This window comes from Hyperoodon ampullatus, assembly GCF_949752795.1.
Source record: "Hyperoodon ampullatus genome assembly, chromosome: 15".
Taxonomy (NCBI): domain Eukaryota; kingdom Metazoa; phylum Chordata; class Mammalia; order Artiodactyla; family Ziphiidae; genus Hyperoodon; species Hyperoodon ampullatus.
Genome location: NC_136928.1, coordinates 83,611,951 through 83,756,129, shown reverse-complemented (window position 1 = coordinate 83,756,129; position 144,179 = coordinate 83,611,951).

The following is a 144,179-nucleotide window of genomic DNA, read 5'->3' as shown; positions in this document are numbered from 1 at the left end:
TCTTTATATTTCTCATGCTGTATAGTAATTGTTTTCATCAATTTTTCTTCCTCAGAGTAGACAGTGTGCTGCTTGAGAAGATTTATCTTATTTACCTCCTTATCCCTGTGTTAACAGGAGGCCTGAAACAGTGAAATCTTAGGAAATGTTGGTTGACTCAATGTAGGTTCCGAATTCCTTGGGCAAATTGCATGATTTCCTCTTATGATAACCAGAAAGCATTTAAGGCATGGATTGTTATTTAAGAGACAGTAGAGTGTCCCAAAGAGAAGCCAAGACATGACTTCAAATGTTCGAGTTTGTGAACAGCAAAGAAGAGCAGTATGTATTGTCAAGAGTACTGAGAGCTGTTTTTAAAGTTATTTGTGAACACCATTTCATCTAAATGGTCTCTGCTTGACCCATCGTAGGTATCAGAAGTGGTTAATCTGGCAGGAAGCAGGTGATAGATCTCTTGGGTCCCTATGGAATCAAACACATTTGGTGGAAGCCAGAGGAAATTCCATCAGCATTATACATTTCAGACAGAAATTCTTATTAAAAATAACTGTAGAATGCCCTGATATTAGAGGTTGAACAGTCCCTAGAGTATGCAATATAAATACCTTATTTTACAGATGTTGAGGTGAAGACCAAGTCAGAAAAGGGGGTCAGACTTATCAGGCGGCTAGGGTCACTATGCGGTTAATGGCATGCTTTCCAACCCAGACTCCCTGAAAACCTTGGAATTCCAAAAATTAGTAAAGGAGGTATGAGGGCTATTTTCATGTTTTCAGGAGGATTAATGGAAATCAGATTTTTGGTATCCATTGAACAGCCAAAGTAGCTAAAAATTGAGTCGTATTGTAGGTGAGGAAGGAGCTGATATTTCTTTACTTTTGACTGAAATTATGGTGACGCAGTTTAGTCAGATTCTTTATTTGATGATAAACTGGTAGGTGGTGATGTGCTGACAATACGTATATTATGAAAAATGTCATATATTATGAACTAAATGTACTCTTTTTGCTTTTAAGGCAACCTTAAAAATTTTTTTACAAATAGTATGGGAAGGAGTTCTTCATGAGAGAAAGTCATCCATGGCTGAGAGAATGACCATCAAATATTCTGTCTTCCCTCAACATGTCCTGACCTCCTGGCTGATAGGCAGGGTCAAAGGATTATATCTCACCCATAAAATGTGAGCAAAAATGGTTGATGTGTGACATTTCTTGCCTGAGATAGTAAGTTTTTTTGTGCAGTCTTCTCATGTTTCTTTACTCTGCTGCAATGACTAAAGAGTGCTCTGAAAGGGGAATCTCATCTTCACCTCCTTAAACCCTGCCAACCCTCTTAGCACGTGTAGCAGAAGAAAGAGACAAATTCCTGTTGTTCTGAAGCAGAGAATCAGAATGGTTTGCTGCTTCAGCATACTCTAGGACATCCCAAATCAGGAGCTAACTTTTGTCAAATACCAAATACAAAACTGCCCTGTCGAATGTTTTTAAATCACTACTTCATTTAATTTTTACAGAGCCTATGAAGGAGATGTGGTCTCCACTCCTGTATAGAATTTAGTGATGAGGGAACTGAGGATCAGTGAGTGTCCATTCATTTCCAGTGTCCCACAGTTAACAAGTAGCTGCATCAGGAATGGAACCCAGTCCTGCCAGACCCCACTGTCCATGTAATTCGCACTATCCATGCCTGAGGAGGAACAATTAACATCTACTGAGATAGCAGTAGAGTCCTCCTGAGTTCAAATCCACTACCCTGTGATGGCTTTGCCTCCCAAAGCTCTGCATTTCTGCCCTTTGGGAGATTCCAATCTCTTCCTGGTTGTCCAATTTGTCTTCCATCTACGCACCAAAGCCAAGACCCAAACCAACTATTAAAAAAAAAAAGTTCAAAAGGAACGTCCGCCGTCATTGCTGCTATTGCCATTAGAGCACATATAATACCTTTCCCTTTGTAAAAGTAACAAATAATAGATTGCTTTTCTTACCCTCGACCTTCAATTTTGTGTCAAACCTATCAATCACTGTGTTGACCTTTACAAAGGAAGGTTAAGGGAGTTTACTGTGGCAATTTCTATGATGTGCATCACATCAGATACAGAGAGTCAGATTTGCATACGTTCCGCCGATTATCGAAAGGGTTTTTTTCTTCCCCTCACTCATCTTTTGTTCAGTTATGTCTCTGTGTTCTTTTCCTTCAAGGAGGTCATGTATTGCCAGGGAGGTGACATGTGAAAGTCAGCAGTGTCTGGCAGAGACTCACGTGGAGATGGAGATGGTCTGTACTGCTCTCAGACTGATTAAATAAAGGATGCTGTGGGAGCAGAATGAGACTGTATGCATGCTTTAGTAAATGAAAGTAATGCATTAGAACACAGCTTTAGGGTCTAATTTAAAAATATAATTCAGGCACCAGCAGAAGCCTTTAAAATATTGCCAGATGTCTGTATGCTACATTTCATGTAGAGGACAAAATGGATTAAAAGACAAATGTAATCCACAGAATAGTTCAGCTTCTCTTATATTCAATAGTGCTTTAATTTCTTTCAAATGCATTTTGTTTAAAGAGGATTTTACGTCTATATTTTTCCTATGCTACTGTAAAATTATTATACATCAACCTCAGAGATAGTCTCAAATTATTAACTCATGTATAAATTGTCCATTCCTCCATCCCTTCATGTAATGTTTATTTAGAACCTGTTATTTGTAGACTGTAAAATGAGGAATGTTACCTTCAGGGGAAAAGTGGAACTGGTTCAGGAAACTGACTGGAACTTACTATCCCTTTGGAATCTCATGGCTTTGTCCAGGGGGTTTGCTCCAGGAGATGGATTCTCATAAACACACTTCCATTTCCCTTTGGAGGTGATGATGAGGTGACCAGAGCAAAACAGCTATTGTTCTCTCCTTCAGGCTTTAATTTCCCCCAGTGGTGTTTATCAGGTTCTGCATTTTTGAATCTGCTTCCCCTTTCCTTGATCCTCCTATTTTTAAGTCCATTCAAATGCCAACCAAAGTGCTGATTCAAGCATCTCCGCGCTATCTGCTTGGAGATGAACTTGGAAGATTTGTCAGTTGGGGAGGTTTTTGTGATACTCAAGTGAGGAAACTGTTTCCAAAGCTACCGATTTTGTAACACTGAGATCGAAGGATTGCCAGCCTTTTCCCGTAGACTGTAATTCCCGCTGACGGAAGGGAAAGAGTCGGAGAGGAGAACATTGCTGACATGAGAATCTAGGGGAATCACGGCACCCCTTGGACCCATGACTTTGACTTGTGATCGGATTTTTCTTTCTGAAGCGTTTACAGGATGAGGCATCTTAAGGGATTTTGCCCCTAGATAAATCTGTCTAGGCATGGTGTTCATTAGCAATTTAACGCTGCCACTCACATATTTAAGAGAAAAATAAAACAGAAAAGTCACTTTGAAAGTCTATTTCCTCCTAAGCTATGATGTCTTAAGTGTAAGAAATATCCTTAGTCTCTTTCCCTTAAAAATGAATCAGCAAACAGAAAACTGTTGAATCTAATTCTTAACAGTATTGTGGTTCAATCCATGGAAAATATAAGGAAGTGGTTTGCTAAAAACAAGTTAAAAATTAGAGCCAGCCTCACCATGCAGACAACTGTAAACATGGAATGGCCTTAAACATGATGGGTGTTGCTGTTTCTCTTTTGGAAGAGTCAGCTCAGAGAAGAGAAGTGGGTGTATCAGAGATGGAAGCCGCAGAGGTGGGATCATCACATTGTCTCCTGGTCCCCTGAGCCCCTTCCTCTTCTTTCTTCAGACCCAATAATTGCTTGAGATCCAGATTCCCTGGAGCATGACCTTGGTCACAATAAGAGCGACTGTTTAGTTCTATCAAGCACATGTCGGTGTCTAAGGCCTGGCTTGGAGGTTATCTATCAAAGTTTGAACACACAGAAAATGTACACTTGTACAGGGCAGGGAATATTTATCTCTTCTGTTTAGAACCTCGCCTTCTGCAGAGGACCATGTAGTAAATATTACTTGCATCTCCTCAGATGGATACATAAGAAATGCTTTGGTAATAAAATAGAATTGCCTTCTGAGATTTATTTTTTAAAACATATATTTGGCAATATAGCTACCGTGGAAAAGAACAGACTTTTAATATTTTTCCTGGAAGGCTTTGTTTAGCGGCTACAGTGTTTCATAAATTGAAAATGTTCTTGAATTTTTGGTGCTGGCTGTTTCTACTCTAACTTTTGTGAAATATCAAGAAAGACAATAAAATTATCTGTGCCACAAATAAAGTTTATTATTTTTATGTAAATAAAGGTTCCCCTGCTTTCTTTATTGGTCCTGAGTACAGAAAAAAGAGAATATCCCTTTAATTTTTTGAGAGATATATTTCACTGTATCTGTCTGTCAAAGATGCAAAGTAAATCTCCCTTTTGAAACTTCTGCTACTGAGAAGGGGGAAATACCTGTTCTTTCACATGTTCTCATAGTTCAATGTGGAAAATGGAGCTCCAAGAATAAAAGCAATAAGAACAAGGTTATTATAAAATACAGAAAAGAGTGACCTATCACTGGACCTCATTTGGGGTGACTGGGGATCTGCTACTTCAACGTCCTGATTTTAGTGAGCCATGGAAGGTCAGGAGAGGGATGAATTCATCTTCTGTTCCTTACAGGCAGGCTGTAAGCTAAATTTTCTTTTAATTGTGCAGATTTCCTAATGTTTCTTTAATATCAGGACCAAAAATTTCTTTTACTTGTATTTTCTTGTAATCTACATTAAAGTTAAAAATAAGCCAAAACAACTGTTATGAGCTGAATTGTGTTCCTCCAAAATTCATCTGTTAAAGTACTAATCTCCATGATCTCTGATTGTGACCTTATTAAGAAATAAGGTTACTGTAGATGTAATTAGTTAAGATGAGGTCATACCGGACCCCTAATCCAATATAACTGATGTCCTTAGAAAAAGAACATTTTGGACACAGATACACACATAGGAAAAACATCACGTGAACATTAGGCAGAGATCAGGGTGATGCTCTACAAGCCAAGAAACACCAAGGATTGTCAGCAAACCTCTGGATGCTGGGAGGAGGTATGGTCCAGATTCTCCCTCATGGTCCTCAGAAGGAACAAGCCCTGCCTGGACTTCTGGACTCCAGAGCTGTGAGGTAATAAGTTTCTGTTAGTTAAGCCAGTTTGTGTACTTTGTTATACTTTGTTACAGCAGCATTAGCAAACTAGTAAAACTCTTAAATGTTTTTCACTCTTTTGGATTATTTTTAGTTCTGTGGCTTAATGACAAGAACAAAAGAAACTAACAAAAACAAGACAAAAAAAGTCATGAGAAGATAGGATTGTAGAGGTGTCCTATGAAACACATCCTGGTCCCGTCTCACAGGACAGGGAAAAGCAGAATGGAAAGCTCAAGGTATATGAGGACAGTCTGCATTCCAAAGTGTTGTACAGACAAGGTAAGCACCACAGAGTTTCAGGAGCACTCCTCTCCTCCAGCTTCAGGGCAAGGTAGGGTAAGTGCTCAAGAGAAAAATGACAGCCAATCGTGGAAGAGAAACATCCTTAAGGAGATAGAGCACATTCTTCTTTGTTATGTTTTCATTTTTTCTTCTTCCATTTGTGCCTCAGAGATCCAGGCCTCCTTCCCCCACAAAATGAGGTTGTTTCTAGTGGTCTGTACGTTTCAGCCCCCGAGCAAATGCACTGTCGCATCACAAACCTTCTTCCCTGGAGTGAGGAATCTTCCCTCCTCTTACCAAGTCTTACATATGGCAAATCTTATCATTCTTACCGATGGCCTATACTTTTAATATTTCCCCCTTTGATGGAAAAGCTTTTCTCTGATCATACCTCATAGCTCTGCCCTTGACATATTAAAAACAGTTTTTGTAATTTAGAACAACTCCCATCCCCCTTTTTGGGGAACAAAGCCTGTCTTCCAATGAACCTTTGTTCTAGGCTGTCTCCTTCACTCCCGTAAATTAGTGAGAGCCACTCATTCCATGAGTTGTGAATCTCAGAGAAAGAAATATACTTGGAATAAAAAGCACCTCAGAAGAGAGAAAAGAGTTCACAAATCTTACCCCCATTTCATCTTGTTCTGGTTTTGCAGAGGAAGGTTGAAGCCGGTGGGCACAGGATTCTCCTAGCAAGCCTGACCCTGGAAATGCTGCCAAACTCAGAGCAATTGTGGACATTATGAATAGTCATCCCTGGGGGTTATTTGTTTGACTTAGGCTCTCTTGTTTCAAAGTGATGAGCCCAAGATAAGGTGCTCTCTCCTCAGTGCCTGGGCCTCCCTGGAGAGGGGCACAAAGTTGGATGATTGGTGAGAGGCTCTTTAAGGCATTATGGAGCTCCACCTGAGCACAGGTGTGACAGGTCAACCTGTGATTCCCCCAGGGCCCAGAATGAGGGAGCTGAGAGGCTGGAACCGACACTGTGACATGGCAAGGCTCTCAGGTCACACAGCTACTTCCTGCTTCCATCTTTCCTGAGTGAACCCAGACAGAGGAGAGCTCAGGTGAGGAATCGCTCAGCCCTGATGGTGAGCATTTTAGATCTCTGGGCAAATGGGACTCCTGTGCTTAAAAAATACCCAAGAAACAATAACATGGGGTCTCAGGACTTACCACAAGAGAATATGGTAGCAAGTATTTGAAAGGAAATTTTGATGGTTTTTGTTTATTTATTTTATTTTTTTTTTTTTACCCCATAGAATAAACTTGTAAAACTGTGTAGAGCGACGTGGAAGTTCCTTGGAAATAGGTTTCAATAAAATAAAATAACATTTATTTTTGGGTTTTGAGTCTCTCCACATCATAGTAACAAAATATGTAAATAAAAAGCCCTTCCTCTAATCCACTTTCTGGTATATCAGTCCTGGATTAAAGAGTCATATCAACCCCTGACCCTCCCACACATAGGCAGAGATGGAGTGCAGTTTCAAAAAATATTTTTTTTTAATAGGAAGACTTGGTAATTTTTTTCAGATTTATGCCAAGCTTTGGAACCCCACACAATTACTATAGGTGAAAAAAAGCCAATACACCAGTTTCCTTTCTTTAGTTTTATAAATCTTGAAGTTACTTTCACTTATTTTTATTCCTTATTTATACATGACCTGACTTGATTATACCTGATTTTCACAAAGGCAACTTATAATAAAAGAACAGGTATGATTAAAACTCCTAAAGGCAACAACACTACGTGAGAAGGAGAAAGAGAATGAAAACAAAAAAATAAGGGATGAAGAAAAGATGATAAAGACAGAAAAGGAGTATTGAGCTTCCTATCAACCATGGCAAATAATCAAATCTCATGAATTATGTAGCACTCATTATTTAATAAAAAATGCATTATATTTCACAGGAGAGAGAAATCATGTCCAGTCCTAAAGTCCTGGGATAAATATGTCATGCAAAATCTTTATGTATATGACATTTAGAATATGATAGAACCAATTTTCACTAATCATTCTTCAACAGTGCAGACAAACTCCATGGGTCTGTTTCTTTTTTATTTTTTTGAATTTTATTTTATTTATTTTTTATACAACAGGTTCTTATTAATTATCCATTTTATACATATTAGTGTATATATGTCAATTCCAATCTCCCAGTTCATCCCACCACCACCACACGCCCCCCCACCACTGCTGCTTTTCCCCCTTGGTGTCCATACGTTTGTTCTCTACATCTGTGTCTCAATTTCTGCCCTGCAAACCCATTCATATGCACCATTTTTCTAGAGTCCATATATATGTGTTAATATACGATATTTGTTTTTCTCTTTCTGACTTACTTCACTCTGTATGACAGTCACTAGATCCATCCACATCTCTACAAATGACCCAATTTTGTTCCTTTTTATCATGGGTCTGTTTCTTAATGGCCTCCAGTGAGAGACAGTGGAGAGTAGGCAGGACATAATAACTCTGTAAAGAAACTTCTGGTGCTGTTGCTGGAGGTGCTACATGTTGGGATGAAGGTGTAGAGATAGCTAAAGATGTCTGCCTCTGGAGAGTAGCTGCTTTTCTCATCTGACAAGTTACGGAAAAAGCCTAGAGAATCTTGAAAAGTGAAGAGTCAACATGATTCTTAGATTATGCCTTTGGGACACCAGTTGCCTCAGATGGGCTTATGACAAGAATAGCATGCCAGACTCCTCAAATGGTTGTCACTTGGGAGAACCAGAAGGGCAGGCATTTTGTGTTATTGACTGAAAGAATATCAATATGCTCTACCAAGCTGAGAGAAAACAACTCGTTCTTTTTGTGGAAAATGGAAGATTCCAACAAAGGGTCTTGCTTGATGGAAGGTTCTCCAGGTCTGTGGGAAGGGATTAGTGTGTTGGCAGCAGAGCCAGATGGTCTCAAGGAGCAGCTCTCAGGACAGTTCACACCATGGCCAAGTACCTGCATTAAAGGAGGTGTAGATGAAGACACTATCAACCTATGATGCTCAAAAAGGGGAAAATAAACCAAAAGGCCAGGGCAATAAAAGTAATAGCAGACACTATTTTTCTTTGTTTTTGATTTTTTTAATGAAACGTCTAATTTAAAAAGAGGGGAAAAAAGCCTGTAGCAAGAGTATTTATTAAAAACTAACAACAAATATGATATTAAATGGAGAGTTGTTCAAAGAAGCCCCACTAAAATCAAGAAAAATACAAGAACACTAGTTATTCAAGATTATGTACTACAAAGTACATAATATTAAATGCAATGATAAATATGTATGTCCCATTTGAAATAAACTATATTTTATTGAGAAATATAAAGAAGACTTAAGAATGACAGGCCTTACTTCTGATTAAAATGTCAATTCTCCAAAACAAATAATTTAATCTAATAAAATTTCAATCATAGTCTTAACAAGGGTATATTTGGGAACTGGAAAAATTGAATATAAAATTTAGATGGAGGAATAAATGTGTGAGGGTTGTCAAGAACAATGTGAAATATATACATAATTGAGATCGACTTGTCCTATCAGATATTAACATATTCTAAGAAGCTACTATCATAACAAAATATGGCTATTCTAGAAGAACCGAAGATTGATGAAGATATCTAAGAATGCATTGAGTTTAATCTAGAGTACTTAGGTATTGCAAATAAATGAGGAAAAAACAAGGCTCTTCTATAAATGTTGTTGAGAAAATAGGTTAAATGCTAAATAAAATAGGAAAAATAAGTTTTATCCCTATTTTATGCCATATATAAATAAACTACAAAATTAAAAATTAAAATATTAAAAAATGCAAGTATTAAAAGTAATATATGTGATTATTTTAAAGCATTTATGGGAGAAGTCTTTCTAAACACAATAGGAAAAACAAAAGTCATTGAACAAATAAAGGCAATTTAATATTTAAACATAAAACTTCTATAAATTGAAGCATAACCAAAACATAGTCAAAGGATACTCTGTAGAGAAAACATTTGTAACATAGGTGACAAAGAATTAATGTCCCTAATGTATGTAAACTCCTAAAATTAATTCTAAAAGACACAAGTATCATTGGGAAAATGTTGAGACAGTATGAAAGGCATTTGATAGGACAAGGAATCAAAGTTAATAAATAAACAAGGAGGCTCAGCATCATGAGGAGACAGGGAAACACAAATGAAACCATAGATTTAGTGCCCTTGTCTGCCTCCCAGGGTGATGTTCAAATGATTGGTACCATCTAATGAGTGTACAAGGAATCAGCATTTTCATACACTGTGGAGGGGAGTGTAAATATCCTCATATCCTCACCTCCCTCCTAACCCAGCTTAGAGTAGTCATAGTAGTGACTCCTCTGATACACCTTCAACTGCCCTAAGCTTTCTACTTTCATTGTATTTCCCTGCTGAACACTTAACCCGAACATCATTAAGTCCAAATCTCTGCCTTCTCCGTGGCTGCACCCTGAGCAGCTGGATTTTACTGGATGAAACATGCACACATAGACACTCAGAAACACAGGCATATACAGACACACATACACAGACACATACCACACAGAAATACAGAGACATACACAAACACACATACACAGAGACATACACATACATTTTGATGAATTCTGTTCTCATTCTCTGCTCCCTTGTCTTTTCATTCTGGCGTACTGCCCCCTCCAATAAATGACCTCATCAACTTTTTACCATTTGTCCCACCCCTTATAGCCTCAGTTCCTTAGAGTCTCATGTCTATCATTATAATTACTCCATTGACATACTTTCAAAGGTTTCAAGAGGGTCCCTGTCATGCTCATGGTTTAGCAGTCAGATTTACATTACATTTTCCTAGGTAATTTGTTCAAGTGTTCTCCAAAAAGAGTGTTAATTCTTAACACTCAGTGTTCCCAACACACACACACATGCACACAGACACAAACACACACACACACACTCAGAGTGGTATGGCTCTACCTAGAGAAAATAAAGACAGACACAAACACACACACACACACTCAGAGTGGTATGGCTCTACCTAGAGAAAATAAAGACAATCAAGCAAGAATCATCTTATTCCACACACCATGTCTGAAATATATCTATACTTAACTCTATTTTAGTCAGGGTTTTCCAGAAAAAAGAACTATCATAGGGAGAGAGAGATTGTTTATATATTATATGTATTATATGTTGCATATATTACATATAGCATATATGAGAGAGAGAGAGAGATTCATTATGATGAATTGGCTCACACAATTGTGGAGTCTGAGAAATCACATGACCTACCATCTGTAGGCTGGAGACCTAAGAGAGCTGGTGGTATAATCCAGTCTGAGTCCAACTATGAGGAAATACAGGAACATTTATGAAATCCACTCATCTTATTTCTATAACATCCATACTTACTTTAGTTTATTCACTGTGACTTTCAATTTCATTCAGACTAAAAGCCTACAAAATCCTACATGATCTTCTCAACCCATTGCCTCTGGTTTAATTTGTGCCTACATTCTCCCTTCCTCTTCTTCCAGATACCTGTATGATTTCTTCCTTATCTCCTTCAGCTCTTTCTCAAAATGCCATCTTATCCATGACCTTTCTACGACCACATTCAAAATTGCAATTCCATGCAGAATTGTTATTATGTATCTCTACAGCACTTACCACTTATGTATCTTACAGCTAACATACATTATAGTTTCCTTTTTTATTTTGTCTATTTTATGCCTTCTGCAGCTAGAATATAAGTTCCATGAAGATAAAAATATGCATTTGTTTAGTTGAATGTTATATCCTCAGTGCCTGGAAAAGAGCCTTACGTAAGGAAACAGTTTAGTAAATATATCTGAATCAATGTTGTATAGAAGAATGATTGAATTAAAATGCTTTTATCTATATGTTCAGAGTTACCCAAGGCTAACTGGTATGCGTATCAACACTAGTTACTCAGCTCAGTACAACTAAATGGCATTTCCAGTTTACTTTACAAGAGTCCATAAATTTAGAGTCCTTAGGAAAATATTATCTTGACTGTGTATTGGTAAATTATTTTCACAAATTGACTTTGACACAAAATAGATTATAGACTGAATGTGAAACAAAACCATAAAACTCCTAGAAAATAACATAAGAGAGAATCTAGATGACCTTGGGTGTAACAATAATGCCAAAGACATGATCCATGAAAGAAAAATTAATAAGGGGGACTTTTTTAAAAATAAAAATTTCTGCTCTGTGAAAGACATTGTTGAGAGAATGAAAATACAAGCCACAGACAGGGAGAACGTATTGGCAAAGACAAATCTGATAAAGGACTCTTATGTAAAACATACAAAGAACTCTTAAAATTTAACAATAAGAAAACAAGGAACCCAATTAAAAAATGGGCAAAAGACCTTAACAGACACCTCACCAAAGAAGATATACAGGTGGCAAATAGGCATATGAAAAAATGTTCCACATCTTATGTCATCAGGAAAATGTAAATTAAAGCAACAATGAGATATCTCTACACACCTATTAAAATGGCCAAAACTTAGAATACTGACAATATTAGGCAAGAGGAGTTCTCATTCATTGCTGGAGGGAATACAAAATGGTACAGCCTCTTTGAAGACTGCTTGGCAGTTTCTTACAAAGCTACACATACTCTTACCATGTGATACAGCAATTTGGTTCCTTGGTATATATCCAACTGAGTTGAAAACTTATATCCACATAAAAATCTGCAGTGAATATTTATAGCAGCTCTATTCATAATTGCCAAAACTTGGTAGCAACCATTATGTCCTTCAGTAGGTGAATGGATTAATAAACTGTGGTATATTCAGACAATAGAATATTATTTAGCATTAAAAAATGATCTATCAAGCCATAAAAAGACATGGAGGAATCTTAAATGCATATTATTAAGTGAAATAAGTCGATCTGAAGAGATCAAATACCGTATGATTCCAACTATATGACATTCTGGAAAAGGCAAAACTATAGAGACAATAAAAAGATCAGTGGTTGCCAAGGCTGGGGACAAGAGAGGGACGGATGAATGAGTAGAGTGCAAAAGATTTTTAAGGTAGTGAAAATTCTCTATATACTATATATATACTATAATGGTGGATATATGTTGTTATACATTTGTCTAAAGCCATAGAACATACAACACAAAGAGTGAACCCTGATGTAAACTATGGACTTTGGGTGATTAGGTCAATGTAGTTTCATTGATTGTAACTGACTGTAGCAAATGTACCATTCTGGTTCAAATGTTGATAGTGTGTGAAGCTGTGTATGTGTGGTGGAAGAGACTATGGAAATTCTCTACTGGTCAATTTTGCTGTTAACCTAAAACTGCTCTAAAAAGTAGTCTATTTTACTTGACTTTGAAATATAAAATCAAGCATACAATTGTTCTGTCCACTAATGATGCATAAAAATTATGCCCCACCAATTTAGAAGCTTCAAATAACTTTACCATGTTCCCAGATTCTGTGTTTCAGGGTCAAACACAGGAGTAACGATTTCACAATGAAGACCACAATGTCTGGTCTTTACTTGGAAAAAATTCAAATTCCAGTGATGACTTGGAGGGTGGAATCATCTGAAGGCTTATTCAGCCATATGAATGTCTCCTGAACTAGAAAGATCCAAAGATTGAATGCCTACATGTGACCTCACCATGATTTTTTAATTCTCACAGCATGGCAGATTCAAGGTTGTTGGACTTTGTACATAGTATCACAGGGCTTCAAATACAAGTGTTTAGGTAAATAAGACAGAAGTTACATCTCATTTTATAACTCATCTAAGAGTCATGAGAAGTAATTTCTATAGTATTTTGTTGGTCAAACAATTACTCATCATCCATATTCTTGAGGAGGGGAATTTGAATCCATCTGTTAATGGGTGAAGTCAATGTCACATTGTAGAAGAGCAAATGGGAAAGGGATAATAGTTGCAAATATCTTTGGAGAATGAAATTTGCCAAAACAATTATGTAAACATACATCTAGCTCCTTTGAAATCTCAAATTGAAATAAACATGAAGTTATAAAAGCCAGAATCATATAGCATATCAAGTTTTGATATTTTTACTAAAAATTATATGCTTAAGATGCAGCTAATGCAGCACTTTGAGGAAAAAATATAGCATTAAAATGCTCACATAATACAGAAGAAAGGTTTCAAATATGTTATCTATCTTCCACATTAAAACTAGAAAAACAGGGCTTCCCTGGTGGCACAGTGGTTGAGAGTCCGCCTGCCGATGCAGGGGACACGGGTTCATGCCCTGGTCCGGGAAGATCCCACATGCCGCGGAGCAGCTGGGCCCGTGAGCCATGGCCGCTGAGCCTGTGCGTTCAGAGCCTGTGCTCTGCAACGGGAGAGGCCACAGCGGTGAGAGGCCCGCGTATCGCAAAAAAAAAAAAAACAAAACAAAACTAGAAAAACAGGAAAAAATTAAACCCAAATCACATTAAAGAAAGAATATAATAAAGGTAAAAGCAGAAATCAATGAGATGGAAAAGAGCAAGGACAACAGAAAAATCAATAATGCCAAAAGCTGCTTATTTTAAAATATTAATCAAATTGTGAACCACTCATCAACTGATAAAGAAAAATGAAAGAGAAGGCACAATCTAGTAGTATCAGGAATGAAAGAATGAACAGAACTACAGATCCTACAGATGTTAAAGGATAAAGGAAAAACTTTAAGAACTTAGATTTAACAGAAAAATTCCTTGAAAGACACAAACTATCAAAGCTCACTCCCAAATAATTAGGAAACCTAAGGAATCTTACATCTAATAAGAATTTGAACTAATATTATTACAAAACTTTCCTACAAAGAAATCTCCAGAACTGAATGGCTTCACTGGAAAATCCTACCTACTATATAAGGAAGTAATAATATCAGTTCTACACAAAGTCTTCCAGAATCTCTAAGAGAAGGGAATAGATTCTAAAAAAAACATTATGTGGATATGATTACTCTGATACTAAAACCAGAAAAAGACTAAATTGCTCAGGATTTGCCTTTGACAGGAAGTCATATGAATGGAATCATATAATATATAGCTTTAAGCTTCTGGTACCTTTCTCTCAGCATTTATTTTTGCGACTCATACATGTGGTTTTGTTCCAGTTTATTGTTAAATAGTATTCCATTTTACAGACAATGCACAATTTGTTTATCCATTCATCAGTTGATGGATTTTAAGTTCCAGAATTGACAGGTTACCATTCTAAATATATTTATGTCTTCATCGAGATACAGAACTAATATAAAAGAAATACTGATATACAGTGCAGCCTGCCTGTAATCTATAATCTGTATCACATAGCCAAAAAGAGATAAAATCACAATAAAGATATTCTGATAGTTTTTGGGGTGAAAAGCAGAAACCAACTACAGAAAACTTTCAAATACTTTCAGTCAGATTGACACCCTTAAGTAACAAATTGCTTTTGACCTTGAATCTTTTGGGTCTTGCTATAAAGTTATTTTCAAAGCTCAGTTGTTTAAATGTCTCCCCTGCTATCCCTTTTCCTCAAATCACACGTAAGTCATTAAAGAGTCTACTGATCTTTCTCAGGATGTGCTCTATATTTTTTAAATAAATGCTCTTACCATTCCATCTCCAAATTAAAATCCTTGAAAATTCCCTTAGTCCTTAATGTAAAATTAAAGATATCCTACAACTAGGCTACAAATTATCTTTCCAGACTCAATTTTCATTTTTTTCAGTTACCTCCTGAGTAGCCTGTTTCAGAGAAATGATTTTGCTCCTTTTCAGTATATACATTGATATTTTTAAAAGTCAGACCATTTTCCATACAGTTTGTCTTCATCTTCAATGACACAGACTCCTCCCATTCTGCATGGGCAAATGTTACCTACTCTCAATTTCAACACAAACCCAAATTTCCAAATAAACTGTACCTGATTTTTCCCATCTGGGAATTATTTCTATTCCCTTCTTGTATTCTTTATAATCACATATTTAACTAATATATCTACACCTTATATGACAGAAAGTGATAGACGCTTGTGAACATAGTCAAGTTCTTTTGTTTGTTGATTTGTTTCTTAATTACTTTCTAAGTTACAAAATTCTCTACCACATCAAACTTTTTGGGAGGTGGAGTTTGCCTCTTTCTATAGTAAATCAGAATGTCAGATACTCAATTTCTCAGACTTCCTTGTTGCAAAGGTAGGAGCATGTGATCAGACTTAGCCAATCAGACATAGCCAACCAGGAATTTGAATCAAGACATAGCAATACAGAGAAGCAAACAGAGGGAAGGTTTCAATCTGGCAGCAATGGCATCAGCAGTGGCAACAGCAACATTAGGTTCATAAGTGGATGGAAGCAATAACTTCAGCAATAGCAGTCATTGTCCACCAACAGCAGCTCTGCCCAGGAAGGCCTCATCTATCTCATTTTGAAGAGTGATTTTTACTATGATTCTGACTGCCTGGCCTCCCTCAATACCACCTTTTTTCTCATTATGTTTCTTTAGCCTGCTAGTAATTTTGTTAAGAACTCATCCATTGTCTTGTTTAAATAAATCCCTTTTTCTGTTTAAATCAGGCTGCTCACAATGGAGAATCCCTATGAGAGCTGCACATCACTAAGTCATTGCAGAAATGACATAAGGTGGGTATTAATATTCTCACCGGCATATGAAGAAAATGGAACTCAGAGAGGACGTATAATTTGTCTAAAATTAATTCATTTGGCATGTATTATTTATTAACTTTCTTATTAAGCATCATGTTTATTCTGCAGTGGGAAGATAATATTTAGAGGAAGTCATGAAATAGCAAGTTGCCTGGGATTTGAAAAATATGGAAAATAATTAAATAACAGTTAAAAAAACAGAAATGACCTTTAAAATTAAGTTTAAGGTCAATATTTTTGATGACATATCTGACTTCGTTCATGTTTCCTAATACAGATTTTGTTTCAATTGACAAACTTTCTAGTTTCCCTCCTGCAGAGGGTAACAAGGAAGGAACGTGGATGAGAGGGGAAATGAGCAGTAACTGCACTGAAATTGTGGTTATTAAAGGGAGTGGGCACAAAATATTGCCTTGGTAGCTAGTAAACACTGGCTATAGAGCCACAAGATTTCTTGAGGCCCTACTTCTTTTAAACCTTGTAGCCTACTAGGACCACAAAATTTCTGTATCACCTCTTAAACAAAATCTCACAAATTTTATGAACCAAAATTTAGAAAACACTTTTTTTAATTAACAATTTTGAAAAGTAGTGTCCCTTCCTTCTCAAACAGTAGGAGGTGGCAGGATCTGATAGATATGTGGGACCCATGTGCTTCTTGTATTTTATTAAAACTCTCATGCCCATGTCCAGTTTGGTATGTATGCCAGAATGTGAATGTTTTCTTGGTACTTTCTAAGAAATCAGGAAAGATCCAAATGAACATAAGAACTGGTGGGTGATAAGTGTGTCACAACCAGAATTATAGATTTTAGAGCTGGGAGGAAACAGAGTTGCCTATTTTTAAAATATAAATTCCAACTGTTCAAAACCCTGTAGTTTCCAGGATTTAATTAATGCTCTCTTTGAGGGCCCGTTAATGAGGTGTAGAGACTTCTGGGTTAGACTTTATTGGCACTCTAATAACATATATTACATATTTAAAGACTATTTTGGAATGTGTCATTCCTCCCAACTTCTGCAAAAGTGTGACTTCAAGCAAAGGAAATTGTCATCCAGCATAGATGATTCTAGGGAGGGCTCTTTCTAACAGTCCCCAAACAGAAACTATGTATTATAGGTGAGGCTGTGCCCCTACATCCCTGTACAAATTTGCTAGGCTGCTGTAACAAAGTACCATAAACTGGTTGGCTTCAAAAATGGAAATTTACCTTCTCACAGCTCTGGAGACTAGAGATGGGGGGGGCGCCTTATGAGGCTGTGAGGGAGAGTCTGTTCCATTCTTCTGTCCTAGCTTTGATAGTTTGTTGACAATCTCTGGTTTCCTTGGCTTGTAGAAGCATCACCAAATCTCTGCCTTCATCTTTACATGGCCTTCTCCTTGTGTGCTTGTCCATGTCCAAATTTCCCCTTTTTATAAGGACACCAGTCACATTGGATTATAGGTCCACCCTAGTCCAGTATGACCTCATTTTAACTAATTACATCTGCAACAACCCTGTTCCTAAATAAGGTCAAATTCTGAGGTACAGGAAATAGGATGTAAACATATGAATTTTTAAGGAACATAATTCAACCTAAAACAATTCCAATATGGATGAGCCAGTGTTCTCTGGTCCCTGGCCCTTTGCCAGCTCAGTCTCTCTAACCAGACTGACTTTCTAGTCTTTCCTCCCCATTTTGTCCCTCCTTGCTCTCATACAGTAAATCCACAACTCTCCTTAAGTAGATTTCCTTATAATTTTCTGAAGGCTTTCTAGAAAGCTACAGATGAATATTAATCTCTCCTTTTTCAGTCCATTCATCTCATTTACAAATTTAACAGCTTTTTATCATTAGTCATCTTTACTTCTTTATCTCAAAAAGTTGCTTATCTCTTAAAGAGTGGTGATCATTATGTCCTTAATTTGGTGTGTCCTGTACTGTGTTCCATAGGTGGATTTGTGGCTCTGGAGCTCAAGAAAACATGGCTGTTCTACAGCAGAGAGTAGACATTTGCTGTCTTGATTAAAGAGAAAAGACAAGAGAAATGAAAAGAGGGAAAAAGAAAAGAATAGAAAAAGGAAAACACAAACTATTTCTTAAGCGAAAGCTAAAGAAGGTGCTGGACATATGTTCTTTTGGAACATTTTGCATTTCAATTGAGAAGGTGGCTGCATTGCAAATTAACATAGATATATTTAGCACAAAGAATATACTCTGATACAAGAAGCCTTTCGTGATAAATGCAGCTCTTAGACATTGAGCCAGTTTAGAGGGCAGAGGTGTTGTTCATTCAGCTTTGCTAAAGGCATTTGGTTGCTAACTGACTTTCTGTTTCTCATTATATTTGCAGCCCTAGATTGTCCAAAAGAATCTCTGCATAACAACTAAGGCATCTTGAGTGATGAAGTTCTAGGTAGCATTGCTGTAGAATGCTTTGCTCTGAGGAACAAAGCCAACACTCTGTAAACTGGAGGAACAGTGAGTGGCCACAGTGTTAACTGGATTCTCCAGGGTGCAGAGAAGGACACTTTACTATTTCCTGTCCTTCCCTTTATAAACTCACTGTCATTTTTTCCCCCCAGTTCTTAAGTGCAGTCTCTGGCAGATATCATGGATTTTCTTCTGACCCTTTTTGTCAATTAGCAGTCACTTTCAGATTTAAGAAAAAATACACTTTTAGGTAAAAATTAGTTCTTTTTAATATTATTCCTATCAGAGCTAATGTAATAGTTAATGAAAAAAAAAACAATTTTTAATAACCACCTTTAAAATCCTTCATCAGTGATTTCTAGCTTCAGATACTGAGAAGTCTTGATTCCTTTTATTCTCAGTCTCAAGGGCTCTCAATCTGAGTCTTATTTTAACATCCTTGTTACACTATACTTATTGTACATGTCTTCCCTCCAGACTGCAGGTTCTTTGAACACAGAGATAGACTTTTTTTTTTCCTTTTTATCCTCATAAGTCAGCATATCCTTGCCATCCATAAATGCTCAAAAAATGTTTGTGAATGAGTGAATGAATAAAAGTGTTTAAAAAGAGTTAGGTAGTATTTTTAAATTCAGTGCCCATGTACACTTAGCAATGTCGCAGAGGATAGCAGCTTGCTAGGAAAAGTAATTTGAGAATGTCTGTGTTCAAAGACTAAGAGCAAAATGATATTAAATAGTTTTTCCCTGGTGAGTCTCTGGAGACAGTAGGTGAGCTGTTGCTAGTTAAACTGTACTACCACAAAACATTACGGTATTAGACTGTAGCCTGTAATCAACCCCAGCTGGAAGCCCCTCTCAACATTTCTGTGTTTCTTGCCAGTTCCTTGTTAATCCTTTAAAAGGGTAGGTAAAAAGAAGGCCAATTAGTTGTATTACAAGGGATGATTTATGGATCCCGGTTATTCAAAGATTCACTCCACATACGGCACATGCCAAAAAAATTCATTTCAGAAATGTTTAATTGACTGATTACGCTGTGCAGCATAATTGGCTGAAGAGTATGAAGGACATCTTGTTATAGACTTTATGTGTCGTCTTTCATTTAAAAAAAATTATGTTTCTCATTCATTGATCATAGTGACAAAGGCCTTCAGAGGTAGAAGAGTAGACCCTGTAAGCCCATGGCCTCCCCCATATCTTCCAGTCATGACCCTCAAATAAATATGAGCTTTTAGAAAGAACTTGATGCATTCACTGCTAAGCATAGATTTTGAGATGAGCTTTGAACTCTTCTTCGAAGGTCACCTGGTAGCATTAATTTCGAAATTGACATACGGCAAAGGCAACTTCATATCAACTAAAACTATAATGGAACGTTTTTGAAACTCTTAGAACAATAATAGATATCTGAAAAATTTCTAGCACCAAATAAAACAATGTATTGTCTCTTTATCATTGAAAATAAAGCTCTAGACCTTTGAAGTGGAATTTCTAAAGGGATATGCATGAGCTAATGAGGGGATTGCAACACTGAAAGAATGATTTTTGTTTTCATAATTGATAAAAATAATAATGGTACATTATTATACTCATTCTTAGTTGGTAAAATAATTTCAATGCAATGAGAATTCACTGAGTGACTCTCATGTACCAAAATCCTAGGGAATGCTTTCTTCACAGAGCTACAATCTTTTAGGGAAGGAAGGAAAAAACAAAGAGAAAAGATGCCAAATGTTGTTTTAATATTTTTTTCTTTCAAAACATAATGTTCATTAAATAAAATTTGTAACAATACATATAAATATGAAGAAGGAAATTAAACTATTTCTATGAGAAATAGTTTTTATTAATATGTTCATATTTTGGTTATATATATGTGTGTGTGTGTGTGCATACGTGTATGTGTTTATGCAGAATAAAATACATTCTTACTTTTTAACTTAAACTCATTTTGTGGGTATATCACGGTATTAGATTTTCATAAATATTTATTCATGGTTGCTTAATAGTCTACTTTGCAGATATATCAGAGGTTATTTAACTGTAACTGGGGTCTTAAGTTTGTACATAAGTTAGAATTCAGATATGTTTTTTCAGTGTTGCACTCTGGTGGACTAGGTCCATCAGGAGTTAGTTGGTTACATGAATTACATTTTTAGTAGAGAGAAATACATTCTCCCTCATTGTGCAGTTGCATCTGCCTGTGAGTTTTCATAGAGATTGTTGTCAATTCCTGGCATAGGACATAGGGACATGAATGTTCCTTGGGATACACAAGGCCTGGTGCAACAATGGCAGTGCTTGATGGAAGTCTGCCCATCTCATAGATGTAGGCTGAGCAGTATCAGCTCCTGTCAAGAAACTGCACTATCATTAGCCGCAGAATTTCCCAGGGGTTTGGCAGTGTTACGCAGTGGAATACTGTTTGAAAAACCAATGGTATAAAGACACCAAGAAAATGTAAAAACTCATTTACTTTAAGTTGACAAAATATATAAGCATTAATGTATAAGAGACAAAAGATGAGCTAGAAAGTGTGTTGCTTATCGATGTATTGCTCAGTTCCAAATCCAAACTTTTTTTCCGCTTTGTAAAAATGAATCTGGGCCCTTTAATTTTTTTTCCTTTGCTGGCTGGCATGGTGTTAAGCTTTGTCAGTAGAGGGTACTGAGGAGACATTGCAGGAGGAATGGATTTTGCTTTCTGGTTCTGGTGTTTGCTTGGCAGGCTCCTACAGGGTGCCCAGCTCTCCCATCACCAGGTTCCTGCGGTGCACAGTGGCTCCCAGCTTCCCCTGGTGTGCCCCCAGCCCTGGGCATATTTTAGCAGTGTGCCTCTGTTGAGCAGCTTAACACAAACAGCTTTCTCCTGTAACCCAATGGGTGCATATACTGCAAGTCCCCAAGGGCAGATGTCCAGTAAGTTCTGCCAGCACAGTACCACAGTGACTTCTCTGTCATCCAGGGAACCACAGCTGTGTCTTCTACAACAAAGTCTGGAACTCAGCCTGGGGAAAGGAGGCACACTTCTCCCTGTACACTCTCTCTCAGCCCTAGGGCTACAGGTGGTTCCCTATATCTTCTATTTCTTAGTTCTTTTGAGTTTTCTTTACTCTTGATTAATTATTCCATCATTATTCCAATCCCTTCTTATATTTAATAATTCTTTACATTAAACTTTTTCTGTTCAAATTACCATGTGGCTTTTCTTTTCTTATTGGATATTTACTAATATAATGAGTTACCAGGGATTCAGGGAAAGATGTAACAAGAGTGAGCAAAAAATAAGAAAACAATGTCTGTAAATGGAAATTGAAATGGAAAGTTTAAATCTTCTTATGAGACAGTAAAGAACATAAAAGCACAACATAAAATCACATCAGTAAGATGGACCACATACAAGGGAACCAACAGTCCCATGGCCTACAGAAAGCCAAGGTGAGTAAGATCTGCCTTGTGGTTGAACAAAACAGTAAAAACCTTTAATGAGTAAATTATTTATTTTTTAGAAAAAATTTAGTATTTTACTTTTCATTTTTTATATTTGTATTCATTTATTTTTTATTGAAGGGTAGTTGCTGTACAATATTATGTAAGTTATAGGTGTACCATATAGTGATTCAAAAATTTTAAAAGTTACACTCCCGTTATAGTTACGATAAAATATTGGTTATACATCCTTGTGTTGTACAATATATCCTTGTATCTTATTTTATACCTATTTTTTTGTGCCTCTTACTACCCTACCCATATATTGCCCCTCCCTCATTCCCTCTTCCCACTGGTAATCAATAGTTTGTTCTCTATACCTGTGAATCTGCTTCTTTTTCTGTTATCATCACTGGCTTGTTGTATTTTTTAGATTTCACATATACGTGATATCATACAATATTTGTCTTTCTCTTTTGACATATTTCACTTAGCATAATGAATAAATTATTTTTATATCAATGTGTCAGAAATTATCTTATGCATAGTAAAAATAAAACTATAGTATTTATTTAATAAAATTCATATTAAGAGGCATATTTAAGGAATTATTACAGCCTGATTTTGAAAAGTATATTTTTCCAGCAAAAACAGATGATAGTGAGTCGAGACATTTGAATTTTTATTTGTTGTCCTAGAGCAGGGGTTGGTGAACTATGGGCTAAGGGCCAAATCTGACTTCTGTCTGCTGTGTAAATAAAGTTTTGTTGGAGCACAATCTCACCCGTTTGCTTACTTACTGTCTATGGGGGCTTTCACACTACGACAGCAGAGCTGTGTACTTGCAATATAAATTGTATGAGCTGCAAAGCTAAAATGTTTACTCTCTGACTCTTTACAGAAAAGTCTGCCAACTCCTGACCTGGAAGCAAACGTGTGGCACTGTGTCGAGTGCTTGCCATGTTTTACCTCAATCAGTCTAGACTATGACCCTCGGAGGTGGGCACTTTCACTACACCAGGTTTGCAAAGGCGGCTGAAGGTTAGAGACTACTAGAGCTGTTGGGAAAGTTAGAAGGCTTGGGAGTCACACCCACAAGATTCAAGTTCTGCCTCTATTGTTTAATTTGTTCTGTCAAATATCTGCTCTCTCCAAGCCTCTCTGCCTACAAGGATGATATGGAGGAAAAACAACTGCCACATAGAGCTGCTATAACTAATAATTTAGCTATTTTAAATGAAGAGTTTAGCATAGTACCTGTGACCTGGAAAATGCTCAGTTTGTATTATTAGAGAAGTGAAAACACTTGGCCAAGACATCATGGTCAGTAGCAGAGCTGGCATTTAAATACAACATGTCTGAGTCTGGAGTCCAAATTCAAAACCAATATGGGAAATTACTAAGTGCTTAAGAACATCTGAGATACACTCTTTTCTCCCCTTTGAGCTCTCTTATTTTCCCTTCTTTAGGAACAAGAAGTCTGGGAGTAGTTACACTATTGATCTATAGCCAGTAAACCTACTGATACCAGAATTTCTTAGTTCTAACTTTGTCAGGCATACCTTGGAGACATTGTGGGTTCAGTTCCAACCACTGCAATAAAGTGAGTCACATGATTTTTTTTTGTCTCCCAGTGCATATTAAAGTTAGGTTTACACTACACTGTAGTCTATTAAGTGTGCAATAGCATTATGTTTCAAAAACAATGTGTATACCTTAATTTTAAAAAATGCTTTATTGCTAAAAAATGCTAACTCTCATCTGAGCCTTCAGCAAGATGTAGCAGTAACATCAAAGATCACTGATCACAAATCAACATAATAAATATAATGATAATGAAAGTGTTTGGCATATTGTAAGAATTAACAAAATGTGACACAGAAACAAGATATGGGCAAATGCTGTTGGAAAAATGATGCCCATGACTTGTTTGACACAGGGTTGCCACAAACTTTCAATTTGTAAAAAACACAATTTCTGTGAAGCCCAATAAAATGAAGTGCAATGAAATGAGGTATGTGGGTATTCTATACGGGCTGTTATCACTCAGTAAACATTGTTTCTTTCTAGAAGTTCTCCCCAGTTATGGGTTAAGGAAGGTGTGGTAGGCAAATTCTCAGATGGCCCCCAGACTCTGTCCCCTAGTGTACTTACCTGTTTAATCACCTCTCTTTGAATGTTGCCGGGGCTTGTGAATATGGTGGGATTTCACTCTCATGCTTATGTGAAGAGATTTTGCAGAAGTAATTAAGGTTTCTATCAGGTGACTTTGAGTTAATCACAGGAGATTATCCTGAGTGGGCCTGACTCAAGCAAACAAGGCCTTTATAAGACAGATTTAAAGCAAGAGAGATTTTGCTCCTGGCCTTGGAGAAATGAGCTTCTATGTTGTGATAGAATCTTTGTGAAGGTTGTGAGGAGGTCACATGACTGGAAACTACTAGCAGTTCCTAGTAGTTGAGTATGGTCACCTGTTGAAAGTCAGCAAGAGAAAGGGACCTCAGTCCCAAAGCTGCATGAAAATTAATTGGATCTTTCCCCAGTCAAGCCTCTGATGAGAACTCAACCCCAGTCAACCCCCAAATTGCACCCTGGTAAATCTTGAAAAAGAGAATCTTACCAGTCTGTGCCCAGACTCATAACCCAGAGGAACTATGAAAGAATAAACATGTGTTGTCTTAAGCTTCTAAGTTTGTAGTAATTTGCTCTATAGCAATATAAAACTATAGAAAGCTGTAGTAAAGTCTTGGAAAATATTTTTTCAACATCTGGCTGGAGGGAAGGAAAATATTTGCTGAAATCAGACTTTCTGTTCTTTTCAGAGTGAGGCTTTTGGTCCATTGCTACTGTGTGCTTGTCTAGGAAGTGGCAGAGTCCTACAGAGTAGGACCTTAATGATCCAATCACACTATTGTTATAACCCCTATTACTATTGCTGCTTATTAACTTCCATTGGGCGCTTATCATACATACACCAGCCCCATTTTATTTTATTTTTTTTAAGAAGATGTTGGGCGTAGGAGTTTATTAATTAATTAATTTATTTTTGCTATGTTGGGTCTTCGTTTCTGTGTGAGGGCTTCCTCTTGTTGTGGCAAGCAGGGGCCACTCTTCATTGTGGTGCATGGGTCTCTCACTATCGCAGCCTCTCTTGTTGTGGAGCACAGGCTCCAGACTCGCAGGCTCAGTAGTTGTGGCTCATGGGCCTAGTTGCTCTGCAGCATGTGGGATCCTCCCAGACCAGGGCTCAAACCCGTGTCACCTGCATTAGCAGGCAGATTCTCAACCACTGCACCACCAGGGAAGCCCCACTAGCCCCATTTTAAATGAGAATGTATTGATATTATTTTTATAGTAAGAAATAAATTATTGAAAAAGTAATGACTAGATTTGGTTTATTTTTATTGATTATAACTGAGTATAGGAGAAATGCCAGTTCTTGGATTAATTTCATAGTCTTTCAAAGCAGGAGTGTTGAGTTTGGTTCAAGAGTGGTATTTTGTGATAAAATAATTCGTTAAAGGCAGGGAAGGAAGAACAGTGGCCTTGTGAGTTGAGCATTTGTGAGTTGAATTTTGTGTTTAAAATATATAATGGCCTAACAGTGGCAGATGCAGCTCTGTGGTAATGAAATGGATAAATACTGGGAAAGGAAGAAGGAAGAAATTATCCAGCAGGCTGACCAAGGTTGAGCTACTACCTGGGTGGTAGGGTGCTGTATAGTCTCCTTTGATGCTGTAACAATTTTCCACAAACATAGTGGCTTAAAAATGTAAATTTATTACTTCACAGTCTGGACTGGCCCTTCACATTGCTCTGTTCCTTGTTTCTTTAGGTTGGATGGGGATGTCAGCTGGCTGGGCTGTTATCAAGAGTATCTCAGAAGAATCTACTCCAAAGCTCATTCACATAGTTGGCAGAATCCATTTTCTTTTGCTTTTAGGACTCAGGTCCCTGTTTCCTGGCTGGCTGTCACCTGGAGGACATCTTTAACTCCTGGGAAGCCTCTTTCTGGTCCTTGTACATGGGCCTCTTTATCTCAGAGCCAGCAATACTGCATCAAAACCTTGTCAGACTTGGAATCTCTGTGACTTCTCCTTCTGCCGTATCTTTCTGACCTCAGCCAGAGAAACCTCTTCACTTCGAAGGGTGGATGTGATTAGAGTGGGCCCACCTAGGTAACCTAGGATAGTCTTCCAGTTCTAAAGTAGATAACCTAATTACACCTGCGAAGTCTTTTTTTTTTCCCCCATGCAATGTCGCATATTCTTACATTGGGACACAGGCATCTGTGGGGCCATTATTCTGCTCACCATGGATGCACTCTTGGGAAGCAGTGGTCAAGTCTAGCACAGGGTTCCCAAATATGTTCAGCAAGAGTTAGAACCAGAGGCAGGGGTTGTAGCACACACCCTCTCACGTGGGAAACAAAGGCCTAGCACAAGCCATGTAGTTTTCTGTGTCCTTAAAACCCAGGTTAAGTTCAGCTTCTGCTATGGCTACATACTGGCCATGCGTGGATGTGGATGTGGACCTAACCTTGCATGTGTGGATCTCGGGAAAATGAATCCCATATCCTTTTTGACAACATGGGGGTAAGAAAATTCAATGAGTGATAATCTAAGGAGTAATGATTACTTTACAGTGATTGTCTTACAGTGATTAAATATGATAATCCATGTAAAGAGCCTTGCCCATAGTGGATGCTAAATAACTCTTAGCTCCTTCTCATCCTCTCCTACTCTATTCTCACAAGAATCTAATAGTTATCTTCTTCCATGAAATAAAATATTTTAAAAATACAGGAAAAATAGGGCTTCCCTGGTGGCGCAGTGGTTGAGAGTCCACCTGCCGATGCAGGGGACACGGGTTCGTGCCCCAGTCCGGGAAGATCCCACATGCCACGGAGCAGCTGGGCCTGTGAGCCATGGCCGCTGAGCCTGCCTGTCCAGAGCCTGTGCTCCGCAACGGGAGAGGCCACAATGGTGAGATGCCCGCATACCGAAAAAAAAAAAAATACAGAAAAAATAATATAGATGCCTACTATATAGGGAGATGTATACTACCCAGTTTCTACCTGGTGGTTCTCAAGGTTTTGAACGTACCTATGGACACTAATAAGTATGCACAATTGAAATATTGACTAGTTAAGCATATGACAAATAAAATGTTATAATTTGTACATGTGAAAGGCTATGTTGAAATAAATCTAAGAAGTGTAAGTAAATCATATGGAAAGATCTTTGATCATTTTTTTTCTGTCCGTATATGGAATGTTTAATAGTGGTTTATTCTGAATTTACAGATGTGTAAAAGTTCATAAATAATTCACACAATAGGACAATTGAGAATAATTTGAACTCTATTACATCAAGCACTATTGTTTGTTATAAATATCTACATGACATTGAAACTCCAATTGCTTCTGCGACCAAGCATTAGAATTATTACTTGGCAATTAAACCAGTATCTCAATAATGTTTGCTCAGACAATACATAAAGAAGGATTTCATGAAAACAGATATTCTCAATGGCAGCTGGAGAGTTCTTGCTTCATAAAATGTTGTGCTTTTGGGAAGATCAGGAGAAGTCAAACTTTTAGTCCTGCTCTGATATCTGTTCTTCCCTATGAAGCTGGTTCTTGTTCCTCTCTTCCCAAAGGCCCAGGCTTACCCCTTTCCTTGGTATTTTCATTATACATTGAATATTTCTGTTGGAACTTTCCTCTCTATATTTGTGGCGTTTTTGGTTTGTTTGTTTCTGTTTCCCCCATTGGACTGTGAGCTCCTCAAGTTTAAAAACCACATATGTCACTTCTATTTGCAGGTCTTGTTTGGTTTTCTGGGTTAGACATGGCCCCCAGTAAAACACTGCAGTTAAAGGCACTGAAGAACTTCAGTTGCAAGTGGTGGAAGGCCTAAGAAAAGAATTTAAAACAATGAAGGTAGATCTGGGCTAACATACAGTATAAGAGGGAAAGGGAGTTTCAAGACAGAATCAGAGAAATGTATACTTAATTTCAAGTATCTTACCTTGGCCTCAAGGTGTGTTCAAATTTATTTAGTCTATTAAATCTGGAATACATACCATCATATTTTTTCAGAGATATTTTCAGTTGTTTAACAATTCAAAATCAGCAATAATCTTAATAATTAAAAAAATAATAAGGAAAGAAAGAATAAAATATAAAAAAGAAGGAAGAAAAGACATTTGTGCTAATGATCTACTGATCTGAGGTTGTGATCAGAATATTGAAATTAAGAGCTAGATTCCAATAGGGCATATACTTGCCTTGTACATCATTTTTGAAAGGAAATCCAGCCTGTTTTCCCCAGAGTAATTAGTTAATGAGGCTGAGGACACACACTACATGCTGGCCCCTGGCTCTGAAAGTATGAAAGCCTAAATCTTAGAATTAAAAGCATTTCAAGTTCACCATCACATTCAGATGGGCTATGTGGCTGAACCAGTGATCTGGGCCATATTAACAGTTGGTTCCACCTCAGTGAGCTAATTATACATAGAGAATGAGGAAGACACAAAATTAAAGTTATTCAGAAGAAGTGCTGTGATAATCACCCTTAATAAAAACCTATGAGACTATTCCTACTTCCTGAGGCTTTTATAAATAACCAACAGATGATGCCTGATAATAATCAGAAACTACCATTTCAAACTGTTATGACATATTCTATATTATGCTTAATCCAACGAACTAGAGCAACAAATGCCTAACCATATTATATATATATATATATTTTTTTTTCTCCCTAATTTATCATCTTGCCACTGGTACTGGTTCTGGACTCCTTCACTACATATAGTTTATAACATAATCGTTTACTTCACACTTGTTCATCATCTCAAAATTTAGACTGAACATATTAAATCTTAGTAAAAATAAAAGTGTCCGATTCCTCATTATAATTCCCAGTTAAAAATATCTTCCACCAGTAAACATATTCAAGATGTTATTTAGCACTCATAAAATATTAATATGTTCAAGATTAGTAATTTTATGGGTCTGTCCAGAGGTTGGATAAACTTATTTGTTCAATTTCTATTAAATACTTGAAGAGCTCGTGCTCTGTAATAGCTAAATTCTTAATAAAGGCATTTGCATAAGAGTGCAGTGTTCTTTCAAAGCCAGACATGACTTTAGGCCTTATGCCCTGTGACTCAGGGCAAGAGTTCGGATTAGTCATACAAAATTTACTTTTTATTGTACAATTAGAATGGCCAGTTGATTTTCCAAAGTAAATTCTGGCTTCAAGTTCAGCAAGACTCACATTTAGAGATGCTATAGAACAAATAGTCTTCTCTACAACAATCAAGATATGATTGTGATTTCTTTAAGTGCACAGGAATGCAGTACTTCACTGGAGCCAGTATACCACCATGTTCCCGAACGACCTAATAATAAGAGGGAATTATTGTTTATATGGCACTTCCTGCACTATGTGCCAGATACTGCTAAATGACAAAAAACTATGCAAAAAAAAAAAAAAAAAAAAAAAAAAGCATGGCTCCTGCCTGCAAGCATCTCACTGTTGACTAAGATGAAAAAAAAAATCACTTTGCATGTGATACATATACTAGTAGGTGTTTGTAGAAAGTCCTTCGGGAACCTGGGGCAGGGAGGGACTAGTTCTGCCTAGACAGAGGGCAAGACAGTTTCAGAATTGACGTTTCTTGGAAAGTTTACAAAGGGATGGAACAATTAGGGTGTGAGTTATAGATTGCTTCTGCCTCTGATGCTCATTGTGACGGGTAAATAATGCAGACCCATGGATTGTCATACAATTTTGTATACATTTGCTTCCTCATTTGTAAAATGGAATAATAAAACCAAGTTAACAGATGTCAGCTCAACTCACAAGGATGATGCAATTATCAAAGAAAATAATGTTTGAGAAAACATTATATAAATCTTATTACAGTATACTTGCAGCAGATTATATTAGAGAGATAAGTTGAGGACGGATCTGGGGAACCCTTAATACCACCTAAGAAGTATGTATTTTGTGTTGTAAATGGTCCTTATTTTGTAGGTCATTTTTTGTTTTGTTGTTTTGTTGTTGTTTTTTTGTGGTACGCGGGCCTCTCACTGTTGTGGCCTCTCCCGTTGCGGAGCACAGGCTCCGGACATGCAGGCTCAGCGGCCATGGCTCATGGGCCCAGCCACTCCGCGGCATGTGGGATCTTCCTGGACCGGGGCACGAACCCACATCCCCTGCATCGGCAGGTGGACTCTCAACCACTGCGCCACCAGGGAAGCCCAGTAGGTCATTTTTGAGACTGACAATGAATATGGAATTAATATGTAAAAGAAAGTATACATGGTGAGAATAAAAGTCTAGGAACCAATTGCGGATTACTGTAAAACTATAGATTAGAGATAATAATTGCCTAAGCTTAAGTAATAACAAAAGAACTGGAAAGAGAAGGTGAATCAGAGCTAAACTGAGGAAAGAGAAGCAATAAGACTTGGTAACTGATTTAACGTGGGTGACAAATATGAGAGAGGAATCAAAGATGATCATATTTTTAGAAGGATGCTATGGCCATTAACCAGAGGAAGGCACCCAAGATGTGTGGGGAAGGTGAGTAACATGCCTGGATATAGCTGGACTTCTATGTGAAGGACACAGGGACAGGGCTTGAGAGGTAGATGAGAGATGGAGAGACAGTTTGGAGATTCACCAATATAGATACTAACATTTTTTAATTGAATCAAATAAAAAAGTTGGACTCAAATCCGAGTCTTCTGGTCGTAATCAGGGAGCTCCACTACAGATTATAGAAACTTTCTGAATTGTGTCTCTTTTGGGGAAGTGGTTTCTATTTACTTAGTAAAATGATACTTCTTTGAGAAGGTGAATTTCACAATTCCAGAAGGTGACTGAGGGATTTTCTCTTTTCAAAGTCTGTGTGAGCAGGAAGACTCTGGAAGAAATTGCAATGAGCAACACTTGAGGAGTAGAAAAGCATTCAGGGTCAGGAGCATCATGGCAGGTGGACAACTGGAAGATGATAAGTCCAGGAGCAAGTGTGGTTGGGAGATGAAGCAACAAGCAGTCATCCAGCCTCAGAGCAGATGTTGCCAGATGGCATCAAAGCCCCTGGCGCTGAATATTGGATTTGAGGGCATTTGTCTTGATTTTGAGAAAACTTTTGCACAAAGGAAGCAGGATATCAGCCCTAGAAAAGGACTGGACACTATTAATGAACAACATTCAATCTTCAGATATACGGAGCCAAACCTGGGCATGCAGAGCAGCCCGGATTTCAGGATCAAGCAGAAAAAGATCCATTTATCACATGGAGAAGCCAGGACAGCTGGTGCTGAGTCACAGAGTGTTCAGTCTTACGACCTTGCTTGATGCTCAGAGTGTAGTTCATGGTTAGGCACGCTTGACATCCCTGAGGGCTTGTTAGCAATGGAGAAGGAATGAAGACCAGGTGCTCTGGTGGTTCCTTCCAGCTTCAATCTTGCTATATAGGAACTGGGTTGGAGTTTGTGCTGGAGCATAATGGAAAATAAGCATAGGTAGGTAAGTTGGTTCCACCTTTTTTAAACAAGGCAAATAAAGAATGAAGACTGGAGCTGTTAAAAGCTATGAAAGGAGGCAGAGAGCACCCAATAAAGCATGAGAAACATAAGAGGGGAGGGAGAAGCAAGGGCACAGGGTCCTAAGCTAAGGTCACTGGGAAACAGTTATATCATCAACATAAGGATGCATGTTTAGAAGGGGAAATTTGTTTAGGGCAGGACTATAAACTTTATAAACCATTATTTTAAAAATGTCCCAAAAGAATTTGAAATCAGTACTCTGCTGCAATTTATAGTGACACATTATAATATAGCAACGCAAACGTTTGAGGTAATTTTTTTTTTCATAAAATGCTGACTTTTTTCAAATTCTTCTCCCGAGGCCCAAAAGGAAATATTACACATTATAATATTTATACCTATATATATTTGACATTCATATCATGTAGTACTTAAAATTTTGGTCCCTTATAAATAGTAAAGTAGAACATTGAAAATGTTTATTTATTTATTTATTATTTATTTATTTATTTTTTTTGCTTAAAATGAATGGGGATTAAATATTATTCCTGGGAGACAGAGAATTTCTATTTTTTTCTTTCTTATTTTTCTCTGCTATTTCATTGTAGCAGAGAACAGACTTCAAATATAAGTGGCATTGCACTAAATATGGCAGGGCCAGAGGGAAGGCATTAAAACAATATTATTCTGTGGAAAACAGTTTGGATGAATCAGCCCTCTCCCTCCGTTTCCAAGTCTGGATGCCATACCACATCTCGACACTTTTCAGCAACCCCCTTATAAGATTTCAAATCAGATTTCCTAGGTGCTTGTAAAATCTCCTCTTCCATTCTCCAGATTCTTTTAACACAGACACATATTTCCCTTTGTATGATGGAGAGCCTGGGTCTTAGTTCTGAGCTAACTGGAGAGCTTCACATAACTTAATTTTGTAGCAAAATGCATTAAAGTAGAAATGTCAGTGCAAAAGGCAGCCTGAACTTTTCAAGTCCAGCACTGGGCTCTGCAAGGCTCCCACTGTGTCAGACTCTAAAGAAAAATTCGCTTTGTGAAAGTGTAAAGGCAGCAAGAAGACAACTGCGGCTGCCACTTACAAGGGACGCTGGCTTGTCATTTACTGTAGAAAACTAGTGATTAGGCCACAATAGCAGCTGTAGCTTAGTGATTTGCCTTTAAAAAAATTTTTTTTTTAAGCAGCGCACATAAACCAGCACCTGGACAACCTATTTTCCACCTAATCATCATCAGAGAAAGGATGTTCTGTCTGACAGGTCAAGGATACCTCTACAGAATTATGTTTTTTATCTTAAGGGTGCATAATGGTTGCTAATTTGCTGGAGAGGGGATTTATTTCTGAGTTTCAAGTCACAAAACTAGGTCTGGAGCACTAATCGTTTCCTTCATCCACCCATCCTAGCACTGTTTGTCAGCAAAGACAGATCTTAAGAGTGGGACGAGTATGGCACACCGGTTCTTGTAGGGATGTCTGATCCATGTTCCTCTGCCTTTTGATTTCTTCTATGTCCTCTGAAACTTTAATAATGCAATACTGCTTGGACATGCTTATACCGGAGGGTTTAATTAAACCAACAACACAAAAACAACAAATGCAACCCACCTAACAGTAAAAGTTAATTAAATTATTACTGAAGAAAGACCTAATAGTTACGTGCATCGGGGAAAAAAATTTTCTACGAAACAAATATTTGAAAACTATTTGAAAAGAAGTCCCTCGTTTTACCAGAAAGAAATCTGAGGCTTAGATAATTGGAAGGATTTTCCCAGATAAAAATACCAGTAAGGGACAATTTGGAGCTGCAAATATTTGAATACTTTCCACGTAGTATGTCCTGGATTGAGCTCTGGGGTGTCAAGAAGAAAAGTCCCCCTGCCGTTCATCACAGAGGTCGCAGTCCAGGCGAGCAAACAGAATCATGCACAGTGTCCTCATCCCCTAGAAATGGAGAGATGGGAGCTGGGGCTCTTCCCACTGCACCATGTGGGCTCCACATCCACTGCTCTGCTCACAGAATCTCATCAAATCTGTTACCACATATTTATTTTCATTAATAAATATGCATTAACAGCTACTAAGAACAAGACGCTGAGTTACAGAATATAGAGCAAACCCAAATCAGGAATCCATAGGGAGGGAAAGACACTAGTGAAGGACAGATACAATGCAGAAGAGAGGCAGCAGAAGGTTCCAGAAGGCACATGCTAAACTCTCTGGGGCTTTATTTAATTATTATTTTTATTTATTTATGTATTTTTATTGAAGTATAGTTGATTTACCATGTTCCAAGTATATAGCAAAGTGATTCAGTTATGCATATGTATATTCCTTTTCAGATTCTTTTCCATTATAGGTTATCACAAGATATTGAATAGAGTTCCCTGTGCTATACAGTAGGTCCTTGTTGATTATCTATTTTCTATGTAGCAGGGTGTATCTGTTAACCCCAAATTTCCAATGTATCCTTCCCCCCTGCCTTTCCCCTTTGGTAACCATACATTTGTTTTCTGTGTCTGTAAGTCTGTTTGTGTACTGTAAATACGTTCATTTGTATCTTTTTTTAGATTCCACATATAAGTGATATCATATGATAGTTATCTTTCTCTGTCTGGCTTTCAAAGAAGAGAAAAATGTTTTTGGTTGGAGAATTAGGAATTTCTTCCGGGATGAATGGTATTTGAAACGGATCTCGTAGGATGGGTAAAATAGCAAAGATGGGACAGCCGACATATCAGGGCAGAAGGAAGGTGGTGTCTTGGGGGGGAAGGTTATAACTAGAGCATCTGCAAAGTCCCAGCAGCAGGAGAGCTCAAGGATGTCCAAGAGACACAGTGTTGCTTTGTTTGGCTGGAGGACATGGAAAACATGAAGTGGAAAATAGAAGCTGAAAGCTGGATTTATGCTCCGCTGTGGTAAGAGGTGAAGGCAGACCGTGAGCTCATTTTTGGAGATTCGGATGATTTTTTTTTTTTTTTTTTGATGTTTGTAAGCAGGAAAACTGATATTCTTAGGTTTCAGATATAGGAAATTTGAATGGTCCCTAGTAGGAAGGCCGAACTGGACTGGGTTAAATATATAAATCTTCATTATAGCCTTTTAGCCAAGGGGCCTGAACGTCTCACTGCGTAAATAATGCGATTCTACTCTCATCGTTCCTCAGATGATCAGTTCCATATACTCCAAGGATTATAGTCTTACAGTTGTTAATGCACGGGTACTTCAGATATAGTTTACGCCAAACCACTCATATCAACAGCAACAAACGGGGGCTTAGAAAGAGCGGGAGTCAGGGTTCCCTGGGGAAACTGAGTCAACACTAAGTAGGGTGGCTTTAAATGGGATTCCCTTTTATGCCTGCAAAGTAAACGTTTCTACGATACACAGCACATGCCGCCTAGAGAATGTTGTCTGTGTTCTCAGGCCAACAGCTTTTCAGCTCTGTCCACAGTGTGACCATAAGAAGGATGCTACCCCGTTCCTTTTCTTGGGAAAATTAATTTACTGATGCCACTTTGGCAGAAACATGAATCTATTGCCCATCTTGTGTAAGTTTTAAAAATACACTTAATTGCTAATTGTTATTCATCCTTTGGGATTCTCTGACATATGCAACATTTCATAGTTTACCTAAACTCGTAGAAGATCAAATATGTAAGCTAAATGCACATGGTCAATAGGCTGACTTCAAACTTTACTTTATCCTTTGTTTTAGTGTATTGCCAATAGTGTAAGTGCCACTTCTTCCTTACATTATGACACTCTGAGGAAAAGTGGTGCTGTTATGTGTCTTTGACTAAAGAAGCATCCTCTAAAAGCCAAGGAATGCATGGTGCAGACATGAGTATAAGTCATGTATTTCTCTATTAAAAAAATATATATGGTTGCCATCTACCTGCCTGCACCTCTTCCCTCTTACATAAAAACAATCTACATAAACGTCCTGGTGCTGAAGGGAGGAATCTACGTTTGGGCCAGAAACAAACACTATAGGACACCAAATGAGATGGAACTCAAAATTAATGTGGCAAATGTGAAATGTGAATCAGGTCTCAGCTGCAAATTTAACCAGATAGATGTGAGAAACAAAGAAAAAGAAGGAATTGCTTCTTGTAAAGAGACCTACCACTACCATTTCAGACCATGTTCTTGAACCCTGACTCCCGCTCTTTCTAAGCCTCTTTTGTTATTTTTACATATCTTCTTCCTAAGTCTCTGCTCCAGGGGGTCAGTGAGAGGTGAGGCCAGCTCTCATCAACAGAAGGGATTCCATTTACTTGGAAGATCATTAGAGTCAGAACACAAGATGCTTCGATCTCTGAGTCTGTGCCAAAAGCCGGCTTACCTGGACCTCGGACCGATGTGTTTGGTGTTGAGAAACGTAAACCTTGCATACTTGAGACAGTGAAGTATGTCACTATTGCTGTCATCCTTTCAACAATTCATCTACTATTAAAATTTAAAGGCCATGCTGTCCCTGTAGTGAACATAGTAATTCAACCTCATTCACGGTTGGAAACATAAAGTGAAATATACAGGAGACAATGTAATCCCAAATACCCACCAGCCAACTTCCTACTGCTTAAGCAATTTATTTGGAGTCCTGCAGTCAACCTTATCTTCACTCTTAGATACTAGGCAGGAATAATATTAAGAACAAATTATTTTGAATCCCTTCACTGGAGGAAAAAAAAGGAAAGAAAAGAAGAACATTGTGCAAAAGCAACATCTTGTTGCCAGGACTGTTCTGAGAAATGACGAATGGGCACCGGCTGTAGATTTTTAACTCTGTATAGTAGTTATTAAAAAGCACTCAGCTGCTTTGCAGCCTGAATTTCTCTCCAGAGTTTGGGGAAGGTGTAACAGCAAATGTCAAGAAAAGACTTCAGTTCAGTTCGGTTCTTTGTACTTTCCTGGGACACTTCGTGTCCTTGATGGGATGGGACTGGGTAGAGGGGCCTAGACTTGGGCCCCCTGGGTTTGGTTGACCCATGGCCAAAATGAATGACACATGGGGCACACAGGGGATGCTTGGCTGATATTTTAATTGGAGCCACATATCCCTTTGGATTCTGTCCATAGTGTTTTATTTTATTTCACCAATTTGTAATGTACTATAGTGACAATATGAGTTGTCATATTTTGGCTTTTAGTTATTGCAAACAAAAAGGCTTACATAGAGTCAGCTTTCTCCAGAATTAGGATTCAGTCATTTGTGTCCTCACTTTAATCAGCTTCCTTTTTCCTTAGATTTCCTTAACAATAAAAAAGGTCAATGATGATTTTTCATGAAGTTGCAAAAAAGTGTCAAAATTGCCTTCTCAAAACCTGCAGTGCATTAAGGAACATACGTACTGTATTTGGGGGAAATGGGAGCAGACTGGGTGTGTTTAAGCTGGGTTGAGTCTACAGCCATCCACCCCTCTGAGCCAGCAAGAATCTGCAGAGTCATCTTCAGCTCCTCTTGGCAGGGTCTTGAGAAACTGCGCCCTGGTGACGCTCCGTCCTAAATAAGCTTCCATCCCTTCCCTCCATTCCTTCCTCTCTGCGTTCACTCTCATTGGCTGGGCATCTTCCCTTACTTAGCTCACTCTCACCAAGTCTTCTCCCTAGAATTCCTTTCCCCACCCTATCCTCCTCTCTGACAGCCAGAGTAATTTTATAAAATGAAGATTCAATTATTTCTACCCCCTTACCCTCTCTCAGTAGCCATAGGATTAAGTTCTACTTCTTTGGCATGGCTCATAAGCCTCTTCTAAACTGACTTGGAGCTTTACCTCACTAGCTTTTCTCTGTAGACATTCTCCTCTAAATACCTCTTCACTGTTTCCCAAACCCATCACATATTTCACAACTTTATGCCTCTGTTTTTACTGTTTTTTGCCTGATGTTTTCTCTTCCTAAATTCAGGTACCCTTATCCATGTGGTGAATAGTTATTTATCTTTCAGAACCCGGTGGTCAAGATATACAGCTGTGCTTTCTATCTTTCTATGACAGCTGTGCCTTCTATCTTTCTGTGACAGCTTATGTCCACTTAGCTCTATTAACTGTCTTTCTGCAGGGTTTTGGGAGCAGCAGTGTGTGCTGCACCCAGTCTAACAGACTTGGGGTCTTGTCCCAACTTGGCCACTGTATTAGTCAGATAATCTTATCAATTTGTTTATGCTTTATTGGTCTCAGTTTCCTCACCTACAAAGTAGAGATAATAATAATGTTTTTTTCTAGGATGCAATGAGAATTAAACTCAGATAAACAAAACACTTGTCTCAGTGCCTAGAACAAGGTAAGTTCTTAATAAACAAAACTCATTACTATTATACATTTCTATCACTGTAATTTTATGCCATATTATGTCTGTTTAACCTGTCTCTGTCCCTGCTGGATTGTATATTTTCTAAAGGAGGAAATGTACCTTCATTATCTTTCCATTTCTAGCACATAACATGGGGCTACTTGTAAAGTTGGTGTTAAGTTCACCAGATAAGGTGCAAATGCTTGGTTCAATTTGAATTTCAGATAAAGAATATATTTTAGGATAAATATGTCCAAAATATTACATGAGATGTACTTTTAATTAAAAAAATAGTTTTAAATATCTGAAATTCAAATTAAATCAGGTGTCCTGTGTTTACATTTGCTAAATCTAGCAACCCTAAAAGATGTTCTTCATCTAAATTGTCAGGTTTGGAGATGAGGAGTCATAAAAGACTCTTATGATGGTGTAAAGTGTTTACTTATGACAATAATGTGAGACTTCACTCTTATTTCCTGTGCAACTCTCCTAGGATTACCAACCCTTCACTGGAGAGCTCACCATTGTGAAACTAACACAAAGAAGCCGACTGGAAAAAAAATATCTGTCACTGATACACATCCCCATTCACTGGAATAAGGAAACTAATGAAGTAAGATAAAAAGAACAAGGTATCGTTTTCTTGAACCTCTGTTTCCTCATCTGTGAAATGGTCTAATTGTAACACCTGCTTCGTATTTTAACATTGGTGAAGAAGTCAATTAAATATAAAGAATAATGAAAAGAGAGAAAAGAAGAAGTATATGCAGAATGTATTCTTATTTTTAAACCTAACACTTATTTTAGCCAAATCTTTCTTGCAGATATGTCTGGGTTTTCATACGTATATTTTCCTTACACATAAGAATTTATTGTCACAGAGCAAATATTCATCATGGTGCGGTGGAGATAAATAACACTGATCATGGCATTTGAGAAGACAAAGTGGAATATGAAGAGACAGGGATGAAGATCAGGGTAGACTGGAGTAAACTCCAACTCATCCCTTATTGTAAGTGAGATGTTGAGAAAGTCTCTTAAAATCTGAGTCTCAGTTCCCTCATTGGTAAGACGGAGGCAGTAATACTGACCTCACAGCATAGCTCGGAATTCAATGTAAAAAATGAGATAATATGGAAAAATGTCTAGAATGATGTCCAGCCCTATACAAACACTCAGCAAAGGCTAATCTAGTACTCTTCAAAGATGAAAAACATAGGTCGATTGTATTAGTTTTCTATTCCTGCATAACAAATTGCCACAAAATTGGGGGCTTAAAATCAAACCCACTTATTAGCTCACAGTTCTGTAGACCAGAAATTCAGCATGCTGTAGCCACGTGTTCTGCTCAGGTTATTATGAGACTGAAATCAAGGTGTCAGCCAGGCAGAGTTCTTGTCTGCAGACTCTGGGGGAAAATCTACTTACAAGTCCATTTTTGTTGGAAAACTTCAGTTTCTTAGAGGTGTAGGATTGAGGCTCCTGCTTTACTTTTTAAATTTATTTATTTATTGTATTTATTTATTTTTGGCTGTGTTGGGTCTCTGTTGCTGCGTGTGGGCTTTCTCTACTTGTGGCGAGTGAGGGCTACTCTTCCTTGTGGTGCACAGGCTTCTCATTGCGGTGGCTTCTCTTGTTGCGGAGCACGGGCTCTAGGCACACAGGCTTCAGCAGTTGTGGCTCGTGGGCTCTAGAGCGTAGGCTCAGTAGTTGTCGCACACAGGCTTAGTTGTTCCGCGGCATGTAGGAACTTCCCGGACCAGGGCTTGAACCTGTGTCCCCTGCATTGGCAGGTAGATTCTTAACCACTGCACCACCAGGGAAGCCCAGAGGCTCCTGCATTTCACGTTGCCTGTCTACTATCTTATTTCTTAGAGGTTACCTGAATCCCTTGCTATTTATCCCCTTCCATCCTCAATCCAGCAAGGGGACATCAGAACTTTATTGTGCTTTGAATCTTTGACTTCCTTTTCTATGAGTAGCCAGAGAAAACTCCCTGCTTTTAAAAGGCTTGTGTGATTATGTCAGGCTCACCCAGGTAATCTTTCTGTCTTATGGTAAACTGTGCCAAATAACATCACCTGATCATAAAAGTGATGAGCCAGCACATTCACAGGAGTGGAGAATATGCAGGGTTTGTGCACCAGGGAGGTGGGAAAATGAGGCAGTCCTTAGAATTCTGCCAATCTTGCTACTTTCTAGCTTCGTGAATTTGGCCAAAAGGACTCTTCAGCTTTCAATGGCTCTGCCCTCTGCCACGCCTTTACAAATGGGATGGGGTGGGGTCGGGAGATCGGCCACCTCAAAAGATTATTGTGAGTTCCAAACAAGAGAGAGGCTGAGCACTTTTTAGGCTGCAAAGTACCTTCTCTGAGTCATACATTTGTCTTTGTAAAGCATTTTAAAATTCTTACATCACATTGCAAACATTTGTTTACGTATCTGTCATTTTCTCCTGAATTCTGAAATGGTTGGAAGATAGGTTGTTGATTTTTACTTCAGTATTTCCATTTTTTTTAATCACTGCTCATGTTACAGCAAGTGCTCAGTAGTTATGAAATGAATGGACACCACGTTTTATCCCGACCTTTTCGTGACTCACTAGGGACTCCAGATGGGCATGAACCAGGAGAAGTAAATAGGTCCAAATTCTTTCTTGGAGTATTAAAAAACAAAATGGATACTTAGCATAGAGCAATTTGATTTTTTTATTAAGTACTTTGGTAAAGATACTACTAGGTAACATTTACCTTGAAATTAAACAGTCAATATATATGATGCTAGTACCAAGTTCTATGTTAGTAAATTTACATGAAAAATCATGCTTTCCTGCTACCTATTAATTTCTTACAACATCCCACATACTGATGATATCAGATGGACTTCTTAAAGCAACTGCTGTAAATTCATAAATACAAATACCATGAATTCTAAAGGAATAATTACAAAAGAACTTACTTTAATTTTTTTTCCTTCAATTTATCTTTTTTATCTTTCTAGAATTTAGGGTCAAGAAAAATTGAAGACTCAGTAAAGATACACAACAAAATGCAATAAAACAAGTGTGGATTTGGGATCCAGACAGACTGGTTTTGAATTCTATTTCTTTCACTTGGAAGGGGTATTTCTTAGTCTGTTTTTTCTTCTGAAAAAGTGGCTACTGTTGTTCATACACAGAGTTATTGTGTGTAGTAGATATAAGCCTTATAAGTTTAACTGTGTTCTGGTTAAATTGGCAGGTTGTCAATAAATTACAGCTGATGTTATTATAAATACAATCAGTAATAGTATTTTAATAGAGGTAAAGTCTAGGTATGCTCTAATTAGTCATTCCCAAGTCCATTAGCTGTCCCAGAATTATCCACCAAAAGTCTAACCAAGGCTTTGAAAGAGAAAGCGAGTTGTTCAATGCCACAGTCCAGGGGCTCATCTGAATTCAGATCGGAAGCTCTTCTCCTTAACGCCCAGCCAACCCAGACACCCCAGTGACCCAGGGCTTGCTTTTCTTCGGTCAGTGTGAAATCATCATTTGTGTAGTCATAAACTTTCTTACAAGTTAAAAAATGTACTTTGGAAAACCAGAACATAGAATCTTTTTAAACGATCTTTATTTTTCCCCCTCAAGCATCTTCCTGAAACAGCCAGCTAGAAAAGACACATCCCCCTACACAAAACCCACACAGGAATATCAAAATCTGTTTGATAATGAATTTAAATTTTAAAAAAATCCATACGCTAAAATCATTTTTATTTTTAATTTTTCCCTCTTTTTTCAAATTCACGGACATAATGTTTCTTATTGCAACTCAGAAACATCCCAAAATAGCTGCCAAAATCTTACAAATAAACATAAAACCAAGGCTTTTGCAGTACAAAAATAGTCCTCACTTCTGCTCCAAAGGTTGGTTGCCCTTCTAAATCTCAGTTAGGGCTGGGCCTCCACTGGCAGCTTAGGCTTGCAGCCACATTTAAGTAAGACTAACTTTTCTATCTGGAAAAATTCATACATATGGGAGTTTGTGCCTCCAGTCCCAAATATGTATGTGCATTAAAAAATTCTAAAACGAAAAGAAGATTACCACTAGAAGATTGAAACATATTGATGAAATAATTTCAATTGCAATCAATTCGTGCAGAGTTAGGTTACATCACAGATTATTGTCCCCAAAAGTGTACCATGATTGATATTACTTTTTAAAGTGCCAACAGAAATTGTTACCCATTCATTTAAATTGCTCCCATAGGGCTTCCCTGGTGGTGCAGTGGTTGAGAGTCCACCTGCCGATGCAGGGGACACGGGTTCGTGCCCCGGTCCGGGAAGATCCCACATGCTGCGGAGCGGCTGGGCCCGTGAGCCATGGCCGCTGAGCCTGCACGTCTGGAGCCTGTGCTCCGCAACAGGAGAGGCCACAACAGTGAGAGGCACGTGTACTGCAAAAAAAAAAAAAAAAAAAAAAAAATTGCTCCCATCATTAAATAAGGAGTTTTCTTCATTACAACTGACATTTATGATCCCTTCTACAAGGTATAATAGATCCTCTCTCTCACTCTCTTTCTTTGAGGTATTGAAACTCTGTATCTATAACTGACGAATCTTCTGAAAAGAAAAGACAGGTCATTCTGTTAGCATATCATTGAACCCAAGCCCTGGTCTACTCATCTTGATTACAGTTTTTTTTTCCATCAATTTTTCTGCTACATGGTAGAATATCCCAGTTTGGGTTTGAGTAGAATAGGTGAAGATTAAAATTGACCACAGTTAAATTATTGGAATTTTATATGAGAGAGTAAACATTTTTTAGTCCCTACACCTTACATACAAAATGAAAGGCAGAAAATTAAATTACTGTTTTTCCTTATGACTCACTACAGGGCCTTAGAAGACAGTCCACGATATGGCCCCTGCTTCATTTCCTACCACTTGTCTGTTAGTTCTAGAAGGACGGGCTTCTTCTTATTCCTGCAACATGCCAATTTTTCCCTATCTTTTAGCCTCCAGGTGTCTGTACTTGCTGTGCCTTTTGACATAAGATTTCATTGGAGACAATTCTCCACGGTCTCCTGTGTTATGCATATTTTATGAGGAAAGCACTGACTGCCCTGTGTCAGGCGAACATTTTAAGAATGTTTGTGTAGCAAGTGACCCTGGAATGTAGCGATAGTGTGCCTCTCTGGGGAAAAGGGCAGGCATGCTTACTGCCCATTATAAAAAATGTGGGTTCCCTAAGCTCAGAATTGCTCTTCTGTAATTCAAGGCACTGCATTTGCAGGTGCCCTCCACCCTCCTTTGCATCGTCTTATGGGAATTGGGGCTTAGGTACCTGGCAGTCTAACATGTTAATTTGCAAATAAAATCTCAAATCTTTCACAGGGCTTACAGTGTCAGTTATAAGAGAGGATGCTGATGGATATATGACTTCCTGGAAGAGGAAGGATAATAACCAAACAGCTCTGTTTGTCAAATGGAAATGGTATACAGTATTGAAGAACACAGCTGACCCAGCCCCAGCAGTAGACATAAAAGTGGCAGCTCTCCATTTCTGGGAAACTTCATTCCCATTTATCATGTAGATGCCTATAATAAGGGCCTGTTCTTTGCTGATACTAACTGGGATGGTTTAGCTACTGGAATAGGACATGCAGATTTTGTGCAGTGCACCTGAGGTGGGAACCCCCCAATCTTCAATAAGAATGGGGAGAGAAGGACATCAGTGATCTGTGTCTTTCATAATTGTCCTTAGAACCTTCCTCACAAGGCAAATGACTTGATGCAGCTCCCCCCAAACTGTTGCCCCTGCCTTAGATTTAAATGACTGCTAGCTCTGCCACTTTTCACTAGGCAACTCTAATGACTACAGGACTGCTATTCCCCTTAACTTTACTGAGAAATCTATTAGAAACAAACAGGGGTGGCCCTTATCCTGCACTTCCCATGCAGAGCATCTGCCAACACCTCCATTCAAACATCTCCCACACCTCCATTCCCTTAGCCACTGCTCAGTCACCAAAAGCAAACACATGCCCCTATGGGGAACGGGGCAAAGAGGACAAGCTAGACAAGCTTCCCTCATTCCACTCCTCCTCAAACAAGCATCAAACACAATTATTTAACTGAACTGTGCAGTCTAATGCCTTTGAGCTGGTGAGGAGGTCATTTTGGATTCATCCTAAACCTTCTGACTTATGGAAGCATGGGGTTCCTAGCAATTCTACATAATACTTTCTTTCCAGGGACATCATGTGCACCCCAAGCTATACTTGTATAGGACCGAGGTGCTAACTTGCCTTCCCCATAGAAGCATGGTGACTTAGGGTGATCAAAAGAGAACTTCACGTGTTTAAGGAAACCAATGTGGATTGGTATCACTCAGATGACTGCAGGTGGGGAGCTTCATGGAGGGGTAACTGAGTCTTTAATTATGTGCAGGCTGCAGGCAGTCAACCTTGGATGGGAGTCATTTCATTAGAAAAAGTGGCACAAAAAGTATCCCTTACTTTGGTTGAAGTGGTCAATGACATTACTTCAGGCCTGGAAGGCTTTCAAGTCAGTCTCAACTTACTGACCAAGGGTGTTACTGATGATACAATTTCCATTGCCTTCTTCCTTGCAGACTAAGGCAGGGTTTGTGCAATTACTAAGATGTTCTCCTTTACCTATATTAATGCCTCGGTTGAGTAGAAAGATCAATGCAGAAACTTAAGAAGAGTTTTCTAAGAACTCTTTTTAGGAAACTGGTTTTCTAAGGTAGACTGGCGGTTCACAGAATTTGTTCTACTGGTTGTATTTGTGATATCACGAGGCATGTTTGAGCTCAGTGCTGTAAGCTGGCCTTATTTTGCTACTTGGAGTCTTGTTCTTAGTATCAATAGTAGTAGTAGTAGTAGTAGTAGTAGTAGTAGTAGTAGTAGTAGTAATAGTAGTAGTAATTAAACAATATAGGAGGCAAATTGACTGGATTTGGTCCCAGACTCTGTCAGTAAGATTAATCTGGGTAGCTGGTAGAATGGCATAGTCTTGGGAAAACTGGCCAGAATTCAAGACTATGTAGAAGTGAGGGGTAGCTACTATCAGGAATCAATTTTTCATGGATCACTCACATTTTCACACATCTTGTAAGCAAGGAGACAATTACACTTTGTTCCAGAATATTTTTTCAAGGATCTTTGCGTAGTAAATATTTGGAAGATAGAGACGGTAAGATTGGGCATTTTTACTGCCTATTATACAAATTGGGGTTGCCCAAGCTCATAGTTTCTGTCCTACAATGCAACCCACTGTTATTCAGGTGCCATCTGCTTTTCTTTGCCCCTCCCTGTGAAAATCGTGGCTTGAGGAATAGCTTCAAAAATGTTGATTCTTTGGTATAGATAACTTTGTGAATAACAAATTGTCCTCCACCTTTGACCTTGGAGTCACGTGCCTTCTTCCAGTGTCCGTGAAGCTGTGGGAAGCTAACACATTAGTTTACGAGTAAGAATATTTCCAATTTTCTACAACAGCCCCTCATCATTCTGATCTCTACTTAAGTGTTGTCTCCTGAGAGACCATAGCGCCTCACCCTCAGTTATCCTCTTTCCCACGAATGTTCTTTCTTTTTGCTGTAGCCCTTATCTTTAAAGATATTCGTGGTTATGTATGTGTACATGTGACCCTTGAACAAATATTTGAACCATGTGGGGCTTCTAACACATTTTTTTTCAATAACAATACAGGTGGCCCTCTGGATCCACAGATTTAGAACCAAGGATGCAGAGAGCTGACCATAAGGGACTTGAATAACCATGGCTTTTGGTATCCATGGGGGGTCCTGGAACCAATCCCCTGTGGATACCAAAGGACTATTATATTGTCTACCCTCCTCCAATTGAATACATGCTGCGTGAGGGCAGTAGCTATGGACTCTAAGTCCATTCACTTTCTAAAGCTCAGAGTAGTAGCAGGCATTCAATAAATACTGGTTGAATTTATTTGGATTCCTTTAGAGAATCATGGGGATTTATAAGACAAAGATTTCATATGCTCTCCCTTTCCTGTCTGTCTGAATCATACAAGAAATGTATCAGATAGATAAATATCTTCTGCTGCACATATTTGGATTCAAAAACATTGAACTTACCGCAGAAGGAGGTGGTTTTATTAAAGATGGTTTAGCCAAAATATGGAACATTTCTTATACCATAAAATGTTTAAACAATTGTAGATCAATCAGTTCACAAAGGAAACTATTATTCCATAACTTTATCCTCAATCCTATAAATCCACACGGATACCCAATAACAATGTAATTTTTCCATTGCAATGACTTTTACTGGAAAAACATATAAATTTTCATTGAAGTAAAAAACGCTTATTGACCAAATCACTTGCTGGGCTACAATTACATGTTGTAATCAGAAGCAGAGGCTTGGATCATTTCAATGGAAAGAATGGATAGAATCGGGGATCAAGTCACCACATCAAAACCAAAACAAAACAATAGATTTGATCAAAATCAGTCTTATAGTAAGACATATGCAACATAAGAGTCAATGGTATGATTAAATTCAAGAAACAAAAATGTAGATAGACGTTGGATGAAGACCATTCTTATTTGGCTGGCTCTGCATTTAACTGTTTTTATCTCATCTTGACATTCCTAGCAATTATAGAAGTTTTGTATGTTGAAGAAACACAGTACAAATCACAGAGAGCTCAAAATTATGTCTAATGCCAAACCGTTCAATAAAGACAAAACTCAAATCACTATGCCCTCTTACCAAATAAAGAAGATGACAGAGGCACCGTCTTCCCAGTCCCCAAACTGTACTGCAAAGGGTCACTTCAAAAAACCTAAAATAAATCATTATTATCATGTTGATAGTGTCTCAACTCACTCACTAGTTGTTTTTCTTCATTAAGAGACATTATTTCTTAGAGAAGTTTTAAATTTACAGAAAATTTGAACAAGAACAGTGAGTTCCCATATACTTTCACGCCCACACACCCTCGCCCGTATTTCCCCTGTTATTAGCCTCTTGTATTGGTGTGACACATTTGTTACACTTGATGAACATATATTGATACATTATTATTAAAGTCCATAGTTTACATTAGGGTTCCCTCTCTGCGTTTTATATTCTGTGAGTTTGCTGAATTGCATACTATCATGTATACATCATTACAGTATCATATAGAATAGTTTTACTGTGCTAAACATGTCCTGTGCTATACGTATTCTTCCCTCTCCCTCCTCACCACCAGCCCTCCGGATCCTGACAACCGCTGACCGTTTTAGTGTCTCTATTTCTGCCTTCTTCCAGAATGTCATATATTTGGATTCAAACAGTATGTAGCCTTTTCTTACTGGCTTCTTTCACCTAACAATATACACTTAAGGTTTCTTCTGTGACGCTGTGTGGCTTGATAGCCACAGTATTCTTTTCCTGTCTTAAATAATGTCCTTTGAATATAAAGTCTATTAAACAACACCACCACAAAAAACCAAAAACAACAAAAAGCATAATATTCATAATGCTGGATCATTAACTCATTATTTAGCATCACTTGATCTATTAAATTATATACAATACTATTTTGCCAATTGCCATATTATGTCTGATTGGTTCATCTTCTTAGAATGTTAGCTCCATGAGGTCAGAAACTGTACCTTATGTAGTCATTCCCTAGTGATATATCAAAAGGTTTATATATATATATATATATATATAACATATATATGTAACGTATATATATGCACATATACATATCTTAGCAAAGAATTTACTTTTAAAATCCTTAAATAAAGTGTATGCAAATAAATAATGTACTGTAGAAAGTTTTCTGGATTTTAAATGTAGTTAAGTAGGTATCCAAGAAATATTTCTTAAATAAATAAAGTAAATTAAAAAAATAATGTCCTTTGATGCACAAAAGTTTCTGATTTTAGCAAAGTTCCATTTATCTAGTTTTTCTTTTGTTGTTTGCACTTTTGGTGTCAAATTGAAGATCTCTTGCCAAATACAAATTATGATTTTTTCCTAAGAGTTTTATGACTTTAGTGCTTATATTTAGGTCATGGTCCATTTTGAGTTGTTTTTTGTATATGGTGTGAGGCAAGGGATCCAATTTCATTCTTCACATGTGGATGTCCACTTGTTCCAGCACCATTTGCTGAAAAGACTACTTTTTCCCCATTGAATGGACTTGGTGCCCTTACTGAAAATCAGTTGGTCATAGATGTATGGGTTTATATCTGGACTCTCAATGCTATCCTGTTAGTCTATATGCCTACCTTTATGCCAGAGCCACAGTGTTTTGATCACTGTGTCTCTGTGGTAAGTAAAATTGGGAAGTGGGAGTCCTCCAATTTGGGGGCTATTACAAATAAAATTGCTGCGGATACCCATGTACAAGTCTTTGTGGGCATATGCTTTCACTTGTCTTGGGTAAATACCTAGAAGTAGAATGAGTGTGTCATATGGTAGGTATATGTTTATCTAAATAACACCCCCCCAAACAAACAAAACCTCCAAAAAAGCCAAAACTACTCAACAGTTTTTCAAAGTTGTTACACCATTTTATGTTCCCAAGAATGTATGAATGTTCCAGTTATTGCACATTCTCATCAAAACTTGGTGTGGGGCTTCCCTGGTGGCGCAGTGGTTCAGAGTCCACCTGCCGATGCAGGGGACACAGGTTCGTGCCCCCGATCCGGGAAGATCCCACATGCCGTGGTGTGGCTAGGCCCGTGAGCCATGGCCCCTGAGCCTGTGCATCCAGAGCCTGTGCTCCGCAACGGGAGAGGCCACAACAGTGAGAGGGCTGTGTACCGAAAAAAAAAAATGATGTGATCAGTTGTTTTTAACAGTACATATGTTACTCTATGCATATAGGTATATTACTATGATTTTAATTTGTATTGCCCTAGCAAAGAAGTAACAAATAAGTGTCCAGAAAGAAAGTGACTTTAAAATGTCAGATTTTCTCTTTGGGTTTATCCACTGTGAAAATGTTCTCCCTTCCTTCAGTCTTGTTTACTTGTAGTTCTCTGATACCTTCAAATAATTTATTTTTTTGAAACTCAGACTTTTTAGTATTTCTTAATGAAAGTATCGGTCTTCTTCAAGCTACTACACTGAATACAAGAGAAAAAGTTTTATACAACCCCTCATCTTTGACTTTGTAGATTAATCTTATTATTTTATCTTTTCTCCCCATTGAATCTATTTATATTTGTTGTTGTTTTACTTTATAGATTTTCTTTATATTCTCATCCATTAATATTTAAATGTGTGTGTATGTGTGTGTATTCCTTATCCTTGCTGAAGTATAAACAGCACCCACTTCTCCATTTGTAGATACGGTATATATTCTCATGGATGCAATATATTGTTTTTCCTTTGAGATTTTCATAGCATTTCTGATATGTGACATGTTCCTCTGCCCCCACATCATCTCTAGGTTCTCAAAGTTCCACTTTCTGTCTCTTATTTAAAATTGCTGTGTTTCCAGCAGAGGGGAAGCCTCAAGGTGTGGACATTGCCAACGGAATGAGCCTCTCTTTATTTTATTTTAAATCAATCCAGCCTTACCAGTTTCTGTGGTGTTCTGCTGGCAAGGAAACTTCCTATCATTCCAACACAGGTCTCAGTAATGGGGTGTACAGACCTCTAGAGGAAAAGGAAGGGGAAAAAGGAAATATATGCATAAATATCCATTTAATGTTTTTTTTGACTCTTTATCTCCAGAATTCATCGTGTGAGGTCATCAAAGTTCTTTAAGGGCCTTTACATACCCTATGCACCCCAGGAAGTTGCCTCACATATTAGTAGGAGGTCAAGGGATGCTTGTTCAATTAAATCCCTGCTGGAATGGTGGGGCAACATGCAGCTAGTGGAGAAGCTGCCAAAAATGTTATAAGGGTCTTATGTCAACAGCTGAAGTATATGTGATATGATGTCAAAAATTGAATATGAAATAGTTATGCTTTAAGAAATCACATTCTCCATGAAGAAAAGAATTTTATTTCATTGAGCTGTCTTAACTTTTCCATATAAGTTAGAAATTTGAAAACGGACAAAAGTGAAATTAGGACAGGAATTGCTGTAGTCATTTTTGTCAAGTATACACTGCACATGCTTATTTATTAATGAGCTAGGGGTTGATTTTTTTCCTCTTCCTTTGATGTTTTCTCTGATCAGTATGATGTATTCTTGGACCACCTTTGTATGTTCTTTTGGTCTGGCCAAGATGTTGTCTACCTGATTTTGATATAAAAAGGTGTGGGACAAGGAGAGGAACATATCAGTGCTTAATTTTGTGTTACTATCTCAGGTATTCCAGATCCTTAATTTTATGATTTTATTTACTGACAATTAGAGTGAAAAAGTAATCAAAATCAAATTGCCCAGCTTGCACCTGCATAGGCCTGGAAGTGATGCGTGGCGTCACTGCTCTCAGGCTCTTCCTTTGGATGTGCCCTGTGCTTTGACAATCGTCACCTCAACTGGGCTGCATCAGGCAGCCTGCTGGGGGCAACCCTGTAACTCATAGCCCTGCTCTAGTCCTCTGCTGAAATAGATGCATTTTTCCTTGGCTACAATCATTTCCTTGACTCCAATTTCCTCAATATTAAGATTGTAAATCTTCATCTATTTCAGATCCCATGCTTACCTCAGTTTATTTAAATATGAATTGCATAATTCTAGAGAAATTTGTTCCTACTTTGTGTTATCTTGGTTTTATTTCTCCTATTCAAAATGGAGGTACAGAGATGGCAATCATTCCTTGGTTATCCAAAGCAATGGTAGGTTGTGAATAGCTTGAGCCATTATCGTCATAATAAAACCATCATCATTGTCATTTTCTTCTTATTTAAAATTGTTATCATGTATTATTTAAGTGTATTTTTTCAATATGCAACGTATATTCACCAAGTCTACTCTAGGCCAGGCACTGTTCCAGGAGTAGAAAATACAGTGGTATTTAAATGAAAAGTGTTCCTATTCTCCTGAAGCTTTTATTCTAGTGAGGAAGATAAACAACACAGAATATTTCTCTAAATAAGTACTTTCTGATATTGATAATTGCTAGGAAGAAACTATAGCACGGCAAGGATAAGGGCCAGTATTTTAGATAAAAGTGAAACATTTGAGCTGGAACATGAGTAAATGAAGGTTTTGGAGAAGAGCATCCAGCTAGAAAACATAGTGAGGGTAAAGATCTTGAGTGTAACAGGAGGGAGAAGTATTGAAGATTACAAGCAAGAACAGTATGCCTTGAGTGTGGTAAAAAAGGAAAGAGAGAGGGTACTTGGAACCAAGGATGGGTATGTGAGCAAAGGGAGGATCATAAAGGTCCTGTGGAACATAGTAAGTTAGATCTAATTAGATCAAAGCACCCTCCGGTTAAAATATTGCTAAAAAAATTATCCTATACCAATATGAGAATTCTCCTATACCAATATATGAGAATTTTTTAGCAATATTTTAACAGGAGGGTGCTTTGGTCTAATTCATCTTTTTAAACGGTCATTTCCTATAGGTGAGGATGGGGGAAGTGGAACCCTTGTGCACTGTTGCTAGGAGTGTAAAACGGTGCAGCCGCCATTAAAAATAGTAGGACGTTTCCTCAAAAGCTTAGAAATGGCATGACCATATGATCCAACAATTCCACTTCTGGTGTGTACCTGAAAGAACTGAATGCGAGGTGTCGAGGAGATATTTGTGTCTTCACATTCGTAGCAGCATTATTCACAATAGCCCAAAGGTGAAACAAACCAAGTGCCCAACAACAGGTAAGTAAACAAAATATGGTAGATACATATAATGCAATATTATTCATCCTTAAAAAGAAAGGAACCTCTGACACAAATTACAACAGATGAATCTTAAGGACACCGTGCTAAGTGAAATAAGCCAGTCACAAAAAAAAAAAAAAAAAAACAACCACACTGTGTTTCCACTTATATGAGGTCCCTAGAGCAGTCAAACTCATAGAGGCAGAAAGCGGACAGGGGCTGGGGGGGCGACGGGTAAATGAAGACTTGTTTAATGGGTACAGAGTTTCAGTCTGGGATGGGAAAAATGTTCTGAGAATATTCAGACTATGGTGATGGCTGTGCAACAATAAGAATGTAGTTAGCCCTACTGCACTGTATACTTAAAAATAGTTAAGATGGTAAATTTTATGTTATATGCATTTTACCACAATTAGAAATCTTTTTAAACTGAAAAAGTAAAAGATTATTTTCTGTTTCTTGTTTGTTTGTTTGTTTTAGCACAGATTGCAAGAAGGAAAACATAAAAGCATGGAGACCTGGTAGGAAGGGATGCGTATTTCATCTCTAGCCCAGATATGATATAAGCCTGGGTTAGTATGTCACTAGTAGCCTTGACTAGACAGCAAATGCAGACAAAGGTTATAGACAGCCCATCGTAGGTGGTTCATGGTAAAGGCAAGCAGGGAATTGTAGGAATGTTTGCGTATGTGATGGGAGACATCTTAGCACTACCCCACAAGTGCTGATGGAAGTATCCATTAGAATGAAGAATACTGATGCTTCAGAAAAAAAAAAGGATGAATAAAGAAGCAAAGTCTTTCATTAGGCATTTGGGAATCCGATTGAGTGAACATTTAGAGGAGTTGCCCTTAAATATTAGGGATGAAAAGTCATTTATGGTAAAATCCAGGGTAAAAAATGGAGAAGGAAGGGTATGGGGGCCAATGCCATAGGTCAGTAGTTTGGATTTCAGAAAGATGATATTGTTCTCATGAATGATTTCTGCTTCATCAATGGAATAAGAAGTAAGGTTATTATTTGGGAGTAAAGAAGGGGACAGCTTATTGTTGAAGGTTAGATTAAAAAGTAGAAGTATGATATTGCTCTCTTGGTGAGTGAGGAAGCAAATGAATTAGGAAAAAGAAATAGGAGGATATAGCAGGCCTTAGAATCCATTTGGGATTTTTGAGAAATGTACATAATCTCCTTCACTCATCATAGCATTCCTACAAGATAGATATTATTTTACTCAAATTTATAAGTGCAAAGCCTGAGGCCAAGAGGGTAGGGTAAGCAGTAAATCCCATGTCTTTCCACGTTCTTTCCATTTTGTCAAGGTTGCATCTCAAGGTGCATTACTTAGGTTCTACCATGTGCCAAGCATCTGACTTTTCTCAATTTTACTTTGTCGTAACAACATTCTTACCTCAGATAAAAGAGAGCTTCAAAGAAAAGTCTGGGCAACTTCTCAAGGTCATAAGAGGCAGAGGAAGTTTCAAATTATTCTGGCTCCAAAGCCCACTTTCTCCCATCCACACTCATGCCCTCTACACAGAGAGAGACATTGCAGGAAAGGCAGAGAGACCTGCAAAGGGATAACCCAATGCCCATGTCCTTCATTCTCCGAGATCACAAAGAAGTGTTATTGCACTGCATGTATTTAAGATTATGGAAAACATAAACTTTGGAAAGTTTATAGATTAAGATTCTAGGGATGGTTAGGTTTTAACTCTTTGTTGAGAAATAAAATAATCTGAGACCCAAAGTCAAGCAAAATAAAAACCACTGCCAGGTTTCCAAAGTTCCAGGTCCATACTATCTCTTCTTGGAGATACTGGTAGAATGCATTTTATTTAAACAAACTGTATTCTTTGGAAATGTCAATTTTAATATGTTGTCTAATGTTTTTTGTGGTGCTTTCCCAGAGAAAAGGCAAGGTGTCCCAGTATAGTTAAGGGTCAGTGGATTTCTGTAGTAGAAGTCAGAGTAGCTGGCTTCACTCCTTTTGGGTCTGATGTTTGAGTGTGACCTTGAACACAACTTGCTGCTCATCATGGCTTCCATCACCAACTCATGTCTCCTGAGCACTTTCCAATCACCATACCTTGTCACAGTCTGACATGTAAAGAGCTAAAGATTTCAACTCAAAAAGAAATATTTCATAATTCTTTCCTGGTGTAGCTTTTCACATCACTGGATCTGAAATTCAGTTGATTTACTATTAGTAAGCATAGCACCAAATGCAGCGTGATAGATCTGATTATATTTTTTAAAGCCATCTATATGTCAAGACTACCATAAGCAAAGTTAAATAGCAAGGTGTGAAAAAAAATTGCAAAGTACACGTCGAAAATATCAATTTTACATGTATATATGAAAACAGAAGTACAATTATATGAATATAGATAAAGCATATAAAAATAATTCACAATGAGAAATACAAATGATCAACAGATATAAACATCGTTCATCTGACAAGAGGAAAAATGCAGTGAGGTATAATTTGTATCTAGCTGATTAGGAAAGAATAATGTTAAATTAAATATAAATAAATCATTATTGTTAGGAATTAAAAGTGCTAAGGATTTGTGAGTGTGAACAAATTCTCTATGTATTCACTCTAGGTAAAACTTTTATGGAAGCTAACTTCAATTTATACATAAAAGCATTAAAGAAGTTCACACCTTTTAGACAACAACTTTACTTCCAGAAATGTACCCCAGAGAAGTAATTAGCTGAGGGGGCAAAGTCAGACATATAAACAGCTGTCTTGTAGACATGTTATCACAACTGGTACCATGGGGATCTTGGAATAGATAACATGGATGCTCTGAGTCCTAAAAAAGAGGTAACCATTTCTGTAAATCACTCAGAGACTCAGTATAGTGTTCCTTACATTTATTTAGTCAACATTTATTTATCTAAATGTAGAAGACCCGTCTATATGACCTGATAGAAATTATAAGACATATAATGACCAATTTATTAATTATTTAACTTTTAAGACTTCTTTGCTTGTTGAGTTAGTCCTTAAATTTTATGAAAAGTGTATGGAGATGTAAATTCCAAACTTAGAAATCCATTAAATTAAGGGAGCCACATCCAGAAAATGAGATGATGCATATAAAATCTCTAGCATAGTGCCTGCCACACAGTGGGTACTCAATACACAATAGTTACTATACTACAATAAAATTATACCAATACTACTGTTATTATCAAAGATTCATGTCAGGTTTCCTTAAATGGTCCTTTGTTTCTTCTCTCCTCCCATCCATTTTTTTCTATCCCTGCCTTGTTTCTTTCATCCTTTTGCCTTTCTATTTTTCCTTTCTTCCAACTTTTTTGAGCATCTAATTGGAGCCATGCATTTCATTAGGCACTGGTGTAAATAAAAAACAAAACACTATGTTCTCCCTCAGATAATTGATAGCATAGTTGATGTAACTACCCTTGAAAGAAGCAATATTACACATGCCAAACAAAAGTCTTTGGCAGCTGAAGGAAGGGTGTGGCTAATTCTACAAGGAAGAACTTTTTTAGACTTTTTGTTTGAAATGGATTTTGAAGACCAAATAGTAATAAATTAGGCCCAGAAGACAGAGTAGCTTTTTCATGCCTGTGACATAAATTTGCACTTGACAGTACAGAGCCATTTTGGGAACCACGGGGAAGGTATGAAGGGCAGGAGACCTGTGGGAAGAGCTTTAGGTGAAAAGAGAGAAAATATGTCAGCATAAGTTTGAGAAACACCAGAAAAGACAGTAAGTAGCTTGTATTTGATCCTATATAGATGATTTCAAGAACGGTGGTGGGATCAACACTGTTTGTAAGACTAGCATGCTGCAAGGTAAGGATCATTTAATCATACTTGATTCAATACGTAACTTTGAGGGGAGCACCTTTCATGGGCAAAGAGTGTGCCTGTATTTTTCAGTGCCAGTGTCATGCAATTCCTAAAGCAGAAACAGAAATGTTGCCAGTGCTTATTCCTCCTGTAATCCCTTCTTTCCTCTGGTACCCAAAAGTTCAGTGATAGTCTAGCTCCTTAACTGTTTATTCAACAAGTATCACATTATGCTAAGTTGAGCCAGAAGCGAGAGACACAAGGATAACAAATGGTAAGTTTCTTCCTTCAAAAATATTACAGGTTAATAGGACAGAAATATTTTAACTGCCTAGCAATGTGGTGTGATACATAATACAATATACTTATGTCTGGTAGAGAGAAAAAGGAGAAGGAAATTAACTATTCTTGGAAGAAAGCTTTCCCATATTAAGGAAACACTTACCATGAGTTTTAAGGGACAAAATAGGACTTTACAAGGAAGTTGAAGGGGAAAAATGCCCTCCAAACCCATTTTTTATGTGTGTGATGCCGTTTTTATTGTCATGATGCTTTAACTTCACTGGGCACAAAGAGAGGATTTCTCTCTTCTCTGGTTCCCATGGAAATACTACTGTGGCTGCCATATGCAATTTCTGTTAGGTATGTTGACTTACACCTGAATTTCATGTGTGCAATCTTATTATATTGTTAGACTAGCTTTTTGAAGTAAGCAAACCATTCTGAACTTTGTAAACAAGGAAAATAAATCCCAGGAAATGTAGAGCTCGTGGTTATCACAACAGTAATTGGTAAGGCAGAAACAAAATCCTGTTCATTCTGTTATCAAAACATATGCTATACACATTACTAGTATTCCATTTATGCCTCTGTGTTAACAACAACTTGGTGAACTATGATTGCATGCCTCTATGTGACACAGGGGCTCTACCTATTTTATTTTGTATCCCAAGTATAGAACACAGTGCTTGGATCTAGTAGGTCTCCAAAAATATTTGAGGAACGAACATATAAACCCCTAAAAATATCCTTTGGGACTTACCTAGTTCTACCAGATATGATCTTTTTTTTTATATGCTTTGCCTTCTGAACTAAATAATTTGCCTCTTGAGGGCAGAGCTTCTGTCTCAGTTCTCTGTAAGCACCCACAACATCTAACATAGAGCCTTGTCCAATGTAGGAGACCCAGATAGAGTGCTTTTAAGTGAATTACCCATTTCTGATATATTTTGGATTAGACTTCAGTCGTTATGCTTAGTTTTGTAAAACAATGCCTCATTATAGCATTTGGTAGGTTGTGGCTCCACCACTATTCTGAATGAAATTGAAATCACTACCCCATTTTCTTCCCCAGGACTGTCTCAGCTCTGGGACTTTAAAATACCTCTCAACCTTTGTGGCAAACATGACCTGTTTGGGGACATTCTTTTCTCTAGGGAAATCAATAGAAAACTCAACTTGCACTTGAACAAATGCTTAGATCTCAACTGGTTTCATTCTTATAAGAAATGTTAGCAAATTATAATTAGGGGAAAATTTAGGGGGCCAAAAAAAAAAAGGAAAAGAACTGCCTTGACAAACCCTGACTGCAATTCTAATCTATGCCATGCTATTATTACTTTTTAATCCAAATTTAACATATGTTGGAAGTAAAATTAGAAAATCTGTTTCTGCACTATTTAAAACTCCAAATTCCTGCCTACTGTTTTGACTTTGAGATATTAGTATCTTTGGTAAGATTGAAACATCATCCCCTAAGGAGAGATTAGGCATCTTTATGTAGCTATTAGACTGCTGTCTAATGGTCCTGGATTTGATGGAGTTCACGTTCAGGTTTACCTGTATTATGCCGAGAACAAGGAGCTTCCCCACCTGCTTGTGTCCATTTGTGATCACTCTCTCCTGAATGATGCCAGTGATTACAGCTTTTATGAGAATGTGGACTGCAAAGTGACTGCCATATGCCCCCTTATTGAAATGGTCCATTCTTGTGGGAATACCAGTAAATAGTGAGGTGGTCCAAAATCCAATCAACCAGCAAAGAATTATTGGCAACCTAGTTTCCCTAAAGTGTAAACCTTCCATATCCAAATGACTAGTAAACAAGCCCCAAACCTTGAATTCCCACTAATCTCACCACTATGAATTTTTATTGATTACTACAGATCTTAAATATTTCTTAAGTCCATTATTTTCCCTCCTTTCCCATGCCATTGTTTTAATTCAGGCTCTCTATAACTTTCTCCTGACAAATTTGTATTGCCTTTTATCTGGACATTGGGGAATGCAAAGTTGATAGGAGCAGAGAAAGTCGTAGTTTGTAGAACTTGATGGCATGTGGTTTTTACCAGCTGAAAGGAGACTTTTAACTTCAGCCATAAGATTTAATATCATTTCACATTTTTCACTTCCCTCCTCTGTCAAAGGAGAATACATATTCTCTGTTCTGTGGCTCACAGAGACCTCCCCCTCCCTCCCCATGGGAAGAGTGTTCTCATTGTCCCGTTCACATGGGCTCAGTCACATGATTCGCTCTGGCTAATGAAACACTTGCAAAAGTGACATGGACCTGTCCAAGCAGAAGCTTGAGAGCCAAGTCACGGTGTGACTGTGGCTTTTCCCCTCTGCCAGGAGATCGCCACATCCCAGATTGGAACTGCTCCTTCAGCCTGGGTCCTGGAATGAAGAAATGACAGAGCAGTAGCTGACCTCAGCCAATATATAACATGAGCAAAAAATAAACCTTTGTGGATTCAACTACTGAGATTTGAGGGTTACTCAACATTATATTACAAAACCTCATTAATACAATGAATGTTTCATTTTGTTGGCTGTTTAATTCCTCATAAAAAAACTGCTTTTGTAGCAGTTGATATTACTTCAGGATAAATTGTCATTGTATTTATGAAATAGATCTCTTCTGTAGAACATCTGATGAATATTGATTAAATGAGATAATATATGGATAATATATGGAAGGCAAAGTGCTGAACACAGACTAGATGATTTACAAATGTGGGTGTCCCTGCCTATGTCTGTTCTTTATTAACTTAAAATGACTCAGCTGTGTTTGTTTAATGTCTTAGCTTATTCCAAACAATGACGTTTTCCAAAAGTCTTTTCCCTTAAAAAATAACTTTTTAAAAAGCAAAAATGTTTATGCTGCTGGGACTTTTCTTCCCCATTGACTTGAGAGGATCAACATACCATGCTCTCTGGTGGCTCAATTAACAATTAACCCTCACAGAAAGGGCAGCCAACCTTCGTCCTGTAATTGTTCTGTAATTCTGGTTTGAAAAAGGCTCTTTCATCAGCAGAAAGCATTTGTTCAACCTCTATTAAGTGTTAGGCTCAGGAACAATAAAAACGTATAATTCAGAGATGGGGCTGGGGAAGTGTATGCAGCATCTCAGGAGGTGAAGTGGCATTTGGGACCAGCAAACGAGCGGGACAAGCAGGCAGACTTTCCAGGGTGGGGACTGAGAAGGAGATTGCTCACGGTTAGGACCTCAGACAGACTCCAGAGCCAGGAGGGATCTGACTCATTCCACAGCAGGCTCAGTCTGGACCTTACAGCAAAGCAAAAGGGAAGAAACAGCACCGAGAATGATTGAGGGAGGGAATGTGACTAGAATTACAGAAGGAAAGGGGGGAAAAGAGGTGTGGAAATAAGAAGAAAAAGGACATTTACTGAGCACCTACTGCATGATGCTAGGACTTACACTTCTTTCCTAATTTAATCTTTAAAGCCGGTCTTTCGAAGTAGGAATTATCAAGCCCATTCTAAAGATAAGGAAATGGAGGCTTATAACTTGCTCGGTTCCTCATAGCTGGTAAGTGCCATGGCTGTGGGTTACTGCCCTGCCTCTTCCACTTTACCAGTGGTCTTGGCAATTGATACTAGACCTCTTAATTTATACTGCATTATGTAGTATACCTTATCACCACAGTTGGCTGCTTGAGGCTAAAATGGAAACATTACAACACTGTAGCTACAGAATTCCCACACGTTTTGCTCCTTCCCATGCTCGCATGTACTATACCCTCTGTTTAGAACACTCTTCTACCCTCTTGCCACCCGACCTGCCCCATGCGTCATCCCCTTCCCCGCCCACCCCCACAAGCGTCTCCAGCCTGGCTTCTCCACCCAGTAAAGACCAGCAGTGTACCTTCCCGCAACTGCCCCACGATGAGTCCCCAAGCCCCCTTATCCTTTTACACTCATATATTAAAATCACTGTTTTGATATCTGTCTCTTTTCTCCCCCTCCCCAACCCCAAGGATAAGTTTTCTAGGTTGAGGAGCTTTTTCTTTTCTTTTTTTTAAACATCATTATTGGAGTATAATTGCTTTACAATGATGTGTTAGTTTCTGCTGTAAAACAAAGTGAATCAGCTATACATATACATATATACCCATACCTCCTCCCTCTTGCGTCTCCCTCCCACCCTCCCTATCCCACCCCTCTAGGTGGACACAAAGCATCGAGCTGATCTCCCTGTGCTATGCGGCTGCTTCCCACTAGCTATCGATTTTACATTTGGTAGTGTATATATGTCCATGCCACTCTCTTACTTCATCCCAGCTTAACCTTCCCCCTCCCTGTGCCCTCAAGTGCATTCTCTATGTCTGTGTCTTTATTCTTGTCCTGCCCCTAGGTTCTTCAGAACCTTTTTTTTTTAGATTCCATATATATGTGTTAGCATACACTGTTTGTTTTTCTCTTTCTGACTTACTTCACTCTGTATGACACACTCTAGGTCCATCTACCTCACTACAAATAACTCAATTTTGTTTCTTTTTATGGCTCAGTAATATTCCATTATATATATGTACCACTTCTTCTTTATCCATTCTTCTGTTGATGGACACTTAGGTTGTTTCCATGTCCTGGCTGTTGTAAATAGAGCTGCAATGAGCATTGTGGTAAATGACTCTTTTTGCATTGTGGTTTTATCAGGGTATATGCCCAGTAGTGCAAATGATGGGTCACATGTTAGTTCTATTTTTAGTTTTTAAGGAGCCTCCATACTGTTCTCCATAGTGGCTGTATCAATTTATATCCCCACCACCAGTGCAAGAGGGTTCCCTTTTCTCCACACCCTATCTGGCATTTATTGTTTATAGATGTTTTGATGATGGCCATTCTGAACGTTGGGAGGTGATACCACATTGAAATTTTGATTTGCATTTCTCTAATGATTAGTGATGTTGAGCATCCTTTCATGTGTTTGTTGGCAATCTGTATATCTTCTTTGGAGAAATGTCTATTTATGTCTTCTGCATATTTTTGGATTGGGTTATTGTTTTGGTACTGAGCTGCATGAGCTGCTTGTAAATTTTGGAGATTAATCCTTTGTCAGTTGCTTCCTTTGCAAATATTTTCTCCCAGTATGAGGGTTGCCTTTTCATCTTGTTTATGGTTTCCTTTGCTGTGCAAAAGCCTTTTAAGTTTCATTAGGTCTCATTTGTTTATTTTTGTTTTTATTTGCATTTCTCTAGAAGGTGGGTCAAAAAGGATCTTGCTGTGATTTATGTCATAGAGTGTTCTGCCTATGTTTTCCTCTATGAGTTTTATAGTGTCTGGCCTTATATTTAGGACTTTAATCCATTTTGAGCTTATTTTTTGTGTATGGTGTTAGGAAGTATTCTAATTTCATTATTTTTCAAGTAGTTGTCCAATTTTCCCAGCACCACTTATTGAAGAGCCTGTCTTTTCTCCATTGTGTATTCTTGACTCCTTTATCAAAGGTAAGGTGACCATATCTGTGTGGGCTTATCTCTGGGCTTTCTATCCCGATCCATTGATCTATATTTCTGTTTTTGTGCCAGTACCATACTCTCTTGATTACTGTGGCTTTGTAGTATAGTCTGAATTTAGGGAGCCTGACTCCTCCAGATCTGTTTTTCTTTCTCAAGACTGCTTTGGCTATTCGGAGTCTTTTGTGTTTTCATACAAATTGTGAAATTTTTTGTTCTAGTTCTGTGAAGAATGCCACTGGTAGTTTGATAGGGATTGCACTGAATCTGTAGATTGCTTTGGGTCGTATAGTCATTTTCATAATGTTGATTCTTCCAATCCAAGGACGTGGTATATCTCTCCATCTGTTTGTATCATCTTTAATTCCTTTCATCAGTGTCTTACAGTTCTCTCCATACAGATCTTTTGTCTCCTAAGGTAGGTTCATTCCTAGGTATTTTATTATTTTTGTTGCAGTGGTAAATGGGAGTGTTTCCTTAATTTCTCTTTTAGATTTGTCATCATTAGTGTATAGGAATGCAAGAGATTTATATACATTAATTTTGTATCCTGCTACATTACCAAATTCATTGATTAGCTCTAGTAGTTTTCTGGTAGCACCTTTAGGGTTCTCTATGTATAGTATCATGTCATCTGCAAACAGGGACAGTTTTACTTCTTCTTTTCCCATTTGGAAAAGAAGGAAAAAGTAAAACTTTCCTTTTATTTCTTTTTCTTCTCTGATTGCTGTGGCTAAAACTTCCAATACTCTGTTGAGTAATAGTGGTGAGAGTGGGCAACCTTGTCTTGTATATGATCTTAGTGGAAATGGTTTCAGTTTTCCAACATTGAGAACGATGTTCACTGTGGGTTTGTCATATATGGTTGTAATTATGTTGAAGTAATTTCCTTCTATGTCTGCTTTCTGGAGGGTTTTTATCATAAATGGGTGATGAATTTTGTCAAAAGCTTTTTCTGCATCTATTGAGATGATCATATGGTTTTTCTCCTTCAGTTTGTTAATATGGTTTATCACATTGATTGATTTGCGTTTATTGAAGAATCTTTGCATTCCTGGGATAAACCCCACTTGATCATGGTGTATGATCCTTTTAATGTGCTGTTGGATTCTGTTTGCTAGCATTTCGTTGAGGATTTTTGCATCTATGTTCATCAGTGATATTGGCCTGTAGTTTTCATTTTTTGTGACATCGTTGTCTGGTTTTGGTACCAGGGTGATGGTGGCCTCATAGAATGTGCTTGGGAGTTTTCCTCCCTCTGCTATATTTTGGAAGATTTTGAGAAGGATAGGTGCTAGCTCTTCTCTAAATGCTTGGGAATTCACCTGTGAAGCAATCTGGTCCTGGGCTTTTGTTTGTTGGAAGATTTCTAATCACAGTTTCAATTTCAGTGCTTGTGAATAGTCTGTTTATATTTTCTATTTATTGCTGGTTCAGTTTTGGAAGGTTGTGGTTTTCTAAGAATTTCTCCATTTCTTCCAGGTTGTCATTTTATTGGCATAGAGTTGCTTGTAGTAATCTCTCATGATCCCTTGTATTTCTGCAGTGTCAGTTTTTCTCCTTTTTCATTTCTAATTCTATTGATTTGAGTTTTCTCCCTTTTTTTCTTGATGAGTCTGGCTAATGGTTTATCAATTTTGTTTATCTTCTCAAAGAACCAGCTTTTAGTTTTATTGATCTTTGCTATTGTTTCCTTCATTTCTTTTTCATTTATTTCTGATCTGTTCTTTATGACTTCTTTCCTTCTGCTAATTTTGGGGGGTCTTTTGTTCTCCTTTCTCTAATTGCTTTAGGTGTAAGTTTAGTTTGTTTATTTGAGATGTTTCTTGAGATAGGATTGTATTGTTCTAAACTTTCCTCTTGGAACTGCTTTTGCTGCATCTGATAGGTTTTGGGTCATCGTGTTTTCATTGTCATTTGTTTCTAGGTGTTTTTTGATTTCCTCTTTGATCTTTTCAGCGATATCTTGGTTATTTAGTAGTGTATTGTTTAGCCTCCATGTGTTTGTTTGTTTGTTTTTTACAGATTTTTCCCTGTAATTGATATCTAGTGTCATAGCATTGTGGTTGGAAAAGATACTTGATATGATTTCAATTTTCTTAAATTTACTGAGACTTGATTTGTGACCCAAGTTATGATCTATCCTGGAGAATGTTCCATGAGCACTTGAGAAGAAAGTGTATTCTGTTGTTTTTGGAGGGAGTGTCCCATAAATATCAGTTAAGTCCATCTTGTTTAATGTGTCATTTAAAGCTTGTGTTTCCTTATTTATTTTCATTTTGGATGATCTGTCCATTGGTGAAAGTGGGGTGTTAAAGTCCCCTGCTATGATTGTGTTACTGTTGATTTCCCCTTTTATGGCTGTTAGCATTTGCCTTACATATTGAGGTGCTCTTATTTTGGGTGCATAAATATTTACAATTATTATATCTTATTCTTGGACTAATCCCTTGATCATTATGTAGCATCTTTCTTTGTCTCTTGTAATAGTCTTTATTTTAAAGTCTATTTTGTCTGATATGAGAATTGGTACTCCAGCTTTCTTTTGTTTTCCATTTGCATGGAATATGTTTTTCTTTCCCTTCACATTCAATCTGTATGTGTCCCTAGGTCTGAAGTGGGTCTCTTGTAGACAGCATATATAAGGGTCTTGTTTTTGTATCCATTCAACCAGTCTATATCTTTTGGTTGGAGCATTTAGACCATTTACATTCAAGGTAATTATCAATGTGTATGTTCCTATTATAATTTTTTAATTGTTTTCGGTTTGTTATTGTAGGTCTTTTCCTTGTCTTGTGTTTCCTGCCTAGAGAACTTCCTTTAGCAGTTGTTGTAAAGCTGGTTTGTTAGTGCTGAATTCTCTTAGCTTTTGCTTGTCTGTAAAGGTTTTAATTTCTCCTTCAATTCTGAATGAAATCCTTGCTGGGTAGAGTAATCTTGGTTGCAGGTTCTTCCCTTTCATCACTTTAAATATGTCCTGCCACCCTCTTTTGGCTTGCAGAGATTCTGCTGAGAGATCAGGTGTTAACCTTATGGGGATTCCCTTGCTGCTTTTAATTTTTTTTCTTTTTATTTAATTTTTGATAGTTTGATTAATACGTGTCTTGATGTCTTTCTGCTTGGATTTACCCTGTATGGGACTCTCTGTGCTTCCTGTACTTTATTGACTATTTCCTTTCCCATTTTAGGGAAGTTTTCAACTCTAATATCTTCAAATATTTTCTCAGTCCCTTTCTTTTTCTCTTCTTCTTCTCTGACCCCTATAATTTGAATGTTGGTGCATTTAATGTTGTCCAGAGGTCTCTGAGACTCTCCTCAATTCTTTTCATTCTTTTTTCATTATTCTGCTCTGGTGTAGTTATTTCTAATATTTCATCTTCCAGGTCACTTATCCTTTCTTCTGCCTCAGTTATTCTGCTATTGATTCCTTCTAGAGAATCTTTAATTTCATTTATTTTGTTGATCATCATTGTTTGTTTTCTCTTTAGTTTTTCTAGGTCCTTATTAAACATTTCTTATATTTTCTCCATTCTATGTCCAAGATTTTGGATCATCTCTACTATTATTATTCTGAATTCTTTTTCAGGTAGACTGCTTATTTCCTCTTTGTTTTTTTGGTCAGGTGGGTTTTTACCTTGCTCCTTCATCTGCTGCATATTTCTCTGTCTTCTCATTTTGCTTAACTTACTATGGTTGGTGTCTCCTTTTCTCAGGCTGTAAGTGTGTAGTTCCTGTTGTTTTCGGTGTCTGCCCCCAGTGGATAAGGTTGGTTCAGTGGGTTGTGTAGGTTTCCTGGTGGAGGGGACTAGTACCTGTGTTCTGGTGGGTGAGGCTGGATCTTGTCTTTCTGGTGCACAGGACCGCATCCAGTGGTGTGTTTGTGGTGTCTGTGACCTTATTATGATTTTAGGCAGCCTCTCTGCTAATGGGTGGGGTTGTGTTCCTGTCTTGCTAGTTGTTTGGTATAGGGTGTCCAGCACTGTAGCTTGCTGGTCGTTGAGTGGAGCTGGGACTTAGTGTTGAGAAGGAGATCTCTGGGAGAGTTTTCACCATTTGATATTACTTGGAGCTGGGAAGTCTCTGGTGGAACAATGTCCTCAACTTGGCTCTCCTACCCCAGAGACTCATACCTGACACCTGTTCGGAGCACCAAGACCCTATCAGCCACACCACTCAGAAGAAAAGGGAGAAAAAAAGAAAGAAAGGAAGAAAGAAAGAAAGAAAGAAAGAAGGAAAAATATAAAATAAAATAATATATTTATTAAAATAAAAAAGTATTATTAAAAATAAAAATTAGAAAAGTAATTAAAAAAAAGAAAGAGAGAAGAGATGAATCACACCAAAAAACAAATCCACCAATGATAGCAATCACTAAAAACTGTACTAAAAAAAAAAAAAAGGACAGAACCCTAGGACAAATTGTAAAAGCAAAGCTATACAGACAAAATCACACAAAGAAGCATACACATACACACTCACAAAAAGAGAAAAAGGAAAACTATATATATATATTTAAAAAAAGGAAGAGAGCAACAAATCAATAAACAAATCTACCAATAATAAGCTCTAAAATGTTAAACAAAGATAAGCATAAATCCAGAAACAAATTAGATGCAGAAAGCAAATCCCAAGTCTACAGTTGTTCCCAAAGTCCACCGCCTCAATTTTGGGATGATTCATTGTCTATTCAGGTATTCCACAGATACAGTGTACATCAAGTTGATTGTGAAGATTTAATCCGCTGCTCCTGAGGCTGCTGGGAGAGATTTCCCTTTCTCTTCTTTGTTCGCATAGCTCCTGGGATTCAGCTTTGGATTTGGACCTGCCTCTGCATGTAGGTCGCCTGAGGGCGTCTGTTCCCGCCCAGACATGAGGTGGTTAAAGGAGCAGCTGATTCGGGGGCTCTGGCTCACTCAGGCCGGGGGAAGGGAAGGGTACGGAATGCAGGGAGAGCCTGTGGTGGCAGAGGCCAGCACGACATTGCACCAACCTGAGCATGCCATGTGTTCTCCTGGGGAAGTTGTCCCTGGATCACGGGACCCTGGCAGTGGTGGGCTGCACAGGCTACCAGGAGGGGAGGTGTGAATAGTGACCTGGGCTTGCACACAGGCTTCTTGGTGGTGGCAGCAGCAGCCTTAGCATCTCATGGCTGTCTCTGGGATCTGCCCTGATAGCTGCGGTTCACACCCGTCTCTGTAGCTCATTTAAGCAGTGCTCTGAATCCCCTCTCCTTGTGCACCCTGGAACAATTGTCTCTTGCTTCTTAGGCAGTTCCAGACTTTTTCTGTACTCCCTCCCGACTAGCTGTGGTGAACTAGCCCCCTTCAGGCTGTGTTCACGCAGCCAACCCCAGTCCTCTCCTTGGGATCTGACCTCTGAAGCCCGAGCCTCAGCTCCCAACCCTCACCTGTCCTGGCAGGTGAGCAGACAAGCCTCTTGGGCTGGTGAGTGCCGGTCAGCACTGATCCTCTGTGCGGGAATCTCTTCACTTTGCCCTCCGCACCCCTGTTGCTGTGCTCTCCTCCATGGCTCTGAAGTTTCCCCCCACCCACCCACCCCCTATCTCCACCAGTGAAGGGGCTTCCTAGCGTGTGGAAATTTTTCCTCCTTCACAGCTTCCTCCCAGAGGTGCAGGTCCTGTTCCTATTCTTTTGTCTCTGTTGTTTCTTTTTTCTTTTGCCCTACCCAGGTACGTGGCGAGTTTCTTGTGTTTTGGGAAGTCTGAGGTCTTCTGCCAACATTCAGTAGGTGTTCTTTAGGAGTTGTTCCACATGTAGATGTATTTCTTGTATAGTTGTGGGGAGGGAGATGATATTCACGTCTTACTCTTCTGCCATCTTGAAGGTCGCTGAGGAGCTTTTTCTTCATGGATTTATTTGTACATTGTTCTTTTAGCAAGCATTGATTGAGAGCCTGCCCTCTGCCATGTGGTGTGCCTAGTGTTGGGGACATACTGATAAATAAGAATGAAATGGCCTCTGTCCTCACCAAGCTTACCCCATGGGGCATTACTGAAGAGAGTCTGGACGGAGTGACAGGGTTCATGACCAAGTTAGCAGACAGAGTGGGTCCCTGAGGACCAGAGTACAACCCCTCCCTTAGACAGAGTTGTTCGGAAACCATCCACCAGGAAGAGACATCCAAACTGATATCTCAGAGGTGAGAGGAAGGCGATAAAGTAAAGGGAGAGGAAGCAAAAGTCCAGTTGCAGCCCCAGCACACACAGTAATGACGGCATTCAAACTAAGGGGAAAGACTCTTTGAAAGCTCCCTGCCATCTTAGATAGTATATTCTTAGTACTTGCCATAGAATGGGTTAAAAAAATCAGTATTTGTAAGCCAGCAGCACATGCTTTCATATACTTTGAGTGAGAATTCAGCATATCTTTTAAAATGAATCCTATATATGTTCTGATTTATTATCTGCCTTTGCATGTTTATCTTATCTCACTTTCTGAAATCTCCTTTCAAGCTGGAAAGTACAGCTGATGGCAAAAGGTGTGTTTATACCTCAGTGACAGAGAAAGGAAAGAGAGGCAAGCGCCTTGAATCAGATAGTTGGGGGTTTTACTGTGTTCTCAGAGCCACTTTTAATAAACTTTCCTGATACTCGGTAAAAGGATGTGGTCTCCATCAAAAGCCCTTTTCGGTAACCAAATCAACAAGAGGAGAAAAACACACCTACACAGTCCCAGGTGCAGCCTAATGCAGGGCACCCTGAGAGGTGCAGGCTGGCTCTTCCTCCCGGCTTATGAGGGGCTCGCATGGACCAGCAGCTCAAAGTTCTCTGCATGCAGTGGGAGGGTAACAGATTGAGCCTCTTTAAGCTGACAGCTCAGGGACACCAAGAATGCACTTCCCTCTGCCCTCCCACCTCAGAATTGCAGCTTTCTTCTCAACTGATAATTTTCTGACCCCCACCTCCACCCCAAAGCACTGGCCAAAGTACTAACCATACTGAGTAGCCCTGAGTTCATCTGTCAAACGCACACTCCCTGATCTTAGCCAGCCAAGTGCTGGAAAGCTTCAGGGGTGTAGACAAAAAGCTGGTTTGATGAATGAAGGTTTACATTTATCCACTCTGGGTGCTGGAGTAAAGCACATGCAACCCTTGTCCCAATATGGGCAGGATATCCATTACTTGGCACTCTTCCTAGCATTTACTCATTTAGGTTTAGAGAATAACACTTATCTTCCTGCCTATAGAGTCCCATGTACAAGAAATAAAAAATGGATGGAATGGACAGTAATGCCTAATGTCAGATTAGTAATAGTTTTTCTTAATAGTAGTTCTTAATAGTTTCTCTTTACAAAACTCCAACAGATTTTCTTATTTGTCTCTGAATTCTCCATACATATTTTGACATCTATTTTATTTTGTGTCTATTATGTTCAAGGCACTCTGATAGGCTTTATAAACGTGTTGCATTGTTGTCTGTGTCTGGCTTAATATTTTTAGATTTCTGTCTCCTTACCATACAAGAGGTTAGATAATGTTTATTTTTAAATTTACTTTAAGGATTAAATGAATGTAGGGTAAGTTAAAACATATAGTACTTAGTATATAGATTAAAAGTCAACTAGGCAAGGAACACATCTGTATTGTTTGCCCCTGCATCATTAGCTCCTAGCTCAGTGCCATGCACATAAAATGTAGCTAATAAATATCTGTTCTCTTATCTGTAGTAGTAGTAACAGCAAAAGAAGACATTCTAATACTCATCTAATGTAAAATCTCAGCTGTAACCTGTGTATTGAAATACTATGGGTACTTTACACCTATTTTTTATTCTAAGTCTCACATTCACTCTGAGAAGTAGATCACCTTACATTCATTTAATAATAAAAGAAATTTGGGCTAACAGAGTTTAAGCGACTCTGCAAAAGGCTCACTCTTTGTGTTAGAACCAGAATTGGAACCCAGACCCATAAGTCTAAGCTCAATACTATTTCCTCTTGGCCATAGTTGTCTAATGGGGAGAAACATGAACTTGTCCACACTTGAGGTAACCACTGCTACAAGGTGTTCTCTTCACTTTCAGCTGGTGGAATTACAGTGATCTGTGGTCTGGCCACCTTACCCTCCACTTACGAGTGATGTTGATGCTAGGACTTTCACCTGCATTGTCACAATCTTCTTCAGAATAATTCTGGGAGGTAAGTATTAACATCACAGCTGAACTGGTTGAAGCTGAGTTGGGGGAGGATCAGTATCTCCCAGCCTCACCCAGCTTTGCCTCCAAAGCTTGCTCTTGGAATCACTGTGTTTCTCACACAGCCACGAATAGGTAGGACATTCAAGGGTGGCAACTCTACAGCTTTCCATGTCTCCAGATTCGCATTCCAAAATCAGATTTGCGCAAATGACAACGTAGCTCAGACTGACCAATAATACCAACACTTCTGCATCACTGCACTCGTGATGTACAGCTGTTGTTCTTGGTACTTTAACTCATTCAAGGGCACATATTTTTTAAATTGATACCTGTTGGTGATATATAAAATGGTAAATCTCCAGGATTATCACCTTTTGAATAGTCGTCAAAACATAATCAACATCTCATGCAAACATTACTTTGCTCAGCCTTTTATAATCACCTATTATTATATGGCCAGCCTGTGACCAAATGGATAAATAAGGGCCCTGTTGATGAGGACCTCAGAGCAGAGAGAGTAGAATAGCAGATATGTGAGTAAACAGATAGCTAGAGCGTACTGAGCTAAGTGCACTATGTGCGTTTGTACAACGAGGGATGCACTGAGATGGAAAAACCCACCTTCCCTGTCTCTTCCAAAAGGCTAATGCACAATATGGCCCTGTCACTGAATAAATGGCTCAGGTGACAAAAAAAAAAAAGAAAATAGAAGATGTGGAATTTCAGACTAAGGCTCGGAAGTTTCAAAGACAGTTTGTGATGCCAGAGACCAGTTTCATGAGACTGAGCAGGTCATAGATATTGACAATTGACAGGCTTGGTGTACAAAGAGGAGATTTGAGCTAGATCTCGACGAATCCTGATGGTCATGCTAAAATATAGCTTTGAATCCAACAGAAACATTTACCCAGTTTCCTCTTAGTGGATAAATATGCTCTGTGGAGGCAAGGAGCAGCCTCCAATCAATGTGGTGCACAGATCAGTGTGCTGCAATTGCAGTGCAGCTGACAGCAAAGAGTTTGGACCAGAAGAAAATTGTTCATACTTCTTTTAACAACTACAGTAAAACCTCATTTTTCATTTCTTAAAAGTAATCTTTAATTACTTGACCATGTTTTATGAAATATTATAAACATTTTGACAAAAACAGAGAATAAAATAATGAGCACTTATATACCACTCCTAAACTTATTAAGTGGCCACCGTAGGCCTATTTGCAACAGATGATTTGTGTGTGTGTGTGTGTGTGTGTGTGTATTTATAAATATTACATAGCTGGTGTACTGCAGTTGGATTCCTTTTCCCTGATTCTCCCATAGAGATGATCACTGACATGCATTTAGAGTTTATACTCCTAGGCAAGTGTTTAAAGGGTTACTATTTATCATGCAAATTAAAAATTCTTTTTTTCTAGGTTTGAAAAATTTTAATAGATGATATCACATTACATATGCATTTTCTTCCAATATATGTATATTTTTCTTTCTTTTTTTTTTTTTTTTTTGCTAAAGCAACATGCTCTAGAGATTTTTGCTACTGATGCATATAGCACTTCTTTGTTAATTTTAACTGTCAAATAGTATTTGATCACTTTTTTTATTCATCTTTTGAGGTTCATTTTTTATGAGGGGAGTTGGAAAGGAAAAATGCAACTACATAGAATTTATCATCAAAATTACTGAACCAGAAGATAAAATCTATATGCAACAGTGTGCATGAAACTAAGGCATTAGCTGGCTTTGGCACCAATTTCCATGGATCGTCTGTCCCATTCTGTGATCTACTGTTTAAATTTCTCTTTACAGAGGTGTTCTGAGGGATTTCCTAGAAAACCCACAGAGACCAGGAAAACATACTTATTCAATGCTTTCATTGAATTTTTTTTAATGTTTCTATTTGATGGGGCTCTGGATTCTTTTAGGGTATTAGGCTTACATGTTGGGAATTCTACTCTTTTGGTGAGCATTCATGACAATTTCTGTGGCTCTATCTTGGTTCATCTCATAGCTATTTCTGTCTAAATTATTTTCTAGGATTATCCTCAAAGAGAGTGGTCATTTCTGCATTGGATGGCTAATTGAGGGTGGAGAATGTTTATTATATGAGCATTGAATCTACCATTTTCAACTGTCCCACCATCTCTGCCCTGATATAATTTTGGCCATTTGGGAGGACTCGAACTTAAATTATTTTACTGTTAAGTGATAAGGACATATTTATTTGATGAGGTAGAACTTCTGAGCAGAAGAGGGTAAGCACCATTCTTTGGGAACTGGTGTGCATCAGACACTAGGCAGGACATTTTCACCTCTCTCATTTTCATCTCTCTCCCTGCTCCATCTAAAGGCTTGAGGAAGACAAACTTTTCCCCATTGCAAGTGAAACAAATGAGGGGAAAGAACATTAAGTAATTTGTCCAATGTCACACAAATAGAGCAATGGAAAATAAGTAAGGTTTTATTTTGAGTCTAAAATTTTATTTTTAGCTCAATAATAAAATAAATGTCTTTTAATTAAATAAAAATAAAATTATATTCATTGAATATTGTCCTAGTGTGTTCTGAGGTCTGCAGCCATCCTGGTAAACTGCACAATAGGGAGGCTATATGAGGATGCTGTGTGCCTTTAAACACGTTATCCAAACACTCTCTCTTTTTCTTGAACTTGACAGGCATATTCTATGCATATTCTATTCTTTAAAATTACTATTTCAAAAAATTACCAGTGGATTGGCATAGCTTGCAGGTTGTATCATTAGAACAGTTACCCTGCAACAGCCAAAATACATTACAAACATCAGAACCAGCAGCTTAACACCTTTCTTTGCACAATTCCTTAGCATTGTAGCCAGCCAGCTCCAGATCTAAGCAACCCTGCATTTGAGTGGAAGACCCCAGGGAGAAGTGGTGTTTGTAGTTAGTTGCCTCTGAAAGGCAGTGTGATGGTTAGCAAACCAGATGTCTTAACACATAGGAGGCTTCTGGGGCAGATACCCACCCACAGATTCTCAATTAGGGAAATCTACAATTAACATGACAGCGAGGAGAAGGGTCTGGTATGCAATTAACTATTTTGGCTAGTTCTTATTTTGCTGAGATATCGGTTAATAGTCTTCAAAAGTTCATATGAAATCCAGTTATTTGTTAAAATGTGAGACCATTTATAAGGGACCAAGCAGTAATTTGATAAACTTGTGTTGGATTTATTTTTTAAAATCTGCTTCAAGGCTATGAATCATGGATACTGTGATATGGTTTAGACAACAAAAAGCATAATCCTCATGGGATTTGAGGAGACTCAAGAAGTGAACTGAAGGTGAAAAAGTCCAATAACAATGAGTAAAGATTCTTCTAACAGCTTCAGCAATTCTAATGCATCTTGAGCCCCAGAAGATTTTGGAGTTTGCAGCTGCAGATGACAATTCTTTTTCTTTCTTTCTTTTTTTTTTTTCTTCTCAAACTGAATTTCAACAATGAGGCAAGTGATTGCAGCATGGCAATAGACAAAAGCTGTTTTCAGAGGATTGCCTGCTTGCAAAGGCCTGGGAAACCCATGCTTCCAAGTCACAAACAATAGGTCTTTTAACCTAACACATTGCCCCAAACTGGGTGGTAAATACAGTTCCCAAAATTGTCACAGTTCAACATATTAGAAAACCTACAATAAGAAAAGCTAAGCATAGTTTTCTGTGCTCCAGTTACAAAGATGAGCCTTATGGAAGAGTCTCTTTCACAAGCTGGCTAGCAGCTCCCTCCAATATGGAATTGTGGTATGAGTCTCACTTTCACCTGTATCCTCAGAGCAAGTATATCATCACTACAACATACACAGGAACATAGCCATCAATAGTTTGGGGCCCACTGGAGTTGATCGTGGGGACTCATATGGACTAGAGAATATGTAGAAATTCACTCTGATTATTGTCTCTCTACTCATGCATCCCTCCAGTTAAGCTGTATTTTGAAAGAAATAAATGATTGTTTTTCCTCTGCTCTGAAAATCCCTTAAGTTGTTTTTTTTTTTTTTTTTGCGGTACGCAAGCCTCTCACTGCTGTGGCCTTTCCCGTTGCGGAACACAGGCTCCGGACGTGCAGGCTCAGCGACCATGGCCCATGGGCCCAGTCGCTCCCCGGCATGTGGTATCCTCCCGTACCAGGGCATGAACCCACGTCCCCTGCATCGGCAGGCGGACCCTCAACCACTGCGCCACCAGGGAAGCCCCTCCCTTAAGTTTTAATGCTACTGTAAATATATTTAAAGACATGAAAATGATCGTTGGTAGATATAAAATGAAATTCCATGGTTCTTCATTCAATCTTTCAACCAATTTGATTGATGATGGAAGGTCATGGCATTACTGTTGTAGTTTCTGGAGATGTAGAAGTAAACACAGTGGGGTCCTTCCTTCACTTTTTATAAGGGGAGGAGTATATTCTAACTCAGTTATATGTAGTGAGTTAGATGATTGAACACTAAAGATAAAACACTGAATGATGATTAGGCAGCTGAGAATGAGTCCCAGAGAAAGCAGGAGTTGAGTAGGTAGTAGCTGAATACAAACAAAAAAAGTGGGAGTTTGCTAGATAGACAAGGATAGAAAGGCCATTCTAACGAGAAGAAATTGCATAGGGACACAAAGGCAAGAAATGATAGTAATGATTAGTATTTATTCAGCACTAACTATACACCAAGTGCCAGGCTGAGCACTCCACCGGCCCTATTTCAAATATTCCTTATGACAACCTTATGAGACCAGTACTGTTATTATCCCCACATTGTATGTGATAAAACTGAGGTCTGAGAATTAAATATCCTGTTCAAGTTAAACAGATAATGAGTAATGGAGGTGGGATTCAAACTCAGGTTTCTTTTTCATGCTAGAAACAGGCTCGTAATGTCCTATTGCCAGGACATAGTAAGTGACCTGGAGTTGTGGAGTTGGACAAAAAGGTTCAGCATCAGGCAGGAGCCATTCATCTGTAAGACACAGATGTAAGTGGGAGTGTTTGTAACACTTTAAACAGGGGAGTGACTTCACCCTATGAATATTTTCAAAAGATACCTTTTGTAGCTATTGCACAGACAGGATTGGCAGGGAGGAGCTGGAGGGATTGGAGGCTGAGAGGAGGTAGAAATTTGCAAACTTGATGAGAGATAATGAGGGCTGAACAGAGGCAACTGCACAGAGATGGTGTGCTGAGGATGGATTTGCAAGATATTTGAAAATTAGAAGTCTACATGGCTGGGGCAAAGAAGAGTCACTGCAGAGAAATGCCCAAGTGTCTTGGTAGAGAGCCCTGGTGAAGTGTATCAGGCATAGCAAAGATTCTATAAACAGATAGCTAACAACTCCCACTGAGGATCTGCTGTCTGTCACCATCAATAAGCTGTTTCCAAGTACTGATGCTGTACAGGGAGGTGAGCATGCACAGATCAACAGGGCTAACTTCCTTTGTTGCAGGTGCCTCCAGAAAGCTTAGGAGAGAGTAAACCAACACAAACAACACTATAACCAGATCTGACTCATGTCTACAATGGAGCTGGAGAGTGGGTGCAGGCTGTAATATCACAAGAGATTAGAGGAGAAATGACCATTCTGGGCTGGATTTGTGCAGCCGATGGTGCTGGAGAAGGACCTTGAGCTTAGAAGATGGGAGGATACACAAGCATGTATAGTGACAGCCCTCCAGTCAGCGTGCTCATACAATAACACCTGGAGTCTAACTTCCATATAGAATCTCTGTGTGACTTACAGGTCAAGTGGTAGGTTCACCTCAGACTGCAGAAATCCTTGAAGGAGATCATTAAGTGATCTGTTGTTTCATGTTTTCTGTGTCTTTAAGTGTTTATATTGTTTCTCTAGACATTAACGTGCATTGGAATAGAATGTTGTGCATGCTAAAATTTGAATTATTAAATTGCACCCCAGGGAATCTGAGTCAGGATGTATGGGATGGGGCATGAGGACCTGGCTCGTTAATCATAGCAACCAAGAGGTTCTGATGGAAGTGCCTGGAGGCCACTGGAGAAACACTGCTCTAGGAAGCGTGAGCCAGGAAGAATTTTATCAGGATAATGACAGCTAGGAAATTGTATATTAGAAAATGTGAACAGTCAGCAGCTTACTTCTATTACAGTGGTGAATGAATGGCATAATATGAAATAAATTTTGTATGAAATGAACACAAAAATCCTTATGGATATTCAAATTGGAGTCTTCAGATTCCTTAGGTGTCTCTTATACTCCTTTAGTATTATTTTCTCTCATTTATCTCACTTTTCTCTCAAACTCTCACATTTTATCTCTCTAGTTTTTCCTTGCCACTTGCCCAACTCTGATTTCTCTTTCAGCTTCTCCACATCCCTTACTTTGTCCCTGACCCCTCGCAATCCCTGTTTCAACTACTTTTTCATTCTGTGGTCTAATTTCTGCCTTTCCTTTCATCATTGCAACACCCATCTTATAGAGCTAATTTCTCTGTTAATTAGTTCATAGCTTTCCCTTGGTGTTGAATTGTGTCAAATATGCTTTTGTATCTATTGAAATGAGTACATACTTTTTCTCTTTATTCTGTTAATAGGATGCATTGTGTTTATTGATTTTTGGATGTTAGACCAACCTTGCATTTCATTGATAAATCTCACCTTACTCATGACATTGTGTGTATCTATATTCAATTTGGTAATACTTTGTTAAGTGTGTGGTATCTGTACATAATGAATTTTTCAGTTCTTGTAATGACTTAGTGTAGTTTTTATAGAGGGTCATTCTGGATTCATAAAATTCGTTGGGGAGTGTTTCCTCCTCCTTTATTTTATGAAGGAATTTTTGTAGCATAGCAATTATTTCTTCCTTAAATTTTGGATAGAATTCACCAGTGATGTCATCTGGGCAAGCTTTTTTTTTTTTTTTTAAGAAGGTTTTTCATTATGAATACAATTTATTTAATTGATAGAAGTCTACTTTTTTTTCTACTTAGGTTACTTTTTCAAAAATTAGTGTCATTTTAGGAATTTTTCCATTTCATCTAATTTGTTAAATTTACTCGCATAAATTGTTCATAATAATTCTGTGTCATCCTTTTACTTTCTGTAGTACCTTTGTTAATGTCCTCTTGTTTCATCCCAAATAATAGTACTTTATGTCTTATATTTATTTTCATGATCAGATAGCTGGGGGCCTACTTTAGATATGAGTATGAGTTGTATAAATTCTGGTTTCTGTTTTTTCTTTTTCTTCTAAGTGTATCATTTGTTTTGTTTTGGTGGGCAGTTATCTTGGTTGAAATCAAGATGAAAATTCTGTTTCTTTTCTTTAGCTCTGATCCCAAATGACATACATTTTTTTAAAGCTGAGCTCCTTTGAATATGCTCCAGCCAGAGATGTGTTCAGACAAAATTTGGAGGTTCCCTAACTGGCTACTTTCCTTCTGGGTCTTTTCTTCTCTTCTCTTTCTCAGTCTCTCTCTCTTTTTCTTTCCCTTGCTCCTTTTCCATTTGCATCTGATTTCATCATGCTAAAAGCTATGATAATAGCAACTCTACTGTGCATAATTCTCTCCATTTGCTATGTACTACCCTTTCAAATCTGAATGGTTCTTTTAACTCTCCAATGCCTTCAGATAACTACATTATGTTCAGAGTTTGTACTTGTGATTTGTAGAAAGATAGGTCATGCACAATCTTACTTAGAGATTTCCCAAAACAGATCTACATCTTTCTCTGTTCTCATTTTTTAAAGGAGTCTTTGCTGTAAAGAAAATTCTAGAGTTTTTTTTTTTCTTTTTCTTCTTCTGTCATTTGGCTTCTTAAAGATCTTGGTCCATTGTATAGTATCTTGCATTGTTTCAGACAAGAAGTCTGTAGTCACTCTTATCTTTGTCCTTATGTGTCTTTCTTTACTTGCTCTTTAAAAAGTTTCCCTTTCTCAAATTATACTGCAATAATTTATTATGATGTGTTTTTGATGTGGTTTACTTTATCCTTTTCCTGCTTAGGTTTTCTTAAGTTTCTTGGCTTTGTGGGTTGTAATAAATAGTCTGACTCCACTTTTGATGTTGGAATACTGACATCCTTTAAGCACCACTCCTCCCTCTTCCCTTCTGCCCACTTCTGGAAAAGCTTATAAGAAGGTTCAAGTGCTCCTCCTTTAATGGACTCTCACCCCACCCTACTCTCTAACAACAATCAAAACCCCAAGTCATTCTCCTTTCCTTTCCTGTTCTCTCAAGCCATTTTCAGACCAGCTTGGGAAGCCTGCTTTATACGTCCCAGATAGCACATTATGTGAGTAATAAAACTTTTCAAACCTTCTTGAAGTATGTGTTTGAAGCATCATGCTTTGACACTTGAACAAAATGTTTGAGTTGAGCTCTTCTTATATCTTCAGGTGTATATAATACACCTTCAGGTGTATATAATACAGATTCAAACTTTTCATCAAATTTTGACAATTTATATCAAAAAATATTTGATATAAATATTATTTTTTATTTTTTTTTAATATTTTCTAACTTATTTTGGAACACAAATTTTTTTATATGAGACCATTGATATTGTCTCACAGTGTACTGAGCTTCTGTTTAAATTTTTAGGCATTTTTTTATGTCTGTGCTTCAATTGGTGAATTTCTAACATCTGTTTTTAAATCTTTGAATTTTTACTCAGTGGTATTTACAATTAAGATCATTCACTGAATTTTTCATTTACAATGATTTTCAGCTTTAGAAATTACATTTGTTTCTTTTACAAATCTTTAATTTCTTCCATTATTATTTTCATGCTTTCCTTTAAATCTTTGAGCATGTTTATATTAGCAATTTTATGGCTGTGGTCAGGATCCCATAATTTCTGTTATTACTGGATTCACTCGTACTGGCTTATTTTTTGTCTGGTTATGTGTCACAGTTTATTGCTTCTTTGTAAACTAGTGATTTTTAACTTGAGCCTATGTTATTAAAAATTGGATGTTATGCTTTGCTGTTGTCTTTAAAGACTACTTCACTTTGCTTCCCTCCAATCATGTTTGAGCTCTGGAAATTGATCAGCTTACAGCTTCTTTGTTTTTCTTTGTCCAGCTTGTGAAATTTCACTTTATGCATGCAAAACTTGGGCTATAGCAATGGATCCAAGGAAACCACTCTATATATTTTGGAACCCTTAGATCCCTTCTCTCTGATACATTGCCTTCTAAATTTCATTTCCCTAAGCCTCTACAAACTACCATCTATGCCTCCTCAACTCAATAGTTTTGCCACTCTCAGCTTGGGTTATCATTTACTTCAAAAAGATACATAAAACGCCTCCAGAGAGACCACTTGTTTTCCTGATCTAAGGGATATATCTGAAAGAGTTATTCCATGCATTTTCTTTATTTTTCTACTTATTTTTGGTTGAAGAATAAAACCAATATCAAGTACTCCTTCACTGTTGAAAATAGAGCTCTCAAATCTGCTTTAATACTTTAAAAAACTTTTTAGAAAAGTAGAGGTTCAAACTAACTTAAATTTTAATGATATTTGGCACTTTCAGTGAGAATAACTCAGCTCAGGTAACAGTGAAATAAGTAGAAACCTTTACACATGGCTAAGTTCACAGTGGTCTAGCCAGGATAAAGCACAACCTGTTCTATGCAGTCTTAGAAAATGTTTTGTTTATGCTTTAAAAAACAACTGTGAGATACATTCTTATTTCACAAATATTAAAATGTATTTTTTCATGTTATAATCAAAGAAACTGGACTATTATGAAAAAGAGAGAGATAGAAAGGAGAACGTGAGATTAAGAAAGATACAGCTATATTCATAAATGTAAAAGAAACCCCAGGAAAATGGTAAATACTGTAGACTATCAATCCCCAACCTTTTGGCACCAGGAACCAGTTTAATCAAAGACAAATTTTCCACAGACAGGGAGTTGGGATCATGGTTCAGACGGTAATGTGAGTGATGATTCAGATGATAATGCAAGCAATGGTTCAGGCAGTAACGTGAGTGATGGTTCAGGTGGTGATGCAAGCGATGGGGAGCAATGGGGAGTGGAAGATGAAGCTTCGCTCGCTCACCCACCACTCACCTCCTGCTGTGCAACCCGATTCCTAACAGGCCACGATTGGTACTGGTCCATGGCCTGGGGTTTGGGGACCCCTGCCATAGACTGATGGATTTTCCACACATCATTTTTTTCTTTTCCTTCTGTTTTCTGCTAGAATAAATGTATTATTTGTACAATAAGATGTCTTTTAACAAATGGTGCTGAAACAACTGGATAGTAATATGAGAAAAAAGAAATTCAGCCCTATCTTGAACCATATGCAAAATTAAGTATAATGGGGTAAAAAATAACTAAGAACCAACTAGAATACAATGTTTTGACCACTAGAATCAAGATAAATATGTAAGTTGGGAAGGTTTGTGCATATTGAAGCCTGGGACTTGGGATGTCAGGAATGACTTTTAGTGTGGGTATTAGTCAAAATGATAATGGAAAAGAAGGACATTCTGAGCACAGCAACTAGCAAATACAAATGTACAGAGACACGGTATTGCCCAGTGATTTCTTTGTGCTGAAGTATAGTGTGCAGTATTTAGCCAATTATTGAGAAATTACAACGGCTGAACAATATTATAAGTAATTCACGTATATCACCTCATTTAAACATAGAAAACACACTTATTTCTACATTATTAGTTCATCATCTGCCTACCTCAACCATCCCATAAGAAATTCTGGGGACTGATGCCAGTACCTAAAAATTCTTTATTACAGCTTCCTTAAAAGACGTTAGAAGCTTTCTTGAATGGATGGATAGATAGATAGATAGATGATAGATAGATAGATAGATAGATAGATAGATAGATATACAGAACTCACTTAGATTTTTGTTTTATATTATGAATAGGGAATTATGTAAGTCATTAAATTTGATCATATTTCTGATTTTGCTAGTCATTTTAATATCTCACGACATGGTCTCTCTTTATGTTATCAGCTGTCCAATTTAAAAAAAAATGAAAATAAAAAAGCAAATGAGGCCTTCAGATCTTCTGTGATTAATGGGGGAAGAAATACTGAAGCAGAGAACAAGACTAGCATGTGTTTGTGCCAAAGAAACAGAAGCTGCACTGCCCCCAGCCATGCCTACCAGACTCAGCCAACACTCAGCCCACTGGAATACTAGCATTCCATCCAAGTCTGTCCCCAGGTCTCACCTCAAGGTCATTATGCCAAGCTCATGTCTGTCTTCCACCCAGAACCCCTAGTACCTGCTATCAAACGTCCTCCAGTGCAGAGACTCCAGGCGCATCATGGGAAAGTGAGATGCAGTCTGGCAGGGAGGATTTTCACCCACATAGAGGTTCTGGCCTCAAACTGGAGCCTTTACAACAGGCCATCTGTCTCAAGTTATCAATCCCTGGGATCTTCAGGGATCAGAGAAATGGGCTGCTTCATTCTGAGTCTTATGCTAATGTGCCTCCTGACATACTGTTTGTGAGAGTAGAAAAACATACAATGTAATATTAACAATGGCAAGCCTCTGGTGATGGGTTTGGTAAACTGTATTTTCCAAATTACTTTCTGTATCTTCTTAGAAAACAATTAAAATCTATTTTAAGCTATGAATACAGTACTGTTTCTGTTCTCTGTATTTATTTCATTATTTATTATATGTATATTCATTTATTACTTTAAAACTTAAAAAAATATCTTTATGATCTTATTTCAAAATATCATAAGAAAATTATGTGACTCGACTCTAGGGAAATTCACTACCATCCATATTATTATTGAAATCTGTGATCTTGTTGGAGACATTTTCATATGTCTGTTTTCATTGCATTAAAAGATTTTCAAAGTAAATATGCCATAAAGGAGAAGCTTGTTTGCTAACCAATATTCCAGAATATTTTATAACCATGAACAAAGAAATGTATTAAGGAGACCATTTTCTTCTCTGCTATGCATAGGAGCAGTGCCAGGTTGTTGTATACTACGGGGCTGTGACTGAGACAAAATGCACATGGTTTAGACACTACAGACATGTATTTTGTTATAATATGCTATTTAAAAATAACGTTGACAGAAGAAGAGAAAAAGAAAGGGACTGAGAAAATATTTGAAGAGATTATAGTTGAAAACTTCCCTAATATGGGAAAGGAAATAGTTAATCAAGTCCAAGAAGCACAGAGAGTCCCATACAGAATAAATCCAAGGAGAAATACGCCAAGACACATATTAATCAAACTGTCAAAAATTAAACACAAAGAAATCATATTAAAAGCAGCAAGGCAAAAACAACAAATAACACACAAGGGAATCCCCATCAGGATAACAGCTGATCTCTCAGCAGAAACTCTACAAGCCAGAAGGGAGTGGCAGGACATAATTAAAGTGATGAAGGAGAGAAACCTGCAACCAAGATTACTCTACCCAGCAAGGATCTCATTCAGATTTGATGGAGAAATTAAAACGTTTACAGACAAGCAAAAGCTGAGAGAGTTCAGCACCACCAAACCAGCTTTACAACAAATGCTAAAGGAACTTCTCTAGGCAAGAAACACAACAGAAGGAAAAGACCTACAATAACGAACCCAAAACAATTAAGAAAATGGGAATAGGAACATACATATCGATAATTACCTTAAATGTAAATGGACTAAACGCTCCCACCAAAAGACACAGATTGGCTGAATGGATACAAAAACAAGACCCATATATATGCTGTCTACAAGAGACCCACTTCAGACCTAGAGACACATACAGACTGAAAGTAAGGGGATGGAAAAAGATATTCCATGCAAATGGAAACCAAAAGAAAGCTGGAGTAGCAATTCTCATATCAGACAAAATAGACTTTAAAATAAAGACTACTAGAAGAGACAAAGAAGGACACTACATAATGATCAAGGGATCGATCCAAGAAGAAGATATAACAATTGTAAATATTTATGCACCCAACATAGGAGCACCTCAATACATAAGGCAAACACTAACAGCCATAAAAGGAGAAATCGACAGTAACACAATCATAGTAGGGGACTTTAACACCCCACTTTCACCAATGGACAGATCATCCAAAATGAAAATAAATAAGGAAACACAAGCTTTAAATGATACATTAAACAAGATGGACTTAATTGATATTTATAGGACATTCCATCCAAAAACAACAGAATACACATTTTTCTCAAGTGCTCATGGAACATTCTCCAGGATAGATCATATCTTGGGTCACAAATCAAGCCTTGGTAAATTTAAGAAAATTGAAATTGTATCAAGTATCTTTTCCGACCACAATGCTATGAGACTAGATATCAATTACAGGAAAAGAGCTATAAAAAATACAAACACATGGAGGCTAAACAATACATTACTTAATAACGAAGTGATCACTGAAGAAATCAAAGAGGAAATAAAAAAATACCTAGAAACAAATGACAATGGAGACACGACGACCCAAAACCTATGGGATGCAGCAAAAGCAGTTCTAAGAGGGAAGTTTATAGCAATACAATCCCACCTTAAGAAACAGGAAATATCTCGACTAAACAACCTAACCTTGCACCTAAAGCAATTAGAGAAAGAAGAACAAAAACATCCCAAAGTTAGCAGAAGGAAAGAAATCATAAAAATCAGATCAGAAATAAAAGAAAAAGAAATGAAGGAAACAATAGCAAAGATCAATAAAACTAAAAGCTGGTTCTTTGAGAAGATAAACAAAATTGATAAACCATTAGCCAGACTCATCAAGAAAAAAAGGGAGAAGACTCAAATCAATAGAATTAGAAATGAAAAAGGAGAAGTAACAACTGACACTGCAGAAATACAAAAGATCGTGAGAGATTACTATAAGCAACTCTATGCCAATAAAATGGACAACCTGGAAGAAATGGACAAATTCTTAGAAATGCACAACCTGCCAAGACTGAATCAGGAAGAAATAGAACATATGAACAGACCAATCACAAGCACTGAAATTGAAACTGTGATAAAAAATATTCCAACAAACAAAAGCCCAGGACCAGATGGCTTCACAGGCGAATTCTATCAAGCATTTAGAGAAGAGCTAACGCCTATCCTTCTCAAACTCTTCCAAAATATAGCAGAGGGAGGAACACTCCCAAACTCATTCTACGAGGCCACCATCACCTTGATACCAAAACCAGACAAGGATGTCACAAAGAAAGAAAACTACAGGCCAATATCACTGATGAACATAGATGCAAAAATCCTCAACAAAATACTAGCAAACAGAATCCAACAGCACATTAAAAGGATCATACACCATGATCAAGTGGGGTTTATCCCAGGAATGCAAGGATTCTTCAATATACGCAAATCAATCAACGTGATACACCATATTAACAAATTGAAGGAGAAAAACCATATGATCATCTCAATAGATGCAGAGAAAGCTTTCGACAAAATTCAACACCCATTCATGATAAAAACCCTGCAGAAAGTAGGCATAGAGGGAACTTTCCTCAACATAATAAAGGCCATATATGACAAACCCACAGCCAGCATCGTCCTCAATGGTGAAAAACTGAAACCATTTCCACTAAGATCAGGAACAAGACAAGGTTGCCCACTCTCACCACTCTTATTCAACATAGTTTTGGAAGTTTTAGCCACAGCAATCAGAGAAGAAAAGCAAATAAAAGGAATCCAAATTGGAAAAGAAGAAGTAAAGCTGTCACTGTTTGCAGATGACATGATACTATACATAGAGAATCCTAAAGATGCTACCAGAAAACTACTAGAGCTAATCAATGAATTTGGTAAAGTTGCAGGATACAAAATTAATGCACAGAAATCTCTGGCATTCCTATATACTAATGATGAAAAATCTGAAAGTGAAATCAAGGAAACACTCCCATTTACCATTGCAACAAAAAGAATAAAATATCTAGGAATAAACCTACCTAAGGAGACAAAAGACCTGTATGCAGAAAATTATAAGACACTGATGAAAGAAATTAAAGATGATACAAATAGATGGAGAGATGTACCATGTCCTTGGATTGGAAGAATCAACATTGTGAAAATGACTCTACTACCCAAAGCAATCTACAGATTCAATGCAATCCCTATCAAAATACCACTGGCATTTTTCACAGAACTAGAACAAAAAATTTCACAATTTGTATGGAAACACAAAAGACCCCGAATAGCCAAAGCAATCTTGAGAACGAAAAATGGAGCTGGAGGAATCAGGCTCCCTGACTTCAGACTATACTACAAAGCTGCAGTAATCAAGACAGTATGGTACTGGCACAGAAACAGAAAGATAGATCAATGGAACAGGATAGAAAGCCCAGAGATAAACCCACGGACATATGGTCACCTTATCTTTGATAAAGGAGGCAGGAATGTACAGTGGAGAAAGGACAGTCTCTTCAATAAGTGGTGTTGGGAAAACTGGAGAGGGACATGTAAAAGTATGAGATTCGATCACTCCCTAACACCATACACAAAAATAAGCTCAAAATGGATTAAAGACCTAAATGTAAGGCCAGACACTATCAAACTCTTAGAGGACAACATAGGCAGAACACTCTATGACATAAATCACAGCAAGATCCTTTTTGACCCACCTCCTAGAGAAATGGAAATAAAGACAAAAATAAACACATGGGACCTAATGAAACTTCAAAGCTTTTGCACAGCAAAGGAAACCATAAACAAGACCAAAAGACAACCCTCAGAATGGGAGAAAATATTTGCAAATGAAGCAACTGACAAAGGATTAATCTCCAAAATTTATAAGCAGCTCATGCAGCTCAATAACAAAAAAACAAACAACCCAATCCAAAAATGGGCAGAAGACCTAAATAGACATTTCTCCACAGAAGATATACAGACTGCCAACAAACACATGAAAGGATGCTCAACATCTTTACTAATTAGAGAAATGCAAATCAAAACTACAATGAGATATCATCTCACACCAGTCAGAATGGCCATCATCAAAAAATCTAGAAACAATAAATGCTGGAGAGGGTGTGGAAAAAAGGGAACACTCTTGCACTGCTGGTGGGAATGTGAATTGGTACAGCCACTATGGAGAACGGTATGGAGGTTCCTTAAAAAACTACAAATAGAACTACCATATGACCCTGCAATCCCACTACTGGGCATATACCCTGAGAAAACCATAATTCAAAAAGAGACATGTACCAAAATGTTCATAGCAGCCCTATTTACAATAGCCCGGAGATGGAAACAACCTAAGTGTCCATCATCGGATGAATGGGTAAAGAAGATGTGGCACATACATACAATGGAATATTACTCAGCCATAAAAAGAAATGAAATTGAACTATTTGTAATGAGGTGGATGGACCTAGAGTCTGTCATACAGAGTGAAGTAAGTCAGAAAGAGAAAGACAAATACTGTATGCTGACACATATATATGGAATTTAAGAAAAAAAAAGGTCATGAAGAACATAGGGGTAAGACAGGAATAAAGACACAGACCTACTAGAGAATGGACTTGAGGATATGGGGAGGGGGAAGGGTAAGCTGTGACAAAGTGAAAGAGCGGCATGGACATATATACACTACCAAACGTAAGGTAGATAGCTAGTGGGAAGAAGCCGCATAGCACAGGGAGATCAGCTCGGTGCTTTGTGACCGCCTGGAGGGGTGGGATAGGGAGGGTGGGAGGGAGACGCAAAAGGGAGGGGATATGGGAACATATGTAAAAAAAAAAAAAAAAAAAGAAAAAAAAAAAAATAACGTTGACAATAATTCTGTAACCTGCCCTATGCTGAAATATAAAAATACATTTTCTTTCTTCAAGAAATACATAATTAACTTTCTAAGAAACATAAGAGATAGCCCCACTAAGCACACATACATATAATATTATGTGACCCAACTGGACTGTAAGGTAAATCTAATCTTTACATGTTTGTCCCTATTTTAGTGAATTTGTTACTGTAACTTTGGAGTTTTTTTTTTTTTTTTTTTTTTTTTTTGGTATGTGGGCCTCTCACCGCTATGGCCTCTCCCATTGTGGAGCACAGGCTCCAGACGTGCAAGCTCAGTGGCCATGGATCACAGGCCCAGCCGCTCCACAGCATGTGGGATCTTCCCGTACCAGGGCACGAACCCATGTCCCCTGCATCAGCAGGCAGGTTCTCAACCACTGCGCCACCAGGGAAGCCCTGGAGTTCTTATTTTTGTTTTATTAAAAACATCAACTTTAATCATTTTTTGTCAGTACTTTTGATTTCTAAAACGAAGTCTACCACATCATAAGGCAATGACCGCTGAGTAGAATTTTCATAAGCTCAGTAAGGCTAGATATTTGAATTGGCTTTTCCTCTGTTCTTGTTGCATCTGAAAGCCCCTAAACAAAACTCCAAGAAATGAGAGAGAAAAAGAGATAGAGATAGAGAGAGAACTCATAGTATGAAACAGGAGAGATAAAGGAAGAAAAAGAAAGGGGGGGGGAGAAGGAAGGAAGGAGGGAGGGAAGGAAGGAAGGAAGGAGGGAGGTAGGGAGGGAGAGAAGGAAGGAAGGAAAGTGAGAAGGAAAGAAGGAGGAAGTAAAGAAATGAAATGAAAAGAAAAAAGATGAGAAGAGAACAGAAAAGAAGTTCCATGGAGTAACAAATGATCAAGATGTTTCAAGCATTGATGAATTCACAGCCTGTTCCTTTGTTTTTTTGTTTTTTTCTTGGTCTCCAACCTGAAATACAAGACAAACAATAAGCAACTAATCTGTAATTATACTAGGAATAAAGACCGACTGGTTTTTCAAAATTCTCTAATCTATTCAAACTTCTGTATAGTTTGCTTTTTCCAAAACTGCTGGATCCCCCAAATCACTTCACTAATCAACTCTACATGAGGTTAAAAAATGTTTCCAGCACCTAAAGACCATCATCCTCATCTTTAAAGAAGAGCAGAGAAACTATCTTTCCATCATCTTAATGAGCTGAAGGACCGCAAGGTTGCAGCCAACAGAATCAACTCTGGATTTCAGGTAAGTCTTCCCAAAGATGAAAGAGCAGGAGGACAAGCAGTCTGAGATGACTGAAACTGACACTGGTCTTAATGACTGATTCTGGTGATTCTGGCCATACAACACATGATGGGAAGTTTGTTTGAACATCATCCCTTTACCTTCAAATTTTCTAGGTCATTTGGTTGAAAGTTTATCTCTTATAATTCAGGAATTTAGCTTTTTGATGAATGTAAAGTCTTTTTTCTTCCAAAAGTTTATTTTTCTTTTATTTATGTTTATTATTAAAAGTGATTTGCTTTGATTTACATTTCTCTAATAATTAGTGATGTTGAGCACCTTTTCATGTGTTTGTTGGCCATCTGTATGTCTTCTTTAGAGAAATGTCTATTTAGGTCTTCTGCCCATTTTTTGAAACTAATGAAAACCTACTGTATAGCATGGGGAACTCTACTCAATGCTCTGTGGTTACCTAAATAGGAAGGAAATCCCCAAAAGAGGGGATACATGTATACATATGGCTGAGTCACTTTGCTGTACAGCAGAAACTAACACAACATTGTAAAGCAACTATACTCTGATAAAAAATTAATTTAAAAAGTGATTTTCTTTGTCTTCCATCATTTCATCTTCCTTTTTCTTATTTTTCTATATTATTTGCTATTTCCTTTATCTTTTGTTATATATTTTCAGTTTTCAAGTTTTTACCACCTGGCAAATTCAAAGGCATACCTTGTTTTAAAAATACTATTTATAGACTGAAGACTTCCAAATGTATACCTCCAGGCCAGAATTTTCTTCTTAACTCCAGAACCACAACTCTCCATTGGTATATCCACTTGGGCAATCTCATATACATTTCAAAATTTACGTGCAGAGAACTCCATTTTTGATCTTGTTCCTCATCTCCTTCCCTCTGGTCTTCTCTGCCCAAAAAAGCAGTATTTCCATGCCTTCCATTCCTCCAGCCAATGTATCATCAGCAACTCCTTCATCCTACCCATGTCTAATCCATCACTAAGTTCTATCAGCACGTCCTCCAAATCTCTCCAATATCCACTACCATAAGCCTAGACCAAATCATCAACATCTTTTGCTACAACACCTTCCTACATGGTCTTATTGAACCAGCTCTTGATCTATTCCAATCGGTTTTCAACATAAAATTCAGATCAATTAAAACATTTATATTAGAATTTTAAAATAATTTCTTTAAAATAATTACTGCATTAAGTTCCAACATTACTAGGTTGAGAGAGTATTCCCTTCCTGGTGTGAGAGAAGGGAGGGCATGACTATGGCGGGATACTCCTCAACTATTTTTTGTTCACCCAATTCTGAATAGTCAGGCCACTTTTTTTGAGAATTTGCATTTAAGAAATGCCTTCTGTAGCACACTGACTGATGAATTAGACTGCATACTTTTTATGTTTGTTTTACCCAGTTTCAGAGTATGAACTGTCTGAATGCATGTCCTTATACCACCATATTTCCTGGAATATGGGTCACACAATTAAGCTGAACTTGATTGCCATATGTTACCTCTGTATGTCAATTTGTTTCCATGATCTTTTTCGTCATGGCCCTATGGTTCTCTCTGAAGTAAAAGCTGCAATTATATCTTTTGCTTACCCTTTATTCATTATTGATTGAGCACCTACTGGGTAAGACAAACTGCTTGTTCTATCTATAGGAGATACAGAGATAAGTAAAGTTCAGGTCCTGACTTTAGGGAATTCAGAATTCAGTGGAGGACATGGGACACACATAAGTGACATATACTTGTTATGCAAATTTGTGCTCAGAGAAAGGAATGGCCACTTCTAAGGTAGTTATGAATGGGAGCTTGTAACTCTAAGACATAATATTGATCACAGATTTTAATTTCACTAATGACGTATTTCCATACATTTTTAATGCTACTTTACTACTGTTTAGGAAATAGCTCAGCATATGTCCCCTATCTAAAAGTTTACTTGAGATATTCCATCATATGAAAGTTGCATCTTCTAAAAAAGACCATAATAATAACTTCTCAATTCAAGCTGGAATTACTCCTTAGTAAATCCAGCTTCTATATTGTACAAAGGAATTCAAGGTCAAAGAGTTTAAATTCAGTCCTGCATGCCCAAATAATACCAGAAAGAGGAAAATATTTAAAGAATATTTCCCTTAAAATATTAACTTTTACCAAGGGTTTTAACATATTCCACCTCTAAATTTATTTTTAAAGTATTGTGCAAGTACAGTGATTTACTGTATACGAAGTTTCAGTGTAAACTGTGAAGAACCAAATCAACTGTGTGAAAAGTCCATGATTCAATAGGATTATAATGCAGTGGAAAAAAAAAAACAACTTAGAACTAGGGAAACCAAAAACAAGCAGTGGAAGGAAACAGTCTCCCAGTGTCATAATAACAAAGACTGTATATTTGATACTGTATATTTGGGCTTCTTTTTGTTGTTGTTGTTGTTGTTATTTTCCTCTTATAAAATAAGGCTTATTTAATACTATTTCAACCTTCTCAGAGTTTACAAAATGGGAAAATGTTGATCTTTTATGGGAATAGAAAGTAGATGCATAGGAGAAAGATTTCATCTATGTGTCACCAACTCCAACATGTAGTATTTGTAATAAATTGCCTGTAGGGTCTAAATATGTTGCTGAGAAATGTGGACAAGACAGATAATAGTAGGGCAAAATTTAGAGCAAATGCAAGGTTAAGACAAAGTTCCTGAATGGTGGCAACCTCATTCCAACAAAATACATTGTTGGGGGGGTTATACTATCTCAAGACTTAAGAGGTGGTAAACTATTGGATTTGGCTTCTCTGTACTTAGATTTCTTTTTTCTATAAAATCAGAAGTTTGAACCAGGTACCCAATAAGGGACAAATCCACCTCTAAAACTCTTTGATCATGAAATGTCAATTCTGGCGATTACCCGCAGCTAAGTTTTTTTCCTTTGGTACCTAAATAATACTTAAACACAGCCATGATGGATGGGAAACACCTATGGACTCTCCATGAAGTGCTTTTTAAAAAATTATATTCTGGTTTTTTTAAACCCCAATTACATGTATAAGTTTTAGGCTCCACAAACTACTAACCTGCCTCCACTCTAAAGCTAGACTTTTTATTTCTTTACACTGATTTCTTTATCTCAACTCTTTAGGAGCCTGGAGTATTTTTAAGTAGCTGAAGTCACTGCCTGTCTCTCTTTTTGTGAAAATCAGATTAATTTCACAGTACTCCCAGCTCCATCTATTTTAGGACACCCTCCCCTCTGGAGTAGTTCACAGCCTTGTCCTTGGGGTCTCCCCTTTCCTACTTTCATCTCCTCTACTTCTATGGTCTTTGGTCTTGAGCAAGTTGTCTTCTTGGAATTTCTGAATTTCCTGTATAACAAGAGTTTGTTGTTTCCTTCGATCACTGTGAATTTCTGTCAGTATTGTTTAACAATTCTGTAACCTAGATTCCCACAGTATAGTCATAGTAATAGTTTAAACCACCATCAACATGGATCACATAGAGTTATACATGAATATCTTCCCAGAATTGTATGTATGCCCATTATTTCATACGGGTTCTGCTGATATTCCTGGGGTTTTGTTGATATATTAGGTGTCATCTCAATACATCATGATGTAAAATCAGAGCTCAATGGGAATACCATTAACTCTAATGAAGAGAGTCAAAACAACATTCTCAGAAAGGCTTAGAAACAGTCTTCTAAAGAAGAGTGTTCTCAGGAGGATGACAGTGATCTGTAATACTGTTGGACAAATTCTGTGGGACAGCTTGCTAAGGACAATGACACAGACCTGGGTTGATTTTTAAAAATGCAAGCATGCAATAGTAATATAGGTCCCTAAATTTCTTAAATAAAATGAATGCATACACGCCTTCGAGGGAGCTTTGCATTGCCAGCCTGAAGAGACTATGAGGGGAGAATCAGTATTCTTACTAGAGCTGGGTAAAGATGTCTTCCTGGATCAAATGCACCACGATATGTATGTACTTCTTTGTTTAACTATGCATTCCCATTTGTTCCTAATTTCTGCATATAAACACAAGGTAGATGGGATCTGATGAGAAACTTTGTTTCTGATCAACTACAGAGAAGTTTTCCAGCATCTGTTGAGCTCAGCTAGTAAGCATGATTTATAAAACAGTGAATGACTAACCCCTGTAACCATTTTAATGACCCTAAAATAAAGTGCTTAGAGCAACATCTGTCCCAGCAGCTGGGTTCTCCGCATGAGTGGGCAGAGCGACACATTGGGACAAATTCTGTTCTCCCTTTTGACAGAAACAATTGCAGCAGATCATTTTTATCGTAATCAATTTAGGTACAGTTTCTTGGAAACCATCTGTGTAGTGTTCATAGATTGTGCTTAAGAATTTAAATGTGTATATTTTTGGTCGCTTGATGTAGCATCTGCTAATGGCCACATAAGTTCCACTTTTTATGCAGAAAGCTGTTTCCTTGTAAAGGGATTAGTAGAATGACTACTTGATTTTATCCTTTTAACTACCCAATAAGCTTCTGCCATTTGAATGATATCCGTCATGGAGGGTTAGTTTTAGAATTCATTGTTCAAAACACTAAAACGGGAGTTGAAGTTATAAGACAAATAAAGCTTCAGTGAAACATTTTATAGTGTTTGTATCTCTACATCATCAATGCTGTTAATATGGTTGTGTATGGGGAACTAAAACTAAAGAAAAGTCGCTTTTGATAACTCTTTTTCATCCATTTTTATCCAGTTTTTGTTTGTTATCCTATGCCTTTACAGTTATTAGTTAAATAATCATACACAGAAATCAAATGTCTAAACCAGACAACATTAACTTCAGCTTTGAGAATAATTTTGCAATCATATTAAAAGGTAATTGCTCTTAAAATAGTTGATAATGAAAATTGATTGGTTTTGGTGCAAAAATGAGGGATTTGCCTAAAAAATGCTGTCAGCTATATTTTTGGGATGGAATGCATTCTGTAATGTAATTGAGTCTTGATAACACATTTTGAGTAGAGAAATTCCTTGTCTTGCTTGAGAATTCTTTTTGAATTTAGCAAATATGGCACTATCTGGATAATCTAAGATATCTGAGTACGTTAAGATTTCCATGGTTTGGGGCTTCCCTGGTGGAGCAGTGGTTGAGAGTCCATCTGCCAATGCAGGGGACACGGGTTCGTGCCCCGGTCCGGGAGGATCCCACATGCCACGGAGCGGCTGGGCCTGTGAGCCATGGCCGCTGAGCCTGCGTGTCTGGAGCCTGTGCTCTGCAACGGGAGAGACCACAACAGTGAGAGGCCCGCATATCGCAGAAAAACATTTCCATGGTTTGAAAAAAAATTCTTTTCCTCTAGTAACAGACATATTTGGACTTTTCTCTATCCAAACATTTTGAGAGTCCACAAAACAAATTTGATAAACTACTGGCTAAATAACTAAATAAACAAAATAATGTCAGGATTCAAATTCTATGAGATTATGAGACACTTAAGGTTACATCATTTTTATTTTCATAAGTACTAAGTAGAAGGTTAGGAGAAGTATGAGTTTTGTATTCATCCCTACAAACACATATTAAGTGCCTATTAGGTGTAAAGGACTGAGGTTACAAGGTGTATGAGAAGTAGCTCTAAGCTGGAGTAACTCCCCAGATAATACAAAGGAAAGAGCGTCTTGTAACTGGAGTAGATTCCTCTGTGTTCTCAAGGTGCTATTACAGACATATCTCAATTTGGCACAAAATTGGAGTAGTTTGTCCAGCAATCAACCTGGTCGTTATCCACGTGTTTCCCTTTTATTCCCTTGTAGTCAACAGTCTTGATTCGCAAAACAGAGTAAGTAGTGAGTTGTTTGTAATAGTATGCAGGTAAGTCTAATAATCAGTTATATTTATTAAATGGGCTGTATGGCTGTGCATTAGTTAATTGAGGCACGAATTGGATATGAAATTGGAACTGCTAATAAAAATGTTTCATTGTAAATGTCTGTCCCTGAAATTTGCAAATTGTTTACTTAAAAAGGCATGAAAAGAGAAAAAGAAATGCAGTGGTTACACAGGATGGGGTTCATAATATGCATACTAGAGGTGATGGAAACATTTTCCAATAAGATTTCTGCAGTTGATAATTCCAGTACATTTCAGGAAATATATCATTAGAATTAATTTATGGTAACTTCTGAAAGTGGCAGGAGGTGAGATACTTAAGGAATGTGCCATTTTTGGCTCCCTGGTCTAGAGAAGTTCTTTCTACCCTAACTTATCAATCAGCTAAATAATCTGCAAAATTAATTAGATTAAAGAATTTGGTACTATGATTCTATGTGCTGGAAGGTGTCCAGACTATTAGAAACATCATTTCAATAATACCCTTTCATGCCATCTGTAAGAATCACATCAAACAGACTTCATGCAGATGAACATAATACAAAACAGAACTTACAGCCAAAGAGAGGAACACACAGTCAAGAGGGTACACACACACACACACACACACACACTCATGCTTCAAGCCTCATATAGGTACAAAAATATATGTAGGAGCCATAAAGAGAGTTGTGATGCAGTAGCAGAGGAGAAAATTAAAGATTTCCTCCATTTTGAGATTCACATTCCTCCAAAAATAGCTTTGTACTTTAAGCTTCCAACTACCTTTTCTCAGATTGTCTGTTGGGATGTGGTTCTTTGTTTTTTTCATTAGATGGATGTGTGTGTGTGTCTGTGTGTGTCTCTGTGTTTTTGAGTGTGTGATGTCAGTGCTCAGTCCAGGTTGTTTGGTGCTTTTGCAGAAGATGTATGCTGGTTACCGTCTCAGACTTGATTTCACAGCATCTTTTAGGGTGTAAAAGGTGGCAGATATAGTGTGTATAATGTATGTACACAGATACCAAGAATCCAAGATAGAAAGAGATGGACGTTGAGAACTACAGGTGCAGACTGTGGAAGTTCAGGGACGGAAAGATTTTTTCCAATAGGAGGATTGGAAAATCTTCCAATGAAAGAAGTAACATCTTAGGAAGTCTTCCCTTGACAAAACATTGTTTCATTTGAGATATGCATGATAGATAGCTTTGGACTACAGGTGAAGAGAATGATATAAGCAAAAGCTAATAATTGCTGCATCTTCTTGCCTGAATTTCAAAGATTCCTTGAGAGAGCCATGTTCGTGACTTTTAATTGTTTGTGGCTGGAAGCACCAAACAGACTGAGGGGACACAGCACAATTATATGCCCACTATGGGCTGAGATCCACCAGGTTCCTTGCTGTGCAGGGTTTGGTTTGGTTTTGAATTAAACATTGTGCAAAACAATGCTCCTCAAAGTGTAATTCTTGGATAAGCAGCATCAACACCACCTGGGAATTTTCTAGAACTGCAGATCTCTAGACCTCATGTTTGAGAATCCTAGCACAAAGCAAGGATAATGAAACTTGACTTCAGCTGGCAGCACTTTTCCACTTGACCTTTCTTCCTGATAAAGTACTGGTTGGGTTATCCAATCTTTCTTGTGCCTTCACAAAGAACTTTGGTAGGTGCTCATCACTGACTATATTTATTTTTAGGGAACTTGTGGTAGTTAATCTTGCTAATGATTTGTCTGCTTCTTTGCTTTACAAAATCATGCATGATTGTAATTCTGTGGGCTCCTGCCAGGAAGCCGGAAAAACCCATAGTTGCTCTACTGAGCTCCTGACAGCTTCAAATTTCAAGTACTATGGGGTACAGAAGGGGGGCATCAGAGACTGTTGGTGCCCAGGCAGATGTGACACATGGGTTCATTTCAGAATATGTGGTGCACTTAAACTCTTTGCAGTCTCATGCCTTTGAGTCAACTACAGGATCCTGAGGAGATGGATGATTATTTTTGTGCAGTGTAGTTGGGTGAGATCGGTAGTTCCTTCAGTCCTGGTAGAGACTAAAGGATGAATTTATGCAGCTGTACATTTACCCAAAGCCTTTTTTCTTTTTTTACAGTGAAAAACTAGTGTCTAAGGGCCTGTTGCTCTCTCTCTGTGGTTCTCCCTCTGACCTCTGCTGCCCATGCCCTTTGGGGCTCACCTGTTTGCTACATGAATGCAAGTTACTGGTGGGATTGACGCAACTCCAGTTGGAGTCAAAGAATCTCAGTGTTCTCATGGCCATATTGAAGAGTAGAAGGTAAGGGAAGTTGTCCAAGGTCATTGGATGGGAAAGTGCCATTCAGCACTCCTTTTCCTGCATCATTCCACCTCTTCCAGCACAGGCTGTGTCAAGAGCGACCAGTGAGAGACACAGTTGCTTCCAAGAGCAGGCAAGTGGTACAGTCACTGGAGCATGTCAGAGGTGGGTAGGGAGGGGATGGGAGAATGCCTGCCCACCTAAAGCAAAGAGCTCCAGCCAATCATGCCATGTGGAAACCTGGGCCCAATGTTGGCAGATTGTACGTTTTAATGTGAAAACTCCCAATTTTTAAATGTTGCCTCAAATGAAAAATGATTATGTGAGATAAACAAACATGCTTATAGGTCTGGTGGGGGCCATGGACCACCAGTTTGAAAACTCCATGTTTCCAGTGAAGTTGTGCCCCACACTGACTTTTCTCATTTTTTTCTCAGTTCACTTAGTTTGAAGTCATCCCTTTCCCAGCCTCCCGCCTAGAGCAACATCTGCTCTTATCTCTCTGACCTACTTTTGTTCATGCCATTCTTTTTGCCTGTTATGTATAATGTCTCTCCCATATCTAGTCCAGTTTAAATGTCCTTCAAGTTTGAAGTCAAGTCACACCACCACCAGGCAGCCTTCTTTGGCAATCCCAGCCAGCCAAGGAGGCTGGCTCCCTTAATGAGCAAGACATTTGATGAACAAGCACACTTGATGCTCAGCTAACAATCTATGGCAGGTCGTGGGCACACTCAACCCTGGTAGATACGCCAATCACCTGGAGAACTTTAAACAACAGTGCCATCCAGGCCTCGCCTCCAGCAATTCTGATTTAATTGGCCTCAGGTGGGATCTGGACATTCTTTTATGCTCCAAAGTAATTGTAATTTGCCAGAATGGAAAATGATGGAGATGTTTAATGATAACTTATTCAAGGCCATGTTTTGATTAATCAGATTGTAATCAATTTTTTTAAAAAAGGAGGGAGGGGGTTTATATTTACCTTTTCCACACAAAGGAATGATGAAGAGTATTTCACATGATAGATGGTACAGGGATGCACACGACAAACCAGCCGTTTTCTAGTCCACAAACTGCCAATGAGCGTGCATTTCTGCCTGAGCTCTTTATATTCTGTAACTCACTATATTAAGGGTTCTTGGGTTTTTACCAGTTGTGGGACATAGTCCATGCTTGAAGTGGTCCAGGAAAAGGAAATGGAGCCATTTTGGCCAACACTGTTGCTTATCTTCTCTCTGTTTCCAGGTATTTGCTGATGACCGTGGTCATAGCAGCCTTAGATGAACACAAATGGGACAAGGAAGGAGTGGCCTGCTCTGCATGGGCAATGGGACAGGAGCAGCATGACTGTATCAAAAATCCTTAAAATATTTCCCTCCTTTCTGAGCCAGTAATTTGGGTCCCAGGAATCAACCTAAATAACAATACAAAATACCAAAGAATATTTTATTGCACATAAATTTTTATTGAAATGTTACCAAATGATCAAAAAAAATTTAAATAACGAAAATATCCAAATCTTCATGGTGAAATATTGTGAATATAGCCATTAAAATGTTTTAAAATCCCCACTGGACTAGCATGGGGGTTAAGTTGATTTTATAATAATGATATCATTCATTTATTCCTTTATTTTTTCAATCAAGCACATGTTTATTGAAATCTACCATATACAAGGCATCAAGGTATTATATACATAATTGAGATTGTATATATGTGAAACATTGCAAAATTTTGCTACTCTCATGAAAGCATCTTTTAAATTTTTCATCATATTTTCCAAGTAGTTTTGAGGAAAGCCACTGGTTTCTGTATGTATTTTTTATTTACTTTAATAATTTCATAATACTTAAAATAGTTTTTTTAAGTTATTTCCCTAAGCCTCTGCAAGAAATAATTTTGCCTCTTGGATAGTAAAAAGTAATATTTCTTATTTATTTTTAATGTGTGTTGCTTGACAAGAAATTGACAATGATGTAATATGATTTGGGGAACAGATGGTTTCTTACCTATCTTCTGATTATAATGGGAATGTCTTACTAATATTGTCAGTTTCAGTGGTGTCAGAGAAAATAGAGAATAGTGGACTAATTTAAGACATATTTTGGGGGAAGATGCTACAGGACTTGTTGATAGTTCTCATGGCTTAGAAATGAGAAAAAGGCAGGAAACAAATATCACTCCTAGGTTTCTATCTTGAGAAACTAGCTAACTGATGAAGTCATTTACTAAGATGGGAAAGCCTTGCATATGCAGGATTGGGATGAGGGTGTGGGATTATGAATTCTAATTTAGACATTTAAAGTTTGAGATGTCTGTAAGACACCCAAGCTAAAATATCAAGGAGGTAGTTGGCTTTATGATTATAACTGTAGACAATAATTGGGGTCATCAGTCTAGATCTGGTACTTAAAACCTAAAGAATATGTGAGATCACATCTGTTAAGAATGTAACAGATGCTGTTAGACAAAAGGGAAAGGAATTTAGGAAAAAGCACCAAAGTTTTCCAAAATGTAGTATTTGGGAAGAATGGAGAGAAATGTGAAATTTCTCATGTCTATCTGTCTACCTATCCCTTTGTATATTACTCTTACAGCACATACCTTTGGGAAGTATTAGGTCATGAGGGTAGAGCTCATGAGTGAGTTAATTCCCTTATTAAAAATTAAGGAGACAAGGGATCTCTCTCTTTTTCTTTCTATGCTTTCTACCATGTGAGAATACAAGAAGATGACCATCTGCAAATCAGAAAGTGAGTCCTTACTAGACACAAAATTTGCAGATGCTTTGATCTTGGGCTTCCAGCCTTCAGAACTGTGAGAAATAAATTTTTGTTGTTTAAATCACCCAGTCTATTGTATTTGTGTTATAGCAGCCTGAACTGATTAAGCAGTGTATACAAACATTTTATTTCTTAACCAAGAAGTTTTTATCCTAGGAATACAATTATCATTCAACATAAGAATTTCCACTGTTGTGCTTTTAGAGATTAAATGATAAAAGCAATATGGTCATATTATAGAAGAAGTAAAACCATTTGGGGAAAAATAATTTATTTAAAGAAGTATTGAGAGTAATCTAGGAGTAGAAGAGAATCTCCTTAATCTGATAAAGCATAACAACTCAAAATACATATCAAATCTTACACATATTGACAAAATTTTGAAAGCATTCTCATTTAAATCAAGAGCTAAAGAAAGCCCTGGTATTGTCACTATTATTCAGTAGTCATAGCCAATGCAATAACACAAGAAAAAGAAATAGGAGCTATTAGAAGAGACAAAATTATAATAATTCACAGATTAAATTATTTTCTACATAGAAAGTCCAATATAATTTACAAACAATATGAATTGAAATATAGAGTTTAGTAGGATACTGGATGATATGTTCAATATAGGATATAACCAATATCTAAAAAGCAGCAGTGCTTTAATTCACAATTCATGACTAACTGTAAGTTGTTATCGAGAAGAAGTACTTTTTATAATAGCAGAGTGATGCATCCCGTATGATTCCAGGCGTGCAAAATCTAAAAACAGGCAAAGTGTTACTACTGTTTTTAATGACAAAAAAAAAAAAAAAAAGATGTGAAGAAGTCTGAAACATGATATGAAGAGATCCATAAATCTGTAATAGAACTTGTTTCTGGGAGGGAGGGCAACAAATGGGAGACTTATTTGACATATACAAATTAATTCAACTTAATTGTAAAATTCTATTTGTAATTAAAATAATATGAGCCAAAAGTTAATGTCTATTATTTCTGTGTTGAAATATAGTGCTTTGTTATAGTATCTTATGTAATTTTTTTTCAAATTGAGGTAACACTGGTTTATAGCATTATATAAGTTTCACGTGTACAATGTTATATTTGGCTTCTGTATACACTACAGCATGCTCACCACCAAAAGTTTAGCTTTTATCTGTCACCATACAGTTGACCCCTTTTACTCATTCTACCTTCTACCCACTCTTCCTTCTCTCTGATAACCTCTAATCTGTTCTCTGTACCTATGTTTTGTTTTGGTTTTTTTTTAATTTGGTTTGGTTTGTTTATTTTATATTCCACATATGAGTGAAATCATATGGTATTTGTCTTTCTCCATCTGACTTATTTCACTTAGCATAATACACTCAAGTTTAATCTATGTCATCACAAATGGCAAGATTTCATCTTTTTTTTAGGCTAATATTCCATTGTGAATACATACACACACACACACACACACACACCCCACAGCTTTTTTATCCACTCATCTGTCAGTGGACACTTACATTGTTTCCATATCTTGGCTATTGTAAATAATTCTAAGACGAACATAGGGGTACATATAACTTTTCAAATTAGTGCTTTTGTGTTCTTTGGATAAATACCCAGAAGTAGAATAGCTGGATCATATGGTAGTTCTACTCTTAATTTTTTGAAGAATCTCCATACTGTTCTCCATAGTGGCTGCACCAATTTATATTCCCACCAACAGGATATGAGGGCTCCCTTTTTTCCACACCCTCTCCAACACTTGCTATTTCTTGACTTTTTGATAGTAGCCATTCTAATGGTCATGAGGTGACATTTCATTGTAGTTTTGATTTGTTTTTCCCTAATAATTAGTGATATTGAACATATTTTCATGTGACTGTTGCCCATCTGTATGTCTTCTTTGGAAAACTGTCTATTCAGATCCTCTGCCCATTTTTTAATCAGGTTGTTTGTTCTTTTTCGTTGTTGAATTGTATGAGTTCTTTATATATTTTGGATATTAACCCTTTACTGAATATATGATTTTCAAATATCTTCTTCCATTTGATAGGTTATCTTTTAATTTTGCAAATATTTTCTCCCATTTGGTAGCTTGTCTTTCTGTTCTGTAATTCTTTTTAAACACAGAGAAAGAAGCAGCGGTGGGGTTGTTGGCTGTAGAATGTCAGGCCTCAATGGAAATGCAGAGGAATTGAGGCCAGGGTTTGAGTCCCCATAGAGACCTCATATGCTCAATCAAGATGGCAGCCATCAGCTGAGTGCGTGCAGGAAGCTAAGCTGTGCCTGGAGAAGAAGGCTGGCTTGTCCTCTTTCATGTTGGGGAAAAGGTCCTTCACAAAAGGCCGTGGACATGCAGCTGATACTAATGCCTTGCTGGCTGGTTCAGGAGTTGAGTATAGGAAATTCTGCACATAGAGTACATTAGTAATTCTACTTTATAACAAAATAAGCAGCTTTTCCATTTCTAAGGATGACTATTAATATCTCATTGCAAATGCTCCTAAACACAGAAAAATATTATATATTTGAAAATGCCTATTGGAAATATTTGAGAGGGACCATCCAGGAGCTGTCTGGATTATATGGAGAGTTCAGAGTTAAAATCCAACTCTCAGTACTTACTGATAGCTGGGTTGGTGCCATACCTCCCAAGAAGTAAGTATTCTTGACTTTCTCTTAGCCAAAGCAGATGGTGAGTAGTTTAGAAATTTGATTTGCCTGAAACACTTCCTTTTAGGGCAGTGTGGTAGATTCCACTTACGACTATGACAGGTAAGGTGTAATGTTCGATTTTAATACAGAGCTTTTCACTCTGAGGCACAGACATCTGGGCAGCAGTGTCACATATGTACAATACATGGGCTGGAAACAGGGTCCTTCTTCTCCTTTCAAAAACCCTTCTGCTCCATCTGTCTTTCTAAAGACTTTGGACACCACATTCCAATTTAGGGAATGGGATCATTTTGTAATTTGTTAAAATTTGTAAAAAGAACATATGTTCCTGGTGAGTTTGTAATTTAGCCTTCATATCTAACAATATTTGAAATGAGCAGGTGTGTCAAATTTTGCCCACAGAATAAAATTATTTAAGATGAATATGTCCTCCCCTCTCAGTCAAGGACACTAAGCGGAACCAGTAATGCCAGGGAGGTGACAGTGAGATTTCGTTTGCTCTGCATAAAGAAGCAAGTTAGAATTTTTCTTCAATTTCCTATGCCAGAAAATGTGCAGTTTTTCCTGTATAAGTTGCACTTTTGTTGCTCTCTTTATAAAGTTTTGCTCAGAAATAAGGGTTCATCCTTGGTATCTGAGGGTATGAGTTGGGATACCACCAGGATCCTTGTTGTGTGTCCTAGAACAGGTCCCTACCTCTCTCTGCCCCAAGCTCTCAAGTGTACAGTGGCATCACTAACAGTGTCATCATACAAGGTATCATTGAGGATCGAGTGAGTTAGGACCTGTGAAGTGCTCAGAACAGAACCTTGCTTGTAGCATGCATTCAGTAAATAGCCATCATCATTAGACAGAATGTGATTAATATAATGGACATATTTCCTATTTTTGGTTTGGCTGAGAGTAAGCTCAGAACTAAAGTTGCAGTTCAACAGAAATGATTGTATGGGGTTAACAGTTTGAATATTTATGTGCTAGATTCCCTTTCCACTTTGTATTTTCCAAGGCTTTGCTTATAGAATTTTACTTTTTTTTTCTGCTATAAATTCTTATCAGGTCACCTCAAATGTTTTGAAGAAAAAATACTGAAACAGAGACACTCTGTGTGTGTGTGTGTACATGTGTCTGTGCTGGAAGTGCCCTAAAATAAAAACTTGGTAAGCAATATCACCACTTTCCCCTCACTTTGTGAGTGAAAAAGAAAATCCCATCCAGGGCACCAGAGGAATGTCTTCGGATACATGCACCTGATTCACACTCAAAAGCAATGTCTTCTTGTAGGGCCATAGCAACCTTGTTTGGATGAGAAAATGGTGATCACAGACCAAGGCTCAGTTGGGCAAGATTGGGCAAGACAGTGGGAGCACCTATGAAGAGTGGAAGAGATGAGGTGTGTATCTCTCTGTAGGTAAGTTTACAAACTGACATAAAAATAGACTATAATGAAATTCTCACGGGAAACTCACAGGATTAGGCTGAGAAGGTCTCGGGGAAAATGCATTTGGTAAAAATTTGACCCTTGGTATTAACCTAAGTCTTTTTAGAACTCAGACCTTCATCCAATCACTTCACCTACCCAAGCCCCCGTTTTCTAGAAGTAATGCTAGTGCCAACCATTCAAAGGATGATTGAAGATTGAGTGAGTCCAGGGTACAGATACAATTTCCAAACTCAAAAGCATTCACATGTATGAGCTGTCCTTACTATTTCAATGTCTTTATGGCAGTTATTTTCCAGGGGACAGTCACTTCTCAGCTGGAGACAAGCTGAGTCTAAAACTTCTCCCCTGAAGGCAGGTAGCAGTAACCTTCTCCATGCTCGAGAGTCAGAGAAATAAAAGGAGAGGGAACAAAGAACACTTTCTCTAGAAAGTTGTGCAGTGGGAAGATTCACAATTGTCCCTGCCTCTGTTCTCTCACAGCCAGCCTGGCTAAGGGTCATTGATGAGCTATTGTATTTTTTCTCTCTTTCTCTAAAAAGTCTGCTGAAACATCCTCCCAGGAGCCAAAAGAGGAGGCGAAGAAATAAACAGCAGCTGATGGTTGAGGGAGCTTAGCCAGAGCGCCCTTCAACTCAGGATGTCCGTGTGTGTGTGTGTGTGTGTGTGTGTGTGTGTGCGTGTTGTGGTGGGGATGGAGGGGAGGGTGGACAGGCCGGTGAGTGAGACTTTTCACAGTGTATGGGGTGTGAGCGGCCCTCCAGAAGCAGCGTTCCCAAGAGGTGTCTCTGGCTTTCAAGAAAGTAAGCCAGGTGAATAGGTAAAGTGAAGGTGAGATGTTATTTCCTGGCCAAAGTGATCAAGGTGGGCGTGGCACATGCCCTGTTAACAGGCCTTAATTTTAGACAGGATTGACCAGGCACAATGAATTACTGGACAGAGTCGTTCTCCATAAATGCCCATTGAAGGACTAGATGAGCCTGCTCACTGGCCACCAATTGGAGCCTCAGGGCCACAGGTATGGAAGAGCCAGATGGGCCTCCCCCATCCACTCCCAGATCTCCAACCCCCCCCACCCCAAGATTGGCCCTGCAAGCTCTGTGGAGATTCATTCCAATTTTTTCCATAATACCTTTTAAAATGACTTGTTAATACTATAATCTCATTGTAAGAAATTTAAAACTTGAGAAAAATACAAAGAAGAGAATGGAAATGGCATAGAGTCAGTCTTACAATCTTAAAACAACTTTATTAACGTTGTGGTACTGAAGCCAAATCCGGCCTCTATACCCCGACACTGAATTAATTTTCAGAAACAGAGATTTGGGTGAAGTAGAAAAGGATAGCTTTATTGCTTTGTGAGGCAAAAGAGGGACACAATGGGCCCCTGCCCTCGAAACTGTGTGTCCCAACCTGAAGATGGTAGTGAGGAGTTTTAGAGCAATGGTTCAGAGAGGGCGTGATCAGTTCATGGGTATTCTTCTGATTGGTTGGTGGGGAGGTAAGTGGGAGTCGGCATCATCAACCTTCTGGTTCCAGCTGGTCTGGCTTTGTGCCCAGGAGCCCCACAGGGTCCTGCTCAGTATCAGTATCTTTTCTGCAGGTACATCATCTCAAAGGTTTTGCCATTTGTGTTTTCTTCCCCATGACATTTTAGCCAGTTCTCAAACTTCCACCAACTACTTAAGATACAGTATAAATATTCTGTTCTGCTGAGAATGTGCCCTGGCATGTTTAATTATTCCCCTATTTTCAGACATGGGCAGCGCCATCATTTCATCCTACACACCACTGAGTGTCTTTGCATCTGACTGCACACAAATTTGCAAGCACAAATATTCCTTTGTTATTGGTCACTTGAAGTGGAATTACCTTCTTAAAGTATGTAATTCTCAAAATGCACACACACACACACACACATACACACACACACACATTCCAACTGCTTTCCAAAAAATCCTGAGATTTTTATTCCCTTCCAAAGAAGTGCATGACGGTTCTAATTTCATCCCACCTTTTCAACCTTGAACAGGATAGCTTAAAAATAAGTTTCTATCTTGAAAGACCCAAAATGATATTTAATTGCTTAAATGTAAACCTTTATTTCTCTGGCACAGGTCTTTGGTCTGGATAACAAACCAGGATCAAGAGATGAGAAGAGTCTCTAAGGAGAATAACCCCCAAGTAGAGACTTAGTAGTGGACCCCGGCCCTGCACCCTCCATCATGGCTACCAGGTCCTTTGGGTTGGGGGTGTGGGCAGCTCCCAAGCTGCAGGCCTGTCCAGGAAGAGGTCTCCTAAGGTTTTACAGAGCCCTGGATAATGGGAGGCTATGCGGCTTTAGAGAGGAATGGAGAGGCCGCTCCTGCTGAGATGTAGTGTTAAGATCGGGAAAAACTCAGGGACTTGGGAGGTTGGGGAAGCCACAGTCTGGGTGGCAGCGAAGGGCCTCCAAGGCCGGGCTCTGACTGTGTGCCTCCTGCTCTCCATCACCTCACAGTGCCCACTCACTGTGGGACCCTGACCCAGAGGAGATGTAAGAAGAGGAAAAGGAGGCTTGATTCAGAGCTGCCCCTTCCCTAAGGCAGCCCCACGTGCGCCCCGCGCTGGCTGTGCCCCCATCCCCCTGGGACTTCCCCTTCTGAGCTGACCTTCCCCTGGGTGCTGCCACAGCACAGACTCATGCCCACCCATCACATTACACGGGGTCCCTGTGCCTTCGCTCTCAAGTGCCTCCACGAGCCTTGAGGGGAGACCATGTCTTATTCATCCACCTTACCAATCACAGGGCTTGGCGTAGAGTGTGATACCGAGCAGGGCCCTGTGGGCTCCTGGGCACAAAAGCCTTTCTGTGTCCCCCATTTCTTGATTACAGGAAATAGGCTTCATTCGGCCTCCATGACCTACCCTGAGTTCCAAGGAGCAGGTTCAGTTGCTAATTAGGGAAGAGGGGAATGCAGACATGGGAGGACAGTTCAAAAGGAACAGTAGTGCAGCCTTGGGGCAGGGTCCTGGTTCTCCCTCAAGGAATACACACAACAATATCTTTGAGCTGTTTTGCAGATACTGAAACCCCCTCCAGGTGGGAGAAGTTAACTGTATGTTGCCCACAGGCACGTGATCCCACACTGTTTGGAAACAGAAGGTTGGTGATGCCGACTCCTACTTACCATCCCACCAACCAGTCAGAAGAATGTCCACGAGCTGACCACGCCCTCTCTGAACCATGACTACAAAACTCTTCACTACCCCCTCCAGGTTGGGACACATAGTTTCGAAGGCAGTAACCCTCTGTGGCTCCCTTTGCCTGGTAAAGCAAAAAAGCTATTCTTTTCTACTTCACCCCAAACTCTGTCTCCAAGATTTAATTGGGTGTCAGGGCCAGAGGGGTGATTCTGATTCAAGTGTGTGGTGCATCAGTGAATAGGGATAGAGTTTTCAGAATCCCACCCAGGCTGCCCCATCCCCCCAGGAGGCTTGCCAGGCTCACCTTCTCGGGGAGCTGGTACCCTGCAGGGAGGAAGGGACTTGCTGGGTACAGGCTTTGCAGGGGCCTTGTTTCCCTAGGCAACCTGCTTTCTCTTTCTTGTTCAGAAGGCAGCTCTCATCCGCAGTTCTGGGGCCTGCAACTTTTGCCATATGTCGGTTGTCTCTGCCTTCATGATCCCAGCCATATTAATGTTATAATTAGAGCCAGTATTTATACAGATTTTCTTCTGAGCACCAGCTCCTCATGCTTTGCGGGAGTGATTTTCTTCGTCTTCCCTGCATTGCTGGTTCAGGGATATTATTCCATTTTATATTCGAGGACAGATTGGGAGAGAGAAGGGAAAGGGAGAGAAACATGGCAGAGACAGAAAAAGCAAAGGGCTCGACCCGACCTACTTCCAACCCCATCAGGCTGACCCAGGGCGCTGTCGGGGGTGCCTCGCTGACCTCTCTGCTTCTGCTGTCCCCCAGAAGCCAGAAGGAGCCTCTTATAATGTACTTAGATCACAGAGCTCTTCCTCACTTCCAGTCCAGAGCGCTACCAGCTACCAGCACTGGTAGGCCCCTCCCTTGGCCAAACCCCCGAATTCCAGCCTCAGCTCCCACAACCCCTCCTGCTACTTGTGTGGGCTCTCTTGCTGACCCTCAAACAAGCCAAGGACAGTCCTGCCCCAGGGACTTGGCCGTGCTGTGCCTGTGAATCTGCACGGCCCATTCTCCCTTCTGTTAGGTCTCTGCTCGCCATCCCTGGGGAGTATCTTCTGTATCCTCCTCCCTGACTGACACCACGCATGTTCCTGCTGGTTTACAGGCTGACCCTCTGCTAAGATGTGAGTCCACGAGGGCAGTAACTTGGTCTCTTTTCTTCACTAGTGTGTTTCCAGCACCAAGAATTGTGACAGGCCCCGAGTACTGTGGGAGGTCATCCACAGGACGTAATGTCCAGCTGACATGCCAGCTGGTCCCGGGCAGTGAATCTCCTCACTCCTTCCCTGTCCTCAGAGGGTAAATTCCGCCCATCGTTCCCACAGTGGGAACCGTGTTCAAGGACGCAGCCTTGAGAGGTCAGGTATAGTTCCAGAAGTACATGTGATGGAACCCAGTTAAGGCCTCTCTATAAACTTAAGATTCTGGCAGAGGGTGAGAAGGTGTACTTGCCTTACAGTTTTCCCAAAACGGTCAAGTGTGTAAGCTCCTTTGCTTATTAAACCCACCATGTACCCATCCGGAGTGACACCTCTTCCTTCAGTCTCTCCTTGTCCTCTACAGGGCCCCGTTTGCAAACCAACAAGTAGGCACTCAGGAAATATTTACTGAAGAAAAAGTAAATCAATAAAGAAAGAGATAAATGAATCAATCCAGGAGCAGTTCCCCATTTCCACACACTTTCTTTCCTGATGATTCAGTTTATTTTGCTTGATCCCAAAGAGGCAAAGTACTAAAGGCTTATGTTTGTGGAGTATTACAGTTAACACAATGTTTTACATCTGCTCCCACAATGGATTCTCTCAGCAGCCTTAGCAACCTTGTCAGGTTGGCAAGATACGAAGATTCTAGCACTCAAGATCTGGGCTGGGACGCAGGTGTTTCCTAAGTACCTCAAGGCTTTAGAACTGCTGCACACAAGGACATTCTTCTGCCCTTTGTTTACAGGTGACATGAGCACCACACTCCATTCTTCTCCTGGCGATGGCCTCTCAGGCTTGCCTCCCCTTTGTCTGTCTCAGCTTCTGCTGTTGGTATGATCTAATACACATTCACAGTCATATTAGTATGCATATTGTTACTTGTTGAAAGTAAGTGTAAATAAGATTTTAACTCCCAATTCTTCCTGCTCTAATTGCTGATTCCCACACTCGGTGGGTGAGGAGCAAAGGGAGATAATTTTTCCTGCCTTTGAAGCATTCAAGTTCAGTCTTGGCATCAACCATGTCATGTGAGATGTTACACATTTTTAAGGTTACCAACTGCTTCATGATCCTCTTCCACATTATGCTCTGAATCTCAGCGCTCTCTCCCATCAAGTACAGGTTGCTCCCACCCCTATGGGTTCTATGTAAACTCCACGAATCAAGGTTGCTCACCTCAAACTTACATCCTTTTTGGTCAAAATGTCCAAAATGGTGCCACTAAAACGATTTATCTGATCTGCAGCTGTGGCACTATCCAAAAGAAATGAAAATTTGTATAAAGGTGATCCTATTACTCTGTTGTAACTCCTTGGGATCAGGAGCCCCAGCCCCAAGGCCTCCCCCACCCACACCCACAACTGCATAAAAACAGAGTATTTACATTTGCCAAATTGAAGATAATCACTTCCCAATTGGTTGCTGCCCTTAAAGGCTCAGCCTGAAACTGGGGAGGACCCTGTGGAGCTCCTGGGCATGGAAGGATTTTTTGTCCCCCGTCTGTGGTAGGCAAGACTCCAGCCTCCATGACCTTCCCTGAGTTCCAAAGGGCAGCTCTGAACTGTTGCTAATCAAGGGAGGAGCAGCCAAGAAACCATGTGAGACAAGATTAAAGGGACCAGAAAAGCTCATCAGGATTAGCAGACCGATGACCTGAGACCCTGCACACACCCTCATTTGTCAGCAACCCCGCCCTTGAACTACTGCTATAAAACTCCTCATCATATCTTCCCGGGTTGGGACACATAGTTTTTCGAGGCAGGAGCCCACTGTGTCCCCCTTTGCTTAGCAAAGTAATAAAGCTCTGCTTTTCTACTTCACCCAAAACTCTGTTCCCGAGATTTGATTTGGCACTGGTGCAGAAAGAAGCTGAGCTTTCGGCATCAGGCACCCCTACTCTATGAACATTTTCTTGGGTCACTCTTAGAGTGAGTAAAATATGCCAGGAATATTGTATATATTTAGCCAAATTAACTCTGGCCATGATCCTATGAGATAGGTATTATCATCTCCAATTTACAGACAGAAATACATGAATTCATCACACCCCTAAGCTCTTCAACTGTACAGCTCAGATTTGAGCTCAGTATACCCAGCGCTAAGCCCAGTCCTCATTCCCTTCCAGCAAAGACATTGTCTAATCAGGTGTGTGTCTCCTGAGAGGATTAAGGCAACACCTAAAGGCTTCACAGAGATTTTGCATGGGAAAAGCTCTTAAAAACTGAAAAAGCAATCAAAAGTATTAGCTATTTCTTATTGTGGATAACAATAATAATTGTGTCTATTGTGGATAGCAGAATAAATGTCTAGCCTAAACCATTCACTAGCAAATTATTTTGCATTCATCAAATCCAAGCTTGTTGCCCTTGAATTTTGTTTAGCTTATAAAAAAAAATCATCCTCAAAAAGTCATATTTTGTTTCATCCGATCAGGTCAGGCCATATGGGATTGATCTGTGCTAAGAGTTCTGCCTTAATTCACATACTTAATTATGTATTTTATAATTGAAAGCAACATTAAAGACACATTGATATATAAGATAACCTCAGCTAAATAGTGCAACAAATGTGGTATTTTTTCTAAAGATTCTGTATTCTTCATTAATTCAGCTAGCAAACACCACCTCATCTGAAACCAGGTATATCTGGCAGATGGAATCAAAGTAGTAAACAAAATGTATCAATAGTGTAGGCAGGCTGGGGAATGTTCACCGCCTGAGTTATTTTTGGGTGGTTCAGCAGATTTCTTCTTTCCATAATAAGTGAATTTTCTCCACAGAATTTTAAATTTAACTGATTTTTCCTCAACAAAATAAAGTTACTCCAAAAAGGAATGTCTATTAACTCTTTACTATAAGTTACTTTTATGATCAAACTTCAAAAAGAGAAAAAGATCAAGTTTCAGTCTTGGATTTTATCTAATACTCTGTAGTCTAGTATATTACTGTAAGTGTTTTAACATTAAAGAAAAAATGTACTTAGTCAATGTAGAAAAAGGGTGAAAAGTAGCTAACCTATTTTTCCCCTAAATAAACAAGAAAAGGATAGCACTGTCCCCAAAGGGGAAACAATTTGTACCATTTTATTATAGGATATAACCATTATTAACAGTTGAGGAACTGGTGTTCTTTATAAAGCACTTTTAAAATATGTTATTAAAGGTTTATGAATCAGAAGTGATACCGTTGGTTTGGCTTTAAGTGTGTGAAGCTGATGGAATGCTAGCTGTGGCCTGGGAATAAGAAAACCTGGTTTTATCCTGCACCCGTCACTCCTTAGTTCTGTGATCCTGGCTGGACACTTCCCCCCCACGCCCATCCTCACTTTTTCATCTGTAAAGTGGGAATTAAAACCCTCCTTATATTTGTATGGCTCATATGAGAAGAGATCTCCCCAAAACATGAATAGAATCAGTCGTATCCCCTTAGTATTGAATATATGCTGACTGCCTTTCTGTTGTCCTTTTCATCAATGACATAACTTGCTCTCCCTGGTAGGGCCAGGGCTGGGGTCACCAATGCTGTCTTGATCTCTCTCCTTTTCCTACAATTAGTGTCATCCATGCAAAACCAAATCCCATTTCCAGCAGTCGTCATGCTCTCTTGGGCCTTTGTGCTCATGCTGTTTGTTGTAGGGACAATTTGGGGGGAAGACTCTCTTGCTAGGGTTTCCTCTCCAATCCTCAGTGTCCCCTACCCCGTCACCTGCTGCAGAGCATGTGGCCCTGCTTCTGCACTGAGTGCTATGGGAATCACATTCAGGAACATGGAGAGTCTAAGGGAAGATTTTGAAGCAGCAATTTCTACGTAGAGTTAGACTCTACAAACAGCATAAATTCACTTCCATAAAATACCTAGTGTCAGCATAAAGCATTGGCTAAAAATTGTTAAATTAGAAGTGGACACTTTTTTGGAGGAAAACTCCCTCTAATATTAAAAATGGATCCTCTGTCAAGATTGGGTCTAACCTCCCCTCCAAAACATCCATTGGGTGTGTTCCCTCACCGCAGACAGGGCAGCTGGAGCAGACAGACGGCCACCAGACGAGGGCTCAAATGTCAGGTCCAGTGGTCCAGGCTTCTGAGGGCAGCACGCAACTGAATAGATAAGGGGACGGGTCAAGGGAAGACAGAGCCCTCCTCCTTGAGTCACAGGACGGGCATTCCTACTGCCTGATTTCAACCCTAGGGGATGGAGCAGCCTGGGGTGCGCTTGCCTCTAAAGGGAAGTCCTTCCTTCCTTTGCTGTCGGGGATCAGCCCAGAACCACCGAGGCGTGAGCAAAACCCCACGGCGGCCATTTCCTCCAGCTTTCCTTCTCCCCCGGACACAGAAGGAGAGCACTTTAAAGCAGCTCCTTAGAGAAGCTGCTGACTTCTCTCACTACTCACACCCACCTCCGCCTGACGCTGAGGAAATTCTGCGGGGAGAGACGCAAGGAGCCCCACTCGGCTCCCTTTGCCAGGAGTGCCCTTCCCCTGCGACTCCACTCTCGCACCAGCTCTGCCCCCGGATGTGTGAAGCGTGCCTGTCATGTGCCCCCATAGCCCCACGTACCTCCCCAAACACACTGTCCATCACACTGATCGTCGTTACTTGTTTGGCTTTTGCCTTAAATCATGCTTCCTGAGAGGAGGACACGCCTGTCTCCTTTACTATTGCAGGTGGGTAAGTACTGATTTGTATGTCTTAAAGAAGGAAGGAAGGAATGCTCTAGAGCGATTTGAGAACTCTAAGGGGGTAAACAAATATGAGCTGTTAGTTTTAATCCTTCACAAGTCCCATCCTGCTCTAAAGTTCTGCAATTCCCTGTCATGTGAAACAAACAATAGAATCAATGCTGTGTAAGGATTTTAGATAATCCAAATGTCTGATCTCAAGGACTGAAAATCTGTGATTTTTGTCTTTTGCTAGTTAGTGGCTGTATTGAACGGATTTGTCTTGATGATTAGATGGCCAATCTTCTTTCTGACCAGGCAACACAGGTTAGTCTACATAAACTCCAGGTGTTCCCATGGGCAAATGTAATGCCAAAAACCATGGATAACATAACAGCTCCACATTGGCTGTCCCCTGTTACCCCTGAGAATCAAAGTTCTATTGCCTAGGTCATGCTCCTGCTTAGGTGTTAAGCCCCCCAAGTTTTTTTAAAAGAAAGGTATTAGGTATTCTACTTTTTCACTTCTCTGTGGCAAAACAGACAAGGGTGCCTTGACACAATAGAACCAAGAATGGCTTTCTACCAGATGAAAGGAGTATTTGGTTTTGACATTTTGAGAGCACAGTATCCAAATGACCTTTAAAAAAATAAGTAAAAGAGCCATCAAATCAGTCATTATACTGAAAACCAAAAATCTGTGGCTCCTGGCATCTGTGTTGCCTACTGCCTTCTCACCTGTGAGTGCAGGCACAGCTCTGGACCATCCCAGGAGGTGTGGAAGCATGCACTTTGCAGAGTTCCAGGCAGCTCATCTATGGCAAGTTATCTCCCATGGCAGCCATCACCCAGAGGTTTTAAGCACTGCCTGAGTGACTAAATTGGCCATAGATTTCCCACACACTCCTAATATTATTGCAGAGTTCCACTATCATGTTGGCAACAGCTGGTGGGGAAGCTATAGTTACAGCCTGGCCAGAAAATGTTATATCCACAATACTTTATGCCTTTAAAATAAGGGGAAGGAAAAAAAAGAAAGAAAGAAAAACTCATCTCTGAGTCACTGGCACTTCAGTCAAAGCAAAACATGGCCCCAGTGCTGTGTAATGAATTATGTATCATCAAACTGGTGTTGCAGCTTCAGTAGTACGTTGGCTGCCCTGCACCCTTTCATGAATGTTTGAAAGCTGAATCCAGCACAGAGTTTGAATGTGGCTCTTCTGGAAGGAGACAATGCTGAATGGGAAACAGGAATGCCAGTGGTGCTGTAAGGGGCTATTACTCCTGTGCAGTTACAGAAGAGAAGTGTACACATGATGCCCTTCCCATTGCTGTGGGTCACAGAAGGCTGAGGAATTTTCTAGCACAGCGCAATGGAGAATGCAGAGGGCCCTGGGCTTGAAGAAAGGGTTCAGGGTCATTGAGGTCATCGCATCTTACTAGGGAAACATTCGCAGAGATGGGAATATAATTTGGGCTCATATACTTTTGAAGGTAAGTGACATACGAGCACTCCTCATCATGTGCCTACTGAATAAGATAAGATTCTTCCTGGAACTCCAATGCCACTATCCAGAAATGGGGTGATCAGAAAATATCTTCACTTAAAAGGAAAAGAAGAAAATGGAAAACATGCCGGGTCACTAAAGGCTAGAACATCTTTGGATGGGTGATACCTGCTCAATATTTTTAGTTCTCAAATAACATGACGACAGAAAAATTATTGAAATGTCATCATCCCGGTGTTAATCATACCCCAGGGAAACTTTATAGTGATGACTCTCGCCATCGAATAACTCATTTCAGAGTCATTGAGGAGCATCATTGCCAAATTCTTAGAGTCACATTTGTTGTTGACAATTACTTCTACACAACAGCATTCATTCAGTAATGGAACAATGGGCACTTACAAAGCACCATGACGTGATAAGTTGGTAGGCATGTAAAACTGAACTGATGTGGTATCTTTATATTTCTTTCCTTAGCATATTCTTTATGATGTGTTCTGCCTCAATTTGTAACCTATATTGGAATATCAACATACAGTAAGCAAAGACAGGGAAACAATTGATCCTGACACAATGGTTAGATACTTAAGTGAATAAAAGCTAAGTGATTGAGCAAAAGTCAGTGGTAGGATATTAGTGAATCATTTTTAATAAGTGAGTAGATTGTTTGAGCTGTCCACTAAAGTCCCTACCATATCATTAATTCCCTTTTCTTATTACTTTCAACTGATGAATATTTTAACTTCACAGAGAGAATATAAATTAAAGGAAACATTAAAAGAACAAAAGCAGAAATGACTAAAATGATTATTAATTAGCACTATGAATAACAGACTATTCTTATGGTATAACACGGTGTGTTCTGTTTGTAGCACATCAAATTATAAGCAGCAAATTATGGGATTAGTTGTATGTTTCATATACTAGGATCTAAGGTTAGTTGAAGCAGGGATACTGTTTGCCTTGTTCACTGCAGTTTTCCTAGTGATCCACACATAATCAGCGTTACCCATATATTATTCATCCTTTCATTATATGTCATCTGATGGGATGCTCTGCTCAGTACCACTTACTATTATTAAGAATAATATATCTTTGGACCATCACATATCTCTGTGAATTCTACTATGTACAGATTTAACTTGTATATGAATAGAAAGTTCAGAGATGTATGTGATTCATCTCACTCTCCTTATTTCCTCATATCTTATTATCAACATGGCGGACAGATTGATTCACAAAATAAATACATAGATAAATATCTTCGCTCATCTACATTTCCTGAATACTTGAAGTTAGAGCCATGTGATTGATTTCAGCTAGTAATGGTTCATAGAAATAACAGGTGTCATTTCTGCAGTGAGGGACTTCAGAGCCACGTGTAACGGCCAGCCTCTCCCCCTGCCATCGTGACAAAGGAGTCTGTGCTCTAGGTGGTGTAGACCTCCATCCGTCTGGGTACTTGGGTGACAGTGCAGAGCAGAACCATCTGCCAGTCCACAAGAAACATCATGTAAACCCAAAATAAAGTTGGTGGTTGTTTTTTAGCGTAAAGCCACTGAGATATTGAAGTTGTTGTTACCTCTATGTAATATAGCCTTTTCTGACCAACATGGGCACTGACTTTATGGATTCTTCCCTCTCAAGTTCAGTTTAGTCACTTTACATCTCATGTTTTTACAGCGATAATAATCTTCTTGCCATCACTCCCTCCTGATCCAAACCATTCTGCTCATGCTGCAGAAAGAATGATTTTAAGCTAGATATTTGATCATGTTATTCTTCATTTCAAAACTTTCAGTGACTCCCATTTGATTTTTAAGCTATAAGTATAAACTCCTTATTTAAGCATGTGAAGTGTTTCAGTATCTGGGTCAAATTATGGATTCAGCCTCATCTCTTTTATCTGCTCTACATGATCCACTTGCTCTGGGAAACTGGTCCATTCATTCAATCAAAAAATATCTATTCTCAAGTCTTACTTTAAGGTACCAGAGATACGGTGATATATAGACCAACAAGTCCCTAGATCTCATAGAATTTACATTCAAGAACAGAGGTGCCTACATTGATAGAAGTGTTTTATATCTACATTTTACAATATCATAACCACTATATACATGTGACTTTTGAGTACATGACACCTGGCTACTGTGACTGAGAACCAGAAATTTTAATTTTTAATTCTAATTAATTTAAATTTAACTCTAATAGTCAGGTTTGGCTAATGTTTACAGTACTGGGCAGCACAGTTCTACAGGGAGGGAACAGATATTCAATCAAACAATAAAGAAGGTAAAACTATCAGAGAGTGATAAGTACTATGAATAGAATTAAATTAGTAATAGAGGATAGGAGAAGAAGATGAGTTCTTTTGGTAGACTGTGAGCAACATAAAGGAAGCAATTCATTTTTGAATCCTTAGCACCTGGCACAAAATAGATCATAATATTTGTAGAGTAATATAATGAAGCCATTATGTCTTCAACATGTATTATGAAAACCATACAAATTTTGGCATGCCAATCACCATATTAAAATGGAGATGTGTCGGGAAAGGGTAAAGTTCTTTCCCAGAAAGAGAAGAGAATTGTACATGAGATCTCAGTGGAAATAAAGGTTTTATGGCATTGGTAAATAAATAAATAAATAAATAAATAAATAAATAAATAAATAAATAAATAAGATGGAGATGTGGCTTCATTTAATAATCATGGCACCACCCATACCAGAACTTTAACATATTGCAGAAACTCTCAATATTATCCTTTTCCTCTTCACTCATAGCAGATGAGGTATTTTCTCTTCATTAAGAAAGCTTGAAGCATCTGGAATCCTATGACTGCCTAGTCCACCAAGTTGACATGGTACCATTCTAGACTAGAACATTTCATAAAGAGCTTGGTGTACAAATTAAACATATCTTTCCAAGTAAGTAACAGTCTCTTCATTTCTGAAAACTTTCTTAGATCTTTCTCATTATCTGAGATTTCTAACATTCATTTTTAAGGCTAGAAAAGGCAAATCTATGGCAGGTTGAGATGATGGAAAGAATATTAGATTATAAATGAGAATATAGAGAAATGTCCACAGAGTCGATGACAATATACCCCACGACAAAGTTGGCAGACAACTGATGATTAATGGTGTGGGTACTGGATGAGTGGGAGGTAAGGCTGACCACGTGGCCATATTTCTGTTGATTGTGTTGTAATTAGATTCAGTCAAAGGACATAAAGAAGAATTAAAGATGGAGACAGTGGCAGCGGGTGACTTGGTAGCATGACCCTCATGCCCTCCCAGTCTTTATTTCCCCAAATTTTCTGTCTTTAGTTACAGCCACTCATTATCAGCACTACCTAGTCAGCCCATTTCCAATCCCTGATACTCACCCTTGTGGAAAGGCTTCCACTTGTTTCTTCCACCAGCATGTGCCATCTTGTCTAAAGGAAGCAAGACTGGGTAGAAAACATAAGAGCTACATTATGATTCAGGGTTCTACCACCATTATCTCTGTTGATCTGGATGCCATTCGACCTCTCCATTTCTTGTTTTCTCAGATCGTAAGATGGAGAAAACATTCCGAGCTCTGCTCATACAGTGTTCTGATAAGGGTCACAAATAATGTTCAGTTGGCATGTTGTAAACTACCATACTGGTCTGAATTATAGTAGTGTCTTCTAAAGTGTGTTCTAACTTTGTTAGTTCTATAAGTGTTAACAGGCATTATCAACAATAGAAGATTCCTCAGTAAAACAAAATGGGGAAGGCTTGGGATGAGCAACTTCAGGAAAGTTTCTCTAATGCACAGCTCCTCTCCATCCCTAATGCCACTATACACTGCAAGCATTAGAGCAGGAAACATAGCAAGAAGCACTTTCCAAAGTTGGCTAACAATCAAAACTTGTATTTTTGTTGAACGTGCCACGTCCCTGGCATCTTGGGCTACTTTAAGTCATGTTTTCAATGAGTGCACTGCTTGGAATATATGCTCTAGATCCCTGTGAAATCCCTTCCATCTATACAAGGAAGTGAAGCTGAAGCCTCTGTCACTGGTGAACAAGAGGTTTTCAGGGTGGTTTGAGGGCAGCATGCTGGCCCTGCCCCAGTTAGAGTGTCTGCCTTTGTCTCCAAATAAGTGCAGGGTGGAGGCTTCTGGGGGTCCATGGTGGTTGGCAATGCAGGTTTCACTGTAGTCCTACCCTCCCCAGTGGACTGGTCTATCCCCCCAGCCAGTCCCACTGGCTCCAGGTAGAGCAGCCTAGCTTCCCTGTTTGATTTAATAGACAGTTAAAAATCAACTCTAAATATAGTGGAGTGTAACTGTGTAATGATATGTTTATGTTCAGTGAGGGGAAAAAAAGGAAGTGAAGAGAGTAACAGTTAACAGTGTCACCTCCTGTTGTGCCCAAACTGTGAGATGTAGAAATTGATACAGAATGAATAAAATTAAATTGCTGGTCCTTTTCAACAAATGTATTTCCCCAGTCCTTGGCTATTCTGCTGGGGAACTCAAGATATCACTTGCCAGTGCTTCTGAGGAGAGAAGAGAAAGCTGGAATACTACAGAAGATGTGTCCCTGAACCCCTCACCTCACCCCACTACCACATGTAATAACTTCCTGCTCAACTACAGTAATGCTAGGAGACCTGCAGGAACTCAACTTCGAGAAAAGCAAGTATACAGTCCCTAGCCTTGGCCCATCAGTTATACGTTGATGATCAGAGATCATTTTAGATCCTTGGAGCTGTCACAATCAGGTTCATGATGCCTTGTGAAATACCCCCTGTCCTGAACAGGTCTGGTCGATTGGGGTTTTCATGCTGTGTCCTCATCCCATGAGGACAGGGAAGAAACCTCTGTTGTACTTGAAACACCATAGTAAGTTTTCCCTCCAACCAAATCTAAATACAAGGCTTTTCCTAGGATGGCCTCAATCTCTCCAGCAGTCCTGTCTTCTGCCTGCCTCCAACTTTTGTTTTCCTGCCTAATCAAGCATGTTCTGTTTGTTCTGTCTCTAGCTGCTCCTCTTTCTTGTCCCTCATTCTCAGTCTCCTTTAATTATTCCTTCTCATTCCCTGTTGGAGTACCCCAGAGCTTCACCCTGTGATGTCTTCTTATTTTTATTAACACTCCCTGTCTTGATGATCTCCTAAAGCTCCATGGCATTAAATGCCATCTATATGCAATGCCTCCCAAATTTATATCAACCGATCAGAAACTTCTAAGTCCATGCCCACATAGTCTACTTCCTACTGGAAATTTAATAAGCCTCTCAAGTTTACCACATGCACAACTAAGCTCCTGATTGCCCTTTTCAAACTGTTCTTCTTACCATCTCCCCCCAACTCAAGAGTTGGCAACTCTAATTTTCCAGTTGTAAATGCCTACAACTCAAGTCATCATTGGGTCCTTCCTTTCTCTATCACACTCATTCTCACATTTGAATCCATTACCTTTAAATTATACCCAGAATCCAATAACTTTCATCACCTCCCCTGATAACACTCTTCTGAAAACTGCTCTCAGCTCTCACCTGGATACTGCAAGAGCCTCCACCTTAGAATGGTTACACAACTGGCCACGATCTTCAACTCTCTCTGTATTCATGACATATGCAATCTGTCTTTGCATTTGTTCTAACTAAGAGGTGTGTACTCCTCACATACACTTGAGGCAGGGCTGTGACTTGCTCAAAATGTGTCCACAGGCCAACTCTAAACCTGAGCTTTATTTCACATTTCCTTTTGAAATTCTGCCATCACCATGTGGGTAAGCCTGGATCAACCGGCTGGAGGAGAACTCAGCTGCGCCAGCCAAGGCCATCCTGGGCCAGCCTGCAGCCTGTAAACCAGCAAACATGAGACTAAGCCAATCCGAGGTCAGCTGGGGAGCCCACCTGTTCCACAGCTAACAGTGTGAACCCAACCAAACCCAAAGAACTACACTGATAACTTGTAGAGTAATAATGCATGCTTATTGTTTAAGCTTCTGAGTATTTGTTATGCAGCACTATCTAGCTGATACAATCTCTTAACTCATCGTCCTGCTTCTGCCTTTGCTTACCTACAATCTGTTCTCAACCCAACACTGTGAATTATTTTACTAGATATAAGTTACATCATCCTACTCTTTTCTTCAAAGCCCTACAATGCTTCCCCTTCTCACCTGGAATAAAAGCCAAGGTTCTTAAAATTGACCCTAAGTCTAGCTTGACTGTCATCCTGCCCACCTGCTACCCCTCTAAAATTGTCTGCTACTTTTCCTCTTGCTATTTGTGTTCCTGCCACATCGGTCTCCTCACTACCACTCAGGTACCAGAGACATATCTCTCCTTAGGGCCTTGGTGCTGGCTCTGCCTAAGACATGCTCCCCCATAGAAGATGGCTCAGCCCTACCTCTTCAGCATTTCAGTGAGGTCTTCCCTGGGTGCCCATCTACAATGGCAAGTATCCCATTTACTCTGACTTGTCCTGTCTCTATTCCTGCTTTCCTTTTCAACACCTTTACTTTCCCACCAAGCAAACCTTTGTATTACTCTCACTCTCAGTACATTCCTGTAAGCTCTTGTAGGGCAGGAATTTCTGTCTGTTTCATTCACTGTTGCATCCTGAAGCAGTGCCTGGCATAGAGCAGGAGCTCTACAAATTTTTTTTTTCTTTCTTTCTGTCTTTTTTTTTTTAATGAATGATGGATAAATGAATGTGTGAAGGTAGATCATTAGAACTCATTTGCTCTCCGTCTTTGGCCTGGTCCTTGTTCCCTCACCCTTCCAGATACCATTTATGTGAAGCCTTTACTTTGAACTTTCACTTATTTTACTGCAGTTCTGCTCCCAACTCTGCAGTACTTGGTCCTTGGTACCATAGCTCTTTTAACACGTAACACGTTGTACTGCAAAGGTTCAAATTCTACCGACATAAAAATAACCCCCAGTGTCTAGCAACCTCTTCCTCTAAATATTTAAAATGTTTGATGCCTATTGAAATGAATATCTTACCTTATCATCTGTTTTCCTCCACTGGTTGCTTCCAGTTGTGCTAGACTTGTCTCCCCAATTAGAAACTGAGTTATATGTGTGTTTCTATATCTCCAAAGGTGGCTTAAACAGTGCTGATTGGTACAAATCTCTTACATAACCTTCATGGAAAGGTATCATAATAAATAAGAATATTAAAAAGAGACAACAAATAACAAGAAAGTTAACATAGCCTGAAGGACTCATTTTTGAATGTTATTCTGTATTTTCATGAATAATTTTGTTGAAAATACAGAAGATACATCAATTGGACATAGAAATATTAAACAGCAAATGTACAGAAGGTCAGAGAGTTCACCAGAAATTTATTATGGGGCAAAACTAAAGATGAAATCTAACAAGGACAAATATGAAATCTATGTTTAAGTCTAAGCAACCAATAGTATAGGGACCCAAATGAGGAAAAACTGAGGCTGTTCATTGCATGTAGGGAAACAAAAGGTCCTTGGCTTTAGGGAATTTCAGGATCAGAAGTATCTCCAGCATGAAATAACGATTACAGAAAAAGAAGTAAACAACATTAGGAAACAAAATAGTCCAGAACAAAAGAGGAAATGATTTTGTGCCAATCAAGCCACATCTGGAGCATTCTGTTTAATTATGGGTGTCGCATTTTAAGATGTTGAAAAACTGGAGCACATTGAGAGGAGGGGGGAGCCTGTGAGGTGGTCTGAGAATTGGGCCATTGGCGGATTGGTTAAATCATTGGAGAAGCAGTGTCTGGAGAAGAGAGAAAAAGCAATTTTTTCAAATACCTAGAGTAGAAAGGCTTAATCTGGGCACGTAACCGGGGATGATCTAGAGCCTACAGGAGAAGGTAGAAGAAGCAGCCTTCCGTTGTCACATGGAGGAACCACCACCCGCCAGACAGGAATGTGCAGCCTCATCAAATCCTCAGCCTCCTCCACAGTCAACATGAAGGCAAAGGGGCCTGCCCCCCTAACCCCCTGAGCTGTAGTGGAGATTGTGGAGTGTAGGGGAGTCTGGGCAAGGTGAACCCTCAGAAACCCCACCACTCTGAGATTCTGTGATTCTGAGTATTTTATTGATACTGTTTAAAACAAGCCAAGTTGATGATTGAACTTTGTCTTGTGAAAGTTTGGGGCTGTAGTAGTAGGCACTGGGTCTGAAATCAATTGATTACACTGAAAGGGAAATGGGGGATGCAGTGGGATGGAGGTTGACTGCCTGCCAGTCAGAGGGTTCTGATTCTGGTTGTGACTGATCAACAGGTCTCTCAACTTCCTCAAGTGTAACGAGGCAGGTTGGGGGCAGGGGTGCCTTCTTTGTCTTTACCAGGTTGCTGTGAATTCCAGGTAAGATCATATGTGTGTATGACCCTTAATAGTGTAAGCATAATATACAGACTATGTTTACATATGTATGAAGTGATTACTGTATTTCTAATTTTGTCAGTTTTAGACAGGTATTTCAGGGAAACTGGATGGATCAGAACTTCAGCAAAGCATTTTGCAAGATTTCTAATGATATTTTGGCCTAAATACAGCTGTCTCATCTGGGCAATGGTAAACTTAGAAGGATTTATCACTGGATGAAAAGCTCTGCCCTAAAAGATGCAGATTAATAGATCAATGTCAACCTAGATAAAGTTGTTTAATGACAGGGGTGTGTCTTCAAGCCCTGTTCTGGGTCATAACAAGAGCAAAACAAATAGAAATAAATCTAACAAAATTAAGTTTAATATGGCAGAGGAAAGTGTATTATTATACTTGATTCTAAGAAAGTACCTTAATCTCAGAAAGGTGAGGAATACATTTAAGAGCTTGATCTGTTATAAATTTAGTCACTTGAGGGTAAGTCAACATTGAAACCTGGTGCCCAAGGAAGATGACATATTCTCAGGCTACATTAGTAGAGGTATAATTTCTAAAACAAGTTTAAAGGTCACAGTTGAGTTCTTTGTATTGTTTGAGCTGCCTATTCACTTCTGGGCATCCCAACTTTAAAAGATTTTTTGACTGTTAGGAATAGACACTAAAAAGAGTAGCATAATGTAAACCTGAAACTATTAGCATGAAGGACAGGGGGAGGATATTTATCCCCCCAAAACTGAAGACTTAGAAGTTACATGAGCACTATAGTTCTGTCTCCAAGTCTAGATTAAGTGGTGCCCTTCCACTCATGTCTCTCTCTAAATTGTTCCCTTCAGGTATTCACATCTGTTAAGGAATCTTGAGGGGGTCACTACTCTTAATTTTCCAAGGACAAATATTGGAACATGAACATGCACACACACAAAATTACACACACACCATCTCTTCTAAAATTAACAATAATATTCAACTTCCAACTGAATGTCCTTTGTCTTAATCTGGACTTGGGAAAGTAGGTTCTTTTGAAAGAGAAGGTAACCCACAGAAGTGTGGCTCTGTCCCTTATGAACAGAACCTTCCACATTGTTATTCACAGCTGCTTAAATCCATTCCAGAAGAGAGTCTTTGATCTACATTTGCATATCTAAATGTCCTTAGGGTGGTTTTCCCAGAAGAAAGGAAGAGTCTTCATCAAAGACTGGCCTCCACCTGGTAGGATGCAGAGAACTGCTTGCAAATTTTAAAGAGGGTTTCTATCTGTCCTTTCATCTGAGTTTCAAAAATCCTGAGGTCCATTCCCAGCCGGGGCATGTTGTCATCTGTAATCAATGTGGGGGGAAGAGTGGGTGGTCACCCCTGAGGCAAGCTCATTGCTTCACAACAGGTGATCCAGTGGCCAAGTCTCTGTGTGTTATAGCACCGGCTAACCCTCGGCTCACCATCTGTGCCTCAGTCTGTTACAAGGTTAGAAGAAAAGGTGGTAAACAGGTAGATTTAAACATGGACAAACTGGAAGATCATCCTCCCACACTGAGCCTGTGGTGAGGTAAAGAAAGAGAGGCACCCGTTGAAGTAGAAAATGTGTGGAACTGAAGATGTTGGACAGAGGTCTGGAGAGAATGGGATCTAGGAGGGAAGATGGTGACATCGGCTTGGGAAATGCTGAGATGCGGGGTAAAACATCCAAGTGGAAATGGGAGCTACAGCTCAGGACACAGGGTCCGCCTCCTATTGGTTGATTTGTTGTTCTTGATCCTTCAGGCATTCTGGTTCAAACTCCAGAATGAACGGCAGGCAGCATTGCTGGCTTCCTTCACATCAGCCTCCTCCCAAATTAAGGATGCCTCATAGGAGCCGGTTTCCCTGATGACACGATTAGTAACAACCCCCAAAAGTCATCGTTTTGGGGGTGGAGAAGGCCTGGTGTCTCCACATGGATAGCTCTAGTTATGGCACAAGACACAATCTTCCTGGAATCCCAATGAATAGCTCTAGTTATGGTATAGGACACAATCCCACACTTATGGCCTGTTGAGAGCAAAGTCTTCCAAAGCAGCAACTGGCAGCTAAGCCATTAGGATTTCTGCTCTTCACGTAAACCTCAATTTCCCCTTATTTGGTCTACAACTATGGGATATGGTTTTATGTTTTTCTCTAAAACTACTCAAGTAGGGGATTGCGACTCGGTTCCTCCATTTGGGTTTGGAGAACTTTTCCTTTTGGCTGGCATGATGTTGTGTTTCAGGTCTTTGAATAGATATTAGATCAAGATCCTCTCTTTCATTCTTTTCATCATCCCTTACTTCTCCCAGGACTCATTTAGCACCTGCCTAATTCTTTTAACGATGCATAGGGTGATTGTGAGCACTGATGGGGAAACAGACATCATCAGCTAGGTGCTGGGAAAGAAAAGGAAGTAGCCACCAGTAAGTGGGAGGAGGGGTTGAAGCCAACATGACTGTCAACTCCATTCAGCCCCATGTCTCTCTCTATGTAATATAAAGCATCTTGACGTCTAACATCTCATTTTATCCTTGTAATGATAGGTGAGGTAGAATTTTCTATTGTCCCCATTGTACTGATGGAGAAACTGAGGCCCAGAGAAGGCAAGGAACTTAAGTAAAGGCAGACATCCAGGAAGCACTGGATTTGAGAGTTGTATGTTCTCTGGGGTCTCACTCTTGTCCTTCCTGCTCCATGTTGCACCTAATGGACTCAGTAGCAGAGACAGTGGTGTTGGGAGATTACTATTGATATTTCCACATCACCAATTTTGTGCAAAACACTCTCCTGGGCACTTTTTACTTCTGCAGTGTCAGTCAATCCTCACCAAAATATGGTCTATTTCTCCCCCCGCCCCTGTTTACAGACGTGGAGATATAAGACTCAGAAGGTAAAAGCAACTCATCTAAGGGTATATTGTAGGGTTAGGGACAAGACAGCCCCAGGCCTGCCTCACACTTCACCCCGTACCACCTGCCCAGTCGGGTTCAATGCCCCAGGGAGTGGTTCTGAGTGGAAGGGCTGCAGGAGACGGAGTCCCTCACTCCCCCCAGGGGCAGACTGGGCAGCGTCCCAGAGCAAATGGGGTGGACCCTGGCAGCCATCCAGCTCTGACAAATACATCTCCCGGGGGGTCAGTGTTGGAGAGAATGAGCACAATCACGCCTTATTTCCTCTGTCGGACGACTGCAAGAACAAGGTCTCCCAAACAGATTTCACCTAGGGCCTCAAGCACTCGACAGGAAGAATGAGTGCCTTGAGGGGCGTGCCTGTCACTGTCCTTAGGGCAGGGGTGGACATGCCTGCCCTCAGCTCACCGCCTTCAGAGGCAGCCGCGACTGAAACCCAGATCTGGCTGACAGCTCCCCAGAGCAAACGGCGCTCCTAATATTAAAGGTACTGATGTTAATTACTTACGTCAGAAGGCGTCTTAAAGAACCCTGTCCCCCCTCCCCCCCTCCCCACCTCCCCCCATCACCATAACATGTCATTCACTTCCCAGTGGCTCCTGAGTCACCACACCGACTCTCCGATTCACAAAAATCGTGTGTTTAATACAGCGGCAGCGATACCTATAATGGCGGGGGGGCGGGGAGACTGCACATTTCACCATTTCCATCTAGATGAGGAGCAAACAAAGAGATAATTATAAACTGTTTCTCTTATTGTTGCACTTGCATTAGACATGTGCATCTCTCTCTCTCTCCCTCTCCCTCTCTCTCCTTTTTTTTTTTTTTTTTTTTCCTCCACAGAAAAGTAATTCTGTTGTGGAGATGGTACCAGGTGCATGGGGTGACCTCACACACACCAAATCGGGAGCTGACATCCATCACACTTTGAAATTTTGGATTTCATCATTTCCTGATCTTTCTAAAGGGATCACAGCACCTGGCCCTCACAGCTGTAGTTCATTTAGAAAGCAATTTAAAAACCGAGAAAAAAGCAAATGACATCTTGCTGCCTCAGCCTTGTCATTAAGTATAGCAGAATGGCCTTCATTTATGAGGCACATGGCTAAGAATTAATATCTTTCAGGGCTTTCTCGAGGAGAGATTACAAAAGGTTTGAAAGACCACTAAATAATTAGTGGTATGATTGAGGCAAGCAAAAAAAAAAAAAGGGAAAGAAATCCCTCTTTTTCATTCTACAGAAGAAAATCGGAAATTACACTGACTTGAGTGTGTATCCTAACTTTGGGAGTCATCCTTGCAGCCCCCTTTAGGAACCACATTCTGTGCTTTCCTTTGCTTCTTTTGCCCTCCTAGGCATAATTGACACTCCCCAGGGATATGTTTTACTTCCCCAGATACTGTACATCCGTCAGAAGTAAAAAATTAATATTTTTTTTCAAATGCTTTGTTGTGATGGCTGAGCACCCCCTGAATGCAGACGCTCTAACCATGTTAAAGTCATCTGACAGATTTCCCCATTTCTTCCCTTCCTAGATCCCAAGCCCCTTTAGATCAGGGTGAGGAGGATCATCAGTCCTCTTCAGAGCCATGACAAAGTGGAACAGCACCAGGCAATGGTATCGGTGCTCCAGTTTTTCCAAAAATTTCACTCTTTAGCCACGTGAAATTTGGAAAACTGTTTCCCCGCTTTGGATCTCAATTTTCTTAGTCTGTAAAATCAACGGGTTAAAAGACATGATTTCTGGAATCCGTTAGAAAGCTAAGATTCCAGTATACTGAGCTGGATTTCTGAGCACTACCCAGAAGTCAGCTCAAAAGTTTGGTTAGTACAACTCTAGGTGGTGGATCTTTGCCCCAGACTTCAGACACAAAGAGAATAAAGTGCTAACGTGCTTTCAGACCTGGGCCCTGTTTTGAAAATTATTTGTGATTATTACAATATGGTACATGGTATAATTACATGATCTTAATCTTCCTTATCGCTCTTCAAGGTGGGCATAACTATTCCCTTTTTACAGTCATCGAAACTGTGGCTCCACCAGCTTCAATAACATGCCTAAGTGAGGAGGAGGTAAATTCCAACAGATTCTGTGGGTTCCGCTGGAGCAGTCGCCTTTTAGTAGCTTTGCAGGAGTCTATCTGGTTGAATTCCTAGGATGGTATCAATTTGGTGTGTCCCAAACCCTGGAGTTAGACAGCACCCCAACTCTCACTTGCACCCCACATTCACTCATACTTCTTTTACATGTTGGTTTTTAGCTCATCGATGTTGAATTGTCCTTCCAACTAGGTGTTTCCCACTGTTCATTAAAAACTTTTGGGCCCCTAAATGCATCAGAACATTGGCTGGAAGAGAAAAAGAATACATATTTTTCACACTGTTCTAGAAACATGAATGTGTTTAGATGCCATCCATGAATTATACCAATTTAATTCTCACAACAACAACATAAAGTGGGTTTTATAAGTCATCTTTTAATTAGCAGAAGACAAAGCTGGGGTAGGTTAAATAGCTACATAGCATAGACTGTACTGTCATTTCTGGCTGTTCATTGCCCTTCCTATGAGAAGGGTTGAGGTCCCAGTTCACTCTCCTGGGACTTGCAGTGCCTCCTGTGTAGGGGGGATGCATCCCTGACCCACAGGGTTTGCCCGTGGCCATGTGACTTCTTTGCCCAATGGAAGGTGAGCCAACATGTCCTATGCCTCATTCAAGACACAGCTTAAACCTATTTTGTGTTTCCCCCCGTTCTCTCTTACTTTCTCTCTGCCAACAGATGGCCTGTTCCCTTGTGACTGCTCCTCAAGCCTGTGTCCCCAAACAAGGTGTGCAGAGTGGAATGCAGGCTAGCCACAGAGGTCATCCAGCAATGTAAGCATGAAGTAACTATTTAATTTTTCAAGGGAGATTCCTGGTGGACTTGTGGTTAGGATTCCGGGCTTTCACTGCTGGGGTCTGGGTTCGATCCCTGATTGGGGAACTGAGATCCCACAAGCTGTGCTGTGCGGCCAAGAAAACAAAACAAAACAAGTAATTTTTCATAAGCCACACGCATATTTTTTTTATTACCGCAACAAAACCCAGTGAAAGCTAGCTAGTATGTTTGCTCATTGTCTTAAGGCAGTGGCTGCTTCTGCCCTGATGTTATTCAAAGTACACGTTAAGTTCTGACTGGCCTGTGGTTCTATACAAAACTACAGCCAGACATTGTCAGCAAATTAAAAAAAAAAAGTACAAAATAAAATACAAGGATTGCTAGATCACATGGTAGATGACTCCTAGGTCTACACACAAGGTATAAAGTGATCATTCATCCAGAAAGCAGATTTATCTTAACCTTTATGTGAACAAGAGGCATAGCCACAACTTTAAGAGATGCACAGATATGTGATAGCTTCTTAAACAGAGAGAGAGAAGATTGGCACTAACTCATCTCCAGCTTAGAGACTGCAGTCAACTCAGACTTTAAATACCTACTACACAGAGAGCTCTTGTTCTTTCCTTCTTATTTATTCATCTATGTATTTATTTATGTTTAAGGAATCAGCTGGTTAGATTTAAGATCACCATGAAGAGATGTCATCAAAAGAGCCACTGGTTATGAGGGCGCTTCTTATAGAGTCTATATATGCATTAGTTTAGTCAAAAGTATATCCAGTTTTAAAAGGGCAAAACCTTGTGTATAGGGTGACCAGCTACATCTGTTTACCTAGGAATGAGGGGTGTCTTGGAATGTGAGATTTTCCATGATTTAACCAGGAGAGTTCCTGGCAAACAGGAATGTATGGTCACCATGTGTGGTGTACAAATCTTTAGACTGGCATATTCTCCTTAGATGTATCAGTGGGTTTTTATATCACTGGATCTTTATATCTTCTATAAAGCTCAAACACTTCCTCATCTGTGAAGACTTCCCTACTCTGACCATATTCCAGAATTGTAGTGAATTTGTTCTCAAAATGGAGAAAAGCACTCAGAATCCCATCATTCATTCAAAGGTTAGTATTTGCATTCTATTTTATTCTTTTCTTTGTGTCATTTATCATTTTTACTAGCAATCTCCTTAGTGATACAGAATAAGAGGATTCTGATTTATTAGCTCAGTATCTGGCCATTAGAATCTCCTGGTAAACTTGAAGGAGCAGTTATCCCCAGACTCATCTCTGATAAATTAAGTCGGGATCTCTAGGGATAGAGCTGGGGCCTTGACTTCATTGTTTTGTTGTTTTGGTGTTTGTTGGTTGTTTTGTCTTGTTTTGTTTTGTTTTAAGATTTGCAGGTGATTCTATGTACCTAGACTTAAGAAATACTAATATGGCACAACTCCCTAATTAAAAATGACAACAACAAACAAAACAAACTTAAACAGAAGTTAACTATCTCATGCCAGATTTTTACAAATTGCTAGCAGCATTTTTAGATGAGACGAAAATCAAGAAATCAAACTGTCTAATCCCTACGCTTCTGGCATACTTTTTAAAATAGATCTATGCATCTATCCATCCATTTCAGCTCATGTGCTGATGGCATTTCCATTTCTCCTTTCTACTTCCCTCTGGTTGACCCTCTCCCCAAACTAGGGAGTATCCGTGGGAAAAGAATGGCTTGTCATGAACAAGAGGATTGTTGCAAGTTGCTGAGTCTGATGGGCTGTGTATACTTTGGTAGAGCCTCTTTTTACTTCTAAAACTGTCATAACCACATCTGCTACAATGGACTATGATCACAGTTTAGGTCCAAGAAATCTCTCCGCAGTATCATACAGAACTTCTCACTGTGTGTGCCATGACTGTCTACGGATAAGCCAAGGTATTGATTCCCTTAGCTCTCTGGCAGGCCAGGCAGGGTGTGCCGGGGGAGCAGCCCCTGTCTATCAGCAGGCTTCCTTTGTGCTGTAAAAAGATGGTCACTTTCTACATATACCATGACGTGAAACATTTTGCAATACACTGAAAATAGTCTTTATTCTCTTTCTCATTGTTTTTCTCTTCCTGCCAGTAATGTTAGCCTTCATAATATTAATGCTTTTTTGGAGAACCTAGACTTCCAACACTGAAGATAGTGCTTTCCCTGACAACATTTTACATTATTTTATTTAATTTTCAAAGAAGCCCTGCTGGATTCATTTTAGAGATTAGAAAAGAGAAAATCAGAGAACTTGAGTACTGGCCCCAAATGACACAATTAGTAAGGTAGATATGTTATTTAAAGCTGCCTAACTGTTTTTGTTTATTTTTTTTTAACCTATCACATCACTTCTAAATTTGCCTTGTTATCACTTTCATGGCCAAACCAATGACTTGGACTTGAAACAGATGGGGTTTTTCTGGACTTAGGTTTGATTTTTCAGTCTATATTCCTCCCTTGAAAGTCAGAATTAACATCTAGAGAAAAGAATTTAAAGAATCAAATATCTGATGTGTGCAGTAAGGAATAATGTGGCAGGCCTGGGTTTCCCAAGCCCTGCACATTCTAAAGAATTTCAAGACTGACCCTTGACCAGTTCCTGGGAGATAGCTCCCAGCCCTTGGAATATCCTGCCTGCTAAGAGTGTCTTTGTATACCTGAGATTTGGGGCCATGCCAGGTAATTTATGCTAACAGAGGGATTTGTGGTGGATGACAATGCTTGTATGCCTGAGGTTTTGAGCCATGCTGTGTCAGTTTGACATCTGAGGGGCTGGGGTCTGACTAACTAAAGTCAGTTATATAGCACTGCATACCTACACAGCTGACCCCAATAAAAACCTTAGACAGCAAGGCTTGGGTAAGTTTCCCTGGCTGGCCACACTTCACTTGTGTTGTCAGACATAGTAGTTGGAAGAATTAAATGCCATCCATGCAACTCCACTGGAAGACTATAACTGGAAACGTGTGCCTGCATTCTCCTAGACTCTGCCATATGTATCCTTTTCCTTTGCTCATGTTAATCTGTATTCTTTCACTGTAATAGACCATAACCATGAGAATAACATCTTTTCTGAGTTCTGTGAGTCTTTCTGGCAAATCATCCAACCTGAGAGTAGTCTTGGGCATCTCCAACACATAGTGCTATTTGGAAACATATATGTTGAGAAAGCCTGAGGATTTACATGTATCTGCTACTGCCCTCCATGCTAAGAGCAGGGTCAAATATCAGCTACAGCTCCAACTAAGGACTTTATAAATAAGCTCCTTAAAAAAGAAAGGGAAAAAATGACATTCTGTAAAAAGCTAGAAGAAAATGCTGAGTGTATAATCAAGTGCTTAATTGTGTGGTAGTATCTACCATTGCTGTAGCATTACAAGAAAATACTGAGAAATATGGTGGTCAAGTCATGTCTCTCTTACCATTAATGCCCTTGGACTAATACAATCTCGTCAAGGGCATTTGCTCAGGAGTAGATTGACGTTTACATGCCTGGAAGATAAATTGGGCTACTGACATACTCTTATTAGTTTTTTCTTTTTCTTAACAGCCACAAAAATCTGCCAATTTCATAGAACTAAGAGGTTTTTCTTAGAAAAGATAGTTCTTAAAATCAAACCATTCTTGCTAATCAGTCTTTTCCCTTTTTACTTTGTTTAAAGAAGGAAAATGTGTCATAAAAACATCCATGTCTTTCTCTGTTCACAAAGCAGCACACTTCATGGGTTGATGACATCTTAATTCTAGCTTTTTAAGATTTACATTTCAGAATGAATTTTTACAATCTATCAGCGATCTTCAAAAATAAATGAGATGTATATCATAAGAAGGCAGTAAATGGCTGAACTAACAATATTAATGATGACTTAAAAAAATCATTTTCAATTATATTTTATTTCTCAAAAAAGAATGTAGATCTAAGAAATAGTACAGAATTTGAATACTGTCCTTTTATTTTTACCCACAAGCTTTATTCATCATAAAAATAAACATTATCCCAGGTTCACAAATACTTTAAATGAAAATACAGCAGACAGGAAATAAGGAAATGGGCCTGCAGAGAAATTAAGCCTTTGTTCTTTTCTGATTTTGTTTTGTTTTGTTTTCAGGGAAGTCTTTCTTGAAAGAGAAAAGAGAAAAATCTTTCCCATAATGCACATGTCCAAAGACACATCAGAAAAAAATAGTAGGGTCTGGGGATATCTAATGAATGTGACTCCATTCATGGACTGGATGGAAGCTGAAACTGCATATTTTCAAACAGATTGTCTCCACAAGCTAAGATAATAGCTAGTAGAGGGCTGTGTTGATGCAGGGGTTAGAGATGTGAAGCAAGTGGAGGACTAAAGGCATCAGACACATGGGCCACAGGATGGCATCCAGGCACATGGACCATGGGATGGCAGCCTTAACAAGATCCACGTAGGGAGAAGGTGATGTGTGACATTCACCAAGGCAACTTTCTCAAAACCATTCAGTCAGTTGCTTCTTAGCATTTTAAAGAGTAGAAAAATTTCAGAATTGTGTTTACTTTAAATGGGGTGTGTGCTGATTTCACTTTCATTCCTCAGGGTGTTGTGTTCTTCTGATGTAGCAACAGACACCCCTGATGGTCAATGGTGGGAGACCCACATCATCATGGTTACCTACAGGGCTCCTTTCTTTGAAAAAACAATCAACACACTCCTGGGAACCTCATATTGAATCTAACTAAGGAGAGGAAACTATTCATAGCATTTTTTACTATCCTGAGTTGTACATTGTATGCTTTTGAATACCTCGGAAATAGTATTATACTACAACTTGGAATTGAGTTGAACTGTAACATTTGGGAGGCAGAAAATGTTAAATGTTTGAATAGATGCCTTGTATTGTCTACATCCTCTTATTTACATCTTTTCATTCATATTAACCTTTGATGATATGATATATTCAAAGTGGGATCTAAGAACTCTTCGAATGCTTGTAGGGATTAACAGTTGTTGTGATTTTTTAATTTAATTTAATTTTTTACTGAAATATAGTTGATTTACAATGTTGTACTAATTTCTGCTGTACAGCAAAGTGATTAAGTTATACATATATATATATATATACATTCTTTTTATATTCTTTTCTATTATGTTTTATCTCAAGTTATTGAATATAGTTCCATGCACTGTACAGTAGGACCTTGTTTATCCATTCTATATGTAATAGTTTGCATCTGCTAACCCCAAACTCCTAATCCCTCCCTCCCCCACTCCATCCCCCTTGGCAACCACCAGTCTGTTCTCTATGTCTGTAAGTCTGCTTCTGTTTCGTAGATAGGTCCATTTGTGTCATATTTTAGATTCCACATGTAAGTGATGTTTATGTTTATGTCTTGATAGAGGTCCAGATCTTGGTAGTGATTTTATCATTTTCTCTCTGTACTAGGACACCTGTTTCTTCACACTCTCTGAAGGTGTACATGTGCTTTCCTCTTCATGCCATTGTCATGTGTGAATGTCTTCTCTTTTCTACCCCATTTTGTAATCTTTGATAGAAGAGCTATTTTGTAAATTATATTAGTGTCCCTCCCAATGTGTCTAATTCAATGCCTTTTATATAATGGGCATTCAATAATTATTTATAGACTAAGTGATTAACTGAATAATATCAATGATGTCATCAGTGAATAGAAAGGTCTATTCCATTAACTTTGATATACTTCAGCAAGTGATTCATATTTACTGAGACAAAAATGTGATTGATAGTCACATGTTTAGAAGGGATTAATTCTGGTGACTTTTTCAAATGGAAATTTTCTAAGTGCCAGTAAATAGCATTTACATGATTTGTTGTGCTCCACAATCTCATCAAGATAATAAAATATTGTTTCGATATAAAAACGATTGGACAAAACTAGCCTGGGTGGTGTCCAAACCATCTGTTTAGGTCCAAAAAAACACTTGTAGAGAATAAATATGTCTATAATGAGCTTGTGCCTTTTAGATTTGAAATCTTAAGTGCAGAACTCAATAAGAGTCCTCAAATGGCAGCTCTCAGAGACATCTACCAAGGAAGAAAACAGGCAAGTTACCATTGCTAGTCAGATGTATTTGCCAAGAAAACCAAAACATTGAAATATAGGTCACAGATGGAATCCCAGTCTTTCATGGGTACAGCATCCTAACCACAAATCTGCAATCGTCACTTAATGCAGATCCTGATGAGATCAGGCACCGAAGTTCCTCTTCAAGGGGTTGAGCCCACCCTCAAGCATGGCCTTCTCCTCTCTAAAGGATGAGCAGGAAAGATTTTCTTAATCCTCACTTGATCAGATATTGTCAGCATCTCCCACTGTGTAAGTTATCAGTGATATAGCAGTAAACCAGAAAACTTATTTCCTCAGTGGAGATTTTTGTAGAATAAACATAGCCTTTGGAATCAAATCTAGATTTGAACCTGATGACTTCTACCTAAGATCTGAGCAAATAGATAGGCTCTGAGAGAAATCAATAAAGCACTTATATCAGAGAGAATAATGCAATCCAAACAGCAGAATTTATATAATCTCTGCTGAAAGGATGCTGCTAGGATGCAGGCAAGGTTAAGAATATGTGTGGTGAAAGAGGAGAGAAAAATGTGATAAACATCACAGCCACATAGATGGTGAGCAGACATAATTACTCACTGTAATTAATTTGCTTAGGTCCTCTGAAGAATGAAAATGGCCCTTTACCTATTCAAAGACAAGGAAATATATGATCTCAGTCCTATTAAAATAAATGCAAGAAAAACTTCAATAGTTTCTAAAACGTTTTTTTTTAGCAATGAAAATTAACCCCCAATTCAGAACCTGCCAGCTATATTCAGATGAATTGTATTCTAAATGTGGTTTTAAAATTCTCCACACAAATAAAAACTTAAAAAAAGAAATATTGCTGTGCAATCAAACTGAAAAAGCAAAACAAAACATGGCTTTTCTTGTGAATTTTAACTTCTTAGCTCTTTTAAAAAGTTTTGAGAGCAAAGACAAGAGGGCAAGCCACGTTAATCTAGGTTTAGTCTTTCCACTAACAGGAATCAGAGGAGAGTTATTCTATTCAGGCTACAGATGACCACAGTTATCAGATTGATGTCAGACAATTTTTTGAACCATGCTGACATGCTCTTTGAAGTATTCCCTCCCGGTGATTCAATAATTATTACAGAACGCCTACAGCCTGCAAACGAGTGAGCTCTTCTAGACTTCGAGTGCTAGACAGAACGAGGTACATATGGCTCTGCCCTCATGGGGCTTCCAGTCAAGAGGGGCAAAGAGAATAAGCAATTAATAGGGTTCTTTTTTAGAAATATTTTATAGGAACCAAATGGGGGATATGAGAGCCAGAAACTAAATGGAACAAGCTTCTTCCTGCAGGACAAAATGCAGGGGCAAATCCCCAACAGACTGATCCCTTTGATGATATACAAAACACATTAATTACAAGTAAGAAAAAGGAGAGAGAATCAACAAGATTCAAGACAGAATTCACTTACCTGATCAATCTGGGCTTTCATAGACCTCTCTGCAAGACTTTAGAGTAAGGTTTGGTAACAAGAGTCCTGCAGGTACATGTGAATTGAAACGTTTCTAATCTACTTTCTACCACAGAATCATTGAAAATAATAGAACAAAATAAAAACAAACTATAATTTTCTGACATAACATTAAATGAAGACAGTATATAAATTTTCAAATATAGTATAATTTAGTGCAAAGAAAAAATTTCATGTCATTAAAAATTCTGGAAAGAAATAAAAGAATATGCTTATAGTTCTATTGTCCTATTAGAGGAGTGAACCATTTCCTTAAATTATCTTTCCCTTTTTAAAATTAATTAATAATTAATTTAAATATTTATTCATTTAAATATTTTTTCTTGTAAGTAAAGGCACAGAATTCATTAACTGTAATCATTGGTTTATGACACCACCATTCTTTTATGCATTGCTCTTCTCTGTTTGTTTAGTGTGTTTGAATAAGATAAAACACACCCAATACTCCAATTTTAGTATTGTTGACTTAATTAATCTTTGTTTAATAGGCAACCTATTTTGCTTTGTTTCAGACCAGGATATCTAAATAGTACTAACCTACACATTTTACTAATAATTAAAAGAATGTTTCTCTGTTAGTGAAAATAACATTTCATACATCTGAAATTAAATTTTGTTTATTGTGTGAAGATACTCAGTTTCATCTCTTTTTTACAATTTAATGTATTGACCAAATTCTTCTTTCCCAATAATCTCAGACACTACCTCTTTCATATATAAATTTCCATAAATGTATAAGCCTCTTAATGGACTCTCTGATTGATACATTGGTCAAATTGACATCAGTATATTGACATATAATTTTTCACAAATATTTTAGAGTTAAATTTTTAAAGTCTAAAAAGAAAATTCTTCTGGGATTTTGATTGAAAATGTAAGGAGAATTGACATCAGCAGTACTGAGGCTTTAAATACATGAATATATCTATTTATTTAATATATATTTAATTTCTTCAGTTATGTTTAATAGATTTTAAGTATAACTTGCACTTATTTTTAAAATTTGTCCCTAAGTGTCTCATATTTTTATTCTATTGTAAATGGTATTGCTTTTTAAAAATTCCATTTCTAACTGTATGTTGCTAGTATATACAATGACATTGATTTTTGTATAGTGTCCTTATCTTGTATAATCTCACTAATTCATTTACTAGGTCTAGTAAGTTTTTTTTGGTAGATTTTGCATAATTTGGCAAGTTAACTCAGATGGGTTTGTTGCTATTTGTTTAACATAGATGATTATGTTAACTACAAATAAAAATTGTTTTACTTTTCCTTTTCTAATTTCCAGTACAATATCAAATAGAAGTGGGGAGAGTAAAAAACATTGTTATCGGGCTTCCCTGGTGGCGCAGTGGTTGAGAGTCTGCCTGACGATGCAGGGGACATGGGTCCGTGCCCCGGTCCGGGAAGATCCCACATGCTGCGGAGCAGCTGGGCCCGTGAGCCATGGCTGCTGAGCCTGTGTGTCCGGAGCCTGTGCGTCCGGAGCCTGTGCTCCACAACGGGAGAGGCCACAACGGTGAGAGGCCCGCGTTCTCACAGCTAGTAAGCAGGACCTTTGGGCCCTTAATTCAGTGTTATTTCCATCAACAACGAGTTTAGATGATTTCAACCTAGCTACAAAGCAAGGTGCAAGGTCAGAGGAAAATAAAAAGCTGACATGAAACTTACAGTTTTCTGAAACATTTCCAGTTGACAAGTTTAACACATCTTTAAATTCCCGGATGTAATCAGACTTGACCTGATGGCCCTTTAAATGGAGGACTTCATGTCTTGTACCACCTGGTGACCTACCTACTCAACCAGCACAAAAGACATAGAAGGTTCTCTAAATATTATTGTTTTAGTAAATTCTCAGTGACTTTGGATGCAATCAGTTGTCAGCACCTTCAAGTTATTGGTCCTTTTTTTAAAAAGAATTTTAAATCTGTGAAAGTAGATTGAAAGCGAAACTGAAGGAAGGAATCGCATTAACATTCATGAGTGGTCACGAGTTTTGAATGCATTAAACGAATTTCATCCACCAGCCCTGTCTGATAGTTCCCATTATCTTCATTTTACAGATGAGGGTCAGATTTTTTTAAAATGGTAAATTAATGATGTAATACTTAGTCACTTTGACACCATATTTGGATTATGTTTTTTTTTCTTCTCAGATTTGTGTGGTAATGCATCACAGATGTTTTTAAAGAAATATTTAATAAATAACAAAAATATCAGAAGCTTCCATCAAATTCTGCTCTTTTAGCACCACACTCAATAATGAACTGATTGAGCAAGAAGAATAAGAAAAAGTAGAAATAGCTGAAATTTAGCTACTTAAAACGTGCCAGGGACTTTGCTAGAAGTTATACACATATTTATCATTAAATTCCTACTGAACTTTATGGAGAAGGTACTGATTTTATCTTCATCTTACAAATGAGAAACTGAGCTTTAGAGATTAAGTAAATTTTCCAAGATTGCACAGCCAGCAGCAGCAGGGGCAGATTCAATCTAAAACCAGCTTACTCTTAAGCCTTTGTTTTCACACATGCATGTAAAAGACTGTACTGTGTGTGAGTGTAAAATAATCCTCCATATTCCAGCCTTCATAACAAAAATTTTAATCTAACTCTATTTCAACATGTGGAAATTCAGAGCACTGTGCTGCTTAGACTTCTGTTCTAGTGCAGCTCATATTTTAGTGAAGGAGAGATGGAAACATAAATAAATAAATACATGAATAAGATTTTCAGATAGTGGTAACAGCTCTTTACATAAAGCATGGTAATGTGCCAGCTAGTAAGTGACTGAAGTTTTGACATATCAGCTGTGACCAGAATGACACAAGAGAGTCAGCTATGTGAAGGTCTGAGGACAGAGAGAGGAAATTAAGGGAATAGCAAGAGCAGAAACCCAACAATGGCATCGCCAGAGCTTGGTGTGTATGAGGGAAACCAATGCACCAGACTGGCTGGAATCCAGAGCAAATTACAGAGTGAATAGTACAGAGTACAGAGAGACAGACAGAGTCTATGAAGACTCTTTCAGCCATGGTCAGAAGCTCAAAATTTATTCTAATAAGAAGGCTTTGGAAGGTTTGAAATGGGAGGAGTGTGAAAAGTATAATTTTGCGTTTAAAAATATCAGTTTGTGTGCATATGGAAGATGGATTGTAGAGGGTCAAACATGGAAGCAGAAAGACCAGCTAATAGCATATACCACTAATCTGAGAAAGACATGATGGTGACTTGGACCAAGGTGGTGGAAGTGAAGAAAGGGAGGAGTGGATGGATTAGGAAATTTTTTTTTTAATAAATAGGCCTTACTGAGAGATGGGATATGGGGGAAAAAAAGAATTGGTTTCTCTTATAGTTTTGCTCGGCCAATTGGACATTTGTGCCGTTTCCTGAGATGGAGAATTTCAAACATTGGGACAGGGAGGGATGTGGATTAGGGGAGAGGAAGGATCAAGTTTTGTGTTTGGGGCAGAGATTATTGACCACATGAAGTGTGAGACACCTCTGACACATCCTAGTAAAGATAGAAAGTATTTTACAAAATCTCTGCAGCAAGTCTTCGAGATAAAAAAAAAAAAATTTCTGTTTTCCTGAATGTTTAGCGAGGCTTAGAGAGAACATGTAAAATTTCCAAAATCTCAAAATGGGTAAATGCATAGCTGAGGGTCTCACCAGGTCTGAGGACCCGTGTGGCGCATCGTGAATCTCTGACCCTGATGTACCTCCCTCCTCCCCACATGTCCAGATGGTGATGCAGACACACACACAGACTGTTGTGCAAGTTGAAGTATTGGAGTCCAGTGTGATTGCTGGACATGGAATTAGTCACTTACAAAGTATACAGGTGGAAGATTCATGGGCCCTCCTGGAGAGTAATCATTTCACAGATGAAGCACACAGGTGTATTGGGACTGGTCCATATCTGCACTGATTTCCCAGAGGAGCTCTTTCTCAAATTTTGAGTAGAAAAAGAGGACTTTAAGAGTGCTTCCAATTTAGAGTCCCCAAAGAAGCACATCTCAGGCACACAAGTTACACAGCTCATTACTTAGGGCTCTGTCCACTAAAAACACCTTGGATAGCAACCACTTCACGGACTCTTCATACTGTTACCATAAGCCCTTGGCAGGAGAAAGAAACTTTTGGAATATTGAGATAGAAAGTGCTACTGGAGAGAACTAGTCCAATATATTCCTTTTTTCAAGTGACTGCACAATAAGTCCACTGACTGTTTAAGAACTGAGAATGAGTACATGCAGTGCCAAGAACACAAAGATCTCCCGAGTCCCTGCCCAGCTCTTTCTGCCACCAGAATGCTTTTATGTCACTGTAATGACGTACTTAACGTTCCCCAAATTAAACACTAGATTTCCCTTTTCTGTACAAAACACCCCCCATTTCACAACTGCATCCCTTGTGCCTGCTGGCCTCCTGTGTTCCTCCTCGCCACTCGATGGCCAGGCTCCTGGAAGCTGTAAACCTTGAGTGCTGCCACAGCCTGGTAAGCAGACTCAGACGCACTCCAAGTCAAGTTGCCTCCAGGGTACTTGGAGAGCTCGTGGAAGGAGACCGATGTGCACACAACGGGGGAAGCTCTCAGAGGATATTGGCAGCAATTCAGTTGCCAAACAGCTGCAAAAAGCTTTAAAGGACAGTGTTGCATAAAAAATGAAAAATGTTGATTGAGGACATATTGCCCTTGATTGAATGCTGAAGGAAACCTGCTGGCAGAAAAATAGATATGGGAGAGAGAGAGGGGAAGGGAGGAGAGGGGGCAGGGAGAAACAGGTTTGCCCATTCTACCAGCTGTAGAGAAAGCTCTATGTGTCAATCCACAGCAAACATCATGGGGAGTGAAATTTTGTGTTGTCTACTAGAAATCCAATCCTAGGAAACAGTGGAGAGCTTGCCACATTTTGCTTCAGGCTCGTCCAGTGCTAAGAACAGTTCTCCGCTCTTGTGAAAATGGCTGTGCCATGGGCCCCCATTATATCCCATCCTTGCCAACTTTGTCTAAAGTCCCCAGAAGGGTGGGGCAGGAAAAGGATGTATGTTTACAGCATTTGGAGCCAGGCTTTGGGGCTTTATAATCCACTGACCTCCAAAGAGGTAATTTGGTTATATTCTCAGGGGTGCTGGCATCTATTTCATTATTTATCCCTGTGAGGGGTTGGACTCACTACCAGCAAACAATGACGCTTTCTCTTTCTCCCCACAAGTTATGTGGTCAATGGTTTAAATGTGACTGTTCTGAGGACTCCCCTTTCCAAAGTACAGTCACTCATGGGTTATCACTGCCTAGGGAGGATAGATTTCTGAGGAATGTTCTGGATTTCTTGATGGTGGGAGGCTGTACTGTGATCTGAGCAAGAAATAATTTTTATGTAAGATGACTCATGCCCACCATCCAGCACAATTGCACACCTCATCAGAGTTCCTGGCCCTACACTCGACAACTGACCTCATTTTCATAGAATCATGGAACATAGTCATAAGAGGCAACTAGGGCATCAGCCACATCACAGATCAAAACAATGTTCATCCTTTGGCCCCAGGTAGGCACCACTGGGAGGGAGCCCATGCCAGGGATCCTAAGAAACTATTCTATCACAAGGAGGTATAGGGAGAATTTTCCAGTTTTGGGGATGGAGAGGCACAACATCCATTTACATATATTCCACTGCTTGATCTTGAAGACTGGATTTTTAAAAGTCATCCAATAAAATACTCACAGTGTTGATGAAGAGAAAGAGGGCCAAACACAATGACTCTCAACTGTTAGAAAGTGGATTTGTTGATAGCCTCCATCACTGCAGTATTTTAGTAATCAATATAATTGATATAAAAAGTACTCGATATAATATTTCACCTTTCTGAAATCTTGTGGAGTAGCTGTGCAGCACTGTTAATTAGAAAAGTGTGGGGTAATGGGTGTTGGTGAAGCTGAAAAATTATACAAATAATCCTTGATGATACATCCCCTCATTGTCTACTGTGGGAACAGAGGACCATATAACACCACTAATAAGCATTTGTTGGATTAACAACTTCAGAAGGAATACAACTTTTCTTGGGAGATATTACCAGGTCAAAATCTTTTGACCTATCAAATCTACTTTTAGGAAGATATCATAAAAAAACGTGAGGATGGCCTTTAGACTTAGCAAAAATTATGTTCAACACAACATTGTCATAACAAGAAAAATTTCTAAGCAACCATAACGTTTAGCAACAAAAGCCTTGTTAAATAAATTTTGATCAACTATATAGTACAACACTATACAGACATAAAAAGTGATATTGTAGACGATAATTTATCCATATAAAAAAACATTTTAAAATATTTGGTGAAAAAATTCAAACAAATTTCTAAATTGTATGTAAAGTATGATCCATTTCAAGTAGTTGAAATATAATATACAGAAATATTTAAGATATATAAAATACAAATATTTGAAACATATGAACAGCAGTTTTTTTTAATAAGAGGTGGTTTATTTTCTTCATTTAAATTTTGAAATTATTCTAAAATGAACACATATTACTCTTGTAATAAAAAGTAATGAAAGAAATTTTAATAAAGAAAAAGTCCTGCATAAGTTAGACATAATTTGTTAAAGAGAAACCACACGGTTTCTGCCCACCAGGCACTGTATGGGAGGAGAGGCAAAAACCCAAAGAAGAGAGCAGTCCTGCTCTGCAAGGACTCACGATTCTGGGTCACAGAATAGGACTACAGATGCAAAGGTTGAGACACCAAACTCCCCAAGAGCATCAGTTTTCTAAGGTGGCATTGTGGGGATGTCTCTGAGCCCTTGTGCCATTTTCCCTGTGTTTAATTGTTTCCGAATATATCTAGGCAGAAACTTACCAGCTGTCATCTACATATTGAGAAAGACAGTTTTAGGTGTGGCTCGTTATCTTTCCAGTGACCCACTGGAATCGGATCCCTCCAGGCAACTACTTCAAAGCATAAGCATTTTAAATCCTTCCTCCTGGGTCACACTTCCTCCTCCTAATATTCAGTAGTTGGTTGCCAATATATCTCACAGAGTTTTTGGGTCAGATATCTCTTATCAGAGAGGCCCCTCCTGACCATTCTGTCTAAAATAGCTGCAACCCACCCCCACCACACCAGCACTCTTCATGTCTGCTTTGATTTTCTTCATAACATTTATCATCATCTGATGTTGTGGAAAGTGTGTCTGTGTGTGTGCACACGTGTGCGTGTGTGTAAAGGGTTTATCTGCTTTGTGTTTGCTCTAGTTCAGTTGTCTACAACAAGTTGCCATGGATAGGCACTTATGTCAATTTTGGGTGAATTAGTAAATAATTCTGATGTCCCAGGGTGAATTGAAGTATATCTTCTAACACCAAGATTAGTTTTAGGCTCACATCTATGGTGTTGAGAATGGCCTGGAGAGAAGAAAACTGTGAGAATTCCAACTCTGCCCGGAAGAGGATGAAATCACCTTTGACTTCAATAGTGCAGTAGACTAGGTATTGATAACTCAGAGCACTGTGTTCACTAAGCTAGTGTTGTAAGTATAATTCCCATTTGGCATAGCTGAACTTCAGGCTGGTCTGGATCCATTTTGTAGACCATAGCCCCAGGGGCTCTACATTTTGTCTGTTGTGCTCAGGGACCTGAAATTCCCTGAAAATCACTAAGTGAATGCCACTCCCCACCTCCCAGATCAGCACTGGGATGTTTGCCAGCAAGCTCAAGTGATAAACATGAAAATTTGGGAGAGTTTGAATGGTCAACAAAAGCCATCAGTACAACCATCAAAATAATTTAAATTCATGTCAAAGTTATCTTCATACATGGGGATGGAGGAAGATATGGTATAATTGATTTCAGTTGTCCAGCAGCCCTGGATTTGATGAGGCTCTTTCTAACCTTGAATCTTCATCTCACCAAATAGCCTGTGTCATGATGTAGACCTTCCAAATTATGCAGCTCTTCTCCATGTTGAGTTTGAGCCACGCACTTTCCAACAAGTAACCTGTAAGGCACTCTTCCCAGAGAAGTAATGGTCTGATTGATTTATTATGTGACTTTAAGCAGTATGACTGCTTAGGGAATTTGCAGACGTCACAGCCAGAACTATTTCCTCTGGAAGAACAATATTTAGGGTGAGATCTTTGAGAGCAGAGATTCTTTCATTAATCTCTGCATCCACTCTATGTAGCAAAATGCTCTGAGCATAGGAGTCCGTTCAATAATATTGGCTGCTCTGTTAAATGATTGAATGACTGAGTGAGGGTTCTAGCCTTGAGGTTTGTCTCTTACACCTGCAGTGTCGGGATACTACTCAGGTTCCTACGTGGCCAAGGCACTTTCCAATACTTCAGATTTCATTTTAATGTCTCTTTAAGTTGTTTTATTGGTATCACCTACGAGTCATAAGTAACCCGTGGGGAGTCACGAGTAACTGAATGAGCTCCTGGGATACAACCTGATATTCGAGTTCTGGAAGTGATGATTTTCAGTGAAGCCCAAGGCTGATGGATTGGACAAGGAAAGGGGGTGAGGGGGTAAGAACTGCAGTCTGAGGTTCCGGTCCAGCCAGGAGAAATACCGAATTTGCGCCACAGCTCTGCTATGAATATTCTAACACAACTTCAAATACTGCAGTTGAGATGAGGTGTCAGTGGCCAGAATGCAGCAAAGTAACACAGTACAAAGCAGAAATGGATAGTCAAAGAAACGTATTGACCCAGAGGCTGGTCTCTTCCAGGGATAATCAGGTATCTATCTCGAGGCAAACTCTTATATTGAAACTTAGCTCACACCTCCCACTCTCTAAGTGATACGGCCTTTGGCATGCCACTTAGCCTCAATTTCTGCCTAGGCAACAGGGTTGTGAAGATCAAGTGAATTAATGACTACAAACGGGTTTTATATGCTATACTGCACCCTACAGATGTGAGTTATTATGTTCTCAGTATGTGAAAAGAGTGAGTGGACCACTTTCACCGACATAATCAAAGCTGGTGCTTCCAATGCTTTATATATTAGGCATATAGGGGTAACATCAGTGGTGTGTCGGAACTGGTCCCCACTGGCTTCCAAGAGCTGACTGCATACATCTATTTTCAAGTCTCAATGTGGTTAGTTTGAAATCAGACAGAGTTGGAGTATTTACCCCATGAAATTTGGCAAAAGCTATACATCAGGGCCTCTTTATCCCCACCCAAAAGACCACAATTAAAGTTTTACCAGCACACAACTAGATAAAATTTGGGTTTTTTCACAGTTAATGTTGCTTTTATTTTTCCTTGTATCTAGCAAAGATGAGATTTTTCTATTTGTTTTGCACTGGCCCTTTCCGACACCGGCATTCCCATGGATTAGTAAAATAATCAGCATTTACAAGAGAGAGGGAGAAAAATCAAAGCTCTGAATCTGAAGCCTCTGTCCACCTTTC